The sequence below is a fragment of the Taurulus bubalis genome (genome assembly GCF_910589615.1).
Source record: "Taurulus bubalis genome assembly, chromosome: 4".
Classification (NCBI taxonomy): Eukaryota; Metazoa; Chordata; class Actinopteri; order Perciformes; family Cottidae; genus Taurulus; species Taurulus bubalis.
In genome coordinates this window covers 34,296,350-34,440,528 of record NC_136592.1, presented here as the reverse complement: position 1 = coordinate 34,440,528, position 144,179 = coordinate 34,296,350, and the positions used below count along the sequence as shown (strand labels likewise).

Below are 144,179 nucleotides of genomic sequence, written 5' to 3'. Positions count from 1 at the left end.
ACCTTGGCGCTCGGCGCGAGGCTCAGCGAGCGCGGCGACGGCTGGTCGTCGACCTGCTGCAGGCGGGCCAACAGCGCGCTGGCCCGCTGCTTCTCGCCCGGCCCGCCCAGCGTGTCCAGGATCAGCTGGAAGTCGCTGACGGCGGCGCGGCAGGCGAACAGCTGCTTCCCGCGCAGGAAGTCGTCCAGCGGCGGCAACACCGGCTCCCGGCGCTCCTGAGCCGCCTGCTCCGTCAGCACCGGCTCCCGGAAGGAGAGGCGGCAGCGGCCGTGACTCAGCGCCGACACGTAGGTGATGAGCGTGGTGATGTCCAGGTTCACCCGGCGGCACGCCTCCACCTTCACCTGCAGTGGGAACGCCAGGCGGGCCAGCACCGTGGAGCGGTCCACTCGGGTGAGCTCCTCCTCCTGCTCCTCCTCCTCCTCAGCTGGCTCCTCCCCCTGCTCATTAGCTACCGACAGCCCCTCCCCTTCTTCACCTGGCCCCTCCTCGTTATCTACACCTGGCTCCTCCCCCTCCTCATTAACTACACCTGGCTCATCATCTTCAGATGGCTCCTCCCCCTCCTCGTCATCCTCCTCTGGCTCCTCCCCCTCCTCCAGCGTCACGCTGTTGACGGCGACAATGTCCCCGCGGACGCCGACGTCCATGCCCTTGAGGCGCTGCGCCATGGGGCAGGAGACCCCGTTGTAGAAGGCGAATACGACGCGCGGCGGCCGGTAGTGGACTTCCTGTTGGCGGCTGGCCCGCAGGAAGTCCCCGGCCTGGCTGACGATGCTCTTGTCTCCGTACTGGCCCCGCCCCTGCCAGATGTTGTGCAGCGCCTCCGCCTTGCGGCCCACCGCCTTCACCCAGGTGTGCCCGCCGTCGGCCACCACGTCCACCACCAGCGTCTGCCGCTGGCCGGCGGCGTCCCGGTACGTGAACACGTGCAGCAGAGCGACCACATCCTGCAGGCTGGCCGCCGACTCCACGATGGCCGTCAGGTGCGTCAGGTTGGTGCTGTGCAGGTGAGACTCTCGCACCTGCAGCTCTCCGGCCTCCACGCGCCGCAGGAAGCGCAGCTCCGCCCGCAGCTTACCGCACAGCTTCTGCTGGCCCGACACACCGGAGACCAGCAGCTCCGCCCGCTGCAGCAGCACCTGGGCAGAGGAGATCCTCTCCTGCAGAACCGCCTGGAGAGACATGTTCTACATCACACCTGAGGACAGAACCAGAGAACCACATGAGAACCACCTGGAAAGACATGTTCTTGTAGAACATGTCTCTCCAGGTGGTTCTCATGTGGTTCTCGCTGGACAGAACCAGAGAACCACATGAGAACCACCTGGAGAGACATGTTCTACATTGTTGAACATGTCTCTCCAGGTGGTTCTCATGTGGTTCTCGCTGGTTCTGTCCTCAGGTGTGATGTAGATTCTACATCACACCTGAGGACAGAACCAGCGAGAACCACATGAGAACCACCTGGAGAGACATGTTCTACATCACACCCGAGGACAGAACCAGCGAGAACCACAAGTTCCTGTGAACCTGTCACAGCATGTACACAACATGTACATGTTGTGTACATGTACACAACGTGTACGCAACATGTACACAACATGTAACTTAAACAGCATGTAAACATGTTCCAGGTGCTTCCGAGTTAAAGGTCTCAAAGTCTCGTGTTTTTAATGGTCTGACTATGAAAAGTGACGTCAGCTCGTTAGCTCTGATGCTAACTATGTGACGTCAGCCAGTTAGCCAGTCTGAAGTTCATCACGTTTTATTTCCGGTCGTTTAAAACAGTTTCAACAATTACAACGTTCAGAAAACCAGCGTGACGTCGACTTACGGCAAAGTGACGTAAGAACTTAAATCTGTTAAATCCGTAGGTTCGTGTCCAGATATCAGCTAACTCCTTCTTCTTCTACTACTCTAAAGCAAGTAGGAACAAGGGGACTTCCGCGTCCTCCTCCTCCTCCTCCTCCTTCTTCTTTTTCTTCTTCTTCTTCTTCTTCTACTACCCCTAAAGCAAGTAGTAACCTTCTTCTTCTTCTACTACTCTAAAGCAAGTAGGAACAAGGGGACTTCCGCCCCCTTCTTCTTCTTCTTCTTCTTCTTCTTCTTCTTCTTCTTCTTCTTCTATCCCTAAAGCCAGTAGGAACCTTCTTCTTCTTCTGCCCCTAAAGCAAGTAGGAACAAGGGGACTTTTTCCTTCTTCTTCTTCTTCTTCTTCTTCTTCTTCTTCTTCTTCTTCTTCTACCCCTGAAGCAAGTAGGAACAAGCGGACTTCCTCCTCCTTCTTCTTGAATGAATGAATGAATGAATGAATATATACTTTATTAATCCCCAAGGGGAAATTTCGTGTCAAGTAGCAGCCATTTACACAGAAAATAAGATAAGATATAAAAACAACAGGGATGAAAGATGTATAAGATATATACAATAATAATACTAATAAAAATAAAGATAAAAATAACAATAAAATAAAAATAGCTGGATGAAAGAAAGAAGAACAGAGTACTAATTTAGGTATAAAATTAAATAAAATTAACTTAAACAGTAGAAGTGCAAGAGTGCAAGTATGTATGTGCATATTAAGTGTGTGAGGTGTAAATAAAATAACAGCAACAACAAACAATAGGAGAGTGCAAAAATGCAAATAATGTATGTAATATAATATGTGAAGTGTAGATAACCATAAACATGTACAGTGGTTAATCCACAGAGGATCCGGCAAGTGGTTACTTGTTGTAAAGTCGTATTGCCGTCGGCAGGCATGTTCTCCTGTAGCGGTCCTTGTTGCAGCGGAGCGTGAGGAATCTCTTGGAGAAAGTGCTCCGCTGACCCTGCAGTAGGTGGTAGAGAGGGTGGTCCAGATTGTCCAATATGGACAAAAGTTTCTTCAGCGTCCTCCTCTCCACCACCTGCTCCAGAAACTCCTGCTTGCAGCCGATGATGGAGCCGGCCTTCTTAACTAGCTTGTTAAGTCTATTGGTGTCACCGGCTCCAATGCTGCTCCCCAGCAGACGATGGAGAAGTACAGGGAGCTGGCCACAACCGACTGGTAGAACATCTCCAGCATCTTGCTGCACACACTGAAGGATCGAAGCTTCCTCAGGAAAAAGAGTTGACTCATCCCCTTCTTGTAGACAGCGTTGACGTTGGCCTTCCAGTTCAGTCGGCTGTCGATGGAAACACCCAGGTACCTGTACTCCTCCACTATGTCCACGTCCTCTCCCAGAACACTCAGAGGTCTAAGAGCAGTTGTCTTCCTCCTGAAGTCCACCACCATCTCTCTGGTCTTGGCCACGTTCAGAAGCAGGTGATTCTCACCGGCCCACTTCACAAAGTCACTCACCACTGCCCTGTACTCCTCCTCCCGTCCATCCCTAATACACCCGACCACTGCAGAGTCATCAGAGAACTTCTGCAGATGGCATGACTCTGTGTTGTACTGGAAGTCCGTGGTGTACAGGGTGAACAGGAAGGGAGACAGAACAGTTCCCTGTGGGGCTCCAACATCACTGACCACCGTCCCAGACAGCACACGGCCCATTCTGACAAACTGTGGTCTGCCTGTGAGGTAGTCTTCTTCTTCTTCATCAGTCATTTTAAATTATCTATTTACTCGTTTTGTCAAAATGAAATGTTTGATGAATGTAAATAATTATTATATATATATAAATTCTGCTTGCATGTGTTTTTATGTTCCATCTTTAATCTGCAATGTTGTAGTTTAAAGGTATTTCATCACATGCCTCTTTGTTTACGTCTCCATGCTTCCATGGCAACTGCGTGTTTAATGTCACATTGCGTCACGTTAGGAGGTAATATTCTGACTACAAGTGGTTAGGAAAGGACGTTAGGAGGTAATATTCTGACTAAAAGGTGGTTTGGAAAGGATGTTAAGAGGTAATATTATAAAAGTGTTTAGGAAAGGACGTTAGGAGGTAATATTCTGACTAAAGGTGGTTAGGAAAGGACATTAAGAGGTAATATTCTCAAGGTGGTTAGGAAAGGACGTTAGGAGGTCATATTCGGACTAAAAAGTGGTTAGGAAAGGACGTTAAGAGGCGATATTCTGACTAAAAGGTGGTTAGGAAAGGACGTTAGGAGGTAATATTCCGACTATTCCACCGCAGCCAAGCCGTGGGCTTTTATTTTGACAGGGCTACGGGACCCGGATGTGCCCGACAGTACTTCCGGGGTCTCTGCGCTGCTCGTCGACATCTGGATCGTCTCTCAGCGGTCTCGCGGGTTTGCGTGATGGCGGTCTGTGCGAGTCCGTGCGGGTCCCTGCTGCTGGCTCTGGCCTTGCTGGTCTCGGCGGTCCCCCCTCTGGCGGCCTGGGACGCGGATCTGGAGCTGCTGGACCTGGTAGAGGAGTTCCCGCAGAACTTCTACCAGTTCCTGTCCGTGGACCAGGTCTGCTTACGGTCTCCATGGTTACGAGCACCTAGCTGAGGTCGCCACGTGCACAGGGATGCTAAGCTAGTTAGCATCTGGTCCCAGTTCACCATTTAGACTGGCAGCTAACGGTTAGCGCAGGCTAACATCTGGGAACCCGGATGTAGTTGTAGATTTGAGACGCGTGTCTCCTGCAGGGGGCGGAGCAATACACCGGAAGTCACAGAAACAGTGACTTCCGGTTAGATCTGTAGGCTGCTTGTAGTTTACAGACCTCGTTCTGATTTATTCATGTGTTTGTAAATACATATTTATGTAGAAATGTGTGTTTATCAGCTTCCTTTGTTCTTTTTATGTGAAACACTTTGTATAAATAAGCTTTATTATTATTATTATCTCCACACAAGCTGATTGGCTCTCAGATCTGACAACAAATACCAACATGTTTCTGTGTACTTGTAATTTTTAAGCCTGGATTGTTTAAATATTACAACAACACAGACAAAGTTCTCCAAAACATGTCCGTTGTCAAATCCAAGAGCCAATCAGCAGCCAGGTTTTTCCCATCATGCACTGGGCCATGCAGTTGGTGAAGAGTGACTGTAGGTACACAAAGTAGAGACTGTAGGTACACAAAGTAGAGACTGACTCTGTTTGTTGAAATGGTTCTGCTGAAAAACAAACGGATGAAGACACTTCCCAACTGTCTCTCTCTCTGCCTGTCTTATGTCGTGTTCACACCAAAACAGTTGCGAATTTTCGCAACGCCACTTCGCCTATATTGCGCCGCAGGTGAAAAATTCGCTCTGTGGTTAATCCGTTTTTTCGCAACCATCACTGGGGAAAGGGGGCAGGGCTTATCTCTGTGTCTTGAAAACATTTACTATTTCCTTCATCCACCAGGTAAATAACCACTAGTTCTGCTTTATACTTGTTGAGGAAGTCCCACACACGTCGGGACATCAACCGCCCCGTGTCTGGGTTCATAACATTATCCGTAGTCGCACACAGCTCCGACTCCTCCAGGACGAGTGTGTGAGTGAAGCCGCTTCCAGCGCTCCTTCAGGACCAGCAGTTTCATTCAGTAACGGCGGTGATGCCGGGCGGAGCTTCTCAACGCTGATTGGCTTTCGCAACTCCGCGTCATGCGAATTATTCGCTGGAGTTGAAATATTTGAACTCCGGCGAAAAAGCGGAAAAGCGGAGTTGCGAATATTTGCAACGCCGTTTCACCTCTATCGTGACGGCCGGCGGAAAATCCGCTTTTTCGCAACCTAACGCGTCTGTGCATTGACTTAACATGTAATCTGGACGCGCGAATATTTCGCAACTGTTTTGGTGTGAACACGGCATATCTCTCTCTCTCTCTGCATGTATGTCTAACTGCCTCTCTCTCTGCCTGTCTAACTGCCTGTCTCTCTCTCTCTCAGGATGCTGCAGCAGTGGACATAAAGAAGGCGTATAGACGGCTGTCTCTTTCTCTGCATCCTGACAAGAACAAAGATGAAAATGCTGAAACTCAGTTCAGACAAGTGAGACCCATTCTCTTCTTCTCAATGATGTTGATCAGGAGTATCACTAAGTAACATACATCTACAAAGTGTTGCAGCCAAGGTCCAAACTACTGCTGTCAGTAACATTGATGTTTCTGAAGCATCAAAACAGAACTACGAGGATTCAGTCTTTGTCTTTGTTTTTTAGCTGGTGGCCATTTATGAAGTCCTGAAGGACGAGGAGAGACGAAGCAAGTGAGTCTCACTGTTCTGCATCCAGACCTCTGTAGCTAGTCCTTATGCCCTGTTCACACCAAAACAGTTGCGAAATATTCGCGCGTCCAGATTACATGTTAAGTCAATGCACAGCCGCGTTAGGTTGCGAAAAAGCGGATTTTTCGCCGAGCGTCGCGATAGAAGCGAAACGGCGTCGCAACGCTGCTTTTTCGCCGGCGTTCAAATATTTCAACTCCAGCGAATAATTCGCATGACACAGAGTTGCGAAAGCCAATCAGCGTTGAGAAGCTCCGCCCGGCATCACCGCCGTTACTGAATGAAACTGCTGGTCCTGAAGGAGCGCTGGAAGCGGCTTCATTCAGACACTCGTCCTGGAGGAGTCGAGCTGTGTGCGACTACGGATAATGTTATGAACCCAGACACGGGGCGGTTGATGTCCCGACGTGTGTGGGACTTCCTCAACAAGTATAAAGCAGAACTAGTGGTTATTTACCTGGTGGATGAAGGAAATAGTAAATGTTTTCAAGACAGAGATAAGCCCCGCCCCCTTTCCCCAGCGACGGTTGCGAAAAAACGGATTAACCACAGAGCGAATATTTCACCTGCGGCGCGATATAGGCGAAGTGGCGTTGCGAAAATTCGCAACTGTTTTAGTGTGAACACGGCATTAGACCTCCTCAGACCTCTGTAGCTAGTCCTCAGACCTCTGTAGCTAGTCCTCAGACCTCTGTAGCTAGTCCTTAGACCTCCTTAGACCTCTGTAGCTAGTCCTTAGACCTCCTTAGACCTCTGTAGCTAGTCCTTAGACCTCCTTAGACCCCTGTAGCTAGTCCTTAGACCTCTGTAGCTAGTCCTTAGACCTCCTTAGACCTCTGTAGCTAGTCCTTAGACCTCTGTAACTAGTCCTTAGTCCTCTGTAGCTAGTCCTCAGACCTCTGTAGCTAGTCCTTAGACCTCCTCAGACCTCTGTAGCTAGTCCTCAGACCTCTGTAGCTAGTCCTTAGACCTCTGTAGCTAGGGTTAGACCTCCTCAGACCTCTGGAGCTAGTCCTCAGACCTCTTTAGGCCTCTGCAGCTAGTCCTTAGACCTCTGCAGCTAGTCCTTAGACCTCTGCAGCTAGTCCTTAGACCTCTGCAGCTAGTCCTTAGACCTCTGCAGCTAGTTCTTAGACCTCTGTAGCTAGTCCTTAGACCTCCTCAGACCTCTGTAGCTAGTCCTTAGACCTCTGTAGCTAGTCATTAGACCTCCTCAAGTCTCTGCAGCTAGTCCTTAGACCTCTGTAGCTAGTCCTTAGACCTCCTCAGACCTCTGTAGCTAGTCCTTAGACCTCTGTAGCTAGTCATTAGACCTCCTCAAATATCTGTAGCTAGTCCTTAGACCGCTTAAGGCCTTTGCAGCTAGTCTTTAGGCCTCTGTAGCTAGTCCTTAGACCTCTTTAGGCCTTTGCAGCTAGTCTTTGGGCCTCTGTAGCTAGTCATTAGACCTCTTTAGACCTCTACAGCTCGTCCTTAGACTTCTTTAGACCTTTGCGGATAGTCTTGAGACTTCTGCAGCTAGTCCTTAGACCTCTTTAGACCCCTGTAGCTAGTCTGTAGACCTCTTTAGCTAGTCCGTAGACCTCTTTAGACCTTTGCAGCTAGTCCTTAGACCTCTTTAGACCCCTGTAGCTAGTCCGTAGACCTCTGTAGCTAGTCCGTAGACCTCTTTAGACCTTTGCAGCTAGTCCGTAGACCTCTTTAGACCTCTTTAGCTATGGTGTTTGTAGTTAGTTCTATATACATATAATGTGCATGTTTTGCAGGTATGATGATATCCTGGTCAACGGGCTTCCTGATTGGCGGCAGCCAGTGTTCTACTACAGACGCGTGAGGAAGATGAGTAATGCAGAGCTGGCCTTCCTCCTCTTCCTCATCCTCACTGTGGGCCACTACGCTGTCATTTGGTCCATATACCTGGAGAAACAGCTGGTGAGACACAGCAGCACTCATTCCCCCAATCACAGTTGGCCTGGCCATGTGATGTGATTACTATCCCCATGTGTCCAGGACGAGTTGCTGAGTAAGAAGAAGAAAGAGAAGAAGAAGAAGCTGAGCTCCAGACCTGCAGAGGAGCTCAGGTGTATTGGCCAAGATCGCACCGACAGGTACAGCTATGACATCACTAGACTAACTGTTTATTTGGTTTGTATGTTTTTGTTATTGTTTGTGTGTTTTTTGTTTCAGAGTTCAGGATCGGCCACACTGGCAGGACATCCTCCCTCTGAAGCTGAGCATCTGGCTTTACCTGTCCATCAAAAACCTGCCACAGACCATCCAGGTACTCTACCTGTCCATCTCTTTATCTGTCCATCAAAAACCTGCCACAAATGAGCTACAGCCTAACAGTCAGATTTCACCTTTTTGCCATCAATGAAGAATGTGATGAAGCAGAAGTGTATTAGTATAGCACCTTTCATTCAGCTTAGTAGAGTTTAAAGTGCTTCACAGATGACGGATGAGCCCAAACCAGGATGGATAGAACCGGTGTGGACCGTGAAAACAGAAAAGACAAAAGCAATTTAGCAAGTTAACAAGTCAATAGTATGTTTTAAATGTACGTCCTTCCAGCAGAATGTTGCATCAGAACTGGTGCATCATTTTATGGGTCTTGGCTCGGTTGTGAAGAAATGTCTTGAATACTTCCAGCTAGATGAAGTTTGGTAGGCGTAGTATCACGTGGAGCCATACTGAAGGTACACCGGTCATTTTTCATTTAATTTGCTGTTTTTTTTCATTGGCCATTTTAACACTCTCTTTAATGACCTTTTATGGTTAAAGTGGGTGTGTGAAGCAGATCCAGATTATTTCCAGGTTGATTTTTGATTTGTAAACTGGAGTTTCTCTGTTTTAGGAGGTAAAGCAGTACTATGAGGACTACCAGCAGATGAAACAGCAGCAGAGGGAAGAAGCTGAAGCTGAACAGGAAGTTGTAATAAGTAAATACTTTTTACATAATTTGCTTCAAGCAGCTTCCATTTCTTTTCATGTTTTTTCAAACTGTTTTTGTCTTTAATGCTTTCACACAGAATGTGAGCTTCCACACCACGAATTTAGATATCAACCAATAATGTGCAGAACGGTTTGAGTTGCACCTATATTTACTTTAATGTTTATATGTATGTAAACCTGGAGGCTCTGTAGTCTGAACCATGACTGTAAACTCTATTGACAAAGGCAGCGCACACCAGATCCACCGTTCTTGGCACCGCTAAAAGGGTGCCATCCAGGCGCTAAAGGGTGCCATCCAGGCGCATCCAGGCGCTAAAGGGTGCTAAAGGGGCACTAAAGCACCTCTGCTTTAGTGCCTGGATGACACCCTTTAGCGCCCGGCCCGCCGAGTATTATAACATTAAAACATTATTTATTTATTTTTTAATGTTTTTTTTTTTTATTTGAAATAATTATAAGTTATAGTAAAGACCGCTGTAGCGCTTCTCCGTTCACACACATGAAAAGCCTAAAAGAGCGCTGTGCAATAAATAATCATTAAGAAACATTGATGCTGGTCTGTTGCCATCATTGTGCTTTGGGAAAGTCAAGTCGGGAACAGAGAGGCGTTACAGCAGTTTTTACGTGCCGTGCGGACCGCTGCCTGCCGAGTTCTGCTGAACTAGAGCGCACACACAACACTTGCTGTGCTGCTGGTCCATTCCACCCTGATCCCACAGACAAGGGCGACACCACAAACCACTGAAAAACTCCACTTCTTAGCGGTCAGAATCCTTTTTAATTATGTCGTAAAGCGTTAACTTTAGAAGCATTACTCATTATTCAAAGCCGCCACTTTTCCGCCAAGCATGCTAACTATGCTAGCCAACAGTCAACGACAGAAGTACTACTAACCCCCTAACCCTAACTAAGAGGTTGGCAGCCAATTTAAAGAGTCAGCAAAATATGGGGGACCACAGGCTCCCCACCTTTCCTTTGGCTCCAATAATCTGTTTTACCAGATACTCATACTCTCATGTGGTCTGCATTTGGGTCCTAAACATTGTCCTCCCGTGACAGGTTCACACAAACACTCTCCATCTGATACTGGCCCGGCCCGTCTGTCAATTTTTTTTCTTTCAATGTGGCCCCTGAGCCAAGGGCCAAGGTTTGCTCACCTCTGCACTAAAGGGTGTCATCCAGGCACTAAAGGGTGTCATCCAGGCGCATCCAGGAACTAAAGGGTGTCATCCAGGCGCATCCAGGTGCTAAAGGGTGCCTTGGTATCTGACGTGGTATCTGAGGACCCGGGAATGGGATCTGGCTGCACACCCTGCTTACTGGCTGGGGGTCCCTACTAGAGTAGAGTAGAGGGGTTGCCTTTACCTCAGTTGTTTTTAGGGTAGAGGGGTTGCCTTTACCTCAGTTGTTTTTAGGGTAGAGGGGTTGCCTTTACCTCAGTTGTTTTTAGGGTAGAGGGGTTGCCTTTACCTCAGTTGTTTTTAGGGTAGAGGGGTTGCCTTTACCTCAGTTGTTTTAATGGGAACTGCTGCATATTATACCTTTTTAGACCAGGGGTGTCAAACATACGGGCCGGGTCCGGCCCACCAGGGGGTCTAGTCCGGCCCGCTGGCTAATTCTTAAAATAGAAGGGGGAAAAAAAAAAACTAGGACTCAAACCACTGATCCTCTGCTTGAAAGTCAGGCATGCAAACCATTGAACCACAGTCGCAACTGTTTTGTTGTCTGACATTACTACACATATTGCTCAACAGCAAGGGAATCTGCAGAGGAGAGCCCAGGCAGTTAAACAGTGGGCTGATGTCTGCATTTTTGGTCTTTATGTTTCTAGTTTATTGTAGAAATACCTTTTAAAATAGGGTTTATCATGCAAATACCTAAATAAATATTGTTATTATGATTTGACTGGTCCGGCCCACTTGAGATCAAAATGGGCAGCATGCGGCCCCTTCACTAAAATGAGTTTGACACCCCTGTTTTAGACTGTAAAGTCACAGATATATGATCAATGTCTCGGACTGATCCAGACTCGGCTCCGTCACCCGACGATGTTTGGTTGTATATCCTGTGAAAACTCTTGAGATGTGTAATTTAACTTCCTGTCCATTGTCTGTTCAGAAGAGAAGAGGCCAAAGGTCAAGAAGCCGAAGGTGGAGTTTCCTGTTTATGAGCTGCCGTCAGAGAACCTGACTTGCCAGGGTTACGACCAGGCCACGTCCATCGAGGAGATTGAAGACCAGATGGATGACTGGCTGCAGGACCGTGGAGCTGCAAAGAAGAAGGTCTGATATTACTCTGATGGGTTGGGTCTGGTCTTCTCATGAGACTAAAACAGAACATCTGATGGAGCACACATGTTCTAATCACTGATCTCATACATGTCATCAGAGGTTCAGTCTACAGGTGTGACAGATCAGTGTTTCCCCTAGGTTTACAGCTTCATGGGGGGGCATACTACATAGTGGTACCTCACAGTACTAGTGACTCCATCTGTGCTTTTATAAACAATAGAATAAAGAGCATTGCAATCTCTTTCAAGTAAACAGATCGCTCCATCAGACAAAAAAAAGAAAAGTGCTATCACTGTTTTAAAAATTAAAATAAAGTTAATCAAAAAATAACTAATATTGAGTTACTAGTAAATATCTTATTGTGGAAAACAATTGGCTATTTTCTAACTTTTAAGCACAAGGCGTGGAGTCGCACAGATCATCAGTAGGCTCGTTCGAGATGATGAAATTCTTTTTTATGTGTAATTGTCAGAGGTGTCAAGTAACGAAGTACAAATACTTTGTTACCTTACTTAAGTAGAAATTTTGGGTATCTATACTTTACTGGAGTATTTATTTTTCAGACGACTTTTTACTTCTACTCCTTACATTTTCACGCAAATATCTGTACTTTCTACTCCCTACATTTAAAAATAGCCTCGTTACTATTTCATTTTGGTTTGTTTTCACTCCGGCTCGTCATCGTTCAAAAACACACACAAAACCTCTCCGCCCCGTTGCCCACAGATACGTGTGCGCGCACACAGGTGAGCGCTGAGCACACACACACACACACACACACACACACACACACACACACACACACACACACACACACACACACACACAGAGAGAGTTGAGAGAGTTGAGAGAGGCCGTATCAAATCTACAACCCCGTTTATAACATATGTGTCGAGGAAAGCAGCTCACTGCTCCACTAATACTGATACAACCTGATGGCTCACATATCTGCACTCATTCTGTTTTGTTTGGCAAAAAAAATTAAAAGCTTATTGTTTTCCACAATGAGCTATTTAGTAGTAACTAAATATGAGTAATCTTTTGCACAGATAGAACTTACACAAAACATTGTCTGATGGGGCAATCTGATTTACTTGAAAGTGATTGCAATTTTCTTTATTCTGTTATTTATAAAAGCACAGATGAGTCACACAATTATGTTATTTACAGAAAAAGTTTGAGAACCACAGCTTTAAGTGTTTGTGTCGGAGTCACCGCCGCCGCCTATTTTGCACTATTACAATACTTATAGGCAACTAGTTATCATGTCTTTCGCTCCATGAAACGCATGTTAATGCTCAGTACACATATGGTACTTTAATGTATTTGCATTGTAATAAAATGTGATCATTTTAAATGGGCATATATGCAGCTGAAACGGGCAGCCTAGTGCATCCCACATTTTTCAACATAACATTTTAAAACATTATAGTCATTATGGCCTTCATAAAAATGATTGTTTGGGGGAGGTGGGGTAGTGCACTATAGGCCCCTGAGATGCGGCTTAAGAGTTTGTCCTTAATGGAAAAAAAACATTCCCCTTACATTACTTTTACTTTTATACTTTTAAGTAGTTTTTAAACCAGTACTTTTACTTAAGTAAAAAGCTTGAGTTGATACTTCAACTTTTACAGAAGTATTTTTAAACCCTAGTATCTATACTTCTACTTGAGTAATGAATGTGAATACTTTTGACACCTCTGGTAATTGTAATACTTAACACTGAATTGTTGACTATTCATCTCATGTTTAATCTGAAAACATATCTTGTGTGGTTGTTTATACACTTGCATTTATATAACAAATCTAAACCAGTAGTAATGTATTTCACAGGCAGACATTAAAAGAACAAAGGATGCAGCAACACACACATTTCTACATAAATATATATTTACAAACACGTATGAATAAATCCAAACGTGATCTGTAAACTACAAGTAGACAAAAGTTCGGAATTAACAGGAAGTCATTTTTTCTGTGACTTCCTGTGTTTACTTTGAAGGCAGCCTAAAACTGTCCGACTTGACCACAGTTTGACAACACCTCCTGCTGCGGCCGCTGCTCTCGTCTGGATCCCAGGCGAGAGCAGCTCTAACGAACGAGCCGTGTCACTGCGGTTGCGCACGCAGCCGCTCCACAGGCCCACCGGGCTGCTTTGAACCGGGGGTTTTTGCCAAGGCGTTTTTGAAGCGGCTGCACTTTTAAAAGTCGCGTCTGATGTAATCGCGCTGATAGCTTAAAATAGTGACAGCGTAAAGCAGCAAATCCCGGTGTGAAAAGCACGCAACATATTTTTCGCCGCTCTCTCTCTCTCTCTGTCTGCTGTGTCTCACCTGTGTACATCGGGGCGGAACTCCGCCGTACGCGACAGAGAGAGCAGAGAAGTAGACGCGACCATGTATCTACAACCTGTCGTGTAGATGTGAATAACATACGGCCGTTTAGTTTCTTTAATAACAGAACAAGGTGTAGACCTGTTCTATAGGAAAGAGCACCTTAAATGACTTCTGATATCTGGTGTTCTAAAACATTACAGGGGGGCAGTGTTTTTTTTCATGGGGGTGCCCCGCCCACCTATTAAAACGGTAGGGGAAACACTGCAGATGATGTCACTGTCTCTTTATGTCCTCAGGCTGCAGACTGGACGGACGACGAGCTCAGCCTCCTCAGCAGGTTGATGGGTAAATTCCCTGGAGGATCTCCGGGTCGTTGGGAGAAGATTGCTCATGAACTTGGAAGATCGGTGTCTGATGTAAGCCTGTTCATACTGGTTTAAACCCAGTTTGAATGGTTGAGATGGATATCCGGTCCCATAGAGGGGGTCAGAATCTGTTGGGTTCAGGTTCTGATTGAGCTGCATGAGGCCGTAACCGTACCACAGCTCCGGAGTCTACCGGGACTAGGTTTCAGTTAACAGGATCCAATGTGCTAATCAGAACAGAATAGGAGTTTTTTTATTGTTTTCTGTTTTGATGGGAGCCGCTGAAGAAACATCGTACTCTGACAGAACAAATATTAAATGATGACTGTTCCAAAACATAAGAAACTGACTGAATCTGTTCTCTTCAACAGGTGACAACTAAAGTCAAACAGGTGAAGAACAACGTGAGCCACACCTCAGGTAAACTCAACTGAGGTTCTACTGTCAGTATCATGTCCACCTGAGGTTCTACTGTCAGTATCAGGTTCTACTGTCAGTATCGGGTTCTACTGTCAGTATCGGGTTCTACTGTCAGTATCCGGTTCTACTGTCAGTATCGGGTTCAACTGTCAGTATCAGGTCCACCTGAGGTTCTACTGTCAGTATCAGGTTCTACTGTCAGTATCATGTCCACCTGAGGTTCTACTGTCAGTATCAGGTTCTACTGTCAGTATCCGGTTCTACTGTCAGTATCGGGTTCAACTGTCAGTATCAGGTCCACCTGAGGTTCTACTGTCAGTATCAGGTTCTACTGTCAGTATCATGTCCACCTGAGGTTCTACTGTCAGTATCAGGTTCTACTGTCAGTATCGGGTTCTGTTGTCAGTATCGGGTTCTACTGTCAGTATCAGGTCCACCTGAGGTTCTACTGTCAGTATCAGGTTCTACTGTCAGTATCGGGTTCTGTTGTCAGTATCGGGTTCTACTGTCAGTATCCGGTTCTACTGTCAGTATCAGGTTCTACTGTCAGTATCAGGTCCACCTGAGGTTCTACTGTCAGTATCAGGTTCTACTGTCAGTATCGGGTTCTGTTGTCAGTATCGGGTTCTACTGTCAGTATCCGGTTCTACTGTCAGTATCGGGTTCAACTGTCAGTATCAGGTCCACCTGAGGTTCTACTGTCAGTATCAGGTTCTGTTGTCAGTATCCGGTTCTGTTGTCAGTATCATGTCCACCTGAGGTTCTACTGTCAGTATCAGGTTCTGTTGTCATTATCATGTTCACCTGAGGTTCTACCGTCGGGTCTAGTTAATCTTGCGGTCTGTGTTTTAGGTCTGGTGAAGCTGTCGGATCTGAAGGGAGCTCCTCTTCCTGTGAGGCTATTTCCTGTTTCTGACCGGCTGATGACTCAGAGAGGGTTCTATGAGGAGGAGGAAGAGGAGGAAGAAGACGAAGCAGCTCCATCTGTCAGGAGGAGGAACAGGAAGTCAGCAGCAGCAGACGAGGTGAAGGTCAGAGGCCATCGCCAGAGAGACTTTGACCCTACAGCGGCAGTGGAGGAGGAGGAAGAGGAGGAGGCGGAGCCTCAGGAGAACAGAGAGAAGGCGGACCCCACCGTCTGGACGCAGAACCAACAGAAACTGCTGGAACTCGCTCTGCAACAGTTCCCCAGAGGAACAGCAGAGCGCTGGGATCGCATCGCCAAGGTGGTCCCTGGGAAGACCAAGGTGAGACTACGTGGAGGCAGGCTTTCCTTTAGGGCCATCTTAGACTCTACCTGAGGCAGGCTTTCCTTTAGGGTCACCTTAGACTCTACCTGAGGCAGGCTTTCCTTTAGGGTCACCTTAGACTCTACCTGAGGCAGGCTTTCCTTTAGGGTCATCTTAGACTCTACCTGAGGCAGGCTTTCCTTTAGGGTCACCTTAGACTCTACCTGAGGCAGGCTTTCCTTTAGGGTCACCTTAGACTCTACCTGAGGCAGGCTTTCCTTTAGGGTCACCTTAGACTCTACCTGAGGCAGGCTTTCCTTTAGGGTCACCTTAGACTCTACCTGAGGCAGGCTTTCCTTTAGGGTCATCTTAGACTCTACCTGAGGCAGGCTTTCCTTTAGGGTCATCTTAGACTCTACCTGAGGCAGGCTTTCCTTTAGGGTCATCTTAGACTCTACCTGAGGCAGGCTTTCCTTTAGGGTCATCTTAGACTCTACCTGGAGGCAGGCTTTCCTTTAGGGTCATCTCCTTACTCTATCTCTAAGGCTGAGTCCTACAGAGGAAACTCATCTCCTTACTCTATCTCTAAGGCTGAGTCCTACAGAGGAAACTCATCTCCTTACTCTATCTCTAAGGCTGAGTCCTACAGAGGAAACTCATCTCCTTACTCTATCTCTAAGGCTGAGTCCTTGTTATGAATGTAGGGGAAAAAATCCCGAAATGCTGTTCACCTCCCTGCCTGAGGCGGGGGGGGGCGGGTGATATGTTAGGCCGTGCTCTTTGTTCCTGCAGGTGACTAACCCTAACCCTAACCCTAACCTGGGGAGGCCGTCGCTCTCTCTAGCTTCCAACTGGGCCATGCTGCACAACAGGGATTCTTGGGTGGTGGGGTTTAGAAAGGGTGTTGGTAGTGGTAAGAAGCCTTTTTTGTTTAACCATGTTTTCTCCTGTTTTTGGGTAGGGAGATAGGTAAGACATCTGTACTTTCTATGTTTCTTTTGTGGGCTAGGGAAGTTAGATTACAGCCACAGATGGTTTTGTTTGTTATTTTTTGGCCAGGCTCACCCTGAAGAATTTATGACGCCGGGTGAAAAATAAATTGTCATTGTACCTTACCTCTGCAGCATTGGTCCTAATTTGGGAGGTGGGGAGACCCGTCCGTATGTTACGCTCAGGCTCCCCTAAGCCGGGCGTAACAGTCCTACAGAGGAAACTCATTTTGGCCGCTTGTATCCGAGACCTCGTTCTTTGGGTTTTGACCCAGAGTTCGTGACCATAGGTGAGGGTTGGAAGGTAGACCGACCAGTAAACTGAGCGCTTCTCCTTTCGGCTCAGCTCCTCTTCACCAAGATCTCTGGTACAGCTCCTGTTTTACTGCTGCAGCCGCACTGATCCGCCTGTCCGTCTCCCGCTCCACCTTACCCTCACTCGTGAACAAGACCCAGAGATACTTGAACTCCTTCGCTTGGAGTAGGCAGCGTATATTATCTGCCCGCTTGCTTGTGGGATTATATTGACTACTGGAAGTGTCTCTCTGCATTTGACACTCACTGGTGAACCCCCAGTTAGTTGGAGCAGTGACTCTCTCCTAACCCGAGGTTGCAATCCACGGTTTTCCGGCAGAACCATAAACTCTGACCTGGAGGTTCTGGCTCTCATCCCGACCCCGGTCCTGCTGGAGTCTGGTTCTTAAGGAGCCAACGGGACCACATCGTCTGAAGTCCTGTCCATGAACATGGAACAGGACTGGGGACGAGGTCGACCCTGGAGGTCAACGCTCAGGTCGAGGTGTTTGACGAGAACGGAGACGAGTCCTTTATGGGATGTAGAGGGTCATTAGTAATGTTCACCAGCGCTGTCCTGTAGCATTAACATGAAAGACCTTGGTGTGTGTGTGTGTGTGTGTGTGTGTGTGTGTGTGTGTGTGTATATGTATGGATTGTTATGTATGTTTGTATATATTGAACTGATGTATTGTTTCTGTCGTTTATTTTTCAGGAGGAGTGTATGATTCGTTATAAAATGTTAGCGGAGCTCGTTCAGAAGAAGAAACAGGCTAAAAGCTGATTAAAGGTAACGACCTGACGTCGCCTCCTCCTGCTGTGACCGCTGACCTCCTGACGGGTGCGCCACCTGGCGGGTGACCGACCATGTGACATGTCAAATGTCAGCAATGTTTTATTTCTCTCTCCAGGTGAGCTCCCTCCCGATTGGACAGAATTAGTTTTGTTTGTTACGTGGCGTCTCACCTTCTCAGGTGTTTTATAATTGATGTGTCAAAGGAAGCAGGAAATTAGTTTGAACCCACCTGACCTCTGACCTCATAGCTTCATGTGCCTTACTCCATACAGCATGCTGTCAATCAACCTGTTCAACTACTCAATAAAAAGTATTTATTATCTCATGCGCTTTGTTTCATTGTCATTTAAATGTTTATACATGATCTATTTTCTTGTATAGTGATTATATCTACAATCAACACATTATAACGGGTATGCTGCTGATTCTAGTCAAATAATGTAATGCATGTTTATCATGCTTATCTGAGATAAGTCCAGCAGCAGCTTCACTGCTCTAGCAGCAGCTTCCCTGCTCCAGCAGCAGCAGCAGCTTCACTGCTCCAGCAGCTTCACTGCTCCAGCAGCAGCAGCAGCTTCACTGCTCCAGCAGCTTCACTGCTCCAGCAGCAGCAGCAGCAGCTTCACTGCTCCAGCAGCAGCAGCAGCAGCTTCACTGCTCCAGCAGCTTCACTGCTCCAGCAGCAGCAGCAGCTTCACTGCTCCAGCAGCAGCAGCAGCTTCACTGCTCCAGCAGCTTCACTGCTCCAGCAGCAGCAGCTTCACTGCTCTAGCAGCAGCTTCCCTGCGCTAGCAGCAGCAGCAGCAGCAGCAGCAGCAGCTTCTCTGCTCCAGTATGTCCCCCCCCACCCAACGCCTAGTCCCAGTGTCCCTCCGCTAAGGTCCAGTCCCAGTGTGCCCCCATAAGGTTCCAGTCCCAGTGCCCCCCACCCCATAAGGGTCCAGTCCCACTGCCCCTCCCCCCCCCCAAGGGCCCAGTGTGTGTCCCCCTAAGGCCTAGTCCCAGTGTCCCCCACTCCCCCTAAGGCCTAGTCCCAGTGTCCCCCGCAAGGTCCAGTCCCAGTGCCCCCCCCCACCCTAAGTTCCAGTGCCCCCTCCCCTAAGACCCAGTCACAGTGCCCCCCCCCCAAGGTCCAGTCCCAGTGTGCCCCCATAAGGGTTGCTTCCAGTGAATCAAAGACTAAAAAGGCAGATGTTATATTTCCATAAGCAACTTTATTATTACAGTTTTTATCAGTCAGAACTTCTTTGCTTTCACATAAAACACATTCAATGACGACAACCTGAACAACACTTTGTGTTAAATGCTAACACATTGTTTTCAAAACTGTTAAAAACACGATAAAAAGAGAACGATGGCACGTTAATGTAGTAACTCTATTGAAATATATAAAATATCAGAATATTCACAATGAAATAATAATCATTCAAACACAGCTGAAAGCCGACCCAGATGTCCTGCTGACATTGCTCATACATTCTTGTTACATTTACTTTAGTTCAGTCAATACAGTGAAGGTCATATTCCTCTTCTATAATGAAACACTGATTTATGTCAAAAGAAAAAGTTCATCCCTGTTGTTCAGGGTAATAAGTCAGTGTGTTATGATGGGACGGGTTGGTGGTGCGAGTGAGTTTCGGAGGAGAGGTTACCTGTTGGTCCAGATGCATGCTGGTCATGAGACAACCTGTCTTCAGTATTGACTTGTTAGCAGTTCAGTGACAAATGTGATGCGAACAAATTCAAGTCAGAGTTTCTGTCCAAAACATGATATCTCCTAATCAGGATGTGTTGGTCACCACCACTAAACACACAATGATATCTCTTAATCAGGATGTGTTGGTCATCACCATTAAACAGCTGATGTTTCCGATGGCTGTGAGGTGCGTTGCTTTACTGATTCTGTGTCTGATGGGACAGACGAGGATCCTCTGGGTCACGTCTTGAACTCACCAAAACCACAGCAATGCATGCTGGGTAATAAGGACAGCGCTTTAGAACTGCTGGCCTGAGATGGATTGTGATCCTGATCCATCGCTACGAGGCCAACACTCGTGTCCATAGAGGTCTGCAAGCTCCCTGAAGCTCTGCCCCCACGCCTTCAGGGAGTCGTAGTTCTGCTCGGACTCTAGGGAGTCAACGAGCTGAGCGACTCGGCGGCCGAACCGCTGCCCTCAAAGGCGTAGGTCTGCAGAGAGTCGTAGGGGGGCACCGTCAGGTCCAGATCCGCCTCCAGCAGGCGGCCCCTGATGAACTCCTGGACCCGGTTCTGGTCCATCGGGCCCGGGGTTCTGGGGAGACGGTCTTTGTGGAGGAGTCTCAGAGCGACCATGTCGAAGGCCTTGGTGTCCTCCTCCCCTCCTCCTTCATCGTCATAACGGACCGTGTTCTCACAAATCCCTTGCTCCTCTTCACCCATTGGCTCCCTCCTCCTGCGTCTCACAGCAACCGTCACCATGACAACGCCTAGAGACAGGAAAGAGTGGAGTGAATCGAAAGGTGCCTGCAGGTTGGTGGTAGTACATATGTGGGTGCTATCAGTAATGTAGGTGGGTGCTGTTAGTAATGTAGGTGGTAAATGGACCAGTACAGCGCTTTTCTATTCTTCCAATCACTCAAAGCGCTTTAACACTACATGACATCATTCACCCATTCACACACTGATGAGAGGAGCTACCATGAAGGAGCCACATCATTATCAACATCCATACACCGTAGAACAGCTATGGGAGACATGTAGGGTTCAGTGTCTTTAGGGTTAAGGGTCTTTAGGGTCAAGTGTCTGTAAGACACATCCACGTGGGCTAGCGGAGCCGGGGATCGAACTGCCGATTCTCTGATTGAAGGACGACCCTGCTCACCACTGAGCCAGAGTCGCCCGTGGGTGCTGTCAGTATTGTATGTGGGTGCTGTCAGTAATGTATGTGGGTGCTGTCAGTAATGTATGTGGGTGATGTCAGTAATGTATGTGGGTGCTGTCAGTATTGTATGTGGGTGATGTCAGTAATGTATGTGGGTGCTGTCAGTAATGTATGTGGGTGCTGTCAGTAATGTATGTGGGTGCTGTCAGTATTGTATGTGGGTGCTATCAGTGATGTATGTGGGTGCTGTCAGTAATGTATGTGGGTGCTGTCAGTATTGTATGTGGGTGCTGTCAGTATTGTATGTGGGTGCTATCAGTAATGTATGTGGGTGCTATCAGTAATGTATGTGGGTGCTGTCAGTAATGTATGTGGGTGCTGTCAGTATTGTATGTGGGTGATGTCAGTAATGTATGTGGGTGCTGTCAGTATTGTATGTGGGTGATGTCAGTAATGTATGTGGGTGCTGTCAGTATTGTATGTGGGTGCTGTCAGTATTGTATGTGGGTGCTATCAGTAATGTATGTGGGTGCTATCAGTAATGTATGTGGGTGCTGTCAGTAATGTATGTGGGTGATGTCAGTATTGTATGTGGGTGCTGTCAGTAATGTATGTGGGTGCTGTCAGTATTGTATGTGGGTGCTGTCAGTAATGTATGTGGGTGCTGTCAGTATTGTATGTGGGTGCTGTCAGTATTGTATGTGGGTGATGTCAGTAATGTATGTGGGTGCTGTCAGTAATGTATGTGGGTGCTGTCAGTAATGTATGTGGGTGCTGTCAGTATTGTATGTGGGTGATGTCAGTATTGTATGTGGGTGCTATCAGTAATGTATGTGGGTGCTGTCAGTATTGTATGTGGGTGATGTCAGTATTGTATGTGGGTGCTGTCAGTATTGTATGTGGGTGCTATCAGTAATGTATGTGGGTGCTATCAGTAATGTATGTGGGTGCTGTCAGTAATGTATGTGGGTGCTGTCAGTAATGTATGTGGGTGCTGTCAGTAATGTATGTGGGTGCTGTCAGTAATGTATGTGGGTGCTATCAGTAATGTATGTGGGTGCTGTCAGTAATGTATGTGGGTGCTGTCAGTATTGTATGTGGGTGATGTCAGTAATGTATGTGGGTGCTGTCAGTAATGTATGTGGGTGCTGTCAGTATTGTATGTGGGTGCTATCAGTGATGTATGTGGGTGCTGTCAGTATTGTATGTGGGTGCTGTCAGTAATGTATGTGGGTGCTGTCAGTATTGTATGTGGGTGCTGTCAGTAATGTATGTGGGTGCTGTCAGTAATGTATGTGGGTGCTGTCAGTAATGTATGTGGGTGATGTCAGTATTGTATGTGGGTGATGTCAGTATTGTATGTGGGTGATGTCAGTAATGTATGTGGGTGCTGTCAGTATTGTATGTGGGTGATGTCAGTATTGTATGTGGGTGCTGTCAGTAATGTATGTGGGTGATGTCAGTATTGTATGTGGGTGCTATCAGTAATGTATGTGGGTGCTATCAGTGATGTATGTGGGTGCTGTCAGTATTGTATGTGGGTGCTGTCAGTAATGTATGTGGGTGCTGTCAGTATTGTATGTGGGTGCTGTCAGTAATGTATGTGGGTGCTGTCAGTAATGTATGTGGGTGCTGTCAGTATTGTATGTGGGTGCTGTCAGTAATGTATGTGGGTGCTGTCAGTAATGTATGTGGGTGCTATCAGTGATGTATGTGGGTGCTGTCAGTAATGTATGTGGGTGCTGTCAGTATTGTATGTGGGTGCTATCAGTAATGTATGTGGGTGCTGTCAGTAATGTATGTGGGTGCTGTCAGTATTGTATGTGGGTGATGTCAGTAATGTATGTGGGTGCTGTCAGTAATGTATGTGGGTGCTGTCAGTATTGTATGTGGGTGCTATCAGTCAGTATTATATGTGGGTGCTATCAGTGATGTATGTGGGTGCTGTCAGTAATGTATGTGGGTGCTGTCAGTATTGTATGTGGGTGCTGTCAGTATTGTATGTGGGTGCTATCAGTAATGTATGTGGGTGCTATCAGTAATGTATGTGGGTGCTGTCAGTAATGTATGTGGGTGCTGTCAGTAATGTATGTGGGTGATGTCAGTAATGTATGTGGGTGCTGTCAGTAATGTATGTGGGTGCTGTCAGTAATGTATGTGGGTGCTGTCAGTAATGTATGTGGGTGCTATCAGTATTGTATGTGGGTGATGTCAGTATTGTATGTGGGTGCTGTCAGTAATGTATGTGGGTGATGTCAGTATTGTATGTGGGTGCTGTCAGTAATGTATGTGGGTGCTGTCAGTATTGTATGTGGGTGCTGTCAGTAATGTATGTGGGTGCTGTCAGTAATGTATGTGGGTGCTGTCAGTAATGTATGTGGGTGCTGTCAGTATTGTATGTGGGTGATGTCAGTATTGTATGTGGGTGCTGTCAGTAATGTATGTGGGTGATGTCAGTATTGTATGTGGGTGCTGTCAGTAATGTATGTGGGTGCTGTCAGTATTGTATGTGGGTGCTGTCAGTAATGTATGTGGGTGCTGTCAGTAATGTATGTGGGTGCTGTCAGTATTGTATGTGGGTGATGTCAGTATTGTATGTGGGTGCTGTCAGTAATGTATGTGGGTGCTATCAGTGATGTATGTGGGTGCTGTCAGTAATGTATGTGGGTGCTGTCAGTAATGTATGTGGGTGCTGTCAGTATTGTATGTGGGTGCTATCAGTAATGTATGTGGGTGCTATCAGTAATGTATGTGGGTGCTGTCAGTAATGTATGTGGGTGCTGTCAGTAATGTATGTGGGTGATGTCAGTAATGTATGTGGGTGCTGTCAGTAATGTATGTGGGTGCTGTCAGTATTGTATGTGGGTGCTGTCAGTAATGTATGTGGGTGATGTCAGTAATGTATGTGGGTGCTGTCAGTAATGTATGTGGGTGATGTCAGTAATGTATGTGGGTGATGTCAGTAATGTATGTGGGTGCTGTCAGTATTGTATGTGGGTGCTGTCAGTATTGTATGTGGGTGCTATCAGTAATGTATGTGGGTGCTATCAGTAATGTATGTGGGTGCTGTCAGTAATGTATGTGGGTGCTGTCAGTAATGTATGTGGGTGATGTCAGTAATGTATGTGGGTGCTGTCAGTAATGTATGTGGGTGCTGTCAGTAATGTATGTGGGTGCTGTCAGTAATGTATGTGGGTGCTATCAGTATTGTATGTGGGTGATGTCAGTATTGTATGTGGGTGCTGTCAGTAATGTATGTGGGTGCTGTCAGTAATGTATGTGGGTGCTGTCAGTAATGTATGTGGGTGCTGTCAGTAATGTATGTGGGTGCTGTCAGTATTGTATGTGGGTGCTGTCAGTAATGTATGTGGGTGCTGTCAGTAATGTATGTGGGTGCTGTCAGTAATGTATGTGGGTGCTGTCAGTATTGTATGTGGGTGATGTCAGTATTGTATGTGGGTGCTGTCAGTATTGTATGTGGGTGCTGTCAGTAATGTATGTGGGTGCTGTCAGTATTGTATGTGGGTGCTGTCAGTAATGTATGTGGGTGCTGTCAGTAATGTATGTGGGTGCTGTCAGTATTGTATGTGGGTGCTATCAGTAATGTATGTGGGTGCTGTCAGTAATGTATGTGGGTGCTGTCAGTATTGTATGTGGGTGCTGTCAGTATTGTATGTGGGTGCTGTCAGTATTGTATGTGGGTGCTATCAGTGATGTATGTGGGTGCTGTCAGTAATGTATGTGGGTGCTGTCAGTATTGTATGTGGGTGCTGTCAGTATTGTATGTGGGTGATGTCAGTGATGTATGTGGGTGCTGTCAGTAATGTATGTGGGTGATGTCAGTAGTGTATGTGGGTGATGTCAGTAGTGTATGTGGGTGCTGTCAGTAATGTATGTGGGTGCTGTCAGTAATGTATGTGGGTGCTGTCAGTAATGTATGTGGGTGCTGTCAGTAATGTATGTGGGTGCTGTCAGTATTGTATGTGGGTGCTGTCAGTATTGTATGTGGGTGCTGTCAGTATTGTATGTGGGTGCTGTCAGTAATGTATGTGGGTGCTGTCAGTAATGTATGTGGGTGCTGTCAGTAATGTATGTGGGTGCTGTCAGTATTGTATGTGGGTGCTGTCAGTATTGTATGTGGGTGATGTCAGTATTGTATGTGGGTGCTGTCAGTATTGTATGTGGGTGCTGTGAGTATTGTATGTGGGTGCTGTGAGTATTGTATGTGGGTGCTGTCAGTAATGTATGTGGGTGCTGTGAGTATTGTATGTGGGTGCTGTCAGTATTGTATGTGGGTGCTGTCAGTAATGTATGTGGGTGCTGTCAGTAATGTTTGTAGGTGCTGTCAGTAATGTTTGTGGGTGCTGTCAGTAATGTATGTGGGTGCTGTCAGTAATGTTTGTGGGTGCTGTCAGTAATGTATGTGGGTGCTGTCAGTAATGTTTGTGCATTCTTTCTTGACTGTTTGGAGCTTTCATCATCAGATTTAGGAGAAAGTGAGTACTGATTGTCTCTAAGTTTTAACAACAAACGCCACGTTAAGTAGAAAATCCTAATTTAGTGTGTAATTTTAATATTCTAGGCTAGATACAGCATCCGGAAAAGGAAGTAGAACCTGCCTCAGGAGCTGCTGATCATGTTCTACTCTTCTATCGTCCAGTTTGTTCTCTGTTCTTCTATCATCTGTTCTCTGTTCTTCTATCATCTGTTCTTCTATCATATGTTCTCTGTTCTTTTATCATCTGTTCTCTGTTCTTTTATCATATGTTCTCTGTTCTTCTATCATCTGTTCTCTGTTCTTCTATCATCTGTTCTTTTATCATCTGTTCTTCTATCATCTGTTCTCTGTTCTTCTATCATCTGTTCTCTGTTCTTCTATCCTCTGTTCTCTGTTCTTCTATCCTCTGTTCTTCTATCTTCTGTTCTCTGTTCTTCTATCATCTGTTCTCTGTTCTTCTATCCTCTGTTCGCTGTTCTTCTATCCTCTGTTCTCTGTTCTTCTATCTTCTGTTCTCTGTTCTTCTATCCTGTTCTCTGTTCTTCTATCTTCTGTTCTTCTATCCTCTGTTCTTCTATCCTCTGTTCTTCTATCCTCTGTTCTCTGTTCTTCTATCCTCTGTTCGCTGTTCTTCTATCCTCTGTTCTTCTATCCTCTGTTCTCTGTTCTTCTATCTTCTGTTCTTCTATCCTCTGTTCTCTGTTCTTCTATCTTCTGTTCTCTGTTCTTCTATCCTCTGTTCTTCTATCTTCTGTTCTCTGTTCTTCTATCTTCTGTTCTCTGTTCTTCTATCCTCTGTTCTTCTATCCTCTGTTCTTCTATCCTCTGTTCTTCTATCATCTGTTCTTCTATCTTCTGTTCTCTGTTCTTCTATCCTCTGTTCTCTGTTCTTCTATCCTCTGTTCTCTGTTCTTCTATCATCTGTTCTATGTTCTTCTATCATCTGTTCTATGTTCCTCCATCACTATGGTCTGGATCACCAAACAGGAGTCAGACTACAACGGTCCGGTGTAATGGGAAAATATAGTGTTGTAATGTTGTGGGTTTAATAGAGCCTAAATTGAACTTTAAATGACCCTCAGAGATGAAGTACCAAATGGGCGGGAGAAGCAGATGTACTGGGATCAGAGAGCTTGTTGATCTACCTTCACTTGTATATGTAGGGGTCGTAAACAGATAAGGTGTTGATCGTCAGGACAAAGGGAATGTAAGTTCTGTTGATGGGAACTGTGGGGGTTCATGTTTCTCGAACAGACTCAGCTACTCTGGTCTCCTTCATTGGGGGGTTTGGAGGCGGAGACCTGATTGTGTTATAAGTGAGCTGATGACTGTTGTTTCTTTGAATTCTGTGTCACAGGCTGCGCTAGTAGCAGTGACAGACTTTTCCTTCCTGCAGGAATAAACGGACTTGAGATAACTTTGATTCAGAGACTTCATTCCTTTTTAACAGATCTACAGGAAAAGCTTCCATCATACCGGTCTGCAGAGAGAACTACTGGTTCCAGCCTGCCCTCCATCCTGGACTTGTACACCTCCAAACCACCAGACCCAGAAACAGCTTCTTTCCACTGTTGTCACTCTGATGAACAACCAGACTCCTCCATCTGATACTCTGATGTCTCTAATGTCTCTTTTATATGTATCTTGTTTACTGTATATAATATGTATTTATGTATGATGAGAGCAACGTGAAACCAGAGTCCAATTCCATGTATGTATAAACACACATGGCCAATAAAGCTGATTCTAATTCTGATGGATTGTTGGTTATTAGTCTCATTACGAAGGAGCCTGATGACTCTGGTCATGCTGGATTCTGGTCAGATGATGTGATTATATTGCGTCATCATCTCATGACCTTCAACTCACACCGGGGGAGTTTGCAGCCAACTGTGAAGCAGTCAGAGGGTCAGAACCTCCAAGTCTGAGATTATGGTTCCCTGCTGGAAAATGGTGGATTATGAGGATACAATTGTGGATTGTAAAACAGACAGGAGGCTCTGAAGGAGGTGATAAAGACATTGTGGTGAAAAGCTCTGAATCCACCAGTCCATCTAGGTTCAAGCCTCAGCTGTGCTCATGAGCTTTGGGTAGAGACCGGCAGAATGAGATCTGGGATAGAAGCAGCTGAAAGGATCTTCCTCCGTAGGGAGTTTGGACTCAGACTTAAACTGTGTTCAACCTTGGACACACAACCTCTCGTGATGGTTTTTATTTCGTTCTGAAAGCTGAACTCTGCTGCCAGACTGGAGACTGGATTCACCAGACCCTCTGAACGGGGGTTCCCCACCCACTATCACCAAGTGACAGGGACTCTCAGCTCCAAGGTCTCCAGTCCGCCAACGCGACGGACATTGTTACTTCATTGATAAAAACATTCCGTTACATATTCGGTAAGGCAGAGTCTGATCTGGTTGGGGAATGTCTCGGGGTCCTCAGGAAGCGCTGGAAAACGTTGTTGGGGAGAGGGATGTCCCAGATGAACGAACGATAAGAATGAATTAATGGATGATTCTGCCTGGATCAGATTAGTTGAACAGTGATGGAACATTTGGATGAAGATCAGAAACAGATTTCAGCAATGATCCAATACTTTCAACAAAAATAACTCTGAAGGTCAACAGCTCAAAGACACTGAGGCAGTCAAACATCTGCAGCAACATTTACTTCCGATGATAAGTGTCAGGTTAACCGTAAGTTAATACGAAAGTACGGTGACATTTTAACAATTGGAGTTTGTTCACAGCTCTGTTCTGTGTACTTTGAGGCATCCAACGTCATAAAAACATACATTCACCTAAAATATCAACAGCCGAGAGCGAAAAGGTATCAGAAATATACAGATCAATAATAATAATACAATTACCAGAGCTGAAACTCTGTCTCTGAGAAACTGTATTTATATATGTAATTAAAACAGATTCAGATGAAGTCAAAAATATGATATTCTACTCTGTACTATATATGTAGGAGCCATTACTTATGTCTGTGTATTTTATTGTGGTATCTATATATGCAAACTGAAGGAACTGGAGGAATCGGGGGAGGAGGATCCCCTGCTCAGTCTGCATGAGCGAGATATTGAACCCCCAGTCACTGCCAGGGTTAGGGTTAGTCACAAGTTATAAACACTGCAGTAAAAGGTAAGAGGTTATGGTTAGTTACAAGTTATAAACACTGCAGTAAAGGGTTAGGGGTTAGAGGTTAGTCACAAATTATAAACACTACAGTAAAAAGGTCCAGGTGGTAACAAACCAGGTGTAGATTCCTACCTGCCCAGGTTTGGAGTTCTCACAGACAAATGTTTCATACTCGACGCCAAAGCTCGGAGCGTTGTCATTAACGTCTGTCACAGAGACCAGAACCATAGTTTTCTCCACCTGAGACCGATCCACTGAGACACACAGAGACACACCTGTCAGGTAGTCCACATACACAGCTAGTACAACTAGTAACTGATTAGCTTAACTTAGCATGAAGACTGGAACCAGAGGGGAACAGCTAGTTTAGCATGACAACTGGGACCAGGGGGAACAGCTAGCTTAGCTTAGCATGAAGACTGGAACCACAGGGGAACAAATAGTTTAGCTTAGCATGCAGACTGTAACCAGGGGGAACAGCTAGCTTAGCATGAAGGCTGGACCCAGGGGAACATATTTCTTAGCTTAGCATGAAGCATGGAACCAGGGGGGAACAGCTAGCTTAGCTTAACATTAAGACTTACAGCTCTCCGTGGCGAAGATGCTGATGTTGTGCAGAGCGAGGACCTCTCGGTCCAGAGGTCTGGCAGTCGTGATGACACCTGAACTGCTGTCAATATTAAAGTGACGCTCCACATCTAACTTCCTGTCGATATAGTACCTGCAGACACACAGCGTTAAATATTGACCACCGTTCAGAAATCAGCTCAGGCTCCGTGTCAAAGTGTTGATGCTTCATACGTGACGGGGCTGTTGGTGGTGTCGGGATCGTCAGCTGAAACTGATCCCACATCGGTTACCACAGCGGCCGCCTCTGAGATCACCATCCGATTGACCGGAGAGAAGACCGGAGGCTCGTCCGTGTTCTCAACCAGCAGTCGGACCGCCACCACGTCGCTGAACGGACTCATCGACAGGAAGCGAGTGTCCACGTAATGATTGGACACCTTAACGCACAGTGTGAAGCTAGACTTGGTCTCAAAATCCAGAGTCTAGAGGGAGGAGAGAGAGGAAGGGAAATAATTATGCTTTCTTTTTTCAGGCTGATTGTCTTGACATCTTGACCATCTCAACGTGTGGAGGGAAAACAGTCTGATTTAAACGTGAAATATCTCTGAAGATTCTTAGCCAGTGTACAAAGGAGTTTGGTTTACATGCATGACATGCATCTACATTTAAAACCAACAGTGCTGATGCAGGAGAGAACTCAGAAGACACACCATGTGCAGAGAGTTCAGACTAAAAGGGTCACTTCTTAAAACTGCTCCGGGAAGTGAACGAAATGAAAAACAAACTACAACGAGAATATCTTCCTCCAGCAGACATTTCTGTGAACTCCATTAAGAAACTTGTGACCAGTCACCTCTGCAACATGCCCAGTACCTGCTACAAGGAAACAGTAGCGTTTGTGGCTTATACTTTCTCCTAAGGAACACAGTACCTCCAACAAGAAGACCAGTACTTCCTACAAGAAAACCAGTACTGCTACATGAAAACCAGTACCTGCTAAAAGACAACCAGTACCTCCTACTAGACAACCAGTACCTGTTGCAATATAACCAGTACCTGTTGCAAGACAACCAGTATTGCCACAACATCTACTATATTCTGCAAGGAATCCAGTATAATGTGGCTAGTACCTCCTAAAAGAAAACCATTACTTTCTATCAGGAAACAGGTAACTTCTCAAATGGAAACCAGGACCTTCTCCCAATATACCAGTACCTTCAGTAGTGTGACCAGTCCTTACTGGGAACTGACCTGTACCTTCAGTAGTGTGATCAGTCCTTACTGGGGGAACTGACCAGTACCTTCAGTAGTGTGACCATTCCTTATTCGGAACTGGCCAGTACCTTGTGCAGTGTGACCAGTCCTTCCTGGGAACTGACCAGTACCTTCAGTAGTGTGACCAGTCCTTACAGGGAACTGACCAGTACCTTGTGCAGTGTGACCAGTCCTTCCTGTGTGTTTGGATCAGTGATGATCCTGAAGGTTCCCAGTCCGTCTCCTTCCAGGATCCTGTAGTCCATCTCAGCGTTTGGACCAATATCCAGATCCAGAGCTTTAATCGTAGCGACCACTGTAGAAACCAGAACCGACTCTGGAACACTGAACTGGTAGCTCTCTGTAGGGACACGGTTATACATAGGTATACATACAGGTATGCACACAGGTATACACACAGGTATGCACACAGGTATACACAAAAGGCACTAGTATTACTGCTACCATTTCCAAAAAATATATGACTCATTTCTATCATATTAATGGACAGTGTTGTAGTTATACTATGTTTGTTATGAACCTGCTGCGGCCGGTAGCTGAGAGGGAGGAGACCTAAGCTGACCCGGCTAGGACCTGAAGCTAGTCCACTACCCAGCCAGACCTTCGGGGAGTAAGGAGACCTAAACTGACCCGGCTAGGACCTGAAGCTAGTCCACTACCCAGCCTCCTGCTGGTGGTTCTGGTGTTCGTGAGCATGACAGTAAGATGACGCCTAAGCCGCCGGCGGGAGGTCGGGGAGTGTTGAGCCCACATCTTTACAGAGACCTGGCTCCATCTTAGCATCCCAGATCGAGCAGCACTTGATGGGGGAAACACAGGACAGTGACCAGGACTCGGGTTGGAGGGGAGGAGGGAGACTAAAATTTGTGATTTGTGAATTTGGGCTAAACAAATGAATTATAAAATGTAATTGACCCGTCCACAGGAAGTCAACGTGATGTCACCTGTCCGTGTTTCTATGGTGTCATAGGTGAAGGTCAGACTCACTGCGGGGGAAGCGAGGTGGGTTGCCGTTGACGTCAGTCAGCATCACCGTGACAGAAGTGGTTCCTGACAGACCCCCGATCTGACCGTTCATGTCTTTGGCCTGAAGGATCAACAAGTAGAGATCCCGCGTCTCGCGGTCCATGTCGGGTAGAGCGGTATGCACCACACCTGCAGATGAGATGAGACTCAGGTTCAGTAAATGTTTCATATCTATATTTCTCTCTCTTTCTATATGTGTGTGTATAATATATATATATATATATGTATATATATATATATATACATATATATATATATATATATATATGCATATATATATATATTTTATACATCATGTGACCTCTAACTGATGATACCGTTAGGTAAAATACAAGGATGATTAAGAGTAGAGGAGACTGACCCTAAACCTGTTTAGAATTCGGTGTGGCGATGCGCAATAAGTAAGCCGCAGTGTGCAGTAAGCGGCAGGCTTAATCATAATCATAGTCCCACACAACTTTGCCGAGTATCTCCTCCCGCAGCGTTGCCAGCACATCAAAATACATAAAAACATGCGGCTTGCATCAGGAATCGTGTGCTATGACTTTTCCTGGAGATTCGCCCGGCCGTTTTCCCCAAAAAGCGCGAATTTGAATGGGATTTTTGGCGCGAAGTGATAACAAAAAAAAATCATCTTTGTGCTCATAGTGATTCGCCATACTTTAACGTAGAGAAATTATTGAAAGTTTAAACCGTTAACAGAAGTCTGGAGTTTATTTGCCCAATTGGGCATTTTTTTAAAGCTAGCACAATTTTCAGTTTCAGTAACATTTTAGGATCCTTTCAGAGTTTATAATGGGTGTGTATGGCACGGAATATTCAGAGCTAGAGTGGAGAGGAGGAGACTAAACAAGCTGTTAAAGAAGGCCAGCAGCGTGCTGGGGTGTCCACTGGATTCTGTGGAGGTGGTGGGAGACAGGAGGTTGATGCTAAGCTATCACCTGGTGGAGGTGGTGGGAGACAGGAGGTGGATGCTAAGCTATCACCTGGTGGAGGTAGTGGGAGACAGGAGGCTGATGCTAAGCTATCACCTGGTGGAGGTGGTGGGAGACAGAAGGATGATGCTAAGCTATCATCTGGTGGAGGTGGTGGGAGACAAGATGATGATGCTAAGCTATCATCTGGTGGAGGTGGTGGGAGACAGGAGGTTGATGCTAAGCTATCACCTGGTGGAGGTGGTGGGAGACAGGAGGCTGATGCTAAGCTATCACCTGGTGGAGGTGGTGGGAGACAGTAGGATGATGCTAAACTATCATCTGGTGGAGGTGGTTGGAGACAGGAGGATGATGCTAAGCTATCATCTGGTGGATTAGGGAAAGTATGTATTTAAGGTTTAATGTGATGGTAGGCATGTGTGGAATGGCAATATGTTGCGTAACTGTATAAACGTGTGCTACCTGAAGTTAAGGTTGAAAGGGGAGCTTTTGGGCCGTAGAATGTGTCGGGAAGTTAATAGTTTCACCTACACTGGGTGCAAGGTAGAGTCCTCCTTCTGATTGGAGACGGTATTTAAACCTTCTGCCTGTGGCTGTTCGGGGGAAGAAGGAGACCATCATGGTGTAACTGTGTGTCGGTGAAGTTGTGTTTGATTTGTTCATTTACATTGTTTGTATATAATGTTGAGTTCACGGTCAGCAGAGCCATTTTGGATAAATAAACACCTTTTTGTTTTGCAACCTAGCGTCTCATGTCTGCCTCCAACCACTTTTTAAGCCACTCCGGTCAGGCTTCACCACATTTAGAGAGAGGATCAGATAGAGGATCAGATACAGGATCAGAGAGCAGGGGTGCCCAATACGTTGATCGTAATGTAAAAAGTGTGTATTAACACACTTTTTATTAACAGTGTGTGCGCCTGCAATGATCGGTCGCTTGAATGGATTTATTGTTATGTGCACGGAGGACGATGTTTTCCCCGACTTCCTTAATTGCCACTGCATAATACACCAACAAGCATTATGCGCTACAATGCTAAACATGAAAGAGATCACAGATGTGGCAACAAAGACGGCTGTTCTACACACTGATGTGAGACGGCTTGTAGAGCTCTGTCCGGAGATAAAGGAGTGTCTCCATGTTGTTAAACATGCAGAATACAGCCAACTAAATGACCATCAGTGGCTGCTAGTCTTGGCATTTTTAACCAATCTGTTGAATGAGCTTAATTTAGAGCTGCAAGGGAAAGACAAACCGTGGTTGATATGATCAGATCAGTTTAGGGCTGCAACTAACGATTATTTTAATAATCGATTAATCGGTTGATTATTTTTTCGATTAATCGATGAATCGGATAAAAAAGCAAAAAAACATTAATTTCCAACCCTTTGTTCAAAAACAGAAGTGACAGTGCAAATTCACAGTGCAAAACTTGTTCAGAAAGCACAAACAGGTTGCTCCTTGAACATCCCTGAGCTGTTAATTAAACAAATTAGATTAAAATGGACTAACACTAAAAACATACACATGTATGCTTTACATCTGCCTTTTTACTGTAATTGATCTCCTTTGAGCAGAGGCTGCTTTAGCATGCCCTGCTTTATCAATATGTATGAAACACTGGGACAGAGGGAAGCTGTACTGCTCCTCTCACGTCTGTTGGGACCGAAACCTTCAGGCTCAGCTGCACCTCATCTCAGCTCTGCATCAAGCTGCTCTGCATATAGAGTCCTCTTCCTTAAACTATTTCATTCTGGGCCTCTTACGACCACGAAATGACGTTGTTGGCTAAGCCCAACTACGTGATTTGATTCAGTCTACTTTGAGTAAAAAAACAACCTGCAGCCAGATCCTCTGGTGAGCCAATTTAACGTTAACGAGTGACAGCGTGAACTGAACCAGACCGGGGCGTGACGGCATGTTTCATCACGTTACGGTTTTTTACAAACAAGACTGAACTGTAACGGAACATAACGGAACTTTAACGACAATACACAACCCAACACGTTAGCTAACGTGATAGCAAGCTGACTAGCTTCCATTAACAACACGTTTGAGGGAAATGAAGCCGCTGCAGACATCTTAATGCTGGTTGGCCAAGACTCGACACGTCACATCCAAGATGTTCCATTTTTGCTAAGATCACGACTTCAGCGTTTCTCAGTCTCTCACTCCAATCTCAGACACGCTGGCAGCCAGTTGCTCTGTGCCGCTCTTTTTCTTTTCTCCGCGACTTTATGACTGCCGTAATAATCGCGCGACACAACGAATCGATAATGAAATTCGTTGCCAACACTTTTGCTAATCGATTTTTATCGATTTTATCGCTTCGTTGTTGCAGCACTAGATCAGTTAATGCTTTCAAACGGAAAATGCAACATCTGTCCTCCAAGCTGCTGCGCCATGATTTAAAGGGACTTCCAAAACCTGGCGTCAGAGCTGGAGACGCAGCGGAAGCCGTTGACAGAGCAACTTGACAGAGCAGCTTGACAAGTGTCTGTCAGAGTTTATTTATGTGAGTCAGCCTTTTCCCACATGAAAAGTATTAAATCCAAACACCGTTCCACCATGACTGATGACCATTAGTCTGCCTGAGGCGGACTACCGGCAGCTACTGTCCAGACTATGCAGCCCTGCTGTTGCATTCAGTGAAGTCATCAGAGTAAAATGTAATGACCAAAAATGTACAGAATTGTATTGTCATAAGGGTTCATGCAGTTATGCAAGGTACGCCAATATTGTCAATATAAAGCTGAGCTTTTGGCATGAAAATAACGGCTTTTTTTAAGCTAACAAAACACATCATTGGTTTCAAGTGATTTGACACTGATTTATTAAATAGATATGAATATTATATTCCACACACATACACACACATTACAAAAACAAACACACATTATATTACAAAGACACACACACATTATATTACACTCACATACACACAAATTATATTACACACATACACACACACACTATATTACACAAATACAAAGACACACACATTATATTACAAAAACACACACATTATATTACAAAGACACACACATTATATTACAAAGACACACACATTATATTACAAAAACACACACATTATATTACAAAGACACACATATTATATTACAAAGACACATATTATATTACAAACACACATATCATATTACAAAGACACGCACACATTATTTACACACACACACATATATTACAAAGACACACACATTGTAATATAATTATATTATTGTAATATAATGTGTGTATTTGTAATATAATGTGTGTCTTTGTAATATAATGTGTGTGTGTAATATGTGTGTGTGTAAATTATGTGTGTGTGGTTTCTGCTCTAATTAACATCTGATGATATTTCCTTGTCAGATGTAAAACACGTCAGTGTGAACGAGCCCCACCTGCAGGACACAAGCCACATTACACATTCTAAGCTACACACGGATAATCTGTTACACCGACATCTAGTGGTGACATCAGTTACTGCAGGTTAGTGATTAGTGATGAATTATTATTCAGTCCAATTATGGCCAAAATGTCTGAAACACAAATCTCTGTGATAATCATTTGCTTTTTGTTCTGTTAATTAAAAAAATACATTACAGTAGTTTGTGTTTGAACTACACCCTAAAAAATGTGACCAATGGTAACTTAATAAAATTATGTCAACAAAGTGACAATTAATATAATTAATAAAAATGATTGAATAGATTAATTAAATCTAAACATAATTAAAATGTGTTGGATTTAGCAAAAGAGCGCCAAATTATGAGTTATATAGACCAAAAATATTTAGTAAATACAAATCAATTTTACAAGGAAAATGATTTATGTTTACTAAGAATATCATAAAAAGTTATTTACATTCATTGAATATTTGGGTGAAATTGATTTATATTTACTGAATATTTGGGTAAAATTGAGTCATATATATTAATTATCTGGGTGAAATTGAGTTGGATTTACTGAATGACATTACATATATTACATTAAATCTATTCAATAATATTACTTGTCACTTTGTTGCCATACTTTTTCTATGTCTAATTCACTCAATACTATGCCATCTTTGTCACAGTAAACGTAAGTTAAGCCAACAGATCATCATACGTACAAAGTACTGCAGGTAAACATTTATTTGTGCAAATTTGTTACATTTATCTAAAATTCTTCATGTGCAAACTCCTCAATAAAAACACACAATTTGCAATCCTGGTGTACACAGTTGAAACACTATACACAAACAGCTGCTTGTGCATCAAATAACATGGCAGTCTCCTCAAATGAGGATGGTTTATATATTGAACAACCACCTGCAGCAATAAAACTCAGTTGAAGAGGCAAACTACACTTCTCACTGGGATCCTTAAAAAAATAAATAAACTCAAGCATTGAACGAGTTGAACTTAATCACAGATGAGAGTTTGAACAGTGACAGAACAATGTATTTTGCAAGGTTCCATTCTATTAAGTAAGCAGTTTGTTCTTGAGGCTGTTTACTTTCGGGGACAGCTTTGAACAGTCCAGCTCCAGAACGAGTTTCTGGATACCTTGAATGTGTATCGGAGCTCCTTGGGATAGGCAAGGTTGACTGCATACACCAACCCAACCAGCAGCAAGCCCTAGGAATGTTATCCAGAGCAGTCAGAACTTGTATTCCTTCTAAAACGATATAGACATCGTCTGGACCGTCCGCCGTATGCATGCATGGCAAGGTCCTGTGTCATCAGCATCCTGAAATAGCAAGAAGAGTGTGTATTACTGATTGTACAGCCAAAAGATAAGGTCCTAATTGAACATCTACCAAATTGCTTCCAACCCTTTGGACAATAAAACCTGTAGTTGTAATAATTGTTGCACATAATGCACCCCAATAAATGATTGAGAGATTTCAGAGATGTTTTGCAAAAGGGTTTCGTTAAAAAGCGTCCAATCAGTTTACCAACAAATCAAAACATTTCAAGGAAGAGAGATAATGATCTGAATCACATTCATAATATCTGTATATTTAAAAAAAAATCCCAATACATATAAGGTAGAAGAGATGAGAAAGAGATCACTTTCTTAATAATTCAACATATACTTCAACTTACATCATAGTCGTTTAAGAAGTGATCCGTGGATTTCCCAAGGTATGCCATCAAACACCAAATGACGGCATCTCTGGTGATGTGGATGCTCGGGTTGCTTGGAGCTGAAAACGACAAAAATAAACATTATGAGTAAAGATCATCCACTGATCTAAAACTAGTTGACTTTTATTACTGTTAAAAGCCCAAGTCCAGCCCAAAAAAACACTTCCTGTCATTAATTCCATAGAACCAGCTGTGACTCCAGGAAGTTAATCACATAAACTCCCACAAAACTTGTTTTTTGTATGATCAAGACTTACCATGTTAGTCAGTGAGCTTTCAGTGTGGTGATCTTGTAGGCATATTTTGTTAGGACAGAGCCAGGCTAGCTGTTATTCCATTTCCAGTTTTACGATAAGGTCATTCAATGTAAAACATAAAATAAATGTATGTGCTTATAATCACATATCAATTGCAAGTTGAGGGTTTTGGTGCCCAATCACCAACGTAAAAAATAATCAGTAATGTTAAAGCACCACTTGGTAGTTAGTTATTATGAATGACTTTGAACATTTTAAATTTGAATAATTATGTACTTAATAAAGTGGCAACTGAGTGTATAGAAACAAAAATGTATGCCGTTAGATCAAACTTTTTTTGAGAAAATCAAAGGTAAACATTGCCTCTTCTCTAAGTAATAATCAACTGATATTCCAACTTTTTGATCATAAAATCTCTAAAATTAAATATTTGCAAACATAATACTCAATGAATGGCACCTTGAGCAGGATAGCCTTCAACCTCAGCCCCAAGGTTCCGCCCTTGGAGTGGAAGAGGTTCAGAAGACTGGGAGTGTGTTCATCCAGCATGAACATGAACCTCGTCTCGAGGTGCACCGTTGTGATCCTGTGAAACTCATCCTGGATCTGTACCAAACAGTGTACACACATTTACACAACATATACTGTGTGTGGAATTTGGTATCACAGCATATTGTGTATTGAAGTATGATAGATTGTTTATGCACCTGGGGAAAAAAAGACCGATTAGATTCATACTTTATACAAAGTGATGTACTCTGTTCAGCAGATACACACTGTTGGCAGAATGGCCTCTACATTTAACTGTATTGTGAGACTAAGCAGACGAAGTATAAAAATTATAGCATAATATGTACCAAGGCAGCTCGGTGTAACGTCAACTATCAGCACGAGCGGAGACCACTCATTGAAACTATACTGATAGAGAAAACAAAAACATGGCGATCTGAATCTCCTGCTGCGGCCTCTCAGTACCATGATTGGAGACTGCGACGGTGAACTTGGGATAACCAGCCAGAGCCTGCACAAAACTCAGTAACAGCCTGGAGCTGAATATAACGTCAGGTTAAAAAAAAAAAAAAAAAAAAAGAGGAAACTGCATTTTTTGTTAATTTGTTTAACTGACTATTCTCCAGAAATGTACCTTACCATTAACTGCATGGTCTTTCCCGACTGCTTTTAACAGCATGTTAGGTTAACATTACTTGACAAAACAAAATGCGGTGATATTAATATAACTTGTATGCTTTATTAATAACATTTGGGAACAAGAATGTGTGTTCCTACAATTGCATTAACCTTAATGCGCTCTAACTCTAAGTTCTGCTGCATTTTCGCTAGCTAGTTAGGTTAGCTTGTTACGGTGGGGGAGGAGTGGAAACCACGAAACTCGGTCTGAGCTGGTATCTCAAAAAGGCATAATATATTAGGGATAACATTATAAATGAGGAAAGCCATGAAACTGTGGCATTGAATTGAACACTTTTTTAGTCCTTGCCATGTTTTAGCGGCTCAAAGACAACGTAGACTGACTTAAAAAAAAAAACACTGACGTTAGCTTATTTAAGACTTAACCTAAGTTAGCTAAATGAAGTTACAGCACAATAAAGTTTACATGTTTGTCAACTTTTCAGTAGCGCAAAACAATGTTCAACTGCTGCAACAACTTGGTTATAATCGGATCGTTAACTAACAATAATTAAACAGGTCTTACCTTTGGGAAAATGGCAGCCCCTTCAACTCGTGGCAGAAGATGTCCATGTGGCGCAGAATGTGTTAGGTGGAAGTGGAAGTTGATTAAAAACAAAGACCTCCAAATGAGTAAAATTCATTGATTTTCTGCATCTTTGACTTTACTGATGAAATTTAATTAAAGTCTACTTAGTGATTCAAAGCTGACTTTATTCACACAAAATTAAGTCAAATTTAATTAATAATTAAACAACATTTCTTGAATTCAGCTCAATGTAATTAAAAACAGTACATAGTCTTTTTTATTATGTAAAAGTTACTATTATTTATTTAGGAGATATTAGTTAATGCAAATCCCAGTTTTTACAGTGTACATATAACTAACTATAAATATATCTCTCTATATCTATATAGGTACATCTATCTATATCAGAGGTTATGATATTGAAACCTGATAATATAAATAGTTATATTCTGTAGATATTCTTCATTTCATTATTCTTATGTCTATTAGAGTTCAGGTTGTGCAAGGTCAGCCCTAACCCCTAATCCTGTTTATTGTTTGAGTTGTGTTTAGAGGTTTTACATCGGAATTATATATTATTGTAGCCCTGATTTTTATGTTTAATTTGATACCTAACATGTTTGTTTTTTTGGGGGGGGAGGGATTCATACCATGATTTTTTTCTTGATTTTCCTGATATAAAAGGGTCCCCCAATTGGGAGACGCTAGGGCTTAACGCGTTTGAGGCTTAACGCGTTTGAGGCTTAACACGTTTGAGGCGGCCTCTTCGCAGATGACGTCATTGCATTCCTTGAACGGCCAAGTGAATCGCTGCCTGAATTGTTAGGCATCTTGAGCGCATATGGGCAGCTATCAGGATATAAGATAAATATAACTAAAACACAAGTGCTCACTATCAATTATTCACCACCAAAGGAGATCACGGAAAAATACAATTTAGATTGAAATCTAAAGAAAATTAACTATTTAGGGGTATAAGTGACTAGGAATTTATCAGGACTGTATAGGGCAAATTATGATAGGATTAACCGAGAATTATTAAAAGATATACATAGATGGACCACACTAACATTGAATTTTTGAATTAAAGGGTTGAATTAAGAAGAATGAATGTATTACCCAGAAATTTGTATTTGTTCCAAGCATTACCAATAGAGATTCCTCGAACACAATTCATAGCATGGGACAGGATGATATCCAGATTCATTTGGGGGGCGGGGGGAGAGAGACCAAGAGTGAGATTCAGAACTCTCCAGCTAAAGAGGGAGAAGGGGGGCCTGAGTCTGCCGAACCTGCAAGAATACTTCCACACGGCCCAGCTGAGATATGTGCATAATTGGTGTAAACTGGACTATGAAGCAAAATGGAAAGAAATGGAAAAATCATTTGGAATGTACCCGATACAGAGTATAATAGGAGATAAGGAAACATTTAAGAAGGTTAGAAATCAAATGGATTCGATCACAAAATTCACCTTGGAATTATGGTTCAAATTACTTAGACATAATAAGGCGGAGAAGAACGCAAACTTATTGAAATGGGTGGCTTTTGATTGCAGTTTTAAACCAGCTGGGAGCGGTGGGGGGAGAAGGGCATTATGGCATGGTGCACAGTGGTGGAAAAAGGGAGGATAAGGAGTTTTCGAGACTCGAAAACGAAATATGACCTGGATTGGCGGGAATTTTACAAATATTTACAGGTACGGGATTATTATGGGAAACGGATTGAACTCCTCCAATGAATCGCCACCTTAACGTGGTGGAGGAGTTTGAGTGGCTCAGTGATCCTGGGAGCTATGTTGTCCGGGGCGTCAGCCACTGGTAGGGTCTCCCAAGGCAAACAGGTCTCGGGGGAGAGCCCAGACTAAGAGCGGTTCAAAAAAACCCTGATGAATAGCAGCCCACGGACTAAAGCTACCTCGCCCGGACAAGGGAAACCGGGGCACCCTCCCGGAGCCAGACCCAGGAGGGGAGCTCGTCGGCGAGAGTCTGGTGGCCGGGCTTTCGCCCACGGAGCCCAGTCGGGCTCAGCCCGAAGAAACAACATGGAGCAGCAGTCACCCCGTGGACCCACCACCCACGGGGAGAATTATCGGGGTCGGGTGCTATGCAGACCGGGCGGCGGACCAGGCAGGAGACCTGGGCGAGCCGATCGCCGGCAACATAGACTAGCTCTAGGGACGTGGAACGTCACCTCGCTAGCGGGGAAAGAGCCGGAGCTGGTGCAGGAGGTGGAGCGGTACCAGCTAGATATAGTTGGGCTCGCCTTCACGCACAGCATAGGCTCTGGAACCAAGCTCTTGGAGAAGGGTTGTACTTTGTCCTTTTCTGGAGTTGCCCAGGGTGAGAGGCGCCGGGCGGGAGTGGGGATACTCACGAGCCCCCGGCTGAGCGCCGCTGTGTTGGAGTTTTCCCCGGAGAACGAGAGGGTCGCCTCCCTGCGCCTACGGGTTGCAGGGAGTAAAGCTCTGACTGTTGTTTGTGCTTATTCACCGAACAGCAGTTCGGAGTATCCGGCCTTGTTGGGGTCGGTGGGAGGGGTCCTGGAAAGGGCGCCGCCTGCCGACTCCATAGTTCTCCTGGGAGACTTCAACGCTCACGTGGGCAATGACAGAGAAACCTGGCGGGGCGTGATTGGGAGGAACGGCTTGCCCGATCTGAACCCGAATGGTGTTTTGTTGTTGGACTTCTGTGCTAGCCACAGTTTGTCCATAACGAACACCATGTTCGAGCATAAGGTGGCTCATAAGTGTACCTGGTACCAGAACACCTTAGGCCGGAGATCAATGATCGACTTTGTAGTCGTATCATCTGATCTGCGGCCGTATGTCTTGGACACTCGGGTGAAGAGAGGAGCAGAGCTGTCAACTGATCACCACCTGGTGGTGAGTTGGATCAGATGGCGGGGGAGTCGGCTAGAAAGACCTGGCAAGCCCAAACGTGTAGTGAGGGTGAACTGGGAACGTCTGGCGGAGGATCCTGTCCGGGAGGTCTTCAACTCCCACCTCCAGAAGAACTTCTCACAAATCCCGAGGGAGGCTGGGGACATGGAACCCGAGTGGACCATGTTCAAAGCCTCTATTGTGGACGCGGCTGCTCGGAGCTGTGGCCGGAAGGTCATTGGTGCCTGTTGTGGCGGCAACCCGAGAACCCGGTGGTGGACACCGGGGGTAAGAGAAGCCGTCAAACTGAAGAAGGAGGCCTTTCGGGCCTGGCTGGTCCAAGGGTCACCTGAAGCAGCTGACGGGTAGCGACAGGCCAGAAGGGCTGTAGCTGCGATGGTCGCGGATGCTAAAACTCGGGTATGGGAGGAGTTCGGGGAGGCCATGGAGAAGGACTTTCGGTTGGCCTCAAGGAAGTTCTGGCAAACCATCCGACGGCTCAGGAAGGGAAAGCAGGGGCTACCCCAGGCTGTTCTCAGCAAGGGGGGGGGAACTGCTGACCCGGACTGGGGACATCGTCGGGCGGTGGAAAGAGCACTTTGAGGAACTCCTAAACCCGGCCAACATGTCCCCCGGAGAGGGGGCAGCGCCGGAAGACTTTGGGGTGGTTTCTCCCATATCCCTGGCAGAGGTCGCTAAGGTAGTCAAAAAGCTCCTTGGTGGCAAGGCGCCGGGGGTGGATGAGATCCGCCCTGAGATGCTGAAAGCGCTGGACATTGTTGGGCTGTCTTGGTTGACACGCCTTTTCAGTGTCGCATGGGGGTCGGGAACAGTGCCCATGGACTGGCAGACTGGGGTGGTGGTTCCCATCTTCAAGAAGGGGGACCGGAGAGTGTGCTCAAACTATCGTGGCATCACACTGCTCAGCCTCCCGGGAAAAGCTTATGCCAGGGTGCTGGAAGGGAGGCTCCGACCGCTTGTCGAACCTCAGATTCAAGACGAGCAGTGCGGATTCCGTCCCGGTCGTGGAACAGTGGACCAGCTCTTTACCCTTGCAAGACTACTGGAGGGGTCCTGGGAGTTTGCCCAACCAGTCTACATGTGCTTTGTGGACTTGGAGAAGGCTTTCGACCGGGTCCCTCGGGGGTTTTTGTGGGGGGTGCTGCGGGAGTATGGGGTGCCGGACCCGTTGGCACGGGCCATCCGGTCTTTGTACGCCTGCAGTAGGAGCTGTGTTCGTATCCTCGGTAATAAGTCAGACACGTTCCCGGTGGCTGTTGGCCTCCGCCAGGGCTGCCCTTCATCACCGGTCCTGTTCGTGACCTTCATGGACAGGATATCTAGGCGCAGCCAGGGGGCGGAGAGGATCCCGTTCGGGAGTCTCGGGATCGCCTCGGGATCCCCCAGAATGGGCTGGAAAGTGTTGCGGGTGAGAGGGAAGCCTGGGTCGGCCTGCTGAACCTGCTGCCACCGCGACCCGACCCCGGATAAGCGGCTGATAATGGATGGATGGATGGATTGAACAGGAGCTCTCTCTAGAAGTGAACAAGGTGGTGCAAGTAATGATTGATGCATATAAAGGGAACTGGGTTAGAACTATAACTACATTATATAAGGCATTGATGGATGACAAAAACGCAAGAAAAAAAAAATGGGAAAGAGAATTTGACATGGAAATATCTGAAGATGAATGGGATAAGATGTGGGAAAAACATAAAACAACAACCTGTTCACGAGCCTGGAGAGTTTTCCTGGAAAAATCTGATAAGGTTCTTTATCACACCTAAAATATCAAATAATTATTCTGAAACAAGAAAGTCATGTTGGAGAAATTGTGGGTCATCTGAAGCCAACCATGCACATATATTCTTGAATTGTCACAAAATAATAGGGTTTTGGGGAACGGTCCATAGGATAACACAAGATATTCTGGGATACGAATTCCAAATGAATCATAAGCTGATGTATCTGCGTATGTACACAGAGAATACATGATGGGGACTTGTATCTATCCAAGATACTCATGGTTGCAGGTCGATTCACATCATATGATCAATATGTGGGCCTCTTATGACCACGACATCACGTTGTTGGCTAAGCCCAACTACGTGATTTACATTACATTTCATTTAGCTGAGGCTTTTATCCAAAGCGAGGTTAAGTGTCTAGCTCAAGGACTAAAAGGAGCCGGGGCTCGAACCACCGATCCTCTGATTTAAAGACAGGCATGCTAACCACTGAGCCACAGTAGATTTGCTTCATTCTACTTTGAGTTAAAAAACAACCTGCAGCCAGATCCTCCGGTTTAACGTTAAGAGTGACTGGGTATCTGAACCAGACCGGGGGTTACGCCGTGTTTCATCACGTTACGTTTTTACAAGCAAGACTGAACTGTAACGGAACATAACGGAACTTTAACGACGATACACAACCCAAACACGTTAACTAACGTGATAGCAAGCTGACTAGCTTCCATTAAAAAAACTGGTTGGAGACAAAAGAAGCCGCTGGAGACAACTTAACGCTGATTGGCAAAGACTCGACACGTCAAAGATGTTTTATGGAAGATCCCGACCTCAGCTTTCCTCCATGTCTCACGACAAACCGCTATAGGGTTGGTGTCGGCTCGTTATTATCATTTACTGAAACGTGGCACAATAACTATAAACTATGACTCCAGTTAACCACATGGTGGCGCTTTTATTAACTTCCACAAGAGACCCTGAAAACACTTTGAAGACAAACGATCAATACAAAACTCAGGATGAGGTTCAACACATGGATTAGAACGCTCAAGACCTCATCACATGCACATCTGGTGCACACGTGTGCAAACGGTTTGGATGAAGCCGTTAACATGTTGGTCATGTGACTGCAGGGCCGGAGGGAGCAATGACTGACAGGTCGTGTGACTGACAGGTCATGTGATCGGTGCCCTTTCTTCTGAAGGCAAAGAACCAGCTGGAGAGACTGAAGAGGAGCTGCTTCCTGCTGCTGGGGGGTTTTGTGTTGTTCTCGTATGAAGGGTTCTCTTGTTCTGTAGGGTTCTCTTGTCTCTGGTCGTACTTCAGCGTCTCTGGTGGTTTCCTTTCAGGACGTCTGCAGCGGGCTGAAGAGCTTCCCAGGGATCCTGCAGCATCGACGGACTGAAATACTTCTCCACTGAAGCTTCACCCTGAAAACACACACACACACACACACACACACACACACACACACACACACACACACACACACACACACACACACACACACACACACTTTAAAACCAGCATGGAGTCTCTCTAGCAAAGTCCTGCTGAGAGCTAACATGATGCCTTCAAGCTCCACTCAGTAAAAATGAGCATTGGGTGAACGTTAATTATAATCTTCTCATGATGTGTTCAAAAGTAAAATGTAGTTCTACGTGAGAAAGTTGAATGAATGTTGAGACAGATGTTGTGACTCTTCATCAAAGTTAAGGAACATCTGTTCAGGCTGTATTTAAGCCCCGCCCCCTCAGGGTCCACTACTAAATACTAAATCAAAAAGTAAAATAAACTAGAACCAGAGCTGGATATGAAGGACCAGAACCAGAGCTGAACACATAGAGGATCAGAACCAGAGCTGAACACATAGAGGACCAGAACCAGAGCTGGACATGAAGGACCAGAACCAGAGCTGGACACATAGAGGACCAGAACCAGAGCTGGACATGAAGGACCAGAACCAGAGCTGAACACATAAAGGACCAGAACCAGAGTTGGACATGAAGGACCAGAACCAGAGCTGGACATAAAGGACCAGAACCAGAGCTGAACACATAGAGGACCAGAACCAGAGCTGAACACATAGAGGACCAGAACCAGAGTTGGACACATAGAGGACCAGAACCAGAGCTGGACATGAAGGACCAGAACCAGAGCTGGACACATAAAGGACCAGAACCAGAGTTGGACATGAAGGACCAGAACCAGAGCTGGACATAAAGGACCAGAACCAGAGTTGGACACATAGAGGACGAGAACCAGAGCTGGACATGAAGGACCAGAACCAGAGCTGGACACAGAGGACCAGAACCAGAGCTGGACGTGAAGGACCAGAACCAGAGCTGGACACAGAGGACCAGAACCAGAGCTGGACATGAAGGATCAGAACCAGAGCTGGACACATAGAGGACCAGAACCAGAGCTGGACACATAGAGGACCAGAACCAGAGCTGGACACATAGAGGACCAGAACCAGAGCTGGACATGATGGACCAGAACCAGAGCTGGACATGATGGACCAGAACCAGAGCTGGACACAAATGTCAAAATATAAACAAGAAAAGCACAAGTGACCAACAATGGAAAACTAAACATCCAAATAAATAGTGAATGAACACAAACTGGTTCTGTACACCTGGGCCCATAAACAGTTTAACACAGCTGATCGTGTGCATATATATATATATATATATATATATATATATATATATATATATATATATATATATATATATATATATATATATATATATATATATATTTATTTATTTTTAAAGAGTGCAGCGGTTACAGTATTTAACTTCACTCTAGCTTAAATTCCCTAAATCATATGGCGTAATAAGGACCAAGTGCTGATATTGAACTAGTGATCTTAAACAATAAGAGATGCCTCTCTTATTGTAATCTCCAACCTAAAAAATAAAAAGCAACTGGCAGATTATTTTGATCTCAAAAAATTAGAATATCATGAAAAAGTATACTAGTAGGGTATTCAACTAATCACTTGAATCGTCTAATTAAGTCGAAACACCTGCAAGGGTTTCCTGAGCCTTGGAAAACACTCAGCTTGGTTCAGTAAACTAAATCACAAGTATGGGGAAGACTGCTGATCTGACTTCTGTCCAGAGGACCATCATTGACACCCTCCATCAGGAGGGTAAGACACAAAAAGACATTTCTCAAAGAGCAAGCTGTTCACAGAGTGCAGTTTCAAAGCACATCCACAAAAAGTCTGTTGGAAGGGGGAAATGTGGCAGGAAACGCTGCACAACCAAGAGAGATGCCCGCAGCCTTAACAGCATTGTGAAGAAGAGTCGCTTCCAGAATTTGGGGAGCTTCAAAGACAGTGGACTGAAGCTGGAGTCCAGGTATCAAAAGCCACTGTTCACAGACGTGTCCGGGAAATGGGCTACAATAGCCGTATTCCCATGGTCAAGCCACTTCTGAACTCAAGACAACGGAAGAAGCGTCTGACTTGGGCTCTGGAAAAGAAGCACTGGACAGTTGCAGAGTGGTCCAAAGTCCTCTTTTCAGACGAAAGCAAGTGTTGTATTTCATTTGGAAGTCAAGGCGCCAGAGTCTGGAGAAAGGCTGGAGAGGCGCAAAGTCCAAGTTGCTTGAAATCCAGTGTGAAATTCCCACAGTCAGTGATGGTTTGGGTGCCATGTCAGCTGCTGGTGTTGGTCCACTGAGTTTCATCAAGTCCAGAGTAAATGCAGCTGTGTACCAAGAGATTTTAGAGCACTACATGCTTCTGTCTGCAGAAAAGCTCTATGGAGATGAGGATTTCATTTTCCAGCATGATCTGGCACCTGCCCACAGTGCCAAAGCCACCAGTAACTGGTGTACTGACCATGGCATTACTGTCCTCGATTGGCCTGCCAATTCCCCTGACCTGAACCCCATAGAGAATTTGTGGGGTATTGTGAAGAAGAAGCTGAAAGACACCAGACCCAACAATGCAAATGAGCTAAAGGCCGCTATTGAAGCATCCTGGGCATCCATACAACCTCAGCAATGCCACAGACTGATTGCCTCCATGCCACGCAGCATTGATGCAGTAATCCGTGCAAAAGGATTCCCAACCAAGTACTGAGTGCATTAATGGACATTTTCAAATGTTTGATTTTGTTTTGCTGTTATAAATCTTCTTTTTACTTGGTCTGAGGATATATTCTAATTTTTTGAGATAGGATTTTTGAGTTTTCTTAAGCTGTAAACCATAATCAGCAATATTAAAATAAAAGGCTTGCAATATTTCAGTTGATTTGTAATGAATCCAGAATGCATGACATTTTTGTTTTTAATTGCATTACAGAAAATAAAGAACTTCATCACAATATTCTAATTTTCTGAGACAGTCCTGTACAGTAGCGACCCTGTTCAGGCACCTGGGTCGGGTGGTGGCCTCTCACTCTCTCTGGCCAATCACAGGGAAGCAGCGTCCTGGTTGGCAGGGTCGCGTCCTGTGATTGGTGGAGAAGGTGGGGAGGCGGGAGGTGTGACGGTGTGTGTTGTTGTTATGAGGAGTGTGAAGAAACTGCGAGTTCCTGTGAATAAACCGACAAGCTACAGAAACCAACGTCTGTCTCTCTCTCTCTACTTCACCTGCTGGTTTGAAGGACTGAAGGACTGAGGTCTCCGGGATCCAGCTCCTCTGGACCGCCACGGTCCTCCGAACCCCCTGGACCCGCTACCTAACCCGGCTGGAGAGTCTGCGTACTCCCGGGAGCCGCTACCGAACCCGGATGGAGAGTCTGCGTACCCCCGGGAGCCGCTACCGAACCCGGATGGAGAGTCTGCGTACCCCCGGGAGCCGCTACCGAACCCGGATAAAGAGTCCCTGTAGCCCCGGTGAGGACCCGGGGAGTGCGCGGGCCCGGGGGAGCGCCAGCAGGAGCCCGAGGAAGGGAGCCGGTCAGTCGGCGGCGGAGCTCCGGGACTCCGCTGAGGTCTGTCCGGCGCTCGGTACATCGGAGCGGCTATAACACAACAAGAGACTGGAGAAGCTCCGGAGAAACCCAACCACGCTAACGCCAGCTAAACACTGTGACGGAAACGCAGACTGACGCACTTCCGGTCTGCAGTCTGCAGCGCCGCCCAGCGGCCTCCAGAGTCATCGGATCATTTACTGTTATTAACACGGAACATTTTATATCTTCACGTCAGTGAAATAACGTCCCAAGTTATTAGTCATGAATCAGCCTGGAGTATTGCTCACTTCCTCATATTCATCTCATTGTGTGGAGGTGAGGTCAACTTTTAAAACTTCTATAAATTCAACAGTTGAGTGATACCATCATGAATAATGCTGTTACTATGGTTACTATGAGCACACAAATCCTTTGTTTTACAGATCACGTTATGAAATGTAATGATTTGGTTTATTATAAAATAATGCAGACGATGTACAGAGCTAAAGCAAATGCACTGCCAGACTGTGTACAAATACTGTATACAAAGACTGTGTACAAATACTGTGTACAAAGACTGTGTACAAATACTGTGTACAAATGCTGTCATACCTGCAGAGAAGGGTGACAGCGGGGGGAGAGTCACTCATCAAGAAGCTGACAAACTATGATCATTATGAGTTTTATTTCTTCTTTTGTCAATACCTAAGTGTACAAATAGACATAGACACACATACACACACTACCGTTCAAAAGTTTGGGGTCACCCAGACAAATTTTCAGTTTCTGTGCCATTTCTGGCATGGAATAGCCTTCATTTCTAGGAACAAGAATCGACTGCAGAGTTTCACATGAAAGTTCTCTTTTTCTGGCCATTGAGAATATAATGAACCCACAAATGTGATGGTCCAGATACTCAACTAGCTCAAAGGAAGGCCAGTTGTAAAGCTTCTCTCACCAGCATAACTGTTTTAAGTTGTGCTAACATAATTGCACAAGGGTTTTCTAATCATCCATTAGTTTTCTATGCGATGAGCAAACACAATGTACCATTAGAACACTGAGTGATAGCTGCTGGAAATGGGCCTCTATACACTTATGTAGGTATTTCATTAAAAACCAGAAGCTTCCACCTAGAATAGTCATTTACCACATTAACAATGTAGTGTATTTCTGATTAATTTAATGTTATCTATACAGTGCTTTTCTTTGAAAAATAAGGACATTTTTAAGTGACCCCAAACTTTTGAACAGTAGTGTGTGTGTATATATGTGTATTTTGTAGACTTAATACTTACAATATGTATTCTGCTGTACTATACTGAATATTGTTTTGCTACTACTACATTTCACTTTATAATATTACACTTATATGCAATAATATGTATAATGTACTAGCCTTTTTATTTTATTTGACCATATTATGTCATACTGTCATACCACTTTACTTTGAGGACACGTCACTGTTAGTCTAGATAGAACACTGAATAATGTTTCCACCAGGTAAACCTGAACATCTCTCTCTCTCTCTCTCTCTCTCTCTCTCTCTCTCTCGTGTGACAGTGATTATAACCGCATAACTATATAGATTATAATTAGTAGTAGTCAGGTGTCGGTAGGTAGAACTGACTCTCCGCTCTCCTGGCTGACGTCACACGCTGCCACGGACTCTCCGCTGCCAGTAAACTCACTCGCTGTCTCTCCAACAACGTTAGCTAACGTGTTTGCTAGCTGCTTAGCTTGCCATTAAAAAACTGGTGGAAGGGAAATGAAGCCGCTGTAGACATCTTAACGCTGATTGGCCAAGACTCGACACGTCAAAGATCTTCTATTGCTAAGATGATCACAACCTCAGCTTTTTTTCCGTGTCCCACTCCAATCTCAGAAATGGCGGACAGTTGAAGGTTGTTCAACTGGCCAACTGAAGGTTGTTTTAATAAATGAGTGTAAACATGATTTGAGAGATGTTTGTAAGTTTATTGTACAAAAAGCTAAAAAAGGATTAAAAGAAGATGTATTTAAATTATAGAATAACAATAACATGAATGTAAGAACTGTCAACTAATTTATGGTTTTCAAAAGGATTATTTATTAAACTATTTTTGAGGGTTACAAGTGTGAATGAAATGTATGTATATGGAAGATGTATGTGTGTATATATATATATCCCTAACCCTAAATATGTATATATTTATTTTGAACTTAGCTCCTTTAGCAAAGGAAACACTGGACCTTCCTTTACCAAAGGAAGGAGATAATGCTGACTCACAATTTCTTGCGGCGGCAACATTTACAGTGATGTATCATTCGTCACATTTAAAGTGACGCATCATTCATCACATTTAAAGTGACACATCATTCATCACATTTAAAGTAACTACGCTACGTTATTCATTCTGGTCACATGACATCTATTGCTTCTGTCCATCCGGGGAGAGGGATCCTCCTCTGTTGCTCTCCCTCAGGTTTCTTCCCCTGTTTTCCCTGTGAAAGGGTTTTTACTATCTTTATTGGGGGAGTTTTTCCTGATCCGATGTGAGGTTCCGGGACAGGATGTTATGTTACAGATTGTGAAGCCCTCCGAGACAAACTTGTATTTGTGATGTTGGGCTATATAAAATAAACTGAATTGAATTGAACTACGTCGTTAGTGAAAGTGGAGTCGGTTTCTCTAAACTCCACGGTTGTCTTTTCCTAACTCCTCATAAAGTCTCCTTCCCATCTTTCCTTAATTATCCCCGTGACGTTATCAGGGCTCTCAAGTTTTTAAGACAGGTAAGAGTGACATATCCTCCTCCTCCTCCCCCCATATTATTATAAGCTTTATTTTCATTGGTTGCTGGATTACATTTCACCCAGATACAACAGATACGTTTTTCTGATTGGCTATTCGTGTCGCCCATTTCTTTTTTTTGATTGGCAGGGGATTTGGGGAGACGTGCTTGATTCCTCCATGGTGAGGGCAGCGCGACCAGGTCATGTTTGTGCGCTGCGGCACATTAAATAGCCTAGAGTTTTTTTTCAGCGTGAGAAATATGATGTGTGGCGGGAGGGCGGGACTTAAGGCCGAAATGCGTGACAGTCACGCTCAATGCGTGACACTTGAGAGCCCTGCGTTATCACAGAGGTCAATAAGAAGTGCTTAGGGTTAGACGTTAGGAGGTAATTTTTTCACTATTCGACTGCAGCCATGGTGTGGCTCAAACTAATTGGGAACCAGGAAGTAGGTGGGGCTAAGGCCTACCAAGCCCTACAGTAGCCCAGGAGGAACATTTCATTAGACGGCTACACGTGCAATGCACTTGAGCTCTGCAAGCTTGGGTGTGGGTAGACCAATTATCCTGGCATCATACTGACTAGATCAGTGATTGTCAACCACTGTGCCGCAGCACACCAGTGTGCCGTGAGAGATCGTCAGGTGTGCCGTAGGAAAATGTCCAATTTCACTTAATTGGTCCAAAAAAATACTATTTAGTTGCCGCAAATGATTTTCCATTGTTGAGCGTCTGAGCTGCAATATAGTGGCTGGCAGAGTAATATAGAACAGGTCTGCACCTTGTTCTGCTATTAATCAGACTTAACGGCTGTATGTTATTGATCTTACCTACACACAGCTTGTCATTTCTGGGTCGCGTCTACAACTCTTCTCTGTGTCTGCATGCGCTGCACACAGAGAGCGAGAGAGAGCAGCGAGCGTGCTTTTCAGAATGGGATTTGCTGCTGCAGCTTTCACTATTTTAAGCTATGAGCTCTCACTTTTAAAGCCCAACAGTTCATGCGTTTGCAGGTCAAGACAAACATCCAACAGCCTGCAGCCTGGAGCTCCAGAAATGACGTTTTCTGACTTTTCATATCGAGAGGCTCTGGAAATATCCTTCAAAAGCCCGAAAAACACATAGCAGTAACAAAGCCTGCACACTTTGTGGTTGTCATTGAAATAAATGAACACCATATTTCCTTTAAGTCAGTATTTATCAAACTGGGGAGGTATTTATTACAGGTGGGGCGCAAGAGGTAATGCTGATTTTAAATTTTCACCGTCCGCCGTTAATAGGTTACGCTTGCGCGAGTCGCCGATTATTGTCATTTCGCCACAAGCCGATCTTTATGAGATCTCGTTGAAGTCGGCTTTCTGCTGCTGTGTCTCTCAACATGGAGCATGAATTGAGAGTCCATATCAAATCTACAACCTCGTTTACAAAAGAGTTGTAGAGGAAAGCAGCTCACTGCTTCCACTAATACTGATACAACGTGATGCTCACACATCTGCACTCATTCTGTTTTGTTTTGCAAAAAAATAGCTTATTGTTTTCCACAATACGCTATTTAGTAGTAACTAAATATTAGTTATTTTTTGCATAACTTTATTTTCATTTTTCTAACAAAGTGATCTGGTTTACTTGAAACACTGAATACTCTTCCATGCCATTAGGTAGTGCAATAATTACCTACAATATGCTGTATTATGCTACAATGTGACATTTTGTAACTTTTTGGGTTGTTGGTGTGCCGCAGGATTTTTTTATTGTAGAAAATGTGTCGAAAAAAGGTTGAAAAACACTGGACTAGATGATAATGGCCTGGTTTCAGAAAGAGTCTGTTAATCCAGAGATAAGGGAATTGCTGGGTTTTCAGTTCCAGGTCAATTCTATTAAATGTATTTATATATCTCTTCAAATCATTACAAATGTTATCTCAACACCCTTTCCATATAGAGCAAGTCCAACCCATACTCTGCAGGTCGGCAGCCTGGTGGAAAGGTCATCTCCAACTAAATCTCTTATTTTAATCTCTTACATAAATCAAAGAGCTGGCTATTGACAGGGTGTTTTTTCCACATCAAATATGTATTGATGTCCGGATAAGCAATATCTGAACACTGTGTAAGGTCACCGATCTGCTCGGATGGGAAAACACTGAAGGGACAGCGTTTCATGAGAAATAAACACATTACAATCCAATACATTGTATTACCATCTATAGGATTTTCGGTGTTCTATCCTCAAAGGAAGTAGCCTACCTGTATGTGCATTTTGCTGAAATTAAAAACATTTACTGTTTACTCGGTACTAAATCTTTCTGCTCCTCTCCTGATGAATGAGTCATCTGTCGCTCTACTCTGTGGGCGTTTGGACAAACTGACTCTGTAGTAAAGCCAAAATAAAGTGAGAAAAAAGATAATGACCATCTGAATGAAAACAGCCAGTTAATGTATGAAACTAGTCCCTGTAAACATGTAACTAGTCCCTGTAAATCTTCAACTAGTCCCTGTAAACCTGTAACCAGTCCCTATAAATCTGTAACTAGTGATACCACTTGGCTCACGGCTGGAAACAAAAAGGGAAGCCGCATATCGATTCTTAACACAAACACCTGTTTATTTTAGGCCAGACAACTTCCATTAACAAACACAGGATGAGGCTGGTGCAGCAGGCCCTGCCGAGTGAGAGAGAGAGGGAGAGAGAGAGAGAGAGAGCCCGACACTCCCATTGGTGCCATCTTTTGTGCCCTCTTGGAGGGGGAACGTTCCAGCTCCTCCCACTAGGAAGCCATTTTAGGGCGGGGATCCAGCCCGCAGAGTAAGGCTGCGGTCGAATAGTCAAATATTTACCTCCTAACATCTAACCCTAAGCACTTTTCCTTAACCTCTGTGGAAAACGTCATGGGGTTAAGGAAAGATGGGAAGGAGAATTCATGAGGAGTTAGGAGAAGACAACCGCGGTGTTTGGCAAATCCGACTCCACTTTCCCTAAGCGACGTAGTTATGACGCGGCGGCAGGCGATGTTAGTGACGTCAGTCTGTAGGCAGCGGTGAAACTACAATGTTCTGAAGATGGACTACAAAATGCGCAGCTTAGATACTTCAGCCGTCTTCTTACAGTTTTGTGTCATAACGACATAAACAACTATATGAAATTGAATATGAAAGTGAAACCAACTTATTTTTCACAGAGTACAAAGCTACTAAACAGTCTATTTGTTCAGTTTCAAACATGCTGAATTAAATACGTTATCCCACAACGATGTGTGTCATATATGTGTCATATCCCTTTATGTTGTTATGGTTTATTTACATGCAGATTATATATATATATATGCAGATTATATATATATATATATATATATATATATATATATATATATATATATATATATATAAAATATTATCTGATGATAAAAATATGCAGACAACAGTTTATGAAACATCACACAACTCGTGTTGACTTGATATGTTTTATTGTAATGTGACAAAATAGTTGATTAAAAAGATGATAATCATAAACATGGCTCGGACTGAAGAGCTCGTCCAGTTTAACTCTTTCATTAAAGCTTCTGTAACTGAAGTCAAATAAAATAAAAGAGTGAGGGCTGAGGCTGCAGTTCAACACCAGAGAGAGAATATCAAATACGTCAGTTTCATCACTTCACAGCAGTTTCATCACTTCACAGCAGTTTCATCACTTTACAGCAGTTTTCAGCAACTTAGCGTTCATAGTTTGCCAGCCGGTTTAACAGATTATTGAAAGTATTCCCAAATTATGCTAATGGTTATTTACATGATCTGCATTTGTCTTCATGATCGTCTGTTCTCGTGAACGGCCGAATGATACGTCACTTTAAATGTTGCCGTCGCAAGGAATTGTGGGTCGGCATTATCTCTTTTCCTTTCGTAAAGGAAGGTCCAGTGGTTCTAAGCTACGTTAGGAAGCATTGAAGCTCCTTTCCTTTGCGTTTGGACAATTCGACCGGCACTTATCATGGCGGCCACTCAGGTACTTCCGGGTTATTTCACTCAGTTAGGAAGGTTCCAAACCAAAATGGGCTATTCGTCCGCAGCCTAAGATGGGGTCCTCCCCGCAGGAGATCTCAACCAAGCCCTCCAGAAACCTCCCCTCTACCACTTTGGTACCTAAGAAGCTATTTCAGAGAGGAGAAACCCAGAGCAGACAGAAAGAGACACTGCAGGGAGTAAAAAAACACAAGTTAACTTAAACACTTACAGCCCGGGACATGGCATCAGCCACTGTATTTTCAGTGCCTTTGACTAGATGTATATCTAAATGATATGGCTGAAGGAAAAGACACCAGCGCACAGCCTTTGGTTTGGGTTCTGGAGTGAGTGGAGAAAGGTTTGGGGGTTATGATCAGTATAGATCACTAAAGGTCTTACTCCACCCCCCACATAAACCACCATTTACCATTTAAATCATCTTGTCACCAGATCTCTACGAACACAGGTGAGATCCTGTTTAAAACAACAATGGAAGCCAACATGGCAGCAAGAGGCCTGTTTTCAATGGTAACACACTGTTATTCATGCTTTTTTTTCACAAATATTTGCTGTGTCTTTGTACTGCATTATATTTAGAATGCTTGCTTCTGATTTCCAGTACAAAATGCAACCTTTGGAAATGCATTGATACTGATTGATTTTACAATTGGAAGCTAAATCAGTATTTTCATCAGTGTGCAGTCCGGGTCTCGTGTGTGTTTGGTCAATATATTCTTGTATTTTACTTTTGCGATAGCTCTATAAAATCTAACTCTGATTTCATCATTAGAGAAGTAGAAATGTGAGCACAACAGGGTGTTCAAGGAGAATCAGATTGTATGAACCGTGTGCCATACCGTAACAAGATTAGCTTTTATAAACTACTGTAGAGTTTTGAATTGTAGTTTTAATTGTAAGTGTTTCATTTTTCAAAAGATCTGGGGTGTTCTGCTACTTGTGTGTGTGGTTATGTGAATTAGTGTGCAGTATTTTGACAAAATTAGCCTCGTTTTCAAAAATCTTAATTTTTTTAAATGTATTTTAGGATTGTGCCATTGTTTTTGTGTTTTTGGTTATTTGAAACATCTTGAATCAAGTGATTTAAACAGGTGACAGAATTTCTCCTAAATAAGAGTGATTTTTATATTCAACAGACTCTTTAAGATGTACTTCAGTGTTCCTGTTTTAATAATGTCACGTGAGTTATTGGAGACACAGATGAGCCCATCGGTCTAATTCAGTAGCAGCGTGAGTAAAGCTGTGGGTGTGAATGTCTTTGAATAGCAGCTCACTGTGCTCAGCGATGGAGGAGCCGTGTGTAGTGGAGGTGGTGTGGAGGTTAGCAGGCCTTCCCTCAGCGAACAGCACTGACGTGTCCACAGCCCACACACACAAAATACATCCTTCAGTTTGACTCACATGACGATCCTCCACCTCTCATCACGTTTCTCTGGACGTCTTCCCTCCTCACAGCCCTTCTGCATGTTCACAGCACTTTGAATGTTTCACCTTCACACAAAAAAAACAGCTCACCTGTAAAAATAAACCTGATTGTTACGAACTGTTCTTCACAGTGATGTCAAAGGAGACGTGAGGCCTGTGATTGGATCTTTGCATGAGACACTTTAAGTCTGTTGAGATGACGTGTACGTAGTGTACAGAGAGATGACGTGTACGTAGTGTACAGAGAGATGACGTGTACATAGACTTACCTGTTACCTTGTTCCATAAATAAAGTGGTAATAGCTGATATTTTAAAGAACAAAATAAGGAGAGTGACAACCAGAGTTTCAGGCTCACTGATGATGAAAGAGATTGATCCAGAGTCCACTCTCCTCCAGTTAAACCAGTGTACTGACCCACTCTCCTCCATTTTAACCAGCCTACTGACCCACTCTCCTCCAGTCAAACTAGTCTACTGACCCACTACTTCCAGTTAAACCAGTGTACTGACCCACTCCTCCAGTTAAACCAGTGTACTGACCCACTCTCCTCCAGTCAAACCAGTGTACTGACCCACTACTTCCAGTTAAACCAGTGTACTGACCCACTCCTCCAGTTAAACCAGTGTACTGACCCACTCTCCTCCAGTTAAACCAGTCTACTGACCCACTACTTCCAGTTAAACCAGTGTACTGACCCACTCCTCCAGTTAAACCAATGTACTGACCCACTCTCCTCCAGTCAAACCAGTCTACTGACCCACTACTTCCAGTCAAACCAGTCTACTGACCCACTCCTCCAGTTAAACCAATGTACTGACCCACTCTCCTCCAGTCAAACCAGTCTACTGACCCACTCCTCCAGTTAAACCAGTGTACTGACCCACTCTCCTCCAGTCAAACCAATGTACTGACCCACTCTCCTCCAGTCAAACCAGTCTACTGACCCACTACTTCCAGTTAAACCAGTGTCCTGACCCACTCCTCCAGTTAAACCAGTGAAGTGTCACGGTCTTTGACGTGTTGAACAATTATTACCTGAATGTTTCCGGCAGCCGTTTCCCTAACTCTAACCCGGCCGCCAGGTGAATGAACTGTGGAGAACTGGTGTTTGTTCTTCCTCTCTGATTCTCTGTTCTCTGAACACAGTGAACTGTGGTGAACTCAGTCTGTAGTGAACTCGGTGTTTGTGGAGCTGATCTGTGGTCAGGTTCACCTCCGTTCACAGACACAGTTCACTCTTTTAAATGTTGGAGGGGATGATGATCAGAATCAGAATCAGCTTTAATGGCCATGTACGTTTACACATACATAGAATTTGACTGTGGTTTCAATCTTCATACTTATACACAATATATAGTAAACAAGATAAATATAAAAAAGATAAAAAAGACATTAAAGACAGTAGTCAAAAAAAGTGCAGATGGTAGAGTCTGATTAACTGTCCAGAGTGACGGCCAGTGGAAAGAAGCTGTTTCTGTGTCTGCTGGTTTTGGTGTACAGTGCTATGTAGCGCCTACCTGAGGGGAGGAGTTGGAACAGCTTGCGGGATGATGATGCATATTTTAAACCACTACAGCTTTTACAAAACGGCCCCCCATCAGGCACTCCCTATTGTTAGTATTAAATACTATTTTTTTATATGAATAAATACAGTGCAGACAACAAACACGTTTGCATTGACAACAACCCAATATAATACTATTCAAATGCGTTAACTAGTTATAAATAGGAGTGAACCAGTCAGTGGTGGTGATCCCAGACAGTCCACCAGTCCAGATGTTGTACCAGTTTGACCTGTGGATTCTCTGGTGTTCTGCGGGAGAGTTCTTGTTTGTTTAAACCATCCACATCTCATGTCTGAGCTGAAGAAGCAAAACGACACAGAGACAGTGGAACACAGGGTTAAAACACTCTGGGAGGTGTGGGTAATAAATCAGGGGCAAGGCAGACAATGACAAAGCCAGGAAGTGAAGTAAAAGTCAAAATAAACGGGAAACAAACTAAATCAAAACCAAGATTGTGACCCATTTGACTGTCAGTGCTCTGATTGCAGACCGCCCTGCTCATATTAGGTCCTCATCCAAGGAATCGCCACCTCTACATAGCAGAGGGGCTTGTGTGCCCAGTGACCCTGGGAGCTGTGTGGTCAGGGACGATGGCTCCTGTTGGACCTTCCAAGGCAAAGTGGTCCTTTCTATGCAACTACAACTGAGAGGACGTTTCTGTTGTTTAACATGGCGGGAACCATAGGAGCGGCCCAGCAAAGGATGAGGTCTTTCAGGCCGAGCTGTCCCAGGGCTCTCAGGGAACAGCAGACAGATGCCGAAGGCTGTGGACCTTGTGGGGCTGTCCTTGCTGACACGCCTCATCAGAGTCGCATGGAGGTGCTTGTGGAGTGGCATAGCGGAGTGCTGGTCCCCGTCTTTAAAAAGGGGAACCAGCAAGTGTAACCAAGCATCACAATGCCCAGCCTCCCGAGGAAAGTTTATTTTAAGGTGCTGGAAAGGATCCTTAGCTCCACCAAAGTGAGAGACGTTTCTCGGCACACCACACAACACAAGCAAAACTAAAAAAGTAATAGTAGTTTGTGTACTCCAGTACATGCTTGTACCCTCCACAGCTCATACTAAGAGGAGCTCTCTTAGGATGGTTACTGCATGAGCTTTCTACACTTGACTGTGTCTATGTAGCATAGAGGGAACATGTCAGGTGGATGAACTATTCAGCCCTTTTGTAAAAACAGGAGAACAAACGGGATTCAAACTCATACCCTTGTGTTACAATGTTCCATCATCACCACATTGCTATCCCATGAATGCAGCATAACATAACTCATACTGCCATCTCTCTTAAAAGCAGGAGGGACCAATCTCTCTGTGGACCACTTTGACATGCGAGATTTGAGTATTTCATTAAATCAAAGTGTTGTTTTCTTCAGATATCAGTTTTGATATTAGTTTTAATGTTGAGTTGTATTTCGGGCTGTTTACAGGAAGTGTTTGTCAGGATGTGCTTCAGTAGCCAGAGTGCTTTGTGTTTGCCTCAGCAGCCGTCTTTGTGTTTCTTAAATCAACTTGTCAACTCAGCGATGAGTTTGTAGGTCAGCGAACAAACAAAATGTTGCTATGCCAACTGTCTCTGCTTGGCCGTTTTCTCCTCAACCTGCAAAGGTTTAACTTAACCAACATCAGCGGACGCTCAGTCCAGATGGCACACAGAGGAGGAAGTGGAGGGGCCTCTTTGTCTGCCGGCCATCACTCCAGTTTTTCCTGCAAACAAAGAGCCAAGTGTTGGGTTTCTACATCACTCCAACTGCCTTTGTGCAAGTGTGAAAGCAGAGTGGAGCTCAGACTCATCTGATCTCACCTGAACATGAGCCCGAGAGGCCAATTGGCTTCAAACACACCATCAAGAGTAAGTCTGGATCAGAAAGTCACAAATAACGGCTCTTCACCTGCAGAACAAACATCAACTGACCTAAAACACCACCTGCTCCGAGCTTCCACCTCATCAGCTCTATCAGTCTCACCTGTTAGCCACACCCACTTCATCAGCTCATTCACTCTCACCTGTTAGCCACACCCACCTCATTAGCTCATTAGCGCATCAGCAGGGCCATGACAGCAGGCAGGACCGGTTTCAGGCCGGTTCCATCAGCAGGGCCATGGCAGCAGGCAGGACCGGTTCCAAGCAGCCATGAATCCATGGAAAAAGAAAGTAGAGTTAGTAATGTGCATTGAAGAGACAATAATTTATCCAGAAGGAGAGAAAGAAGAGGAGAATGGGAGAAGAGGAGAAGAGGTGCTCAGTGTATCCTAAGATGTCCCCCAGCAGTCTAGGCCTATAGCAGCATATCTAGGGGCTGGACCAAGGCAAACCTGAGCCAGCCCTAACTATAAGCCTGAAACAGCCCTAAGTATAAGCCTGAAACAGCCCTAACTATAAGCCTGAAACAGCCCTAACTATAAGCCTGAAACAGTCCTAACTATAAACCTGAGCCAGCCCTAACTATAAGCCTGAAACAGCCCTAACTATAAGCCTGAAACAGCCCTAACTATAAGCGCCATCAAAGAGGAAAGTCTTAAGTCTACTCTTAAATGAGGTGACTGTCTGCCCCCCAGACTGAAAGTGGAAGCTGATTCCACAGAAGAGGAGCCCGATAACTGAAAGCTCTAGCCCCCAACCTACTTTTTTAACACTGTGGGAACCACAAGTAACTCTGCATTCAGTGAGCGTAATGCTCTCGTGGGGTAATATGGCACTATAAGGTCCTTAAGATATGATGGTGCATCACCAGTTAAGGCTTTGTAGGTAAGGAGAAGGATTTTAAATCTAATTCTTGATCATACAGGAAGCCAGTGGAGAGCAGCTAGTACAGGAGTAATGTGATCTCTCTTCCGCGTCCTCGTTAGTACACGAGCTACAGCATTCTGGATCAAATGGAGAGACCCAAGGGATTTACCAGGGCAGCCTGATAATACGGAGTTACAGTAATCCAGTCTTGAAGTAACAAATGCGTGGATCAATGTTTCTGTACTTTAATACCAATCGACTGGTCTAGTCTCTGTAATAAGATGTCATGGTCAATGGTGTCGAATGCTGCACTAAGGTCTAACAAGACAAGTACAGAGACAAGTACCCTATCTAATGCAACTAGAAGGTCATTAGTAATTGTCACTAGTGCTGTCTCTGTGCTATGATGCTTTCTAGGTGCCCTGGGGGTGAGCGGGGCACTGGTCAGGTTCAAGGCCGAGGTCTTTTGATCAGTAGGCAGTTTTCATCGAGTAACACCAGCAAGTCAGACCCTGATAGAAGCACTCCGTTTAGATCTTCTAAACGGGATATGCGATGTTACCTGTGTAATGTGGTCGGACATACTCAGTACTCTTGTCCACTTAGAAACCAAACAAAGCCATCTCTCTTTTGTTTAGTCCCTACGCCAACGACACAACAGGTAGTTAAAGAGACAGCCTATACGGCACCAGTTCTAGTGAATGGTCAAAAAGAAATGGCTCTTTTAGACACAGGGGTTCCAGACGGTGGTACTGTCCAGCCTGTTGCCAAGGGACAAGTGGAGGGAAGATGACACCTGCATAAGTTGTATTCATGGAGATAAGCATGTGTACCCTACCGCTGATGTATATTTGACAGTGGGCAGGCAGACCTTTCTTTTGCCAGTAGCTTTAGCTCCCAAGCTACCATATGCTGTCATTCATGTCATACCTTGTGTTATGGTGACGACATGGGCTCAGAGTTCAAATTAAGTTCTTAAGGAGTTGCCATTTTTGGGGGTGGAATAGGAGACAAGTAAAGTGAGGCCGTCTAAGTCTAAAGCAAAAAGGAGGAGAGATAAATGTAAGGGAACAGAAAAAGTGACAGAATATATTTCTAAACCAGGGCATCCATTAGATGTAGACCTGCCACCAAATGTAGGTACACTGCAGAAGGAAGACCCTACTTTAAAGCTCTGGTTTGAGGTTGAAGGAGTAAAACATGGTCGCCCAAACTGTCTAGAGGAAGTTACTTATGTGGTAAAAAAGGAGATTCTTTATCCGTGCAATGATGATGTTGAGGCTTTAGCATTACCACAATAGTTCAGACAAAGGGTGCTGGATCTTGGGCACACAGTTCCATGGGCAGGACATATGGCAACTCAAAAAACTTTGCGTAGATTTGCCAGTCGTTTTGTGTGGCCAGGTATGCATAGTCAGGTTTAGCAGTTCTGTAGTTCTTGTGAGAAGTGTCACTTTACTTCCCAGAGAAAGGGTGAACTCTATATGCTAGAAAGAGGAAAGAAATGTCTGAAATTCCATTGTTCGTGCAGTCCATGATGAGGAGGTGACTGAAAAGTTATTTCTTGCCAGCACAGTGGAGTCCAGGCCAGTGGATCTGTCACATCTGTCCACCTCTGAGCTGGCAGATGTGGTACCTCTTCTGGGCCCAAAGCTCTTCAGTGAGTCGCCAGGATTCACCACCATTGTCCAGCACAAGATTCGGCTACATAAAGATACTCCAGGGCGGCAGAGGAGCTACAGGATTCCTGAGCGGTTGTTGCTTGAGTTAAGGAAATAAATCAAGTTGATGTTGGAACTGGGTAAACTTGAAGTACCCAGCAGTGAATGGTGCTGCCCTATTGTGTTGGTACCGAAATAGGATGGCACACGGAGATTTTCCATTGACTTCTGGTACCTGAATGCTGTGTCTCACTTTGATACATATCCCATGCCCAGAATTGATGACCTGGTGGAGAGAGTTGGGAGAGCAAAGTACATCACTACCTTGGACCTGAGTAAAGGCTATTGGCAGGTTGCGCTAGCACCGGAAGCTTGTGAGTTGACCGCCCTGGTGGAACACATGTCACGTCGGTCACAAGTCCTGCAACAGATTAAAGCGGCGGGGTTGACAATCAACCCAAAGAAATGTTCAGTAGCCCAGAGAGAGGTTGAGTATTCGGGCTATGTGATTGGCTTGGGCGAGATCAAACCTCAAGTGGGGGAGGTTGATGCCATTCAGGCCTTCCCTGTTCCGACCACCAAGAAGAAGGTGAAAAGTTTCCTTGGCCTAGTAAGGTGGTACAGGAAGTTCATTCCCCACTGTGCAAAGCGTTCACTGGTGTTGAACAATCTAACAAACAGCCTCAGCACCCAACAAAGTACACTGGACCAATGAGTGTGACCGAGCTTTCACGGAGTTCAAAAGCTCCATCTGCTCCAATTTCGTTCTGAACAGTCCTGACTTTGACAAGTCGTTCACCCTGCAAATAGACGCCTCAGGAGTGGGCCTTGGTGAGGTGCTTTTGCAGGAAGTGGACGGGGATATGAAGCCAGTTGTGTTCCTCAGTCGCAAGCTTAAAGACAGAGAGACAAGGTATTCTACAGTTGAGAAAGAGTGTCTGGCAATGAAGTATAGGTCGGGGAAGACCTACAGTAAAATAGTGCAAATAAAACTACAAAACTGGAAGCGACTGGATCTTTGAATCATTGCCGGCCACTGCGTCCACTGGTGAGTCTCCCCTACTCGGCCTCTTCGTTATTACTAATTATATACTAATTAAATACAGATTTAATTTGCCGATGGTCACCTATAATAAAGTTATTTATGATGTGAATGATAATACTAACGTTAGCTATTTGTCAATAGATTCAAGTGGCTTTGATGAGAACAATAAAGCAGCTTCAGTTCTCAGTCTACGTAACATTTTAATATCTGTATTAAGTGTAATTTAGAATATCGATCTGTTTGTGTTTGATGTGACTGTTGGATACAAATAAACGTGGTATCCACAGCAGGACATTGCCTAGCTTTTTCAAATCTTTCTTCATCTGAGTTACTGTAGGTATCACTGACTATGGATTAAGATATGAGTCATCATTGTGCAAAAACTGTCGAGTCATGTGGGATTTTTTTTTTAAGAAGGGCTTTGGTCAATAGCATTTTAACGCTAAAACACACATACTTCAGCCAAAATGTAATGTTCATATTTAACTCCACTACTGATCCTAACATCTCAGACAGACTGCGGAAGTAAATACATCTCGAACAGTTAAGTCTATAATAGCTCTAGTGAAGCTGAATGTAGTCCATCCTGAGGAGCATCAATGTGCTCAGTAAGAAAACTGATCAGGTGTTCACAAAATAAAGAGACTGTGATGATGATTGAATGTTGATAGACATCATTTTTTTAATGATGAGGCTAAAAAAGGCACAAAATGCAAATAAATTAGATTAAGTTGGCAATAGCATCACTTTTTTCTTTTCACAAAGAAGCAACGGTCAAAGACTGATGAAAGCATTTACAGTGGGCTTCTGTTCATCAAATAATGTATACTAATAATACGAACACATAGTCTATTTCATTTACTCACAGCTCGTTAACTGACATAGTCTATTTCATTTACTCACAGCTTGTTAACTGACACACAGTCTATTTCATTTACTCAGCTTGTTAACTGACACATAGCCTAGTTAATTTACTCACAGCTCGTTAACGGACAGTCTAGTTACTATACTCACAGCTCGTTAACTGACACATAGTCTATTTCATTTACTCACAGCTCGTTAACGGACAGTCTAGTTACTTTACTCACTGCTCGTTAACTGACACAAGGTCTCATGTATACCTCAGTGAACCAATCTTTCATCATCAGTGTCTTTGGCTTCCTTCTGAATCTAAATATCTACTAGGAATGTGAGGAACAATCAACATTCAACTCATACAATAATAAAGTAATCAGAATGTTTGGCTCCAGCAGCCAGTTGAACACATTCCTTTCAAGTATCTGAACAGCATCAGAAATATTTACACAGGCTGAACCTAAGAATAGAAAACAATAAACAAACTGTTGCATAGTATCAGGTCGTTCCAATGTGGAAAAGAGTCTCTCCCAACAAGAAAAACAATGGTTTGTCACTAAACATAAATACTTTATCTTTACTGGGAAAGTACTGGACTGATATTGTTCCTGCAGGAAGCAGGAAGTGTTTCTACCGTCTCGGTGAGTGTTTACGAGCAGCCGCACTCGTCCACGATCATGTCCTGGATGTCCTTCTTGATGATCTTCTGCTCTTCGTTGTAGTACAGCATGGACATGGCTCGCAGCCTCGTGGGTACGCAGCACGACCTCATGTTCTGAAACGGACTGTAGCCCCTCATACGGTAATGATTGATGACGGTGGAATGGAAGGACAGCGATGAGCCGCTGAAGCTCGCCATGTGGTTTGGACAGTCGCCCTCGCAGTAGTTGGCATGGTAACCAGATGGAGCGATAATCCAGTCATTCCAGCCAATATCTTTGAAATTCACGTAAAACTGTCGTTTGCAGCAGACGCGTATTTTCCCGTCACACTCCAGACCTCGCTTGACTCGTCGCTGAGCCGCTTCCTCTTCAGCTCGCAGAGCCACCATGAGAAACGGCCGGTGAGACTGGTCCCTCCCGCCCGGCACGAGGACCGGCGAGGCTCCGGCCCCGGGGCACAGTGGGCAGGAGACCCGCAGGCGGAGCGAGCTGCTGCTGCCGTCCAGCAGAGTCTGAACACTGCGGGAGAGCGCAAGGGTGTGCCAGCCGCTGCGACGGGTGTCCACCATCTTCTCTGAAACACACACTTCCTTCTCATCGTCATCCTCACGATGAAGCTGCAGCAGCCGCAGCGTCACTTTGCCTTTCACTCGGTTGGCCATTGACATCTTCAGGAAGATCCAGACATTCGCCTGTTCCACCACCGACGGGCCGCTGCCCTCCTTCGAAATGTCAAAGGTCACCGTGTCCAGAGAGTCTCCTGCCACAGAGAACACAGTGAACATGTTAGCAGGAGTTTGACGAATCCATCAGAAGGAATTGACATTGACATTATGTATATATACAGAAGGTCTCTGCTAGATTGTAGTGGGTTCTACTGGTCTCTACTGGGGACCCTTCCACTGTCCGATCACCATTTATTATGGTGATAGTCTTGCTGGTGGAGAACAAGAAGCTCACAGTTTTCTTCTTCCTGTCTGCTGATAAACCTGTTTTCTCTTTCATTTGTAAATACACATGAATAAAAGAAAACCTTCAGACATCAGAAAAACAACAGCACGTGCTTTTGTACTCACTGAGAAGCTTCGATCTAAACCAAAAACCCAAAAGTTTGAACGAAGACGTAAATAAAATGATTTGAACCAGCTGTTTTTTCGAAAGTGAACGATTGGCAAAAGGAACTGAACCACCTTCTGTCCTCCTGTCATTTCAATGAATGCACAAAGAAAATGTCATTGACAATAAATGCATGAATGGAGCCACCTCTAAATATACTCAATATGAGCAGAGACTCTCTCTCTCTCTTTCTCTCTCTCTCTCTCTCTCTCTCTCTTTCTCTCTTTTTGTTTCCTGCTGCAACATAATTACTGAGGCCTAGATTAGTCTGAATGGAGAGATTATTTACGGCCTGAGACCACTTGGTATGCCCCCCCCCCCCCCAACACCCCACACTCGTTACTGTCCTCTAATTTCGAGCGGCATTTGAGGGACATTTTTAATTAAAGATTCCTCTCAAAGAGAAGACTATTTATAGCACAAAGACATTCTGTACATTTATGTAAGCAAACAAGAAACGGGACAATTTGATTGGTCACAGGCTGGTTCATGAACACAAAACTTCACAAGCGTTTGTGATCATCAACAACTTTAATGAGTGGATTTCAAAAAGACTCATTTTAGAACTAGATAATTTGTTCAACATTCAGTTAGAGTTCACAACTTGTGATTATTCACCTGAATGATCAACACTCAGCGGTCTACATTGTTTAACTGGTCGAGTCGCTCACTCAGACCCTTTGTAAGGGTTAGGGTTAGGGGCTATGGTTACAGACAGACAGACAGACAGACCTCAGTTGTTAGGGTTAGGGGCTATGGTTACAGACAGACAGACAGACAGACCTCAGTTGTTAGGGTTAGGGGCTATGGTTACAGACAGACAGACAGACAGACCTCAGTTGTTAGGGTTAGGGGCTATGGTTACAGACAGACAGACAGACAGACCTCAGTTGTTAGGGTTAGGGGCTATGGTTACAGACAGACAGACAGACAGACAGACAGGCAGACAGACAGACCTCAGTTGTTAGGGTTAGGGGCTATGGTTACAGACAGACAGACATACAGACAGACAGACAGACAGGCAGACAGACAGACCTCAGTTGTTAGGGTTAGGGGCTATGGTTACAGACAGACAGACATACAGACAGACAGACAGACAGGCAGACAGACAGACCTCAGTTGTTAGGGTTAGGGGCTATGGTTACAGACAGACAGACATACAGACAGACAGACAGACAGACAGACAGACAGACAGACCTCAGTTGTTAGGGTTAGGGGCTATGGTTACAGACAGACAGACAGACAGACAGACAGACAGACCTCAGTTGTTAGGGTTAGGGGCTATGGTTACAGACAGACAGACAGACAGACAGACAGACAGACTGACAGACCTCAGTGGTGTCTGAGTCTCCGGACTCTATTGGCTCAGGAGATATCCTATTTGTTTAGGCTGTATGTAGATAATCAGCTCACATTCATGATACTGGTTTCTTCTCTTTTCAGATTTGGAATAAAATGTTGTGTTCCTGATCAACCAATCAGATTGCTTAATGGTGAACATTGGGAGGTTTATATGTACAATAATAAATTGCCATTTATAGATGGACCATATGGCAGCCATCTTAACCTGGATCCATAGGCTTATGTTGACTTCATGATCCAATACTGTTTTTATTCAATGTGAGCCTGACTAGAATGACAGTCTGCAAGAATTTTAATTATTATAGCTCTCAATCATGCAGATGATCTCGTAATTTGGTATTTATATTTAACAAAAATGTATTTGGCCTGAAAAGTAAGAACTGTCTCCAGGATTTTGAATAACTAATATACTTCATGAAGCAATGCCGTTCATATATAAATCGTCCATAGATCTAGCATTATGTCCCCAGGCAAGCAATTACAATATTATAATAAAAATAATAATAATAATAATAATATTTGTATTTATGAAGCACATTTCGCAGACAAAAGAGGTACAAAGTGCTGTACAGTTAAAACACATTAAAAGATGCAGTAAAAAACACAATAAAACAAGTAGTGAAATATAAATAGATAAAAACAGATAAAAAGCTGGTCATTTCAGGTGTTTCTTAAGTTGTTTTTTAAAAGACAGCACCGAAACAGCAAACCGTATTTGTGCAGGCAGAGCATTCCAAAGCCTATTGGCTACTGCCTCAAAGACTCGCCACCACGGGTCTTTAGGCGAGTGAGTGGGACAGACAGGAGGTTTAATTGGTTGGACCTGAGGTTGGACCTGAGGTTGAAGTGAGGGTGAAGTAGTTCAGTCACATAGGAAGGGGTCTGACCGTGTAGTGCTCTGTATGTGAGGGTGAGGATCTGAAAGTGTAACTCTGTAAGTGTAACTCTGTAACTCTGAAAGTGTAACTCTGTAACACTAACACTAAGTGCAAAGGGCAGAAAAGATCCCTCAGCAATGCATTGAAAACAATAAAAAAAAAATTCCAGGCTGCCAAAATGCACTCTGTAATGCTCTACATGTAACTGTAAAAAAGTCATAACTTTAACTTATTTTAATCGCCACATACTTAGCATACATATATGGAATTTGACCTCAGCACAAGCCATCCTTAGCATTTAGAAGCAGTGACCGAAAAGCTGCGCTAACTCCTAGCTGTTAAAACTAAAACTTGACATTTTTGATGGTTGTTAGACTGACCTGGCTCTGCAAAGGTGATCATTTCAGATGGTGGTTCGGGTGTTGGCCCCCAGGGGCCCCGGCCCTCTTCCTGGATCTCCACGCTGCCGTCTTCAGCCACACGGCCAACATGCAGCTTCTTGATGGCATTGAGCAACGCTGCACGAGGGACTGGCTGCGTCAGGTTGGGTCGAGTGCTCAGGTGCAGCATATTGAGAATGTGACGCTTCACAGCCTCCACCATGTCGCTCTGTCCTCCTGAAGAAGACGAGTTCTTCCTCATCTGAAGCAGAGAGCAGGACGGACAGTCTGAAGACGGCGCCCCCTCCTGAAGCCGAGATGCCACATCCACCTCCGGAGCAGGAGAGACTGTTGGAGAGGCGTCGACGAGAAGACCGACAGCCATGAAGAAGAACACAGAAAACGGAGAGGACATGATGCTCCAACAGTCTCACAGTAGAGACAATGTCAATGCAGTTTGTAGGTCAGTCTCTGAGCGAGAGATAGCCGTCTAGATTCAGAAACTGGAAACAGCTGGTGAACAGTTCGATCCCTTCGATTCAAGACCTCAGACTGAGAGTCTTTCTGGTGTTTGAGGTGAGTGAGGAGATGCAACAGAAACACGAAGAGTTCAGCAGAGTTCACAGTGGAGCAGTAGACTGGTGTTCTGGTCCTCAGACTGGTCTTTGAATATCTAGGGTGTATCCTGATGGTTCTGGTCCTGATGGTTCGGTGGTCTGAGCTGAATGAACACCGTGTGCAGGGTCACTCTACTCTCCCTCTCTGCTCTGTTACTGTAATTATACCTCTCTGTTTAATCCCTCCCACATCCACAGAGGTATTCCCTGTGATTCACACACACACAAACACACACACACACACACACACACACACACACACACACACACACACACACACACACACACACACTGGGAGTAAAGTCTCTCAGAATATCTCAGGACTCGTTGTGGTGTTTCCTCCTGAATGAACGTCACGACAGAAGAGGAGGAGGAAGGAGAGAAGAGTAGGAAGAGAGAGTGTCCCTGATTCATTCATACCACACACACACACACACACACACACACACACACACACACACACACACACATTCTGGTGACTCAGCACAGAATCATCATCACCTCACGTGGAGGAGAAACCCTGTTGGTGTAAAATACATTTTTAAAGGAGTTTGTTGTTATAGTCCTGCATACAGCAGATGGAGAAGCTCAGAACAGACGTCTGACGCACACACACACACACACACACACACACACACACACACTGTGACATCCGCATGCCCTCTGCTGTTGGAAGACAGGTGTTACAGTATCCTCAACTGAGTCACGTCCTCTTCCTATCTGACCCAGAAACATAAGACACTAACTGGTTGTCCTGATAACCCAAAATTGCAATTATATGATTAGAAGATACTATAAATATGTATTTATTGATATAAACACATACACACGCTCAGATCTTTGTTTTCTGTATGTTAACCACTTTTAAAACTATAACTTTGACCTACAAATATTCGACTAGGCCTCGTGTGCAGATATGTCGCCATCTAGCGGTGAGGTTGCAGATTGCAACCAACAGTAACTTCTCCGTTGTGCCGAGCATGTTAAGAACTACGGTGGCTCTCTCTCGACCCAGTGGGATGTTTGTCGGTGCTGCAGTGTCTTCATGTCGGTGCTGCAGTGTCTTCATGTCAGTACTGCAGTGTCTTCATGTCAGTACTGCAGTGTCTTCATGTCGGTGCTGCTGTGTCTTCATGTCAGTACTGCTGTGTCTTCATATCAGTACTGCAGTGTCTTCATGTCGGTGCTGCTGTGTCTTCATGTCAGTACTGCTGTGTCTTCATGTCAGTACTGCAGTGTCTTCATGTCGGTGCTACAGTGTCTTCATGTCAGTACTGCTGTGTCTTCATGTCAGTACTGTGGTATCTGCATGTCGGTACTGTGGTGTCTTCATGTCAGTACTGCGGTATCTGCATGTCGGTGCTGCAGTGTCTTCATGTCAGTACTGCAGTGTCTTCATGTCAGTACTGCTGTGTCTTCATGTCAGTGCTGCAGTGTCTTCATGTCAGTACTGCAGTGTCTTCATGTCAGTGCTGCAGTGTCTTCATGTCAGTACTGCTGTGTCTTCATGTCAGTACTGCTGTGTCTTCATGTCGGTACTGCAGTGTCTTCATGTCGGTGCTGCTGTGTCTTCATGTCAGTACTGCTGTGTCTTCATGTCAGTACTGCAGTGTCTTCATGTCAGTACTGCAGTGTCTTTATGTCAGTACTGCAGTGTCTTCATGTCGGTGCTGCAGTGTCTTCATGTCAGTACTGCGGTATCTGCATGTCGGTGCTGCAGTGTCTTCATGTCAGTACTGCAGTGTCTTCATGTCAGTACTGCTGTGTCTTCATGTCAGTGCTGCAGTGTCTTCATGTCAGTACTGCAGTGTCTTCATGTCAGTGCTGCAGTGTCTTCATGTCAGTACTGCTGTCTCTTCATGTCAGTACTGCTGTGTCTTCATGTCGGTACTGCAGTGTCTTCATGTCGGTGCTGCTGTGTCTTCATGTCAGTACTGCTGTGTCTTCATGTCAGTACTGCAGTGTCTTCATGTCAGTACTGCTGTGTCTTCATGTCAGTACTGCAGTGTCTTCATGTCAGTGCTGCAGTGTCTTCATGTCAGTACTGCAGTGTCTTCATGTCGGTACTGCGGTGTCTTCATGTCAGTACTGCAGTGTCTTCATGTCGGTGCTGCAGTGTCTTCATGTCAGTACTGCTGTGTCTTCATGTCAGTACTGCAGTGTCTTCATGTCAGTGCTGCAGTGTCTTCATGTCAGTACTGCAGTGTCTTCATGTCGGTACTGCGGTGTCTTCATGTCAGTACTGCAGTGTCTTCATGTCGGTGCTGCAGTGTCTTCATGTCAGTACTGCGGTATCTGCATGTCGGTGCTGCAGTGTCTTCATGTCAGTACTGCAGTGTCTTCATGTCAGTACTGCAGTGTCTTCATGGTGTCTTCAAGGACAATAGATGTCATGTGACCAGAAGGACAATAGACGTCACATGACCAGAAGTACAATATATGTCATGTGACTAGAAGTACAATAGATGTCATGTGACCAGAAGGACAATAGATGTCATGTGACCAGAAGTACAATAGATGTCATGTGACCAGAAGTACAATAGATGGCATGTGACCAGAAGGACAATAGATGTCATGTGACCAGAAGTACAATAGATGGCATGTGACCAGAAGGACAATAGATGTCATGTGACCAGAAGTACAATAGATGGCATGTGACCAAAAGGACAATAGATGTCATGTGACCAGAAGGACAATAGATGTCATGTGACCAGAAGGACAATAGATGTCATGTGACCAGAAGTACAATAGATGGCATGTGACCAGAAGGACAATAGATGTCATGTGACCAGAAGTACAATAGATGGCATGTGACCAAAAGGACAATAGATGTCATGTGACCAGAAGGACAATAGATGTCATGTGACCAGAAGGACAATAGATGTCATGTGACCTCTATAGCCTGTGTATTATTCATACTTAATATATTTACATGTAAAGAGAGTCTCTGTATTTATTTATAACTATCCTGTTATTCAAACCAAAGAAACCAGGAGGTTTGGACTGGAACGATCCAATCAGCTGACTGGTTGTTGCTTTAAAACCCGCCCACTTAAAACACATGCACACACACACACACACACACACTCTCTCTCTCTCTCTCTCTCTCTCTCTCTCTCTCTCTCTCTCTCTCTCTCTCTCTCTCTCTCTCTCACACACCCCTCCCCCTCCCGTCACGTCTCTCTCTCCGGTAATCCGCCTCTCTCTCTGCAGTCATCATGGCGGAAATCAAAACGGGAATCTTCGCAAAGAACGTGCAGAAAAGACTGAACCGCGCGCAGGAGAAGGTAAGAGGAAGAGGAGGAGGATGGCGTGATGGGTGATGAAGAGGAGGAGGATGGTGGTGTGATTGGTGATGATGATGAGGGTGAAGCAGATGGAGGGCACGGGGACACGGAGGCTCAGGCCCGCAGCTGAGAGGCGGGCGCTGCGTTATTCTGTTATATATGAATATATATAATGTCTTCACATGTGTGTATATATATGTCTTCATATACGTCAGATATTGATCCGCGCAGAGGGTGACGTCATACAGCAGCACATAGAACTGTGGAGAGCGTTTGATGGCGGAAGCAGACGTGGATTAACATCGTATCACTCTGCTATGACGTCACTTGTCACGTCTTTAAGTAAATGACGTGAGGTGTTTCCCAAGGTCGCAGAGGGGGGCGGGGTGTCCGTCTGTTGCGTGATGACGTCTTTCTGACGCAGGCTCAGTTACCTGCACTTATCCAAAGCCGGTTATTAATTGATTTGATATATATATGCATATATATAATGCACCTCTCAAATCAATTAATAACCGGCTCCTATCTCTCTCTCTATATATCTCTCTCAGAGAACTGCATAACTCCAGCTGTACTCCAACATGGTATAAACATTTTGAGGTGCTCGACCAAATAGATATCTTTCTGGCGACTAAGTTTGAATCCTTGTATCTTTGTTCACGCAGCGTTTCAGACGTGACTGTGACAAATATATAGAGGAGTCTCTGGGCATATCTCTCTTTTTGATCCTTCACTTCCTCTGTACGCCCTCTGGCGTTCAGAGAGCAATGCAACATCAGCACATAGTGCATTCATGGAGCGTTCACGGAGCATTCATACGGAGCATTACACGGAGCATTAACGATGCGTCCACGGTGCGTTCACGGTGCGTCCACGGTGCGTTCACGGTGCGTCCACGGTGCGTTCACGGTGCGTCCACGGTGCGTTCACGGAGCATTACACGGAGCGTTCACGGGGCGTTCACGGTGCGTCCACGGTGCGTTCACGGTGCGTTCACGGAGCATTACACGGAGCGTTCACGGTGCGTCCACGGTGCGTTCACGGAGCGTTCACGGTGCGTCCACGGTGCGTTTACGGTGCGTTCACGGTGCGTTCACGGTGCGTCCACGGTGCGTTCACGGTGCGTTCACGGAGCATTACACGGTGCGTTCACGGTGCGTTCACGGAGCGTTCACGGTGCGTCCACGGTGCGTCCACGGAGCGTTCACGGTGCGTTCACGGTGCATTACACGGAGCGTTCACGGTGCGTCCACGGAGCATTACACGGAGTGTTCACGATGCGTCCACGGTGCATCCACGGTGCGTAAAATGGAGCGTTCACGGTGCGTTCACGGTGCGTAAAATGGAGCGTCCACGGTGCGTTCACGGTGCGTCCACGATGCGTTCACGATGCGTTCACGGTGCGTTCACGGAGCATTACACGGAGCGTTCATGGTGCGTTCACGGTGCGTAAAATGGAGCGTTCACGGTGCGTCCACGGTGCGTAAAATGGAGCGTTCACGGTGCGTTCACGATGCGTAAAATGGAGCGTTCACGGTGTGTTCACGGTGCGTAAAATGGAGCGTCCACGGTGCGTCCACGATGTGTTCACGGTGCGTTCACGGTGCGTTCACGGAGCATTACACGGAGCGTTCACGGTGCGTCCACGGTGCGTCCACGGTGCGTAAAATGGAGCGTCCACGGTGCGTCCACGATGTGTTCACGGTGCGTTCACGGTGCGTTCACGGAGCATTACACGGTGCGTTCACGGTGCGTTCACGGAGCGTTCACGGTGCGTCCACGGTGCGTCCACGGAGCGTTCACGGTGCGTTCACGGTGCATTACACGGAGCGTTCACGGTGCGTCCACGGAGCATTACACGGAGTGTTCACGATGCGTCCACGGTGCATCCACGGTGCGTAAAATGGAGCGTTCACGGTGCGTTCACGGTGCGTAAAATGGAGCGTCCACGGTGCGTTCACGGTGCGTCCACGATGGGTTCACGATGCGTTCACGGTGCGTTCACGGAGCATTACACGGAGCGTTCATGGTGCGTTCACGGTGCGTAAAAGGGAGCGTTCACGGTGCGTCCACGGTGCGTAAAATGGAGCGTTCACGGTGCGTTCACGATGCGTAAAATGGAGCGTTCACGGTGTGTTCACGGTGCGTAAAATGGAGCGTCCACGGTGCGTCCACGATGTGTTCACGGTGCGTTCACGGTGCGTTCACGGAGCATTACACGGAGCGTTCACGGTGCGTCCACGGTGCGTCCACGGTGCGTAAAATGGAGCGTCCACGGTGCGTTCACGGTGCGTCCACGATGCGTTCACGATGCGTTCACGGTGCGTTCACGGAGCATTACACGGAGCGTTCATGGTGCGTTCACGGTGCGTAAAATGGAGCGTTCACGGTGCGTCCACGGTGCGTAAAATGGAGCGTTCACGGTGCGTTCACGATGCGTAAAATGGAGCGTTCACGGTGTGTTCACGGTGCGTAAAATGGAGCGTCCACGGTGCGTCCACGATGTGTTCACGGTGCGTTCACGGTGCGTTCACGGTGCGTTCACGGAGCATTACACGGAGCGTTCACGGTGCGTCCACGGTGCGTTCACGGTGCGTTCACGGTGCGTTCACGGTGCGTCCACGGTGCGTCCACGGTGCGTCCACGGAGCATTACACGGAGTGTTCACGATGCGTCCACGGTGCATCCACGGTGCGTAAAATGGAGCGTTCACGGTGCGTTCACGGTGCGTAAAATGGAGCGTCCACGGTGCGTTCACGGTGCGTCCACGATGCGTTCACGATGCGTTCACGGTGCGTTCACGGAGCATTACACGGAGCGTTCATGGTGCGTTCACGGTGCGTAAAATGGAGCGTTCACGGTGCGTCCACGGTGCGTAAAATGGAGCGTTCACGGTGCGTTCACGATGCGTAAAATGGAGCGTTCACGGTGTGTTCACGGTGCGTAAAATGGAGCGTCCACGGTGCGTCCACGATGTGTTCATGGTGCGTTCACGGTGCGTTCACGGTGCGTTCACGGAGCATTACACGGAGCATTACACGGAGCGTTCACGGTGCGTTCACGGTGCGTTCACGGTGCGTTCACGGAGCATTACACGGAGCATTACACGGAGCGTTCACGGTGCGTTCACGGAGCATTACACGGAGCATTACACGGAGCGTTCACGGTGCGTTCACGGAGCATTACACGGAGCATTACACGGAGCGTTCACGGTGCGTTCACGGAGCATTACACGGAGCGTTCACGGTGCGTCCACGGTGTGTTCACGGTGCGTTCACGGTGCGTCCACGGTGCGTCCACGGTGCATTACACGGAGCGTTCACGGTGCGTTCACGGTGCGTTCACGGAGCGTTCACGGTGCGTTCACGGTGCGTTCACGGAGCGTTCACGGTGCGTTCACGGTGTGTTCACGGTGCGTTCACGGTGCGTTCACGGTGCGTTCACGGTGCGTCCACGGTGCGTCCACGGTGCGTTCACGGTGCGTTCACGGTGCGTTCACGGTGCATTACACGGAGCGTTCACGGTGCGTTCACGGTGCGTTCACGGAGCGTTCACGGTGCGTCCACGGTGCGTCCACGGAGCATTACACGGAGCGTTCACGATGCGTCCACGGTGCGTTCACGGTGCGTAAAATGAAGCGTTCACGGTGTGTTCACGGTGCATAAAATGGAGCGTCCACGGTGCGTTCACGGTGCGTAAAATGGAGCGTTCACGGTGCGTAAAATGGAGCGTTCACGGTGCGTCCACGGTGCGTTCATGGAGTGTTCATGGGGAATTCATGGTGCATTCATGGTGCATTCATGGTGCATTCATGGAGAAAAACCAAAGAATTACATTGATGTGTTCCACTGAGTGATCAGTACGGGACGTTACTGCAGACAGCCAATGAGGTCACAGCAAGCTGACATTTGAACAAGAGTTGTTGTTTGTGAGAGTTAAGCAGCTGACAGGGAGGTCTGTCCCACTGTGTGTTGATGACATCTGTTTTTTACAGATATAACATAAACTCCAATGTGCTGCCTTCAGGGACACTTTCAGCAGATTGATCTAAAGTGTTGCTGGGTTTCGTTCAGAAAAACAACACAGACACTGGGCCTATTAAATATTCAACAGGTGTCATGTTGTAAAGGTAGCTATTTCTCTGACACTCAAACTACAGCAAATAACCTTCCCAGAAAATTACATATAATAAACTGTATAAATACAAAGCACATTTTATGGTCAGAATTTATTAAATTACGTATATAATTGTTAATAAATGTTTATTAAATCGTGGGAAGAACAAAATATTGCGTTAAAACACAATCAAAACAAGTACCTTTCAGGTTAACTAGTAAATTGAGGGCATTTATTAATTACTTATGAACCCTGAAGGGATGGCTGTTGTCCACCCAAACTTGTGCACATAGATAGTTTAACCTGGGTTAGCAGTATTAGCAGTGTCATGGATATGTGATGTATTAATATTATATGAATGAATTAAACCTTAAATGTGCAAATTAATTAATGCCCTTATGTGCAATATATCTGTGTGCAATATGATGAATGTGAAATATCTTCCTTACGCTGTGATATTTTCTTTTGTTTCTTTTATATATATATATATTTGCAATTATTTTTTATCCATTGTTAACTTTGTATTATGGAACTGTTGTGTATTGTCAGCTATAGACTATCATTAATTGTAGTTTATTACTACTGCACTTTGGCATGACCTTTTCCTCTAGGACACTCAGCCTGTACATTCTGGCAGGGGGACAGACAATGAGAAACCAGCCTTGCGGCTGTAATTGGGTGCATTTACATTTTAAATTTAAAGTGTTCATCAATGTAATTGTCCCTCTCTAACAAATAAAAAACTTGAAACTCTATCTCTAAGGCTGAGTCCTACAGAGGAAACTCATCTCCTTACTCTATCTCTAAGAGTCCTACAGAGGAAACTCATCTCCTTACCCTATCTCTAAGGCTGAGCCCGGCCATCCTACAGAAGAATCTCATTTTTGCCACTTGTATCTGAGACCTCGTTCTTTTGGTCTTGACCCAGAGTTCGTGACCATTGGTGAGGGTTGGAACGTAGACCGACCAGTAAATTCACCAAGACGGTCCGGTGCAGCGCCTGTTTTACTGCTGCACCCGCCTACCAAATATAACCAATTATAAACTATTAATTTCAATTAGTATTGGTCATTTTAATGATAATGACTAAAATTATAATATACCCACATGTCTCGTTTGGTTAAAAGTGAAAGATTAGTTTGTTTTCTGCTGTTTAGAAGTTTTTGTCTACTTTTTTCAATACCTATTTTATAAAATCTATTATTACAAAGAATTACAATACACATTACGGTACACATCATTATCATGTTTTCTGTCCCCTTCATGGCATTTTCTCACACAAAGCAGTTTCCTCATAAACATGTAAACCTTATTACCACACTGTAGTTTAACTTGTCCATTTAAACTCTTTAGTTTTATGTTTCAGCATCTTTGCATTTTCTCACTCAATTTCTGTGACCTTCAGACAATAGGGGTAAGAGTGAGATATGTGGTGCGGAAATTGACAGTTCAGATTTAGTACCACTTTCTGTGTCCACTATGTGGCCCTCGAGGAAATATAAATATGCTCGGCTGAGGACTTTTTGCATCCAGTCAGACTTTTTTTTCCCCGAGTAAAGTGCGATTCTTGTCATTTTGCAAACAAATTAAAACCACAGCACTGAATGTCGCGGGTGGTGGTAAGGAACCAGACGCAATACAGCGGAGACAGAATAGTGAGTGAAGAGCAAAGCTTTATTAAGGCAGAACGCATCACAGGAAACAATCAGGGAAGAAAGCAGGAATCTCAGGGTCGGGGACAGAAGACTATGGTGGTCACTGGGGCATAGGCCAGGTGGAGAAGTCTAAACAGATAGGGCCATTCCCGGGTAGAGGGGCTAGCAGGAGAAGTGCAAACAGATAGGGTTGTAACGGGGCAGAGCCCAGGTGGAGAAGTCTAAACAGATAGGGTCGTACCGGGGTAGTGGCATGGGGAAAACCGTTGTATTATGCCGGTCTGGCATAACACGGAGAACGATCTGACAGGGAGTTTGTGTGAAGCTGGGGCTTATATACCAGAGGGAGGAGCTTACATACCAGAGGGAGGAGCTTACATACCAGAGGGAGGAGCTACAGCAGAGTGGGAAGGTGGGTGTGACAGACAGGGGCACTGAATGAGCTGATGAGGGGAGTGAGAACGAGTGGCAGGAGAGACGGGAAGCTGAACTGTGACACTGGAAGCTGCGTTCAGGTCTTTTGAAATAGTAGACAATAACAAAGCTATTAATGTTTTCTGATGCTTCTCATTGTTAATATATCATCTTGCACTTAGTCACATGTTGATGATGTTTAGGGGAGCTGAGATACAATGTTGTCTAAATAACTGTCACAATGTAACACATTATTGTTAAAAAGTGACTGTTTAATTAGAAAAGTTGCAGTATTTTTGGTCAGCGTTCATAAATATGGATAATTTGTGGATTTTTTCAGGTGCTGCAGAAACTGGGAAAAGCAGATGAAACCAAAGATGAGCAGTTTGAACAAGTAGTCGCGAACTTCCGGAGACAGGAGGTGAGCGATGTTTACACACCAGCATTGCCAAATCCTAAAGTTGTGACTAAATAAACACACTAAAACAGCTCACCTGAGCACCAGGGATACATACTGTATAATTGTCTTGATGTACAACTAAAACTCTGTCGACACAAAGACAGAAATGGGCATGTACATTATATCCATTCATCATTTCCACTGCAACATTTGGTCATAAATGGATGTGTAAACGCCCTAAAACAGTGGTTCTCAACCTTTTTTCAGTCATGTACCCCTGTGAAATATATAGTACCCCCTGACCAGTGCAAAGCATTTTTGGTTGAAAAAAAGATGTATTACACAGCGCTGTGTCTGATTTTAACATAGACTATATACAATTCAGTTCATGAAGTTACACTTATATTTTATTTAATATTTATTAAATAACTATTTTTAAAGGATTTTTTAAATGGATGCTCATTTTAAATAAACAAAAATCTCACGTACCCCCATTTGAGAACCACTGCCCTAAAACTCCCTATTGCATATTGCTATGTGTGCCAACCAGAAAAGACCATTGAAATAATAGTTCAAATCCATGTAAATAGTAAAGATCAGTAGTCAAGTTTGTATTGAAGTCGGTCTGTAGTTTATAGTGTCTGTGGTGATGCTCAGCTCTTCATCAATGAGGTTTCCTTAGCTGTAGTCCACTTTAGTTAATCTTTGATCAATTCAATTTAGTTTATTTTGTATTGCCCAAAATCACAAATTATCCTGGGAGGTCTTTACGATCTATACACATACAACATCCCTGTCACGGGGGGGAAAGGAAGAACCCTTTAGGAGAGCAACAGAGGAGGATTCCTCTCCCCGGATGGACAGAAGCAATAGATGTCATGTGACCAGAATGAATAATGTAACGGAGTTACAGCACATTACATGGATATGACAGAAATTATTCATATAACATCATACAAACATGACCCTGACTGCAGATTCACCCTTAAACTCATCAAAATACTAGAAAACTGTTCTCCAGGAAAATTCCTGATACCCTAAAGTTGACTGATGTGTGTCTGTTGTGTCAGTCTGAAGGTTCACGGCTGCAGAGGGAGATGAAGGCCTACATGGCAGCCATTAAAGGTGAGAACAAGTCTTTTTTAGTTCAGTCCCAAAAAATCCTGTTAAGTACATCATACGTCATGTATAAAACATACATCATGTATAAAACATACATCATGTATAAAACATACAGCATGTATAAAACATACATCATGTATAAAACATACAGCATGTATAAAATGACAATGTCCGTCAGCTGAGTGTTTTTGTCCCTGCAGCGATGCAGCAAGCCTCCATTAACCTGACGCAGTCTCTGCATGAAGTCTACGAACCAGACTGGCATGGAAAGGATGACGTCATGGTCATTGGGAAGGTCAGAGTCAAAAATCACCTGCATTACTGGACAGGTGTCCCTGTCCGCGTCTCCCTGTAACACACAGGTGTCCTCACCAGCTTAGATGGAAGACTGGTTGTGAACTTCAAACAAGTTCTAAACACATTCCTCCACCGGGAACCAACAATATACTGTAGACCATCGACATCATTATGAGACTCATCAACTCTATCCTCTCTAGTCACTAGAGTCACTAGAGCAGTGATTGTCAACCACTGTGCCGTGGCACACCAGTGTGCCGTGACAGATCGTCAGGTGTGCCGTGAGAAAATTTCCAATTTCACTTAATTGGTCCAAAAAAATATTATTTAGCTGCCGCAAATAATGTTCCATTGTTGAGCGTCTGAGCCTGCAATATAGTGGCTGGCCTAGTAGTTTCCTATAGAACAGGTCTGCACCTTGTTCTGCTATTAAACAAACTAAACGGCCGTATGTTATTGATCGTACACGACAGCTCGTCATTTCTGGGTCGCGTTACAACTCTTTCCGCCCCGATGCGATGCACACAGGAGACACAGTGGACAGAGAGCTATCACTATTTTAAGCTATGAGCTCTCATGTCTAAAGCCCAACAGTTAAGGTATTTGTAGGTGAAGACAAACGTCCAACAGGCTGCAGCCTGGAGATCCATCAATGACGTTTCTGACGTTTCTGAGGCTCTGGAAATATTCTTCCAAAAGCCCGAAAAACACACTGAAGTGACAAAGCCTGCTCACTTTGTGGTCATCATTAAAATAAATGAACACCATGTTTCCTTTAAGTCAGTATGTATCAAACTGGGGCGTATTACAGGTGGGGCGCAAGAGGAAATGCTGATTTTACCGTACGCCGTTAATGGGTCACATGCGCATGTACGACTCGCCGATTCTTGTCATTTCGCCAAAATCCGATCTTTATGAGATCTCCGTGAGGTCGTCTCTTCTGCTGTTGCGTCGCTCAACATGGAGCATGAATTGAGAACGGCTGTATCAAATCTACCTCGTTTTAAAAAGAGTTGTAGAGGAAAGCAGCTCACTGCAGCCACTATTAATGATACAACGTTATGCTCACACATCTGCACTCATTCTGTTTTGCAAAAAAATAGCTTGTTGTTTTCCACAAGCTATTTAGTTGTAATTAAATATTAGTTATTTTTTGCACGGATATAACTTTATTTTAATTTTTCTAACAAAGTGATAACACATTTGTTTTTGTCTGATGGAGCAATCTGGTTTAATTGAAAGTGATTTCAATGTTCTATAATTTATAAAAGCACAGATGGAGTCACTAGTACTGTGAAGTATTACTTTGTAGTACTGTGAGGTGCCACGATGTAGTCTGTCCGTCAGTCGCTCCCCCCCCAAAGCTGTAAACCAGGGGAAACACTGAATACTGTGACATTCTGTAACTTTCTGGTTTGTTGGTGTGCCGCGGGATTTTTTTATTGTAGAAAATGTGCCGCGGCCTAATTCCACGTGGAGGTCCCGGTCCACAGGAGCTATTCACTGCCAGAGCCCAAACGAGACATGCTGATCCCTGGTATCAGGCACGTGCACAGACATTTTGGGGGGCAGGTGCTCAAACCAAAAAAAGGGCACCCATTGGCAAAATTATTTATGAAAAAAAAAAAAAAAAACACAGTAGGATATTTTCAACTTATATATTTATTTTGTTAACAAATTAACTCAAATTATCTAAATGAATAACAGGAAAAAAAACAGACAAAACAAGGCCATATTGTATAACCAAATCCAATCAAAAAATATTATAACATAAAACTTTGCTCTGGATAAATTAAAGGATCTTCACAGGAGCATCCTCCTTGGTGCCATCTCTTGGAAGATTTGTATTACTTCACTGTGATTTATTTCAATGTCTTGACATGTATGAACATAACTTCAACATACTTTCGAAATTGTCCAAACGGCATTTATACAACACAAAGAAGATGCCTGACTGTATATCTCTCCCTCTCTCTCTTCATTAAACATGACAAATGTCAGTAAACAGCTGGACAAGGCTTTGAAATCTCAACTTTTTTTAGGAAACGTCGGACCAGTTGCGACGTAATGTTTTCATTGTTGTGGTTCATTTATCACCAAACAACGTCGGGTGGATTGCACAACACGTCATTACCTGTTTGTCTGATGCTGCGGGTCAGAAGAAGGCTGCACCTGTTTGGCGCTTAGTGCATAAGCACTAGAGGAGGAGGAGGATGGAGGTGGAGGAAGGGCCCGGCGGGGGTTCGTGAGCGCCGCGGAGCATGTCGGGGTCAGATATCAAAACACATTTGGGGGAATTGATGACAGAGAGAGTAATTTTTATTCTTAAATGCTGATGAATGAAGAAAAAATGTGGCTCCAGCAGAAGGGGCACTTTTCTCATCCAGGGCAAAAGGGCAGGTGCTGGAGCACCACTAGGGGTCTACCTGTGCATGTGCCTGCCTGGCATTGTAGATCTTACAGAATCATTTCAAAGTCTCGATGTGTTGCTATGATTACATGAGTTATGTGATTCCTGCAGGACTGTGATGCAATGTGGGAAGACTTTCACAACAAACTGGTGGACTCGCTGTTGCTGAACCTGGACGAGTACCTGCTACAGTTCCCTGACCTCAAAGTAAGAAACACTTTGTCTTTTGATGAAATTGACAGTGTTGATGTAGAAAGTCATTCATCTAAAACCTGAAACATTGTGACATTTCAGACTCGTGTGGCCAAAAGAAGTCGTAAACTCATTGACTATGACAGTGCTCGTCATCACATGGAAACTCTGCAGCTGTCAGGAATGAAGAACGACCGCAAGATGATGAAGGTGAGTCCCTGTGTGGTTAAACAGGGAGATTAGAACTTCACGTCAACTGTTCAGGTGCTTGATGGAGTTCATTTTATTAAACAGTTCATTATCATTGTTTAAAGGCAGAAGAGGAGTTGAAAAAGGCTCAGAAAGTGTTTGATGAATTGGACATCGGTCTGCAAGATGAACTACCGACTCTCTGGGACAGGTGAGTCAGATCTCATACACACCTGCCGGAGGTGACGTCATATTTAGCTTTGTTAATGTGAAACGGGAAGAAAGAACTGGACACTACAGTCTGTGGAGATTGATTACTTGTTTCTATAGAAACACAAGCTAACATTCACATTGCAGACTAATAACCCAGCATCTTGCATGCTGGCAAACATAAGCATAGCAACTGTAAAGAACAATACTATTTTTAAATTGTAATCAGTCATAATTTTTCTACTATCATACTGCTGTTATTGGTGCTACTACTGCTATTACTACACTCATATGTATAATTCATATACATAGATAATCATGATCTTGTTTTAAAGTGATGTGCACCTTAAGAGGGCCATCTCGCCTATATATATATATTTCTATTTCATCCATACTGCCTGCCAGAGGCAGTGTTTCACACTGGATGTATTCCGTCTTGCGCTTGCGCAGTTCGGGTATTGTATACCAAAAAAGTCACATGTGACCTTGGATGACCCCCCCTCCCCAGCCGGGTATAACTTCCAGCGTCATCCTGAGATCAGTTCTTCTTCATCTTCTCGCTGCGCAGGGTAACTAGTATGTTAGCATCAGCTAAAGCTGAACTTATGTAAAGGAGCTCGTCGCCTGTAGCCTTGTGACCTCCGGTTGGAGTTGCGGGTCTCTCGCCCTCCAAAGGCTGCGACAAGCTGTACCCTCTGAGGAGGAGATGGTGCGCTTTCTACGTCCGGACCATAGCGAGCCGGACGGCGTACCTATCTACGGTCATCACCAGGTCGGTTATCTTCACACCATGAAGCATCACCGGGTGAGATCGTCTAATATTGGTTTCTGCAACAGCAGATTCCACGCAGCGCTCTCTCTCTGCTAACTAGCTAACGGAAGCGCGCCGCTCGGCGTGGCTCCATCGCTACTGTTGCGGCCAGCTTTCTGTGAGCAGCGTCCCGTTCAGGCTGACTGAGGGGATGCTAACGAGAGCGACGTCAGGTAAACATTTCGCTGGTGAGCGCATACGTCCACGTCGGTAAACATCGCGGCTGTGATAGATAGCGGAGGGTTCCCAAGCAGGCTAACTGATGGGACGCTACCGAGGTTACGTCGATGACGGTATTAACAGCGATGACAGTACTGACAGTGTGTGCATCAACGTTGGTAAACATCGCAGCTGTTATAGACGTGGTGTGTCCCTACTCAGGCTAACTGAGACCACGCTAATTCTGACAGCTACCAGACAAGTGAAGAGTGACCTCTATAGACACCCCTCTCACTAGACAGACCGTGTCTGACCTGTTTCCACAGTAGCTCAGTGCTCCCGCTGAAGCTACTGCTAGAACACCAATAATCACAGCTACTGGACTAGTGAAGAGAGTGCTTCACAGTGCCCCTCTCCCAGACAGACTGTGCCGGCCTGTTTTCACAGTAGCACAGTGCTCTCGCTGAGGCTTACTGGTTGAACACCAATAATCACAGCTGCTGGACTAGTGAAGAGAGCGCTGTGCCTTGGCCTGTGGCATAGGCACAGGTCAGTAGAGGCGTCCATCCCGTCGGGAAGCGGTCACAACAGACTCCTGCCCTTCAGGGCAGCGTGGCAGAACAGGACTGCTCAGGGGAAGTGGTCCGCTCAGGACCTCATTGAGCAGGTCAATGTCACCTATCGCTCAAACAATTCCTGCCATAATTGGCAGGAATTGTGCCATAACCTGCCATTTGTGCCATAACCTGCCATAAAACATGTACTTCAGTCGGACTACACCACGACCGTGTTTCACATAGATCATTAGAGGGGCACCAGGTCAGCAAAGCTGCTACAGGTGCCCCGTGCCCTTCTGACTTGGGCAGACCCTCGCACGACCAGCCTTCGGGCTGTGTATTGACCAGGAGAGTGGAACCAGGTTGCAGATTCCTTCTCCCGTCACAAGCCTCCATCGGGGGAGTGGCGGCTTCATTCATGAAGTGGGGCACAGCATCTGGGGTCTCTTCGGCAGGGCAGAGGTGGATCTCCTTACCTCGGAGATGTCGACCCACTGCCCCCACTGGTTCTCCTTAAGGGAGAGGACCAGTCATCCGGGTCAAGATGCCCTGGCTCACACGTGGCCAGAAGGCCTTCTTTATGCTTTCCCCCCAATTCCACTGGTCTGTTGCTGCCATGATGCCTCCCTCACAGGAGAAACCTCCTATTGCAGCTAGGTGGTCGGATCTAGCTTTCCGATCCCGGCCGCCGTCAACTATGGTCCCGGCCATTGCCGGACCCGACCTCCTGCTGAGCGGCTACACAGAGCCAGTCAGGGGGACTATTCTGAATGCCATAGCGCCATCTACCCATCTACAGTACGAAGATTACAGTGCCCTGACGGTTTATCGACTGGTTACAGTGCCCCGTGCCTACTGTACTAGAGTTTCTGCGGTCCCTCCTAGATGAGGGCCAGTCTCCCTCTACCCCGAGGATGTACATAGCTGCTATTTTAGGGCAGCATACTAAGGTCGACAATGACACGGTATTGAGCCACAGGCTGGTGTCCCTCTCCGTAAAAGGGGGCTCAGAAAAGACAGTTTTTTTTTCTCCTTGCCAGCACTTCGGCATGCGAGTAGGCAAACTACACGCCCTGTTGGTGAGTGAATCCGGCATGAGGTGGAACACTCAGCTCGGGTGCCACACTGTGGCCTAATGCAGCGCTTGAGCCATATGAGGTAGTTCCTGTGGGATTCCTCGTGACTTTGTTGGCATAAGTCATCCAGTGTGAATCACTGCCTCTGGTGGTCAGTAAGGATGAAATAGAACGAAAGTTACGAAGGTAACTACAGTTCTATGTATTCTGGATGACCGCCAGAGTTCTTGGTCACTCGGAATCTCGTGATTTCACGAGAAGATTCCGCAGAACTGATCTCAGGATGACACCGGAAGTTATACCCGGCTTGGGGGTCATCCGCGGTCACACCGAGGTCTTTTTTGGTATACAATACTCGAACTGTGCAAGCGCGAGACGGAATATATCCAGTGTGAGGAGGAGGCTGGGGCCAATACTTGCATATGCAGCTGCCCAGTCTGTCAAGCTCTCTTCTCTCTTAAAGGTAGCACTCTGAAGCTTTTCCCCCAACAGTCAGAATCACTTTAAGTGGTGCCGGCATGGAATTACATGAAGGAGAATGTTTTTATTCCCGCCTGCACATTTGTTTGCAAATCGATGCCAGCAGATGAGACTTATGAGCTGGAAAACACAATGGTACCATAGCATGAAGCCTTACCTTGTCCAAGTAAAAAGTAGATAACAATACCACAGAAAATTAACATTTGCTTAAAGAAATTCTAAGGGTTTGTCTAGTCGTTTTCCAAAAAAGGCCATTATGAGACTGCATAGGACCACTAGTAACCATCGTAAAATACCTATGCTAAAAGGTCTTGCAGACTTCAAGAGGTGCTATTCACATTTAGCATCAGTATTGCTGACAGAGCAACTGAAGCATAAAGGCATCATAGTGCTTATGTACTTACTGCGGGTTTGCCCGTTATACAGTGAGTCCCTGTTTGGCTCTTAACCTACCACTGAAGCTGCATCACATGTTTTCCGTCATTTCATTGGCTATACAAAACACCCGTCATCCAAACAATCGGCGGCAGTGGGCTCGGTCTATACACGAAAGATGAGGGGTAGGCACTTTCCTTCAATGTGGACTCTCGTTGGCTAATGGAGGTTGTGAAGAGGACATGCCGCTCCGATTGGGTCAAGTGAGGTGTCAATCAAAAGCTTAGAGTGCAGCGGACATTTTGGTATCAAGTGTTCACATGCAAACCAGAGTTATGACCTAAAATACATAAGTAATGAGGGATCTTTGCCGGCTGATTTGAAGTCCGTGGATATTTATGGATGTAATCATGTGTCTGGCCCCCGGACTGAAAGTGGAATCTGGTTCCACAGAGGAAGAGCTTGATAACTGAAGGCTCTGGCTCCCATCCTACTTTTGAAGACTGTAGGAGCCAGCAGTAGCTCAGCTCGAGTGGGGTAATATGCAGCTCTAGTGGGGTAATATGGTACTATGAGCTCTCTAGTGGGGGAATATGGTACTATGAGCTCCTTAAAATATGATGGTGCATCACCAGTTAAGGCTTTGTAGGTCAGTAGAAGGATTTTAAATGTGAGTCTTGATTTTACAGGAAACCAGTGCAGAGCAGCTAGTACAGGAGTAATGTGATCTCTCTTCCGCGTCCTCGTTAGTACACGAGCTGCAGCATTCTGGATCGACTGGAGAGAATTAAGAGACTTTTATTAGAGCAGCCTGATAATACGGAGTTACAGTAATCCAGTCTAGAAGCAACACGTGTTTGAATACATTTTTTAGGTAGTCGCAAATCAGTTGTGTGATTTTCTACATAACAACAGTTTATTTGAGGACTTTCAGTCAGGATTTAGAAAGCATCATAGCACAGAGACAGCACTAGTGACAATTACTAATGATCTTCTAGTTGCATCAGATAGGGGACTTGTCTCTGTACTGGTCTTGTTAGACCTTAGTGCTGAGAAAGGACTTGTCTCTGTCGACACCATTGACCATGACATCCTATTACAAAGACTAGACCAGTCGATTGGTATTGAAGGTACAGCACTAAGCTGGTTTAAGTCCTATTTATCAGATCGATCTCAGTTTGTATTTGTAAACGATGAAGCCTGGATGACCACCAACGTTCATCATGGAGTTCTACAAGGTTCTGTGCTTGGACCAATTTTATTCACCTTATATATGTTTCTTTTAGGCAATATTGTTAGAAAGCACTCCATAAACTTGCATTGTTATGCCGATAATACTCAATTATATCTATTGATCAAGCCAGATGAAATCCACCAGGTCGCTAAACTTCAAGCATGTCTTAAAGACATGAAAACATGGATGACCTGTAACCTCCTCAGACAAAACTGAAGTTATTTTACTAGGCCCAGAACACCTTTCTCAAGGATCTACAGTTCTCTTGAGCTTCAAGCTGTGACGCTCTATGTTTCCCTCTAGCGTCAGGTTTCAATGTGTCAATATACACTCTTTACATGCAGTTAAACTGCTAGGACACCAGCACTTTTCAAAATAAAATTCCATTTTTTTTTTTACAAAGTCTTTACACTTTTTCCTGTAGACTGGAAAAATATGCTATAGTGAGTTCATTAAGTCAACTCATCTGACAAAGGTATGATGTGGGCTGGTTTTCTGGTCTAGTGTTTTTAGTGGAGCCTGAACTTGTTATTTAACAGAAGCAGAGCAGGAATCAAACAATTCTCCCTGATAATTTATGAGTCAGCATCTGGTTACACTGATAAAGATACTGCAAAAGATTCAGGTACTGAGTCTCGTAATGCCAAGTGGTCCTGACCGTTTACATTAGATGTTCAAGAGCTGACTAACCAAATATAAACCTTCTAGCACTGCTTCTTCCTGCACTAGTGACACTTCATCTGTTGTAAAATGAAGATCCGTAGAAGATGCATTCAAGAAGCAGATGAGTTTAATCAATGATACGATCATCTGGAGAACAACAATGACATCATGTCACTAACAATCACACACTCAAACAATTTTCCCTTCTCTTCTGTAGCCGGGTTGGTTTCTACATCAGCACCTATAAGAGTGTAACCAATTTAGAGGCCAAATTTCACCGCGAGATCTCTCTGGTGAGTATGGGGGGGAGGACCTCTTTGTTTTACAACAGTAACAAACATGTTAAAGCTCATATTGTTCAGTCTGAGCCAATGGGGTAAGGGCACTTTGTAACAGCACATTGGGAGAGGTGAACTGGGCTCAACTGTCTTCTAACTGGTACCCTACAGGTATGCAGGCAGCTGTATGAGGTCATGACCAAACTGGCTGAGCAGCACTCTGACAAAATGTTCACCATCCAAGGAGCACCAAGGTCAGTTTTCACTGTGGAACCAGTTTAACTAAACATTATCGTAGTTTTGTAATATATAATATTCAGTTAATTCATCTCAGTGTCCTGGTTCACATCTGTGTGTGTGTTGATGTGATGATGTGTAGTTATGGAGATGTTGTGTATAAAACATTAATGTTTTTCTACTTATAAATAGGTGCAATCACCAGCTACTGAGTCTTGCCTGTTAGATCTATTGTTGGAAACATATGCTCAACATCACAGAAACGGTTGCAGTTCTTGGTTTCATAATCAATGTTAAGTTTAGGTCTGTGGGACATCTAGAAGGCTATTTCACAATGAACTTGTTCATTAAGATAAAATTAAAAATTATATTTGTAACATCTGATACTGGCCATCCAATCAGAAGATTCTGACACCATGTGATTATGTGAATTCTGTCTCGTCCCTCAGTGATTCAGGACCACTGCGACTTGCCAGAACGCCATCACCACCAGAAGATGAGAGTCCACCCGAGAGTCCAGAAGCCACATCTAATCACATGCTCTGCCCTGTCTCACCTGGACCACCGCGGCCCAAATCCCCTATGCAGGTACATCAAATGCCTAATCAACCAGATTCACAGCATAGGTAGATGTAATTATGGACCCAGACCCACATAACAAGAAGATATAATTCTAACTGGATCCAGATATCCATCATGGATATATGTTTTCCATACTTGATCCATATCTCATCACAGGTAGATCCAACCCTATCTGGATACAATTCTTTAACACAGGTTAATCTAATCCTAACTGGATCCTGATCTCCATCACAGGGAGATGCTACCATGACTGCATCCAGAGCTAAGTAACAATTAGATCTAATCCTAACTGGATCCAAGTCTTCATCGTGGATATTTGTTATCTGTACTAGACCCAGATCTTCATGCCAGGGAAATCTAATCCTAAACGGATCCATATCTCCATCACAGGAGATCTACTCCTAATTAGATCCAGATCTACATCACATAAATATCTAATCTTAATGAGATCCAGATTTCCATCACAGGAGATATCTAGTCCTAATTAGATCCAGATCTCTATCACAGAGACCATCTAGTCCTAATTAGACTGTTAAATTGTCTCATAAATAAGACAATTTAACAGTGATTGATGAATAACCATTTTGTAACTTTTGTACGAGCAGACATAGTGTTTCTATATATTTTACTTTTCTTTAATCTGATCTGTTTGTTGGTAAAGTCAACTGTTGGAACTTCACAGTAACTTTATGTTTTTCTTTGCTGCCCCCTTTTTGTCTGTTAACTGGTGAGTGAACATGTAAGATTTGTTTGTTTTACTGTATGTGTTGAGTGAACATGTAACAGTTGTTTGTTTTACTGTATGTGTTGAGTGAACATGTAACACCATAGGTGTTCTATACAGTCTAGTTGATGGCTGAGATTGGAATACTTAAATTCACGAGACACTGGATGTCAGTGTTAGCCTTCAATAGTGTTTACATGCTAGTCGTGTGTGTGTGTGTGTGTGTGTGTGTGTGTGTGTGTGTGTGTGTGTGTGTGTGTGTGTGTGTCATGCCAACACCCAATAAGAAGGTGTGGTAAATTGGTGTTGCTTGGCTGCGGGACACTTTTTAACAAATGTTAAAGAAGCCGGTTGATGGGCATGAGTATGTGCTAAAATGTGTCATTTATTAACCAAAATCAAGAAAAATATGTTAAACTGAAGCAAAAAAACATCACATTAACAAAAGCTGCACACACCCCAGTGAACTGGAACTAACTGAATTAAGGATAGGGTGTTATGAAACAACAATAACACAATCAAGCTAAACAAACTTGTGTTAATAATTAATAATGTATTGGATGAACTGAAACATTAAAATATTTTTTTTTATTAATCAGTAAAACAAACATTGTTAATGTTGGGGAACAAGGCAGAGTGATATCTATATCTGTGTAAATATGTTATGTATGTGTGTACAGTGACATCCTCTGTCATTAGACCCTCACATTGAATAAGACAAAATTCTTTAAAAAAAACATTAACGGGGAAAAGAAGGAAGAAACCTCACAGAGATCTGCAGAGGAAGGATTCCTCTCCCAGGATAGACAGAAGTGCAATAGATGTCATGTGTACAGAGTGAACAACATAACAACATAATCAAATTACAACATAGTCAATGCATATGAAAAAAAAAATACATATAATGAGAATAGTAATAGGAGTACTAGCACTATTAATAGCAGAATAATAATAAAAAAGTTATGACAACTAATAATAACAGCATCAGTGGATATAATAAAGTAATAATGATCATAAAAATAGTAATAGTAACAGGACGGGAAATAGTAATAGAAATGTGACTAATAATATCAGTGGGTGTCAGAAGGGACACAGCAGAAGGCACAACTACGGTCCAGGGGTAATATGGTACTATGATCTCCCTAGTGGGGTAATGTAGTACTATGATCTCCCTAGTGGGGTAATATGGTACTATGATCTCCCTAGTGGGGTAATGTAGTACTATGATCTCCCTAGTGGGGTAATATGGTACTATGATCTCCCTAGTTGGGTAATATGGTACTATGATCTCCCTAGTTGGGTAATATGGTACTATGATCTCCCTAGTGGGGTAATATGGTACTATGATCTCCCTAGTGGGGTAATATGGTACTATGATCTCCCTAGTGGGGTAATGTAGTACTATGATCTCCCTAGTGGGTTGATATGGTACTATGATCTCCCTAGTGGGGTAATGTAGTACTATGATCTCTCTAGTGGGGTAATATGGTACTATGATCTCCCTAGTGGGGTAATGTAGTACTATGATCTCCCTAGTGGGGTAATATGGTACTATGATCTCCCTAGTTGGGTAATATGGTACTATGATCTCCCTAGTTGGGTAATATGGTACTATGATCTCCCTAGTGGGGTAATATGGTACTATGATCTCCCTAGTGGGGTAATATGGTACTATGATCTCCCTAGTGGGGTAATGTAGTACTATGATCTCCCTAGTGGGTTGATATGGTACTAAGATCTCCCTAGTGGGGTAATATGGTACTGTGAGCTCTCTAGTGGGGTAATATGGTACTATGAGCTCTCTTGTGGGGTAATATGGTACTATGAGCTTTCTAGTGGGGTAATATGGTACTATGAGCTCCTTAAGATATGATGCTGCATCACCAGTTAAGGCTTTGTAGGTGAGGAGAAGGATTTTAAATGTGATTCTTGATTTTTACAGGGAGCCATGCAGAGCAGCTAATACAGGAGTAATGTGATCTCTTTCTTAGTTTTCGTTAGTACATGAGATGCATCATTCTGGATCAACTGGAGAGATGTAAGAGACTTATTAGAGCAGCCTGATAATAAGGAATTGCTATAATTGTATTTAATTAAATTATAGCCTCAAAACTCAAATTAGCCTCACAGGATTTTAAAATAATCCAACATACGACATCATCTGTCCCAGGACCCCAACATTGAAACAGGACCTCCAAAACAAACCTTTAACGGAAAAGAATGAAGAAACCTTAGGGAGAGCAACAGAGGAGGGCTCCCTCTCCCAGGATGGACAGAATGATAGATGCCATGTAGTCCAGACGCAACTGTAGAATCCATCAATCCTCTGTGATGTCAATTATAAAGAGTATAATGGAAGAAATTCCAAGTAGTAAAGAAATACTGCTTGATTAAATCTACTATCTGATTTGATAACTTCTCATCTTTTTTTTGGCAGCTTAAAAAGGGCCCACCGGTGCCTCCACCACCAAAAGCCACACCGACCAAGGAGGTGGCAGAAGAGCAGATCATCGACCTGTTTGGAGGGGATTTTTTACCAGCACCTTCACCATCGCAGGTCTGTGGAGTCCTCTTTCTAAAACAAACAGATGCAGCTAATTTTTGCGTTGTGTGTTGTATACATGTGCTTACCTCTTTTTGTGTTGTTGTTGTTGCCCACAGCCCAATGAAAGACCAGGCGAATCTCTTCTCGACATGGACTTTGATGCTTTTCAGCCAGATGAAAGTGTTTCTCCGATACCACAGGTTCTCTTTAAACAGCAGGATATAAACGTTCACATTTCACTTAGTGACTAAGAGACTGAAGTAGATCACGACACCTTGAGGAGCTTATAGTGCCTTATTACCCCACACCTGGGCCCTATTCTTCGTACCTGGTTTACTGACTTAGCCGGATAATTTTTAGGATAAGATGACGTAGGTCAGGCTTTTCCGTTCCTCGAAGCAAGTTTAGAAAAATCACCATAGCAACACATCGAAATCCCTTAACCTGCTCTAGAACAGGTTTAGTGAAATTCACTGGATAAGCTGGCCACTCCCACCGGACAAAAAAGACAGCTCCCTTCCTCATTAATGAAGGAGCAATATTAGTCATATTAGTCTTATAGGGAGAGAGTTCTTCCAGATCGTCAAGATCCGTTCTCACATTATGATGACTTCCTGTACGAGCTCACATCATGAGGACTTCCTGTACGAGCGCTATCGATTCTGCCGAGACCTCCTCGAGCCGTACATTGAACACCACACAGTCTCACATACTGTATGCAGACTGGATCACAGAGTGTATGCAGACTTGATCATAGCCTTGAGCGGTACATGTTTGTACAGTGTCCGCGATGCAGGGAACATCGGGAAAGCCGCTGCATGGCGTGCTGTTCGTAATGTTTATTTTGCGCTTAAGAAACTTGTGGATGTGTTGAAAGAACTCATAATTATATTGACAGTGTTATTAGTACACCATGCATATCATTATTGTAGAAAAATGATTAAGGTACTGATCTGCCCATATACAGATTCAAACTCCTAGTTATATAGTAATCTACCCATACATGTATACACACATATGATACATACGCGCATACAGTACATATATCCGCATAAGTATATATAAATTTGTATACTACTGCCAGCAGGCACATTTCAATAAATATAATCTGATTGATTTGGGTGATGACGCACTTAAAATTAGCCGATACATTTTCCCAACACTTACACATTTAACTTAATATTTTGCAATGCTTATGTGACTCTAGCCCGACCAGCGGAGGCGGCGTTATGCTGCGTTCACAACAGGAAGTGTTGCGAATATTCACTACACTTTGGATGTGAACGCACCATTAGACTTTGCCATGATTATGGTCTTAAATTCATCATATGCGTTCATGATCTCCTGCTCGTCAGGGGAGAAAAGAAACACTCTTTCTCTGATCTTATTTACTATTGTAGCGTTTGAAGATCATGAAATCTGACTCCACCCCCTTTTGAAGAGGAGCGTGCATGTGCAATTATCCAAATGACTGACGTCTGGTTCGAATGAACGAGACGTGCGTTTCAGCCTTAGAGGAACCGGGAAAGCCTAATGTCAATCATCTCGGTCATTTAAGGTGGATAATAGGACATTTGATCGACTTTGTTAAACCACGTACGAAGAACACCCGCCTGCTCTCAGCATATTTCATCTCACACAGACCGCCTCAGGTAGACAGATCACTGATCACTTGATGAAGTCATATGTTGATTTTTTTGTGTTCAAATGAGAGTTAACCTCTCGATGCTGTAGCCAAATACCAAAAATAAGTAAAACATAAACACAAATCATGAATATATTAATTTCTAAATGTCTGTGGACTACATCAGTGTGTGACGGTATGGTCAGAGTCAAAATCCCAGTTTATCATTCAAAGTCCATCCAAGTTGGTAAAAATATGTCTATATATCTGGTTTAAGCGTGTTTATAGTCTGAGCCACATGAACAACATGTACTCTGCCTCTTTCAGACAGCTGTGCCTTGGGATATGTGGTCGGTAAGTGAAGTCTTAGTTCTAGTTGTTGAAAGATATGATTTTACACTGCACATTACTTCATCTTTTCAATTTATGATGTGATCATTTTAAGAGTTAGATATATTTGGAGATTAGGGTATGAATGAAAAAGTGAAATTGGTGTATTAACTTTACAAATCAATACTTTTCTAAAAATAATATAATAATGAATGCAATACAGTACACAGATCATAGTAGTTGTCTCTGAACAATTTTCTAACCCTTCTGATTTTTTGTTTTGTTTAGGCAAACACCCAAACAGCTCAACCTGTAAGTACAGACAATTACACACCTTTTTTTTTTATCATCACTAAAACACAGGAAATCACTGAAGAGTGAGTTGTAATTTCAACCTGCAGAACATCAATATATGCACATTTTCACCCTAGAACATCATAAAATAACATGTTTACTTTGTAGAACATCAGTAAAATAACATGTTTACTTTGTAGAACATCAGTAAAACCAATGGAAGGGTTCTACTGAAGGCAGTCAGGAACTCTGCAGGTTCATGAAGCAGAAAACTGAGTCCTGCATCTCTTTGTTAGAATACAACTATGATCACTCTGTCTATATGCAACCTGTCTCTGGATTCTCGCATCATTCCCGTCTTGGTCTTAAAAAACACACACTGTGTATTTGTATGCACTGGCTCTCCAGTTAGAACTGTGGGTTTAAAGCAGAAGGGTCACACTTTAACACTACAATCCCTGCCTTTCCCAAGCAGGTTGCAGACACCAGCTTTGTCGCCGACTGGTCCGCTGACTTTGGTTCATCGTCAGCAAATGAAGATGCTGCTCCAGGAGTTGAGGCCCCTGCTCTAGGGCCGGAGGGGGCACAGGGTGGGGCACAGGGTGGGGCTCAGGACTTGCCCCAGACAGACGGCTGGCAGCCAGGTGCAGACACAGCTACGCCTCCTCAGGACAGTGAGGTAGCCACAGCAGCTGAAGATGAGGTTAGCAGCTGGAATTCTCAAACTAACTCCAACCTTCATTCCTCTGCAGTTAGAGGTGATGAAGTTGAGACAAGGCAGTCATACTCAGTGGGAGATGCAGGGCAGGAGGATCGCAGGAAGTCCACCCCAGGACTGATATTCACCAATGAGTATGGTGAAGAGATTGAGGACAGTACAGAGGACAGAGGGGATACGTGGTCCAGGTCTCCAGATGGGTCTGGGTCTGAATATGAGACCGCTGAGGAGTGGGGAGATGCAGGTCATGGGGGAGGTTGGGCAAGTGCAGATGATGAACTTTCGTATGAAGATTGTCCCTCAGTGAATGTTTCGGAGGGGTTGGGATGTGGATATGAGGGTATAGCGGCAGATCAGTCTCAAACAGTAGAACAAGCTTCCCCAGAGAGTGATGCAGCTGACAGAAACTGTTCAGCAGAGGAAGAGCTGTCAGGAAAAGAATATGATCTCAAATCAGTTCACAGAAATCCTTTTGCTGAAACACAGGGTGAGGGTGTGTTTGATTCAGTTCCTTTTGCTGAAACACAGGGAGGAGGTGCGTTTGATTCAGATCCCTTTGCTGAAACACAGGGAGGAGGTGCGTTTGATGCAGATCCTTTTGCTGAAACACAGGGAGGAGGTGCGTTTGATTCTGTTCTCTCATCTGAAACACAGGGAGGAGGTGCATTTGATTCTGTTCTCTCATCTGAAACACAGGGTAGAGGTGCGTTTGATTCAGTCCCTTTTGCTGAAACACAGGGTAGAGGTGCGTTTGATTCAGATCCCTTTGCTGAAACACAGGGAGGAGGTACGTTTGATTCAGTTCCCTTTGTTAAAACACAGGGAGGTGGTGCATTTGATTCTGTTCTCTCATCTGAAACACAAGGAGGAGGTGCGTTTGATTCTGTTTTCTCATCTGAAACACAGGGAGGAGGTGCGTTTGCTTCAGATCATTTTGCTGAAACACAGGGAGGAGGTGCGTTTGCTTCAGATAATTTTGCTGAAACACAGGGAGGAGGTGCGTTTGATGCAGATCCTTTTGCTGAAACACAGGGAGGACATGTGTTTGATTTAAATCATTTTGCTGAAACACAGGGAGGTGGTGCGTTTGATCCCGATCCTTTTGCTGAAACACAGGGAGGAGGTGCGTTTGATTTTAATGATTTTGCTGAAACACAGAGAGGAGATGTGTTTGATTCAGATCCTTTTGCTGAAACACAGGGAGGAGGTGCATTTGAATCAGATCCCTTTGCTCAGACACAGTTTGGAAACAAAGGGGTTGGTTTTGAATTTGCTGCAACCTCAGGAGAAGGTGGACTTGTCTCCACTGGGGATGAAAGAGGTGGGTGGGATGCAGACCCTTTTGCCAACACCTTCCTAGCAGCCTCTTCAGGGACTGCGGGTCCGGCCTCCAACACCATGTCCTGGCAGGAAGTTAGTCACAACAGTGACTTCGACTCCTCTGTCACTCAACAACACTTTGCTTCTGCTGCTGTCTCCGGGGCAGCAGAAGGATTCAAAGATGTAATCGTTACCAGAATTCACAAGGAACCAGAAAATTCAGACATGTCCGAAGATGAGTCTGCAAACCGGAGATTTGGGAAGTTGTACCAAGAGCTAGATACAGAAAAGGAAGAGGTATTTGACTTCCTCCCGTCTTCATTGTGGTAGTTAGTATAGGGTAGAATAGAAAAAATGAAATCCCATTTTCCGTCTTCTACCCTCCCACAGTTTGAGAACCGAAGTGAAAGTAGTAGTCCTGAAACCTGGACCCCAGCCTGAGCTCCTCCCACTTCTCCTGCCTGCTTTGTCTGCTTGTTTATTCCAAACTTTCATTCTCACATTGAGCCCATCGTTACATCTTAGACTTGGTTTACCTGGAAGCTTCAAACACTAATTTGTGTCTTTGCAATTCAATTTAGGTGAACAATGCATTAAATGGATTTTTACAGGTAATTTTTCAAACTACACTTGAATTTGCACACATTGTCAAGACAAAACATGGAAATGAGCAGTTTGCAGAGATTCATTCAACTGTTCTGATTACAGCATTTAATCAAATATTTTAATTTGCAGCTAAATTGCAGCTTGTTCAGAGCCATTTCAGTTCTCAGGGACTTATTACTGATATTACTTAATTGTATTTTTTGCATTTACCATTCAGTTTAAATTGTTCAGATGTCCGTTAACTGTCAGTTGTCAGGTCAAACTACTGAACTTATCTATTTCCTCTTAGAGTGTAACAAAGAGGTTGCTGCAGAGGTCAGAGGTCGCTGCTGTTGTTGGTTGCTTTAACGTAGACATTGACCCTAACTGCATGCTTACGTCATCAGACCTTCAGAAGTCTTATTCCTTGTACATCCTGTATCTTCTTGTTTTCTAAAGACTCTTCTCTTTTCTGAATGCAAAATAATCATGTATTTCCAGATTGCCAGTTGTGACTCTTCTTCTTCTCTACATTTGACACATGCTCCCTGAAGGATGCCACTGCCCCATCATTCTTTGCGGATTTTGATAAGATGGTGAGTTTGAAATTTAAGTACATCTTGTGACGTGGATTGTTGTATTTATTTATTTTATGACTTATATGTTGTGCCTGCATTTGTGCTAAATGTGTGTTTTCTTACCGTTTGATCCATAGTGATTTATAACCTCAAAAATATAATCTGATCGGTATAATAGGCTCCCACCCTACCTTCATTTAAGCAAGCCCTCAAAACCCATCTCTTCTAACTCGCCTTCACCTGCTATACCCCTGCACCTATCCTCCACTATGACCCACACAGCTTCTCCAGTTTTCTTTTTTGTTTTGCTTTTGTTGCTATGTTTGTTTGTTGTGTTTGCTTTATCTTTCCATTTTTGTTTTGTTCCGTTTGTCTCTGTCTCTTGTCCCCAATGTAAAGCGTCTTTGTGTACTCAGAAAAGCGCTATAAAAGTTTGAATTATTATTATTATTATTATTATTATTATTATTATTATAATCAATATTGCGGACAGAATTTGCACTTGTGAAGTTTGGTTCTGTATTATGTGCATCAATCTGATATACCATGTATTGGCCGTAATCCCATATCTAGACGGTTATATGCACGGTTAAATACACAAACTGTGACGGCCAAAACTGGTATATAATAAAAAAAGATTTACATTCCATTTTTGCATTATTTATAAATAGTAAGCTAGTTCTGATATCACCTCTCGATCATTCTGTTGACATTTCAGAAGGTTTTACAATCTCTGCACATACAACCTCATCTGACCTTTGACCCTCACATGAAAACAGGAACAACTCCCCCAAAAAACCCTTTAAGGCGAGAAAAAGGGCAGAAATCTTATGGAGAGCAACAAGGGAGTATCCCTCTATTAGGATGGACAGAAGTACAATAGATGTCATGTGACCAGAAGTACAATAGATGTGTACAGAATAAACAACATTGAGTTGCAACACATTGAATGCATATGACAGAAATTATTCATATGAGAGTACTAGCAGTAATAATGGCAACACAAAAGATGACTACTAATAATAAAAGTAATATTATTAATGAGATTTTCAGAGGTTATGCATTAGCGTTGTGCGCCTTCGTGTCTGCTTCTCCGCTCTCCTTTCTTTTCACAAATTTTTAATTTGTATCTAGTTTTCTTACGCTGACTTTTTCAGATCCTGATTGTTTTAATCCATATGTCTTAATTCAATTCAGTTCATTTTATATAGCCCAACATCACAAATACAAGTTTGGAGGGCTTTACAATCGGCACACATAACATCCCTGTCCCGGGACCTCACATCAGATCAGGAAAAACTCCCCCAACCGAAAGTCCCAACGGTTCCCAACTTTCGTCGCAAGCCCAACTAACATTCCATGTGCTTTCCCGGTTTTTAGCGTCCCTTTGCGATGTATGCGGGGTGTCATCAAAGTCCCTAGGGAAAACGGGGCTCTTTGTGGTTTAGCAGTTTCCTTTGCTTAAACCTGAACTATGCGGTGGGCTCCGGGCTGGAGCCCCTGTGTCCGCCACATCTAGCTACTATGGCTCCACTCACCTCTCCATCCGACTGTGTCAGCTGCTCCCGCCTGGCCGATAAAATCACAGAGCTGGAAGGAAGAACATCTACACTGCACAGGATCCAGGACGCCAAGAAGCTCATGGACAATATCATCTTCGGTAAAGCACAAACCGACACAACCAGCGACCGTGTCTCTGCCGTCGCCTTCCCTCCTCCACTAAAGCCGTGGTCCGCGCCACTCCTTCTTACCATGAGCTGTGGTCCTCGGTCCGTGCTCACAGCAGCTCGGGAGGCAGGCTACTGTCACTCAACACTTCAATGTCCCGCTGGAGAATAAGTATGACATCCTTGCCCTCCAGGACTTCCCTCCTCTGGTAAGGGATTCACAGCTTCGTCCAACCTTCCGACCGGCCGCGGCTCCAGGTTCCACCTTACGCCAGTCTTTCCTGAGGGCCCCTCCCGCCCCAGTACTCCAGATTCTGCCCCCCGTTCTCTCAGTACTCCTCTGTCCTCTCCGCCATCACTGGCCACATCTCTTCACCTACTCCATCCATTTGCGCTAAGCACACGGTGCTACCCCCTCACCCTCTTTTCTGTCCATCCACACTGATAATTGAGACTCAATAATGAGGAATATCCGCTTCTTCAATGCAGATACACATTGTTTCCCCTGAGCGACGGTCCTAGACATCTTCTAAAACTGCCGCCTGCTGCACCACCGTTCAGCGAATTATTGCTCATGTGTGAATCAACGACACAGCCCTCCAACAGTCTGAGTTGACCAAGATTGATTTAAAAAATCTACATGTCTTAAACAGCTGCGGACTGTCCTTTTTTAGCAGTTGTCCAACCACCACACTCGGCCGTGGATCCCAGCGGTTCAGCAGAGTCCTTAGTCTCCACACCTGCCTCCAGTCCGCATGCAGGATCCACAACGTGGGCTTCATTGACAACTTTAACATGTTCTAGGATCGCAATTCCTCTTTTAGGAACGATGGTATTCACCTCAACAGGCCGCCTGCTCGCGGCTAACTTACAGCACGCTGTACAATCCTGTCCACACGCCTGACTATTTATTCCTCACAAACACACCCCCTCCTCTTCTTCTATGCTTCCGCCCCAAAGCACAGTTTGCCGCGACAGCTCCCCCTAGTGGCCTCATCTGTCATTAACCCCCTCATCGGCCACTCTCCCCATTCTGACTATTGCGACAAGCAGGTCGCCACTCCCACACCGCATTCAAAGAGCCATAAACAGAAACATCCTCTCTTACATCCGTCCGCCAACACATAAAAAACAGCCTGACTACCATCCAAACCCCATTCTTAATTGAACACCTGACATTTAAACTCTCTGGTCCTAAACGCCTGCTCATCTCAATTATGTCCTCGTTAGTACAAGAGCTGCAGCATTCCGAACTGGAGAAACCCAATCAGAAACCGTTTATTTGCCAGGAATGTTTACACAAACAATGAATTTTTCTAGGCAAAAGGTGCATACATTAGACACGAGATGTTAGACGAGACAAGCAACAATCAACGACAACAACAGTGTAATGGGTATTAAATCAAGTATAAGATAAAATAAAGTGTTCAAAGAAAAGAAAGAAGAAATTGTCCGAAAAATAGCCCGAAAAATAGTCCTGGGGGTGACAGAGTCAGTCAGTGGGGGACCCGGGCTCTGTTGATGAGCCCGACTGCCGACGGGAAAAAACTGTTGGTGTGGCGTGAGGTCTTGGTCCTGATGGACCTCAACCTCCTGCCAGAGGGAAGGGACTCAAACAGGTTGTGTCCAGGGTGAGAGGGGTCAGCTACGATCTTTCTGGCTCCCTTCAGAGTCCTGGAAGTGAACAAGTCCTGGAGGGATGGCAAATTGCAGCCAATCACCTAGGCAGTGGCTGCAGCATGCCAGACGGAGATGGAGGAGCAGAGGATGGACTCAACGATGGCGGTGTAGAATTGCACCATCATTTTCTTTGGCAGGTTGTATTTCTTCAGCTGCCTCAGGAAGAACATCCTCTGCTGGACCTTCTTTGTGATGGAGCTGATGTTCAGCTCTCACTTGAGGTCCTGGATTAGGATGGAGCCCAGGCAGCGGAAGGACTCCACAGCATCAACGGGGAAGTCACACAGGATGAGAGGGGTGGGTAGGGCCACGTTCTTCCTGAAGTCCACAACCATCTCCACTGTCTTCAGAGCGTTGACCTCCAGGTTGTTTTGGCTGCACCAGGTCTCCAGGTGGTCAGTCTCCCACCTGTAGGCGGACTCGTCCCCACCAGAGATGAGTCCAATGAGGGTGGTGTCATCCGCAAACTTCAGGAGCTTGACGGACTGCTGACTGGAGGTGCAGCTGTTGGTGTACAGGGAAAAGAGCAGAGGGGAAAGAACGCAGCCTTGGGGGGAACCAGTGCTGATGGTCCGAGAGCCTGAGATGTGTTTCCCCAGCTTCACGTGCTGCTTCCTGTTAGACAGGAAGTCTGTGATCCACCTGCAGGTGGAGTCGGGCACGTGCAGCTGGGAGAGCTTGTCCTGCAGCAGAGACGGGATGATGGTGTTGAAAGCAGAGCTGAAGTCCACGAACAGGATCCTGGCGTAGGTTACTAGGGAGTCCAGATGCTGGAGGATGTAGTGGAGGGCCATATTGACAGCATCGTCTACAGACCTGTTGGCCCTGTAGGCGAACTGCAGGGGGTCCAGGAGTGGGTCAGTCAGGGTTTTGAGGTCGGACAGAACCAGGCGCTCAAAAGACTTCATGACCACAGAGGTCAGGGCACGGGCCTGTAGTCATTGAGCCCTGTGAACCTGGGTTTCTTGGGGACGGGAATGATGGTGGAGACCTTGAAGCAGCCTGGTACGTGGCATGTTTCCAGGGAGGTGTTGGAGATCTCAGTGAACACAGGAGACAGCTGATCAGCACAGTGCTTCAGGGTGGAGGGAGACACAGAGTCCGGGTTTGTGTACAAGTCCTTGTCCCCACTCCTGAATGCCTGGTCCTTTTGCTGCCGTAGCTTTCTGAATTCCGCTGTGAACCAGGGTTTGTCATTGTTATAACTCACCCTGGAGCTGATTGGAACACAGCTGTCCTCACAAGGGACTTACCAGAGCAGCTTGATAATGAGTTACAGTAATCCAGTCTTGAGGTAACAAATGCGTGGATCAATGTTTCTGCATCGCGTTGAGACAGGATGTGCCGGATCTTTGAGATGTTCCGTAGGTGAAAAAAGGCGGTCCTTGAGATCTGTTTCACGTGGGAGCCAAAGGACAGGTCCTGGTCAAAAATAACTCAGAGATTCCTTACGGTGGTGGTGGATGCCAGAGCGATGCCATCCAGAGAAACCATATCATCAGATACTTGATTTCTGAAGTGTTCTTGGCCGAGTAAAATAACTTAAGTCTTGTCCGAGTTCAGCAGCAGGAAGTTGCAGGTCATCCAGGTTTTGATGTCTTTAAGACACGCTTGAAGTTTAGCGACCTGGTGGACTCTGGCATCATCCACTCCGGTTCCACCAAACCCAAGGTCTTCTCCACGATAAATAAACGTCTCAAACCTATGGACAATCGCTTACACACCTCCACCGCTGCAAAATGCAACTCCTTTCTATCTTTCTACAAAACCAAAATTGACACATCTACAATCAACTGGCTCCCAGCCCCGCTACACCCGACCCTGGATCTGCAAATCCCCACTAACCGACTGGTCACTCTCCCACGTCTCCGTAATCTCCCTCTCAGAGTTTAACAGGAAAGTGCCTCAAATTTTTATTTGTTTTAATATCATTATAATCGGGGGACCCTTTTATATCAGGAAAATCAAGAAAAAATCATGGTATAAATCCCTCCCCCCCAAAAAAACAAAATCAAATTAAACATAAAAATCAGGGCTACAATAATATATAATCCCGATGTACAACCTTTAAACACAACTCAAACAATAAATAGGGTTAGGGTTATTAGGGTTAGGGCTAGGGCTTAAAGGGCTACGAAATCTGGCATAAAGATTCCAATCTGCAACCTGGACCCCATCCCTTCCACTTTAGTCATATCTCCCGGCCCTCCACCCACTCCTCCGCTATCATCACCTCCACCCTGTCTACTGGCTCCACCCCCCCCCCCCCCCCCCCCCCTTTCAAACTTGCCTCGGTCACACCGATCCTCAAAAAACCTAGACTGGATCCTGACATCCTCAACAACTAATACTACTAATAATAAATACTTGAACGCACCGTTGCCAACCAACTTAAAACCCACCTGGACTCCAACCAACTGTAGGAACAATTTCAATTTGGATTCAGATCACAGCACAGAAACTAATCAAGTCACCATCAACCACTCCATCCTCCTCTCCATCAACCACTGCATCCTCCTTTTCATCAACCACTCCATCCTCCACTCCTGCCTTGAGTCCTCCCTCCACATTACTGGCAAAGCCCTCTCCTTGTTCAAGTCATACCTCTCCAACCGCCAAGTTCATTATTATCAATAAATCCAAGTCTAACACAGCCCCTATCCCTCAAGGTTTAGTACTCGGCCCCCTCCTTTTCATCCTCTACTTGCTCCCCCTTTGCAACATCATACGCCACCACGGTCTCCATTTCCACTGCTGCGGCGGCGACACACAGCTTTACATCTCCACCAAATCCTAGAGAAGTACTATCTAAATGTAATACTATAACGGACTGTGGTACATGGCCTGTTAGTAAAGACCCATTGATGATATCTAGTAGAGAGGTGCTAATTCAGCAGCTTTGTTGGGATGGGGCCTAGGAGACAGGTAGAAGTTTTAGAAGTGGATACCATTGAAGACAATTGGTCAATTTTGATGGGATAAATCCATCTAAACATATATCAGGGTTTACAGCAGTTTCTAAGGTCAGTCTATTTGAGGATAGATTGGTATTGGTTGAGGACAGGAGAGTATTAATCTAGTCTCTAATACTTAAATTCTTATGATTGAAGAAGTTCATGAAGTCACTACTACTGAGGTACTACTACTACTACTGAGGTATATAGGCAATACATGGCTCCACATAGCTACTACTACGACTACTGCTACCACTACTACTACTGAGGTCTATATGAATAAACCTGGCAACAGTGTTAAAGAGAAACTGGGGATTGTTCTTATTTTTCTCTATTATTGATGAGTAATATGCTGCTCTGGCATTACGCAGGCCTTCTTATATGTTCTCAGACTATCCCAACAAACTAACCAAGATTATTTTTAATTGTTGGAGCGCCATATGCTTCCAAGCTTTCGCGATGTTTGCTTTAATTTGCAGGTTTGCAAATGAAAGGTGTGTACAGTGTGGGTGGTACTTTCAAGTTTCATGCAGGTTGAGCTGAACAACACAAGCAGAGATTAGCATTAATGATTGATCCATTCTGACATGTGGAATTATGAGCATGTCATTACATTTCATGCAAAGTGACTGCAGCAACAGATTTTGGGTTGACCACCATCTTTCTTTACAAAAGAATGAAGTTCCCGCAGACTCAACTGATGCTCCAGAAGCATCCGTGACAGAAGTTGCTGAGGAACAAGACAACCCTTCATTTCCCCTTGCTGGCGAGAAGCCTCCAACACCGCCCGCTGGCGAGGAGCTTCCAGCACTGCCCACTGGCGAGAAGCCTCCAACACTGCCCGCTGGCGAGGAGCTTCCAGCACTGCCCGCTGGCGAGAAGCCTCCAACACCGCCCGCTGGCGAGAAGCCTCCAACACCGCCCGCTGGCGAGGAGCCTCCAACACCGCCCGCTGGCGAGGAGCCTCCAACACCGCCCACTGGCGAGGAGCCTCCAACACCGCCCGCTGGCGAGGAGCCTCCAACACCGCCCGCTGGCGAGGAGCCTCCAGCACAGACCGCTGGCGAGGTGCTTCCAGCAGGGGGAGCTGAAAGAGAGGTGGAGGAACATGCAGCTTCCTCTGCTGCTGAGGAAGATGCAGTAGAAAGTTCTGGCAGCTTGAAGGAAAACAAGCCTGATGTGAGTAAAAGTGTTTATCACAAAATATATAGATAGATCATGATGGGAGAGACTAATAATAATGATTGTAGTAGTGGGTATTGAGCTGGAACAGGGTCCACTGGGTGGGTTGCAATCATAGAGTCAGACTACACTTCAGGCATTTAAAAATGCCCCCAAACCCTCTCCCGAACTGGATCAGAGCTTGATAGCAGAAGTCTGTTGCTGCCATTCTACTTTTGGCGACCCTAGGAACTACTCTTAAATGCCAGTTCAAACCAAATATTCACGACAAGACAAAACAGTTCAAGAAGTTTGAAAATAACCATGGTGTGAACCACCTTGCCAGTGTTTAACAGCCAATCAAATAATTTACAGACTGATCGAAATGGCCAAGTTTAGGACAGGGGGAAAGCTCAGATCTCCTCATCTTCCCTCCCCATGTAAAGGGTTATATGGTGCAGAATATTGTTCTGTGGTAAATGTATTGTTCTGTATCGGTGGGCAGTAGCTCTGTCAAAATGACTGCTACACAAGATACAACATCAGACATTTATTCTGATGAATTTGATAATCAGCATTGAAGAATTAGGATTACTGGACTGCACCAACCAGGATGATGCTCTTTATCATAAAATATCTGACCTGTATGCATAATGTATTAATGTTGCTATAAGTGACTATTGGCAACTTAAAAGTAGTCACGGAGAGGCTGGCCGGCAATGATTCAAAGATCCAGTCGCCGAGTTTTGAAGTTTTATTTGCAGGAAACGTACAAACACTTGTGCTGGATCACATTTAAAACATTCAGAATACTTTCTCAACGGTGTACAAAGGCAATCTAAACAAATGGTGTGAAATAGGGACCAATAGCGGTCATCAAAAAATAAAACTCCCCCTCCCACATTGCTATCCTCAACAAGTCATGGATGAAAAACTGAGATTAAAGACAACATAAAGATCCTGGATGCCACAGCTGCTTAACACTGAACTGGATTTTATGGGAACTGTTGAGTTTAAATGTTCATAACAAACCCTGAAATTAAAAGCTCTTGCGCTACAATATTTGTTCTAACCATGAGAATTGTGGGAATTGTTTTTATAGTCATTAAAGTACAGTTTGTTTGTTCTGAGTAATATTGGGGTCTGTGATGTGTCTTCAATGTGTGATGCTAACATCAGCTGGTAACTCATTGTGGTTGCTGTTAAATAAACTTGTGTTTGCACAAAGCAGATCGCTTCTGCTGACGAAGCCAAAACATCTCCAGCTGAAGCAGCTCTGTCGGTAACTGTCACTCAATTTGTTATTATGACCAGTAATCAAAACAACCATAAAAAGCATTGAAGTTAATAATCATTTTTGTTCAAATTAGGGTTTCATTTGTTTTTCCTTAGAAACCTCGTATTTTATAGTTCACTTTAAATGCAACATTTTAAGTACATCATATTAGGACTAAACATGACTTGATTTAAAAGACAATTGGAAGGTGAAAACCTTCATTACTTAAAAATTTAAGTAATAACAATAAATATAAAACCCAGTGTCTGAAAGTTTAAATGTCTAAATGTTTTTTGTCGTCTTCAGGAAAAGATGCCGATCCCCTCTGTGGTAATCGAGCCAGCCTCTAGTAACGAAGGAGATGACGACCGTGATGCTGACATCTCTCCCACTGCCACCAGTGACAACGGTGTAGCACCTGAGAGCCAGACGGTCCAGCACATGAGTCCGTCTGGTGGAGTGTCCGGACTCCCTGATGACTTCCTCTACAAGGTGGGTCTTCCTCTAGATACCAGCTGCTCACGCTGAAGTCCGAGTTGTTTCTATTCTCAACCTGCTGACAGCAGACGGAGTGGTGATGCTTTTCTTCCTGCAGGTGGAGACGATGCACGACTTTGAGGCTGCAAATTCAGATGAGCTGGAACTGAACAGAGGCGACGTGGTGTTGGTGGTTCCCACTGCTTCGGTCGAGGATCAGGTGAGAAGCGGTGTCAGTAACGAAGGAATGAGCATCAAGTCAACAGTAAATCATGCTGAGAGACATTTTGTGGTTGTTGTTGCAGGATGCCGGCTGGCTCACAGGAATCAAAGAAAGTGAGTGGCTCACACTCGGCGTTGGTGCTCACAAAGGACTTTTCCCAGACAACTTTACACAGCGTTTGGAGTAAGTCTCTTCAGCTGGTGGAGATGAGCAGAAGCTTGAGACATCCAGTCAGCATGGAGCTGACCTGGAACACCTTTTAACCTGCTGCAGCTGTCTGCTGGACAACACGGTGGTTTGAAACTAATCCCAGTTTAACTGAAAAGTACTAAGCATGATGTGATAGTATGGTCTGCCCTTCTCTGGAATTGAAATGAATTTTTGTTGCTTTTGAAAGAAAAAAAATAATAATATATCAATGCATTGGGAATGTTGCAATCTCTACATGTTAACACAAACAAAAAGCTATTGTATTTGAAGAAAAATATATATACTATACCTTCTTTGCACCAAGTGTGTTGTAGTTATTATTTTTGCTCTGCTATTCAAGAATCGGTAGTGCTGTGTTCTAAATGTTCTCGAGTGTAACATGAATCTCTGGAGTTTGTTGTTATTTTCAGACATGTTTTAACTGTAGTGCATTTCTATTATGTCATAGTTGTGCAAATGTGGTGATGAGTCAGTGACAAGTGTTGCTTTGTTCTTGACAAAAGAACGAGACATACTGTATATCACCTGAGCATTGATAAAGAAGCATGAACATCTCAAAACCTTTATCAAAGTAAATATTATAAAAAATGATCTTCCCACAATTACAAATATTAATGTCTAGCTGTATAAGTCACATGTCATATTACAATTGTATTTGCAAGAAACAGAGCCAACCAGAAGGCTATAAGTGTATGATCACAGGTAAGCTATTTACAAATGCAATATGCAATCTATGTTGTTGATATTTTTCAGGTCTCCAAATTCCTACAGTTATTTAGATGAACAAATATGATGTCACTTCCTTTGATATTAAAGTTTGACCTTAACTTAAACCTTTTTGTGATGTACGTTCCATAAATATTTATGTCGTGATCATTAAATAAGACTTCATAAGATAACAAATGTAAAAGTTTTCTTGGGAATTAGGGTTACACATAGATCTCCCCGCGTTGTCCGAAAACATTGCAGTTGAATAGAGACCTAAGGCAGTGCACGGACCAACGAATGTCTTTTAGCATTCCCACGCCATACCTTTTTTTACCCAAAACATGTATTAAACAGTTTATGCTGGTGGGCTCTTTATCACAGCAGTGTAAGTGTTATTCCTGCACGTTAACCGTTTATTTATTTTATTTTAATATACAAATCAAATGCTTTCAAGATGTAATTCACATGAGGGATAGAAAGAGAGAGAGAGAGAAGCTCGACAAGGGACAGGTGTGCGGCGAGCCAGCGGGACACCGTGAGGGTCCAGCCCTCAGACCACCAGCCCACCGCGCTGGGCTCGGACACACGGGTCACCCGTCCAGCCTCGAGCAGAATAAACCTCCGCGGAGGAATATGACCTGGTGCTAAACTAGAAAATCAGAATATGTTCCCAAAACCTCACAACCACCAAATAACTGGACAGTAAAATAAGTGACCAAGCAACACGAGATCCGACCGTCACACACGACCCGGTTCTCGAGAGAAAGGGACTACCTTGGTTATCTTAGGCTTTCGGCTCGGATGCTATCAAACTACCAACAATTGATACATTTATGACAAACTCTTACAAGGGGAGTTAATACTTATTAAACCCGCTCTCTACCCGTAGACACCCAGCGGTGTCCAGCGGACAGTCAGAGGTCAACCAGTCACTGTAACTCTCTAGTTCATTACAACAAATATGTGGCTGTGATGTAAGTGTGTCCTGTATCTTTATCAGTGAGTGTAGCCGTGATGGATGAACCTCGGACTACCTCGGGGCTGCTGGGGCGGGTCGACGTGAAGCTCTGCCTCTGGCTCTCTGATGGCTCGGTGCCAAGAATTGAGGAAATCAAAGAAATGGGCTACGAACGCGCTGACTTGATTTAAACTCTGATATCAATCAATATTTATTTTACCAAAGATAGAAAAGGATGGACAAGTTACCAATGCAAACTCTAAAGTACTTAGAAGAAAACTGAGAAGATAGGAGAACTGAGGCTCTACTGAAAGTACGGAGAGAACCTAAGGCTTCACCTACACCAAAGTATCGCTACGTCTAAACCCCTAACTCGCTCGAACGCAACTGAACTTAAACTTATTATTCTGTTCCAAATTTCAACTCGGACATCCCTTAATTTTTTGAGGGGCTGAAGCCCTGAGCTTTCTTGCACCCCCGTTCTTTCCTATGTTACTTCCCCTTTTTTAACCTGCAGTCTTATCAGTCTCGTTTCCGCTCACCCTCTCAGTCCTCACACATGCACACGTTACAAATCAACCCCTTATCATCACTTTAATACAAAGGTCATTGAAGAGTCACCATAGTTTAATTTTTCTAAATTCATATTTAACACTTGCCAAGCATTGATTATATGTCAAGAGTATCTCCCCAGTATACCGTACTCTTATGCAAAAGTGGATCACGGTCTCACTCAGACCCTTTCTCGTTGACCTGGAGCATCACTAGATTATAGTATTATAAATTATATTAAGGAAAATAAAACAAATACCCATCGTTTTCACCCTGTAAAGAGAATCAAACCTTCCTGGTCACGAGAACACACGTTCCTGTGACCCCTCAACCTAAAAGTCTAATTTATGGCCCTCTGACCCCTGTGAGGATCCGGTAGGTCAGCTTCTCAGCCGCCTGGTTCACTAAAGGGTCTAATCAGTTCTGCACATCTCAACGGCTTGTTTCCTGCGATCTGTACCCTCACCCTATCGACTGTTTAAGACTAGGGTTGGGTACCGAGGGTTCCAACACGTCCGGTACCTACCGGACCGAAAAGCAACGCAGATTTCGGTGCTTCCTTCCGGTGCCTGAGCCGATTTAAATACTTTTTTTTTAACCTACTCTGTAAAGTTGCACGGTATATAGATACTAAAAAGGTAGCGCGGTGCCCGCACGCTAAAAACGATTAATAAAATAGCGGATCAGAGCACACTGCTGCTCTGCTCTCTGTCTGCCTGCATGCAGAGCGGGGCTCGAGGGGGCGGGGCTCGAGGGGGCGGGGCTTCCAGCGCTCACACACACACAGTGCGCGCACACAGAGATCGCTGCAGACACGAGCACGAGCTTTTGAACGTCCGTCCTCGGCTTGATGGAACAAATCTCTCCAGTTGATATGAATGATGACGTGTAGTCCATAAAGCAGCAGTTTTAGGATCCAACAGAGTCTGAGTTCTGTTGCACACGGTCCCATCAGGCCATGATGCTTGTGTCTGTTCTTTTTTTAAATATATATTGTTTATAGTTTGAAGTTAAAAGGTTTGAAGCTGTAGTTTGAAGTCAAGTATATTTTGTATGTATTTATTTATATCTATAGTATACTTTAAACAGTTAATATATTGTTCAATTTGAAGAAAAAAAATTGCTTTGGCAATAAAAAAGTATGGGTTCAGGCACCGTTCAGGCACCGGTATCGTTTTAAAAGTATCGGTTTAGCACCGTTTTCGGAAAAAACCCAAACGATACCCATCCCTAATTAAGACTATAGGGGCCCATACACGACTTCTGCTTTACGTTTGTCTCAGGCTGAGGCCTGCTCACCGCAGGGCCTCACAGCTCAGGGCTGTGTCCGGGGCTTTAGATTTGTGTTCTCTGACACCATATAAGGACCTTCTTGGTGGTGAAGCTGGTAGTCAGGGCTCCACTTTGATCGGAGATTCACACCAAAATGACAGGTTGTCCAACACATGCAAAACATTATGTTAAAGGAGCCCCGTCCAATACCTGGGCTACTGAGGTACTTTTCCCTCTGGATTGATCTGGTTGACTTGCTCTTGCTTCGCTTCGCTTCTTTTGCTTCGGTTCAATGATCCCAAACATGTTGTATTGTATAAGATGAATTCATTCTCTTCGGCCGTGGTAGAACAGTAATATGGTCCCTAGATGCCAACAATTAACACTATGTTGCTCGAAGCATAACAGTACCGTGCAAGCGGTCAAAACCCTTTGCCCTTTCCAGGGTCCAACACCTGCCGTCAATCATGCTTTAATTGATTAGATAGCCAATCCCAGGAACACAGAACAGCGACACCCAATGTACATATTTAGTAACATAGTTTGATCCCATTTGGCTCCTACAATACTGTATTAAAATAGAACAACAAAGATGACGAGCAAAACAAAGTGGGGTTAGGGTACAAGGACAGGGACGGCTGCATGAAAGAGTCAGGGAAACATAAAATAAGATAATATAATCCATTATTAGTCCCGCAGTGGGGAAATTGCAGCAGTGTACACAAGAGACACATGGTAAATACAAAAATCAAGTAATATAAATAAACAGTAAAACAGTAATGAAAACAGTAAAGAAGAATAATACAATAGCAATATTTAATAAAATATACAGGGTTAGGGCTAGGGGGGTTATGGGTTTTGGGAATCCTCCTGTTAAAGAACAGTGCAGGATCCCCGATGCATTCCTCTTTTCTGGTCCACGTCCCGCCTCCTGGGTCTCCCAGGTTGCCAAAGCAACTTTCCAGCCATCAGCTTCCAGCATGTGTGTATATGTCCTTGAAAACAATCACAGATTAGTGTTTATCACAGGCTTTGGTAAGTATATCAAATGTGTCATGTCAGACTTCAGGTGTCCTGTTAAACTTCAGTAGCATGTTAAGTATATGTGATGTGTGTGTCATGTCAGACTTCAGGTGAACATTAAGTATAACAGTGTCCTGTTGGACTTAGTGATCAGGGCCCTATTTCTCGTACCTGGCTCAACAAAGTCGATCAAATGTCCTATTATCCAGCTTAAATTAGCGAGATGATTGACGTCAGGCTAACTCGGTTTCTCCACGGAAGATCCGTGCTGAAACGGTCTCGTTAATTCTAACAGGCCGTCAGTCATCTGGATAAATGTGCACGCCCGCTCCTCTTCAGAAGGAATAATAATGGAGCACTGACACCATGATGTTCTAACAGTACATTGGCAAATAAACTCAGAGGAACCTCTATTTATTTCTCTGCTGAGAAGCAGGAGATGATCATGAACGCATATGAGGAAGTCAATACCTTAATCATTCACAGCAAACGCGTTGCGAAAATTCACAACGTGTTTGCAACATTGTTGGTGTGAACGCAGCTTTAACTCCGCCCCCTCTGAGAGACATAAGCGTCACAAATATATCAGACAAGTTAAATGCGTCAGTGTTGAGAAAATGTATCGGCTAATTTTAAGTGCTTCATCACCCAAATCAACCAGATTATATTTATTTAAATGTATCTGCTGGCAGTAGTATGTAGATATATGTACTGTATGTGTGTATGTATCATGTACTATATATGTGTATATACATGTATGTGTAGATGACCATATAACTAGGAGTTTGAATATGTGTATGGGTGGATCAGTATGCATGTATTATTCAAAATCAGCAATTCAATCAATTGAAGCAGTGAAAATAAATTATGTGTGATTCTCTGTATTCTCATCACGATCACCTTAATCATGTTCTACAATAATGATATGTATGGTGTACTAATAACACTGTCATATAATTATGAGTGCTTTCAACACATCCATAAGTTTCTTAAGAACTAAATAAACTTAAGAACAGCGGCATGCAGCGGCTGACAGTCTATACCAGGGGTGGGCAAACTTTTTGGCTCAGGGGCCACATTGAATAAAAAAAATTGACAGACAGGCCGGGCCAGTATCAGATGGATGGAGAGTCTTGCTGGCTTTTGCTATTTTGAATGCTAGCAAAAAAATTGCCTTGGTGCTTGATTCTTGTATAGCAGTTTGACTCTTTAAATTGGCTGCCAACCTCTTAGCAGTAGCCGCCCGTTCTGTCGTTGACTGTTGGCTAGCATAGTTAGCATGCTTGGCGGAAAAGTGGCGGCTAATATTGTATTCTTTGAATACTGCAATGGTTTCTTGGCAAATAAGACATACTGCCTCTGATCGTACTTCGGTGAAAACATACTTAGCAGTCCACTCATTAAAGACTCTACACTCACTGTGGACTTGTCTCTTCTTGGGTCCACTCATTGTGACAGAAGGGATCAATGCAGGAGGCTGACAGACAGAACCCTATATGTCACGTGACATGAGCGCGCAGGGTGGAATGTGGTTAGTTATGTTAGTTATACTGAGGAAAAACACTCTGCATGCAGCTGTCAGCTCATTTTACAACTCTAAACCTGTTGTAGTACAAACCCTGTCTCCGGCGACAGAAAGTGATTCATATTACCGTAATGCTTCTAAAGTTAACGCTTTACGACATAATTAAAAAGGATTCTGACCGCTAAGAAGTGGAGCTTTTCAGTGTTTTGCGGTATGTTACGGTAATAAAAAAAATAAAAAAGTGTCGCCTTGTCTGTGGGATCAGTGGGGGAGGGGTGGGATGGACCAGCAGAACAGCAAGTGTTGTGTGTCGCTCTAGTCCAGCAGAACTCGGCAGGCAGCGGTCCGCACGGCGCTACAGACTGCTGTAACGCCTCTCTGCTCCCGACTTGATTTTCCCAAAGCACGATGACCACAACAGACCAGCAGCAGAAAGACCGCTGTAATGCCTTCTGCTGCGCACACGGCTCTGCTGCAGCAGAACACACACACGGAAAGCCTAAAAAATAAGCATGAAGAAACATCAACGCTGGTCTGTTGTGGTCATCGTGCTTCGGGAAACTGAACTTGGGAACGGAGAAGCCGGATCCGGCCCGCGGGCCGTAGTTTGCCCACCTCTGGTCTATACAGTCTGAGAGACGGGCGATAGGCTGTGCCTGTGGTGATCAATGTGCGCGGCTCGAGAAGCTCTCGTAAATAAATGATTCTTGTCGTTAGAATCTAATGCGGCGCGTACAGGAAGTCATCATCATGATGTGAGCTCGTACAGGAAGTCATCATCATGATGTGAGCTCGTACAGGAAGTCATCATCATGATGTGAGCGCGTACAGGAAGTCATCATGATGTGAGCTCGTACAGGAAGTCATCATGATGTGAGCTCGTACAGGAAGTCATGATGATGTGAGCTCGTACAGGAAGTCATCATGATGTGAGCTCGTACAGGAAGTCATCATGATGTGAGCTCGTACAGGAAGTCATCATCATGATGTGAGCTCGTACAGGAAGTCATGATGATGTGAGCTCGTACAGGAAGTCATCATCATGATGTGAGCTCGTACAGGAAGTCATGATGATGTGAGCTCGTACAGGAAGTCATCATCATGATGTGAGCTCGTACAGGAAGTCATCATGATGTGAGCTCGTACAGGAAGTCATCATCATGATGTGAGCTCGTACAGGAAGTCATCATCATGATGTGAGCTCGTACAGGAAGTCATCATCATGATGTGAGCTCGTACAGGAAGTCATCATCATGATGTGAGCTCATACAGGAAGTCATCATGATGTGAGCTCGTACAGGAAGTCATCATCATGATGTGAGCTCATACAGGAAGTCATCATCATGATGTGAGCTCGTACAGGAAGTCATCATCATGATGTGAGCTCATACAGGAAGTCATCATGATGTGAGCTCGTACAGGAAGTCATCATCATGATGTGAGCTCATACAGGAAGTCATCATGATGTGAGCTCGTACAGGAAGTCATCATCATGATGTGAGAACGGATCTTGGCGATCTGGAAGAACTCTCTCCCTATAAAACTAATATAACTAATATCGCTCCTTCATCAATGAGGAAGGGAGCTGCCTTTTTTGTCCGGTGGGAGTGGCCAGCTTATCCAGTGAATTTCAGTAAACCTGCCCGGGAGCAGGTTTACATTTTTGGATGTGTTGCAATGGTGATTGTTAGAAGAAAAACGTATTTACTCTTAAACAACTACTGTTTCACAGTTATATTATTAATCATATACTGTGTACAGGCTTGTGGCTTCGCATTTGACCTCCTCTCAAATCTGAAGACGTCATGGCAGCTTCTGTGATTGTGTCATTGATGTATTTAAGAGGTAACTCTCTGCTCATTCATGGAGCAGTCCAGGATACGCAATTGACATATCATGTTGTGATTCTGACTCTGCTCCTTCTTCGAAGAATAAATGTTCCTGATTAATGATTTTACCACCAGGTGTAGAGTACAGTTTTCTATCAGTGATTTATCTAAACTTGCTTCGAGAAACCGAAAAGCCAGACCTACGTCATCTTATTCTGAAAATTAGGCAGCTAACTCAGTAAACCAGGTACGAAAAATAGGGCCCAGGTGGATGTGTTCTGTGTGCAAGCATAGACATCCCACAGTTTTCTGCTCATCCCAGAGCAGAAATGTCAGGCTTCTCTTCTTCCAATCGTTCTGTGTATGAAATTCTTTGAATTAACCTTAAAGTCTCCCATATTGGTCTCAGATAAGAGGTCACCGTTCAATTAGTTTTCTTCATCCTCCATAAAGTGTCTATTTAACCCTTGCCTTACCCTACCAAGGAGCCTTGGATTAGCGCGAGCACACCAACTGAGATGTGAACAGCGCTAAGCTCGAACCTGGGCTATACAAAATAAACTGAATTGATTCAAATTGAAATTGGCTGTTCACCTATATCCCTGGCAGAGGTCGCTAAGGTAGTCAGAAAGCTCCTTGGTGGCAAGGCGCCGGGGGTGGATGAGATCCGCCCTGAGATGCTGAAAGCGCTGGACATTGTTGGGCTGTCTTGGTTGACACGCCTTTTCAGTGTCGCATGGGGGTCGGGAACAGTGCCCATGGACTGGCAGACCTGGGTGGTGGTTCCCATCTTCAAGAAGGGGGACCGGAGAGTGTGCTCAAACTATCGTGGCATCACACTGCTCAGCCTCCCGGGAAAAGCTTATGCCAGGGTGCTGGAAGGGAGGCTCCAACCGCTTGTCGAACCTCAGATTCAAGACGAGCAGTGCGGATTCCGTCCCGGTCGTGGAACAGTGGACCAGCTCTTTACCCTTGCAAGACTACTGGAGGGGTCCTGGGAGTTTGCCCAACCAGTCTACATGTGCTTTGTGGACTTGGAGAAGGCTTTCGACCGGGTCCCTCTGGGGTTTTTGTGGGGGGTGCTGCGGGAGTATGGGGTGCCGGACCCGTTGGCACGGCCATCCAGTCTCTGTACGCCTGCAGTAGGAGCTGTGTTCGTATCCTCGGTAGTGAGTCAGATACGTTCCCGGTGTGTCCATTAAGACATGTACTGTTTTACTCCATTACATGTATAGCAGAAGGTAACCCATAACCTGAAACACATTCAAAGCATTTGATTGGTAGAACTCAATGGGGAGGCAGGGTCCAGGACAAAATAGTCCATTTCCATGTAGCCCTTGTAATGTGCTTTCATGAGATGGCTTTCATCTTTATAGAATATATGGCAGCTCTTTAGTCGCTCTACAGCAAAAGTCTATTTTACTGGAAACACTATTTGTCTTTTGAAGTGACACATTGCTGTGGTAGGGTGTGTGTCTGATTGCATGTAGAGGCAGTTCGCCAAACCTCCACCGGAGGGCAGTCCTGTGCCGCTCACAAACTGCAGCCTCTTCAAATGCAGGATTTGGCGTTCTCCCAGTCACCACCCGAGACCCGGGCACTCCCAAGCCTTCCAAAAGAGAAAGGAATTCTTGAGGCATGAGAATGTTGTGTCGAGACGTCACTGAATGATTTCATTTCCTCAACACGAGGCGGTAATTAGCTTCCACTGCTACCGCATGTTCCCCTGGGTGACTGGATTGGGATGTATCGAACAAACCAAGCGTGTAATGTCCCAGCAGAACCAATGCGCATCAGTGAACAGTTGGATTTGTTCCTCATCATGAGAAAAAAAAAATAAATCTATATATATATACATTTCTGCAGGCTTGTCACTTTTCTGGATTTCCTTACCCCCGTGATGTCAGTATTTGATTTTAATGTGCATTTCATTTCACTGAAAGGTGCACCATTTATTTTAAAAAAAAAGAAGAAAAAAAATCTGGTTTTCAAATCCTTAATTGCTTGTCAGTCCGCGGCAGCGAGTTTGTTGAGTTCAGTGTTTTCTCACATCTGCCTTCTCGGGCGTGAGGGCTACGATAACCAATTAAGGGGAGCTGGCCTCACATAGCTGGCAGCAATGCGCACAAGAATAGCCGCCACCATTTTCTCATTCCATTCCACCACAATTGATATGTCTGCCCGGCTGTTACGGGTAATGTATTCACATCAGGCGCCCGAGAGCACTTTAGATGATAGTATCGATATCATAAAGATCGCACCATCTACTGTACAGCGCGAGCTCTTAGTGTTCCTATTCATTAGACTCGCTCAAATTCAAACGGGGCTGAAAAGGCCCTTTGCACGGGTAACTGGGCTCTAGTGCTACAGAGTCTTTTTTCTTTGCTTCTTGATTGAAACTTGTTTGTTTTCAGCCTTTATTTGTTTATATTTTGGAAGTTTGCCAAATTAGCTATTAGCAGTTTGTGTTTGATGGATGTATGAGTGCATAGCTTAAAACCTTTCCTGGCGTTCTATGAAACACTTTCACACAATTTTATTGCAGGTAACCTCGTAGGTGTTAGTCACACCGGATCTAAAAATAGGTCTGTAGGTTGAGTGGTGTGATTCAGAGCTAGAGTACGATTTGCAACACCAATTGCGGCCATCAGGCGTTTTCATGATATTGAAACATTGCGTCTCTTTCCCTCAGTGGTGGCCGTCAGGGCCTGCTAAGCCTTCTCTGCTGGCCTAAACAGAATCACAAAGTTATAGCTATTTTATAATTTACACACAGCTGATCCACTGAATGCGCAGGTAGAAAACCCACGGTCCGCCACGGCTCTCCTGCACCCCATGCATCTCTGGCCTGGACACTAGCCATTAGCACAACTGCAAAGAATGCAGTAGAAATGCACCGTACCCTAAAACCACAATCTGTGCCAGAATGTAAAAGCAAGGGTCGTCGGGGTCGGTCCCGTACTTGGAGAGCGGCGTGCCGACTTCACGAGCCCGCGTCGGGTTTCTCGCGCCGTGAAGTCCTCAGCGTCGGCTCGTCGACTGCGTGATACCATCCCATCTGCTATCAGTCGGCACATTCTCCGGAACTGTCAAAACACTTTTGAGATCGTGCGAAAAAAGAAAAAAAGCTGAGCGAGCAATCGGCGGCGGCCTGACAGGAAGGTGCCACGGCTCTTTTGACGGCTTTCCCACCAAAGCCAGGCAGAGAGGCGGGTTTAGGGTTAGGGTTATCGTTGCAGGTAAACAATCAGGTTTACTTCCAATCAAAAAGACAAACAAAACTGCACAACCCCAGATACTATAGGTTCTCTTTTCTTCTTCTTCAAAATGCAGTGTGCTTAATCAAACTTAACAGCGCACCTGCGAAGCGACACCCCTTCTCCTCCTCACACTCCTGCGTCTTGTTATTCTCCCACTGAAACTCAGTCATGAAATTACTTTTCATTTTCAGAAGCTATAAACTACAATCCGATTTCACAGATTATTTGGAACATGTTTGTCCTCATCACTACTTTTCACGCTTTTTGACATGTTTTCTTTCCTCATTCTGTGCTCATTATGATCTCAGACGCAAACCCGGGCCGAGAGGCCAGTCCTCTTTCCTCTTTGATGGGTGGAACAAAGAACAAGGGAGTATTTCACATGCCTTCTTTGTGTTTTGTAGTCAAGTTGAAGCCGAGCTCTTTTTTTATTTTTTTTACATCATTATTTCAAGCAGCGCCCTCTTTGTTTTCCCTCTCAGAACTTGAGCTTTTCTTCTGATCTCACAGATTTTTGGTGGACTGTTTCTTGACAGGAATAAACTGCATCAAATGTTCCGTAGTCCGTCTCGTTAACCTCGCTGTCTTTTTCCTCTTTTTGCAGATGAATCTCACTCCGGCACCTTCTCTTGTTTCGCTGGTGCCTCGTATCGCTGACATTGAGACAAACTTGTTCACTCTCTAGGACAAGTGCTTTCAGGAAGGGGGAAAAATACTGAATTCATATTGTGTCTGCTTTGTCCTCTACAATGAGGGGGGGTTTGTAATATTTATTTGCTGACTACCAGATTACTAATGGTGGAAGGTAACTAAGTACATTTACCCAATTACTGTACTGCAAAGTGTATTTGTGCTTAACGTAAGTATTTCCATTCAGTGTGACCTTGTTCTTCTATCCCACTACATTTCAGAGGCAAATATTATTTTATTCCACAGTTAGAGGTCATTTTCTCAGGGGAAAAGGAAGCTAGGCTCGGTGGGAGAGCCGGGTCGTCCTTCAGTCGGCGCCGCGCTGGCTCCACCCGTCCATGTCAAATCCATTTACCATTTACATTCGTTAGGGTTGAAAGGACTTTGGCAGTTAGTAGTTGTTACCTTTCTGCCCATTAGCTGCCACTCGGTTGGTCCAGACTGCAAAAGGCCGAGAGAGACTTTCTCTGATCATCTGAGTGCCTATTTAACCCAGGAATATTCCTGGTGTTGTCATGGTAACTCAGTCAGGTCCAGATGAATAGGCGACATGATATTGTGAGTCTGTGACCGACAACTTTTTTCATCATGACCAACTGTCGCTTGTAAGTCGTATGCAAACCTGCATGCTCTTTAATAAAACAAAATGGTAGTTGAGCTCAATTAATGCAGCTTATTGAAACCCCGTGTCACGAAGAAGTTCCTACTTTCTGCTCTTTGGTTTTGAAATTTGCGGCCTTCAAATGCCTTTGGTACACAAATGATTCAATTACTCGTCCTTTTAAATGTGCGAGCGGAGATAGCGTTTTGCTGCCAGAGAGTGAGGAGAGAATGAAATTAACCTCGGCTAACTCCCCGCGCCCTCGACACTTGTATTATGATTTTCTATTAAAAACTCTTTCTTTCCTATAACGAATTCAGTCCTTGTAGAGAGGAGAGTCCCAGCCTTTGCACAAACTCATTTTTGTTTGTATTCAGGTGAACGCTCACATGAGACCTGCTGACTGTGCGGCACTGAAGACCATGACAGACCTATCAGAATACAAGTTAATCCTACACCAATGACACCAATGACATGGTTATTACTACCAACGTTTTTTTTAAAGAAGGATAAACAAACCTAGAATGCGAAATATTCATGATATTGGTTTTGAAAATACACAAAACATTCTGTGTTTGTCATCATGGTCTCTGATTTATTGCAGTGATACTCAATGACAGTGGGGCGATATTGAAATCAGACTTTTGAATTTAATTCTCTGAGTGCATTTGAGTATATTCTGTATATTTGCCAATCATTGAATCCCTCTGGAGCTTTGCAATCAACTCTCCCTGTTTTCATCTCTCAACCATTTGTTCCAATAAATTTAGATGGACGCTCTGGGTAAATTATTAGAAAAAAATGTCATAACTCTGTCTGGATCACATGATGCCATCAGTCCCAACAACACTTGGTAAGAGACAATATAGATAAATATTTTAAGCTCCATCATACAATGACATTTTAGACACTGAAATTCCCAACCAAGTGTGCGTGTACTCCAGGGTGCTCTTTTACATTTACCTGGGAAAGATTGTTGATAGCTTTGCAAAAGAAGCTGGAATGCCTCATTGCCCAACCTCATTGCCCAACCTCATTGCTTGACCCCACATGTGGCTTCATGGGAGCAGATCCCTGCTGGCGGGGCAGCACATTCCCACTTCCAACCTGTCAAATTCCTCTGCTCGGTCAGAACACCTTCAAACTATGAGGTTAGCGTCTCAGTTTTGGAGTCTGGGATGGCGACGGTTTCCACTCATTACCTACATAGTCTCTTTTCAAATAATACTTACTTGGTAGGTTTACTTGCCGTTTAGGTTTACTCAATGCAACAGAAGTACTTGGTTAGGTTCAGGTAACATAAGTACATGGTTAGGTTTAGGCAACAGAAGTACTTGGTTAGGTTTAGACAACATAAGTACATGGTTCGGTTCAGGTAACATAAGTACATGGTTAGGTTTAGGCAACAGAAGTACTTGGTTAGGTTTAGACAACATAAGTACTTGGTTCGGTTCAGGTAACATAAGTACATGGTTAGGTTTAGGCAACAGAAGTACTTGGTTAGGTTTAGACAACATAAGTACTTGGTTCGGTTCAGGTAACATACGTACATGGTTAGGTTTAGGCAACAGAAGTACATGGTTAGGTTTAGACAACATAAGTACATGGTTAGGTTCAGGTAACATAAGTACATGGTTAGGTTTAGGCAACAGAAGTACATGGTTAGGTTTAGACAACATAAGTACTTGGTTAGGTTCAGGTAACATAAGTACATGGTTAGGTTCAGGTAACATAAGTACATGGTTAGGTTCAGGTAACATAAGTACATGGTTAGGTTCAGGTAACATAAGTACATGGTTAGGTTCAGGTAACATAAGTACATGGTTAGGTTCAGGTAACATAAGTACATGGTTAGGTTTAGACAACATAAGTACATGGTTAGGTTTAGACAACATAAGTACTTGGTTAGGTTTAGACAACATAAGTACTTGGTTCGGTTCAGGTAACATAAGTACTTGGTTCGGTTCAGGTAACATAAGTACATGGTTAGGTTTAGGCAACAGAAGTACTTGGTTAGGTTTAGGCAACAGAAGTACATGGTTAGGTTTAGGCAACAGAAGTACATGGTTAGGCGTTAACAGCGGTCTTCTGGGTGAACGTCCTGTGTTTGTTTGACCTGTCCATCCGCTCCTGCCCCCCTACCTATGTAGATTTTCTGGCTCTATATTCTACAGTCTATCTAAACAACTGATTACGATACAGATGGATTCACATTGGAGATTGAAAGCCCATTATGTCTTATACAGATGATAAAGGGTGCCACCTTGGCAGATACCGCGTCGATATTGGACAAATTGGGAGTGAGGACGCCTTAGCCTTGGTTCCGTGTAGAAAGCCTTTCTGTAAAAGTGGAGGCTGTTGCACGGTAGCAGCTTTGGAACATGTCCAGCAACCGCCTATAAGTGTAATGCTCGAACGTACTCCTACATTTGGTTATGCATGCTATTTATTCCATATCATACATACAGACACACAAACATTTATTATTAATTGGACCTGACATGATGTGGATATTGCAAATAGATTCATTACATTATTTTAATTGATCTCAGAGCTGTGGACCAAATGGTTGCAGTGAAAAACAGAGAAAAAACTGTTATCTACTTCAACCATGAGGAATTTGACAAGAAAATCAGTTTGGCCCCACAATAGGACAAATGGACTCCCCAAATAAATGGGCTGATTAACACTCCGGCTGGAGTTTCTCAGGGATCCTTCCTTAGGGATCCTTCAGAAGCCACATTTCCGATTGCCTTTGTGATCAATTCCTTTTCCGATCTGACGCTGTTCCTTTGTACCGCGAGACATCGGGGTTGTTTCCATGCAGCTGCTCCGACGAGGAGAGGAACTCGATAAACAAGATCAGATTGCACAGACAGGGGGATGAGCAGTTGCTATGGCAACCCCCCCTCCCCCCTACAGTATCTCTCCCCAAGAATCGAAATCCTTCATTCTAGATGCGGCCGATGCCGGAGAGTCTGATCTGGCAGGAATTGGGAAGTGACAGACAAACAAGAAACCAGTCAGTGTGGGTAATCCGGAGCGGGTGTCACGACCCGATGACATCTGTACTGTATGTGCTCCCTTTGAGAAAGCTGTAAAAATAAAAAATAAACATCTACCGGGGAGAAAAGTGTAGGAAAATGTCCGCAGAGGTTGATGTAGAAGTACATTTTATGCATCCGCACATGATAAGCAGACAGGAATATATTTTTGCAGGTTTAAATGCACAGCAGCACACGGAAAGGTATCAGGAATACCCGGTAGATGTACTCTGTCTCTTTCTGTCAGACTCCCGTATGTCACGCTTCCTCAGGACTCTGTCATGGTACCATACACTGTTGCAATTGCACATGCTTTCCTTGCAACAATTCTTTTAAGCCTAGACAATTCCTGTAGTTATAATGAGCCCCATGCACCTCCCTCTTCATCATTGTATTTTTTACCTCATTTGTTTTTACCCTCAAAGCCTCCCCTCATGATCTCCCTAGACAAAACCGTCTTTCAAATCTGCTGATCCGTTGATGAGCACTCTCGCCGATCAGGGAGGTTTCCACATCAATAAGTGGGCCATGCACAGTGGCCACGTCGCCAACAAGTCCGTCCACACCTGGAGACGTGAATGCCCATGGAGACATTGGGATAATGTGTCGGGTGATTCCAGGTGCATGCAAATGTTCTCTTTCAGAAATTAACATCTGCATTTTTATTCAAAAACAAAACAAATCCTGAAATGTTACTGCGGGCCAATGCGAGTCAAGTGCACTCTGGAAATCAATTCTCGTCACAGCCTTCAAAAGAATACAAGAAGGCAGGGCTCTCAAGTGTCACGCATTGAGCGTGACTGTCACGCATTTTGGTCTTTAGTCACGCCCTCCCGCCACACATCGTATTTCTCACGCTGAAAAAAAACTCTAGGCTATTTAATGTGCTGCAGCGCACAAACATGACCTGGTCGCTGCCCTCACCATGGAGGAATCAAGCACGTCTCCCCGAATCCCCTGCCAATTAAAAAAAACGTATCTGTTGTATCTGGGTGAAATGTAATCCCGGCCGTGCCTCCGTCTGGGGGGAGAGAGAGATGTCACGCTTACCTGTCTTAAAAACTTGAGAGCCCTGAGAAGGCATTTTGGGTAACGCTGGAGAATCAAAGCCATATTACATCTAAACAGGGACCGGGGAATTTAATATCGGCTTGGCGTCATCCAGACGGGGAACGTGCATCGCCCCATCCGACAGCATCCGTCACTCGGGTTCCGCTGAAACCTGACGCGCACAACTGCGCTGCATTGAAAGCTGGAGCGAGCTCCCCGCCTGCTCGCCATAGTTTAGATTGAATGGATGTGAGACTGAGGCCATTTTTACACTGACAACCAACTGTGAAGCAGCGACGGTTCATCAGTCAACCCTCCTCCCTCCTACAGGGCACCATCGCTCTCCTTCACCTCTCCCCTGCTCGCTCTCTTTAAGAGGAAGGGATGTGCCTGGGATGCACAAGTGGGGTGGAAAAGAACTGGGAGCCAAAATAAATGCAGTGCCTGTGCGCCGAATCATCTGCAGGATGGTGGATGGCGGGGACGGGAAAAACAACACACAGAAGGTGGAAGAGAAGCACGGCTGTATCACATTAGATACCCAGGGGAAAGTGAGCAAACGGCTGCTTACCTAATATCTACCAATATATAACAAGCAGGAGCACTGACAATGTGAGAGAGCTGCCGTGAAAACAAGGCAAGCAAGGTGCGGTAATATGAGCCATTTTTTAATAAAGTCCCTTGAAATGTAATAACCAGGAATGCAAACTCATCACGGAAAAAAGATTTCACAGAAACTGAACAAACCCTTTCCCAAGAGGCAACAGGTCACAATCGGCTATAACACTGGAAATACAGTTGTCTTATGCTATGAAAACTGAAATGCACATCTGGGTGATGCCATTGATTTTTGGATATTTTGGTTTTGTTTACTGAATTTTTGACTAGTATCGGCTCGCATCTGGTCACATGCTCCTTTTCTTGCTCTAAAATTTGAATACTAGAAGAAGATCACTGCTCAGCATACGCGTTCATATTTATACTGACATTAAATATCGTTCAAGGTGGGAAAACTATTTTGAAAACCCTAATGCATCAAACTGTACAAAATTGCAGCCTGCTTTTTTTCCTCATGACATTTGCAATGAAAACACTCGCTTCTTGGCATTTGAAAATGCGAATCTTAACTCCCCTCTTGGATCTGCTGTGGGGAAAAGCGCTCGGCGAATGCTTTTCTATCCTCTTTTGGCTCAGACAGCCTGACATTGAACGTCTGAGCGAATGAAGCAGCCAACAAAGCTTCTGGAAAACAACATTCACTTCCACCGCTTGAGAAAACTAGAAATGATTAATGAGTCACCAATGTAATTTATATGTAATTCCCCACTGATCTGTAGAACTATTTGAGTGCCAGCCAGCAGAGGTTTGTTTCATTATCCTATATTAAGTTCAGATAAATTACATTATAAATATAAAGACTATATGATCCTAATGTTCTTACTTTTGTACTTTAAAAAGGTATAATTTGTCTACAGACAGTTAAAAAAGTCCTTCTTCTCAATCATCACTTATCACCCACTAGAAATATGTAACTGACTATTTTCTTATTTAGCTGTTGCTCTGGTCTCTTCTGGGCCTCATATCTTTACTGAAGCGGTACGCCTCGACTTCAGAAGGGATTTTGGTTCCTTCTTTGTAATTTCGCCGTCACCTTCTTGTTGTCTTGCAACCGATAAACGGAAGTTTCCATATCGACACCTTCCTAAAATAATGGCATAAGTCATTATTTCCGAAATCCGCTCGGGAAGACAAAAAAAACCCCGCGTCACTTCCCCCCAGTCCCCTTAAATACCCATGTCACAATAAAAGTAACAACAACAACAAATAATCAACGGTCCCGTTTAACCTTATTTATGTCCTTATTCAGGCCGCCGATAATATCATCGGTACAGCCATAACGTGTAAAAGAAAAAGAACAACCAAGGTGCTTCTTTTAGCAATGCTGTATCCCAGGCGGACCTATGCGATCTTTACAAGATTTTCATTGACAAAAATGCTAACTAAATTGCTAGCTTAAATGCTAGCTTCAAAATGCCATCTTGAAAAGCTGGTGAAATGTACTAAGTCACACTCTTGACATGTTACACTACAGGGGTAGAATCACATGATCTGTTCAACTGAGGAGGAGATTTCACCAGAGGTGGCCAGTATCATGACATGATTTAGGCAAGAACATTTGTTTTGCAAAAAATGACTTAGGCCATTATTTTAGCAAGGTGACGATATTTGGAATGAGGAGGAGTGACGTAGAGACGGCGTACACGGCTCTGGTAGCGGCAGCGACCTGTCAATCACCTTGTAGCCCCGCCCTAAAGCGTCCCTGCTTTATGGTCTGTTTGACTCTAAATGAGCATCATTCACTAAATGAACATCATGCTGTATTGAAGAAGACTTGAAACTAGAGATTGAGACATAAACTCATGTTTACAATGTTTACTGAGGGAATACATCAAGAGAAGTAGAGTCACTTATATAGACTTCTATACAACCAGAGGAGTCACCCCCTGGTGGACAGGAGAGAGAATGCAGCTTTAACACATGAAGCATATACTTCTATACAACCAGAGGAGTCGCCCCCTGGTGGTCAGGAGAGAGAATGCAGCTTTAACACATGAAGCATAGACTTCTATACAACCAGAGGAGTCGCCCCCTGGTGGTCAGGAGAGAGAATGCAGCTTTAACACATGAAGCATATACTTCTATACAACCAGAGGAGTCGCCCCCTGGTGGTCAGGAGAGAGAATGCAGCTTTAACACATGAAGCATATACTTCTATACAACCAGAGGAGTCGCCCACTGGTGGTCAGGAGAGAGAATGCAAGTTTTAAGACATGAAGATAGACTTCTATACAACCAGAGGAGTCGCCCACTGGTGGTCAGGAGAGAGAATGCAAGTTTTAAGACACTTCCGCATCGGCTTCACTCAGCAGAACCGGATGTCTCCGCCTGGTAGAAACCCAACCCCACCTGCCACCCTCCAGGTCAGTGAAACAAGCTGTAAACACAACATGAACTCATTTTGAGTTGTATTGCTGAATGTTAGTCCAATATTCGCTCTCCTTTTTTGTTCTTTCATTTTTTTCAATGGTCTTTTTAGCTGCTGAATACTCTCCTGTATTCTCCAGCTAGACACTAACTTTGTGTGTAAGCCGCTTAGTGCCGGGCAGAAAGTGAGCAGCGGGTTTATCAGAGCTTGTGTGTGGAATTGAGGTAGATGCAGTGGTGTAGTGGTCCCTGGAGAAGTAGGTATACTCTTAATTTTGCAATTTTTTTAAGCAGCCCATACAGCAAAGGATAAACGCCCTGTTTTATAAATAGTGACATACTCTATTTAGTTTACCCAAAAATGATTAACCTAGTATTATTTACACATTGCCACATGATTCCTGCTGCTTGACCTCAGGGAATAAGGATTATTAAATTACTGACCCAATACTGACCCACAGACTGGTAAGAGACAACTACATAATTATGCAATTTGAGTGAACTATTGCTTATCCTTACTCTACACAACATTGGACAACTATTCTCTCGCCTTGCAAGTTGTCATATAGACAGTGGTTTCTTTTGTAAACTGTCTCTTGGAACAGCTAATTTACACAACATAGTGTAGGCCAGAGTGTGGTACTATTATAAAACTAACATTACTTCACCTGGAGCAGATATTACTGGTCCTACACAGGTGGTGTTATGCATGAGTACAACATATATTCATGAGGCAAACACAGTTTTAGTCATTTATTTAAATAAATGACTTCAAAACTGAATTAGACCATGCATCCTTGTTCATGTTTCACTTTAAATGAAAAACACAAATCATCCTCTTCCACACATCAAAACCAATTAGATAAACTCAAAAGTGCAAAGTCCTAAAACTGAAAAAAAAGGTTTTCAACAGCTGAACACTATTTTAGCATACCTCTTGAGATATATACAAATGTCACCACAAATATTGAATATCATCATTCAAATAATTCAACAATATATTAAAAACAATGTGTTACAAAACAACAATATCTAGTTAACAATGAACACAAATATATACATTTTACAAAAAATCCATGAAAACCACAGTGACTCTCAACCCAGTGCTGGGTTTATTAATAAGTGCTCATATTACAGTATTACAACACATAGTAGTACTACAACACATTTGTGCTATATGATTTTGTGCTATATGTATTGAAGTAGCCAACAGTTTTAACGTCTGAATAGTGTCAACAAATGACTGTCAAATTCAATAAAGTTAAATTAATTAACATCTATAATATTTATTATTACAGATTTCTCATTTAACTGGAATAATTATAAATATTACATTATCTAATAGTACAGACAGACTATATAAATTAATTCAATAAATAAAATAAAGTCGTTAATTTTAGAAATATTAATTTAACTGAATTGTCATGCAGCTTCAAATTCAGTTTATTCTGGCGTCAAATGATGTCAATCAAAAGAGCCAAGATATTATATTCTTGTCATCTAAAAAGAGAAATGTGTGTGCAGGGCCTTTACCTGGTTATTAAACCACTGGTTTCAGCTCATTTCTCCTCTGTAAACATTATTGTTGGTCAGTTAGTTCATGTATTAGGGTTCTGTGCTCATATTAATTCATGTGTTAGGGTTCTGTGCTCATATTAATTCATGTGTTAGGGTTCTGTCATCATATTAATTCATGTGTTAGGGTTCTGTGCTCATATTAATTCATGTGTTAGGGTTCTGTGCTCATATTAATTCATGTGTTAGGGTTCTGTGATCATATTAATTCATGTGTTAGGGTTCTGTGCTCATATTAATTCATGTGTTAGGGTTCTGTGCTCATATTAATTCATGTATTAGGGTTCTGTGCTCATATTAATTCATGTGTTAGGGTTCTGTGCTCATATTAATTCATGTGTTAGGGTTCTGTGCTCATATTAATTCATGTGTTAGGGTTCTGTGATCATATTAATTCATGTGTTAGGGTTCTGTGATCATATTAATTCATGTGTTAGGGTTCTGTGATCATATTAATTCATGTGTTAGGGTTCTGTGATCATATTAATTCATGTGTTAGGGTTCTGTGATCATATTAATTCATGTGTTAGGGTTCTGTGCTCATATTAATTCATGTGTTAGGGTTCTGTGATCATATTAGTTCATGTATTAGGGTTCTGTGATCATATTAGTTCATGTATTAGGGTTCTGTGATCATATTAATTCATGTGTTAGGGTTCTGATCATATTGGGCTTTAGGTTTATTTTTCTGTGCCTTAATTTCGGATGCGACTCGGTCCGTGTGCTTTGTCTCGTAGTGGCGCTTCACATCGCTGATTTTAATATCGCTGAACATGAGTCGTACTGCTCTTGAACTGATTGTGGGAATAATAAACATATAACAGTCTCTCCATTCTTGGTGAAAGGCTCTGGTTAAGCGGCCCACATTTCTCTTTTTGGGGCGCCGAGTGAAATAACTTCTCTGATTCACGTACTTTTTTCAACTATCTGATCTCTCTCCTGTCGCTCCATGTGTGTGAATATGGCACAAGAGTCGAGGGCGGGGCTTAACAGAATACACACATGTGATTGGTCGAGTGTGTGAGAGGATTTACAAGGCGTGTGTTTCCTGGACCGCTGAACGAGAGCCGCTTAGGGAGAACCACTTGAGAAGTGGGTATACGCAATGCTGACTGAACAATAAGTGGGTATACGCCGTATACCTGCGTATACCCTGGACTACACCCCTGGGTTGATGACAGCGGTATGTCAGGCTGGGAAAACAATGAGCTCAAGGCTCTGTAAAGCTGTGAGGAATGCCAGAGTTGGTGATAATATTCTGTTGGCTTGCCATAAAAATAAAAAAAACGACCACTGTCACATTTTAAATCGTCATTTGATCCATTGCTGAAGTAAAAATTATGATTTTTTTTTCAGCTTTAACCGCAATAAGGCAGTATCCAGTTGGCATGAATAATGAAGATGTATCCACAACTTGGAAATAAAAACGAGTAATAGTGCCAGTACACTCTCCAGTGCGCTTGAGTTGCATATTGGAATGTGAGCATCTCCGGTGGCACAAATCTCCATATTTACACCTGAAATGTTTTCATTCTGTTTTCACAATTGGGCTCCGTTTCTGTCCTGTTACTTTGAAGACACGAACCCTGGATGAATGTACCGCATGGGCGGCATATTTAGCTTCCCTTTATCTCAGAGTTTAACATTAGCTTGAGGAACTTGCATTTAAAAGTAAAAGGCAATTCCTTCAGTTGAGAACACAAGTCGTGTCTCGTTTATTTTACATGTCGAGAAAACAACACAAGATGGCGCTACGCTCTAACCTAGCAAGCATTGGGGCATACGTCATCAACCACAGTCGAACACTTTAAGGGACCGCGATCCCGGAACAGTAATAGCTGCGTGTATTACACATTACTTGAATAACTGCATGAAACAACAGTGTATAGAACCACACTAAGCACAAGGGTGAATTATGAAGTCACAGTCACTACAAGCTAAGCCTAATGCTAACTGAGCGGCACCAAGCAGACTCCTGACATCCTGACTGCTGGAGCGAGCGAGAGGCCGGCCCTTGCTTTGTGAATGTAGAGAAAGATGCCGACTCAGGGCTACACAATGCTTCCGGTGGAATTGTTTCTTCCCCCAAAGCTGAGCTGAAATTCACTTTTCCAAACTTCTCTGCTGCCAAAAGGCGCCGACCTTTTAATGGTGTCATTTATTTTTTCTTTTCTTTTTAGGAGTGCGACACACATTTAAAGCGTCAGCCCAAGTGCTACAGCGTTTTCACTTAGTCCACACGGTTCTCAAGAGTCTCCCCCAGGAGCTCCATCCTGTTCCTTTCTGCCTGTGACTTCAGGAGCAGCCGAACTCGGCATGAAAGTCAGTGTGAGACGTGTCGTACGGGAGGAAGAGCTCTCTTCACTGGCATCTTCCGATAACAAAGGCGCTACACCTCGCAGCAGCTCCGAGTCCGTCTTTGGTATTTCAAGCATGAAACCACAGCCTCTACCTCCCTGGTTTCATTCGCAGAACTTCAGTGAAATATTGTTCTCCTGTAAAGTTACTTTTTTTTTTTTTTTTTCCCAGTTAACTTTTTCAGGACTTTTCTTTCAGCGTCTTGATATAGGAAATACTTGTTAGAGGCAGCTGGCATGTGTTCTCCATTCGCCATCCATCCACAGACTTTCCCACTTGCTCACATGGCCGTCGCTTCCCTGCCAGATGTAGCGATGTTAGCTCATGCCTGTTTACCCTTTGGGGGCGGGGCCCGCGTCGACGCGGCCGGGCAGGTGTTTAAGTTTTTAATAAAAATTCTATCATCACAATAATACGTCACAGAGATATGGTTTAAAATCTGGCGGATATGGTTTCCACTTCCGCGTCTGAGCATCTAAACATGGACGTGTCTTAGGACGTGTGCAAAGCTTCAATGTGAGTCAGAAGATGCCAAGCAAAGAGTCCTGAGCAAAGCTATATTGGAGGGGACAGACGGCGCAGCTCCAGTGCCTGAAGGATTCGCTAACAAGGAGCTAGCTGGAGCTAATGGGCCAGATAGCTGGCTACAGCGTTTCTGTGAGACTGAACGGTGAGTAATCAATTGTTGCCCCTATCACCGTTAACTTTCTTACAGTGAACTTAGTACGACTAGTCGTGTTGGACCTACATTATGTGTTTGTAAGACCGTAACTAACGTGTGTTTGTTGACGATAGCTTTGTAGCGTTAGCACGTCACTAGATAGCGTCGTGTTGGATGTCTCTTCCGTGTCTACGACTGAACGGTGCATACTCAACTGTTGTACCGATCACCGTTAACTTTCTCTCAGTGAACTTAGTACGACCAGTAGTGTTGGATCTCCGTTAATCGTTACTACAGTAGTGTTTATGTCACGCTAGGTGCTGCTAACACGGCGCGAGCTAACGAGAGCTAACGGAGATAGCTGACTCGGCTATGAACGGTTGGTAATCAACTGTTGTCCCTATCACCTTTAACTTTATTTCAGTGAACTCATCCTGACTTGTATTAATGTATTTTACAGAGTGTATTCAGAGCTGCGAGGGTCCAGAGGACAACATGCAACATGCAGCTGCAGAGTCTCCTGTCCGTCTGCCTGCCAACACATCACCATAGCAGGCCTCAAAGCCAGCCACAGCTCATCATCCCCACCATATAATAATACATTTGGTTTTTGACATTTATCTACATGTGTCTACCATTTTATTCATATATTCCACTGCTTTTGTGAACCTAAGACCTTTGGTAAACCAATTTCCATCACCAAAACCGATATACCACATGAGTAAAGTTATGTTTTCACAACAAATATGAACAATTTCCAAAATCAAGATTACATTTTTCAGCTTTAGTCATATTTTCTCTTTACACTTGTAGATAGCTGAGATTCTTCTGTAATTTTTGTATGTATGTATCATATGCAAGTGACTTTAAAAAGAGACATTTAAAAATGATGTAAAATCAAGAAAATGAACCCAGTACCCCAATGTTGGTTTCATACCAACAACAACAACAAAATCCTCGATCTGCACTGTTATATGCGCAGAAAAGGCCCCAAAATGCTAAATGTTTCACAATATAATACAAGGCACACATGCCAAAATGTAGAGTGTAATCCAGTGTCAAATAGAACAATATGACAATCTGAAAACTGCTGGAGATCCTCCTTGTTGTACAGACAACGTAGTCCGGTTCTGACTCTGAAGTCGCCTCTAGTTCTGTCGACAGAGCTGTCGACAGAACTAGAGGCATCGAGGGTTTAGTCCCACATGGCGCATTGTGGAAGGTGATGTCCTCTCAAATACAGCAACACCAGCCGGTGTGTGTTTAGTAGCATCTTCAAACATGTGGACAAATAGCTTGAAAAAACAGGCATTGGCCACGGACCACGCCGAGGTCGCCATGCCGCCCGAGACGTCCCCTCTCTCTTTTCGGCCCCCGGCTGTCTTCGGCCCCTCGCTCTTTTCGGCCCCTGGCTCTCCTCGGCCCTTGGCTCTCCTCGGCCCCTGGCTCTCTTCGGCCCCTGGCTCTCCTCGGCCCCTGACTCTCCTCGGCCCCTGACTCTCCTCGGCCCCTCGCTCTCGTCGGCCCCTCGGCCCTCGTCGGCCCCTCGGCCCTCGTCGGCCCCTGGCTCTCCTCAGCCCCTGGCTCTCCTCAGCCCCTGGCTCTCTTCGGCCCCTGGCTCTCTTCGGCCCCTCGCTCTTCTCGGCCCCTGACTCTCTTCGGCCCCTGACTCTCCTCGGCCCCTCGCTCTCGTCGGCCCCTGGCTCTCTTTGGGGACGGTGGTCACAGCTGGTGCTCCGTCTCCGTTCACACAGGATGATTCTCATGGTGCTGCTCACCGCTGCCCCCACTGGCCTGGCAGTGCGTTGCGGTCGCAGCGGCTCATCCTTGGTGAGTCGGGACTCTGTGGGGTTGATGAGCTTTGGAGGTAGAGGTGCTGACGAGGTGAAAGGTAAAGCTGGAGGACTCTTTGGCTTTAAATAGAAAAACAACGTGCGATCCAGTCACGCAAGCTGCATACATAGGATATATATATATATATATATATATATATATATATATATATATTATATATTTCTCCCTTATCTATCAATACTTTATCACTCAAATGGGATGACTCACTGATGACTCACTGCCTATTCAAATAGTAATCTCTGTCTCTTTGCAGTTATCTACAATCCACATTTTTTGCGCAAGTTAATTGTATTTTCAATATTTTCTTTGGGACGTATATTTTGCTGATATCACCACAATTTATTTTTTGCTGTTCTGCAGAATATTGTGAAAAATCCACCATTTGGTGCATGCCTCCAGTACTCGTCGGTCAGTTGCTCGCTGGCTGTAAACTAATTGTAAAACATGAGAGCCGAGCCATCACACACACATCCCCATTAACAAGCATGAACAATACTTTAGGATTGTCTCGGTATAATCACAGCTGTGTTTTTAGCCGGGATTAACTCAAAGGGGGGAAACAGTGGAAGTGATAAACCTGAGACCAGAGGGCTGTTGCACAACGTTATCAGTGAACACAAGCTTACTTTAATAGGACAGGTTTATTTTCAGGGAATGTGCTTCCAGGAGGCCGTTTTAGAGTAAACTGAAGCTGATTAAATGTAGCTCTGGTCCATCTTAATCTGTGTTGCAGTCGTCCCACACAGCTGGAGAGTGGCATTCTGTCCACGTTCCTCTTTTATGAGTGTAAATGGATCCCGAAGCTCCTCCTGGTTTCCCTTCATGTCAGTGCAGATGCCTCTTCACGACACGCCGGCCTGCTGTAATAATAGAGAGTACCTCCGAGCATCTATGTGATATCAGCTGTGCTCAGCGGATGCTTCAGTGGTCAAAGGTTCAAGGGGCTGAAACATGTATATGTATGTATATTACTCTGCAGCAGGAAAATGAGTCTCGAAATTCATTGAATTATTATTATTAATAATTATTATTATTATTATTATTATTATTATTTTTCTATAGAAAATAATAAAGTTATATCAAATTAGAGGAAAACATTTTATGGTATTTTATAAAACAAAGTTCGGGACCGAAGACTACGCCCCGAACTCAGCCAATTGCCCGAGCCCTAAATTCAGCGTTTTGGCGCTCGCCATCTAGGATTACGGACGTCGCCATCTTGGCTTTTTGCAACCAGTGAACCGAAGTGGCCGTATTTAGACCGGGGAGGAGAGACGTAGAGATGGTGTACGCCCCGCCCTAAAGCATACGCCGCTAATAATGGGAAAGAAAGGTGATTTAAGCAATTTTGAGCGTGGCATGGTTGTTGGTGCCAGACGGGCCGGTCTGAGTATTTCACAATCTGCTCAGTTACTGGGATTTTCACGCACAAACATTTCTAGGGTTTACAAAGAATGGTGTGAAAAGGGAAAAACATCCAGTTTGCAGCAGTCCTGTGGGCGAAAATGCCTTTTTGATGCTAGAGGTCAGAGGAGAATGGGCCGACTGATTCAAGCTGATAGAAGAGCAACTTTGACTGAAATAACCACTCGTTACAACCGAGGTATGCAGCAAAGCATTAGTGAAGCCACAACACGCACAACCTTGAGGCGGATGGGCTCCAGCAGCAGAAGACCCCACCGGGTACCACTCATCTCCACTACAAATAGGAACAAGAGGCTACAATTTGCAACGGCTCACCAAAATTGGACAGTTGAAGACAGGAAAAATGTTGCCTGGTCTGATGAGTCTCGATTTCTGTTGAGACATTCAGATGGTAGAGTCAGAATTTGGCGTAAACAGAATGAGAACATGGATCCATCATGCCTTGTTACCACTGTGCAGGCTGGTGGTGGTGTAATGGTGTGGGGATGTTTTCTTGCCACACTTTAGGCCCCTTAGTGCCAATTGGGCATCGTTTAAATGCCACGGCCTACCTGAGCATTGTTTCTGACCATGTCCATCCCTTTATGGCCACCATGTACCCATCCTCTGATGGCTACTTCCAGCAGGATAATGCACCATGTCACAAAGCTCCAATCATTTCTAATTGGTTTCTTGAACATGACAATGAGTTCACTGTACTAAAATGGCCCCACAGTCACCAGATCTCAACCCAATAGAGCATCTTTGGGATGTGGTGGAACGGGAGCTTCGTGCCCTGGATGTGCATCCCACAAATCTCCATCAACTGCAAGATGCTGTCCTATCAATATGGGCCAACATTTCTAAAGAATGCTTTCAGCACCTTGTTGAATCAATGCCACGTAGAATTAAAGCAGTTCTGAAGGCGAAAGGGGGTCAAACACAGTATTAGTATGGTGTTCCTAATAATCCTTTAGGTGAGTGTAAATCAGCGTTGGCTTCAAAGCGGCAGAAGCAACGGCCTCCTGGCTGAAAGACAGTTGTTGGGGTGTGAGCTATCCTCCGCTCCACTCGCTCACATGGGTGACTTTGTGTTCTTTATACTTCTCGGTTCATGACTACGTGGATAACCAAACATGTATTTACGGCGCTGTCATTTCTTCGTAGGTGTGACTACAAACGCTTGACCACACGCGTGTATCCTCACACCTTTAGAGAAGGAGAGACGCAGAAACCAGTACCGTGTGCTGAAGAGTAGCAACCGCACCGGCATCTAACCGAAGTGACACCGACACTAATGTGCTGCAGCCGAGCAGCTTATTAGCTTTCCAGGCAGCAGACTGACGTTAGCGGTGCACTTTTCCCCAGCCGAATGTTTGCTCGGTGGACGAGACGTGTGTTCATGTTTGCAAATGAGATGAGAACGAGGCTCTCTGTGTCTGGCTCAGCGTGACCGCCGGCTCTCGACAGGCCTCCGCTCCAAAGGTTGTAATCTGTTCATAGTTCGGATGAAGAGAGGCTCCTCGCAGGAACAGGCAGACGTTATACAAAATGTGGGGCAGGGGAAGTTGTGGTGGAAATGATATTTTCTTGATGCAGAGCTGAATATTGGATTCATATCAGCTGAAGCTATATCTTTGAGCAAGTGCTCGGGAAAAGATGTGTTAAGAGAGATATATTTTCAAGCTGTCTGAGAGGACATTTAGTCGAACTGGAGCAGAAACTGAGCCTTTTAACCACACGCTCACATACTGCAGCTTAAGTGTCATAGAAATAGAATTAAACGAATGGAACCACTCAGAAAAGTCAACATTTTATGGATGCTGCAAGCTAGAAGAGCCTTATGAAGGACATTTATCCCACAGTGCGTCCATTATGTGGAGGCTGTTACAGTGTGTGTCCGTAACACATCAAGGGCTGACTGAGTGCTTTCTTATCGCACAGACAGAAAGAAATGGAAGATGTCCCGGTAAAACAAATACGCTACTCGATTGGGCCGTCACTCTTTCAATTTCGCTAATTTCATATTGGATGTCAGTTTGTACTTTTAGATTGGATTACATATTAACATCATTGGGAGGAAATGCCCATTTAGAGATTATATTAATGCGCTAGTGACATTTAATTGACATAACATGTAATCAAGACGCTTATTGATAAACGGCTGCATAGTTGGGCCTTCATGTGAATTATGTCCTCGTCTGGCGGTGTTTTGGTATCTGACTGTCTCACGTTGTAGCGGCTTCACGCTTTAGCATCGACGCCAAATAACCTTCTGTTCCTCACAGACCGCTTGAACAGTGATGAGCGTGATTTAGATATTGTCTGCATAGAATTAAAAGCTACAATTTACTACCTAGGTTTTTTCTTTAGACCTAAACCCAAATGTGAGAGGCCTTAATTGTAATGCCCTGCCGGTTAATTGGTTGTGTGTGTGTGTGTGTGATTGTGTGATTCCCTTCACCTGCCCTCAGTCACCCCATGGGTGTCCCCTGATTGTGATTCCCTACACCTGTGTTTCCCCGCTTTCCCTTGTCCCCTGTCAGTCTGTCTTTGTTTCCTGTGTGTTCATGTTGGACGTCACCTCTGTAAGCTTTGCATTTGGCCAGTTCCCAGTTTTGTTTGGTTTTAAGTTTTTGACTAAGTAAAAGACGTTTTGGATTTTTTCCCCTCAATCCTGCCTCCGGTCTCCTGCGCCTGAGTCTCTGCCCACCACACCTGGTCTTGACATTAATCGATGATACACAGTTAAAACAAAAATTCTACTCATTGTGCCTCTGTCATATTATTATACTTTTTTTTTTAAATAAAAATATTCTGTGAGAATAGGACATAAGTAATCTGGTAAAAAAAACAAAAAACACTTAAGATGGAGACTCAGTGACATTAAAGAATATCCCTCTTTATAAACTGGGTTATTTCCTGGCTAATCCCACAGATTGCCTCCTCATTTGATGAAAGGCAAACATCACCAACAAAGCCCCGGACACGCCTTCACCACAAGCAGGATTATGGATATCAATTGTTTTCCCTGTGAACTCCAGCGGATCTCTAATGCAACCCTAACCCTTTGGGAAATGCAGCGCTGTTGTTGATGAGGACTGTACAACAGCTGAATGCCAGAGTCAATACGTAGCCGCATGCAGGCAGGTTGTGGCTATAGGGGATGAGCCATTCATCCTAATGGGGAGCCATGGGGAGGATGTGAGCCCCGGCAACCAATGCGAGGAAACGAATTCGGCGTTGTGAGAAGGCCACAGACAGGAAGTTGACACCGGGTCAGACGGCACGGTGCCAGAGCGGCTTCATGTACTAATGAGGAACGGAGCGGCCGGAGTGGGTTTCCCATAGCCGTGTCAACGGTCCCCAGGGGAGGCTGCAGCCGAGCGGTGGAGTCACAGGATGTGTGCAGCCGGTTACCTATGAGCATCTATGGGCTCATATTGTTATGTTTATGTATTCTTCGTTTGTGTTTTTCTGTGGCCACCTTCTTGGCCCTCTACTGATGTTACCGTGTCTTTCAGGCACCACATGGCAGAGGTAACCGTCTGAGGGAAAATTAACTTCAATAGCCACACAACCGTTTAAGATGGTGTCAGTGAACTGCACGCAGCGCAATAATTAAGCCCCAAGGCCGGTCTATGATGCTTCATCCAGGACACAAATAGGACAAAAGACTAGCCAGTGGGATTTCAAGGCAGGCCTCTTATATATTTATATTATAGAGTTTAGTAAAGATTGTCAGGGGATGTTGAAAGAGAGTAGGATGACATGTAATAAAAGGAAGCAGTGGTGTTGTGACCAAGTAGACCTGGAGGACACCAGGATGCCCATCTGTGTTGATGCTTAAACAGGGCTCTCAAGTTTTTAAAACAGGTAAGAGTGACATCTCTCTCTCTCTCTCTCTCTCTCTCACCCCCCGGGATTACATTTCACCCAGATACAACAGATACGTTTTTCTGATTGGCTATTCGTGTAGCCCATTTCTTTTTATTGATTGCGACGGGGAGCTGATGCGTTATCGGCGCTCTCTTCAAACCACCGGACTGCGTGACCTTTGGGATCTGAACGGTTCATGGCAGCTTGTTGCTCCCTCTTCCCTGCCGGTCCTCCCGTTGGCTTCTCCAAACCTGGGCTGACCGCCATCTACGTTACTGCTCATCATACACTGGATATTCAGGATGCATCTATGTGTATATATATATATATATATATATATTCTATGTAGCATAATGTAGCTCTTTGGTATTCAAGGTATGACACCTTATGCATGAGGTTATCATAATGCCTCATTAAGCAACCTTTAAGGGGGATTTGCTTGTTTTAGGCCAATAACTACACTTCTGGATCCTATTTAGTTCATGACTAATTTGGTTATTGTTTTGGCAGGAAGTGATTTCAGTTTGGACCTGCTCCTGATTAAGTTCCATGATCATCATCAATTGATTAAGCACAGCTTTATTTTGATACAGGTACCTACCATGTACTAGAAAAGGCCACAGAGGATATATGAGTTTAGTGGTACAAATTCAGTGCAGTTTTTTTTTTTTTTTTTACATTTACAAACAACCAATAGTCAAACGGTGAACCTCAGGATCTTTTGACCCAGTGGGATCCAGGTCCAGGACTTTGTCCGGTTGTAGTCCGGCCTTTGGGGCTGCGGTCGTGACTGGAGACATTTTCATAACTCTTCTCTACGGTGCATTCAAGGGCCAAGAGAGGCCCTGGTCGGCTTACAGCCAATGTCTATACAGTTTGTATAATGGCTCCAGTATACGGAAAAACGGTCATTTGTGATGTAAAAAATATTTTTGCTAATGTGCTAAAAGGGTTAGTGTTATATACATACACACACTCCAAGGTCCTGAAACCTTGAAGTGAGCATAATTCAGAAAAAAGCGCCACCAACTAAAGCCTAAAACAACAGGAAGAAGTCTTCCTGTCTGAGTAGACTGATGGGCTAAACAGAGAATTGTCTGCTTTTCCATAATTATTTGTCAACAAGTAATAGACTTGAATATCATGGCGATGACGGCTTTGTGTAATTACTCTTTTACTGCGCCGCCAAAGATGAGAATGTTTTGCCAAAATCAATATAATTATGGTGATAAACACTCGTAGCCCGCAGCAGAAAGAATGGATTTGTGAAGGATATATTGCTCTTATTTCCCATGCAGCAGATGAACAAACAGAAAAACAGAAGGTCAATAGGAAATTCACGATAGTTTGAATTGTGTTCCAGCAGCGAGAATAACACGACCGTTAAGAAGTCCATGCATCACGTACAGCGAGAGAAAACATGCCCCGCGGCTGGAAAACACATTAACCCGCGATGGATCACAAACACAGAATGAAAACTAACGGACGGTCCATACACTTTCCCGTGCGTTCTCTGCTGATTGACAAAGTGTGTTTAAAAAAAAAGGCTTTGTTGATGACAGCTATCTTGTTTACTGCCAGACAATAGCATTTATTAGAAAAGTAAATGTCACGTTCAGGTCTAAGTGGTGCGGTTTATTAACGTGGAACCGTATTCTGCTGAGAGGGAAGGTCACAAGGTTGACCTTTATTTCTCATTTTAGTACTCATCTTTTTCTGGTCATTTATTTGCTCTTATAAGTACTCGGAGCATTAAACTCATTAAAACCAATTGCACTGTAGAGAAAGTCCCCATCAAATGTTTTAATCAAAGTTATTGTCAGGAATGTTTAACTGCATATGAAGCCGTCTCACATGAATGCGCTGCTTCTATACAACCTAAATGAGACCATCAGCGAGAAGATTGTCTCTTTCCAGTTATTGGGATCGGTGCCACCGGGTCGTTTATGTAGAATGAAGTTTTTTTTATATGAAACGTCTAAGCTTTAATTCGTCACACATGATGTGTTCAAGGACAGAAAGCTTTTTTTTAATCTTACAGTAATTTTTTTCCCAGCTTCTGTCTCTGATAAACTGTGTATTTTTGGCAAAAGAAGAAGAACATATGCTTTTCAACCCCGCCTACGGGTTTCGGGATAACACAGGTTGTGCATATATGAATAGTGATGACACGGCAGAAAAGCCGGCTGAGGATGCGCCATGGTGACGTAGAAATGGCTGCTGGCACAGATATATTTTGGGAGCGAGTTTAAATGAACTAATTGTCAGAGGTTTAAGTGGCACCTTGTGTTTTAAACAACAGATCTGTGACTGCCAGCGGGGGAGGGGAAGCACTGAAGTGTCTTCAAAGTGCACACCAAAGGACAGGGATTGATCTTAGTGAATGTGTGGATTTCCTCTCTTTCCTTCATCTTCTAAATCCAAACAATCTCTTAAATCTCATCCATCCTCTGCAGCCACAAAGCTGCCTCGGTGGTATCGGTTGCTTCGAGTCCTGTCGTTGAAAACCCCTTTTTAACGGTCTTTTGCCCAGTGCATCACGAGTCTGCGGGGGTAGCCTCGGTAAGAAAAACGGAAAAAACCAAAGTGCCACCGATAAAGTGTAAAATACTGCCATGTCGTCCACTGTCGCTGTGAAAAATAGGTAGGCGGAAACATCCTGCGAAAGATGAAGTAGTTGTTAAAAATGTCTGACATTGGCGGCAGTAGAGTAAGTTCAGGACAAGACGAATGGAACGGGGAATGATTAGTCGCTCCTGAATGTGGATTATTTGCCTTATGGGAGCAGTCCTCTGGATACTGTGCCACGTTAACGTCCTACTTAGCTTCCAGGGCAGTCATACATCTTGTGCGTCCACTGACCGGCCACCACTGTTTTATGGGTGCAATGTCACTGCCTAAACCAGACTAAACATGCCCCCTAGTGCAAACCTGTAATGCTGTAAACTAGTAACCCAACTACAAACACAAGTGTTGGTGGAATTTTATATCATAACGTTGTCCTTGGGGTGTCACTTTATTGTAAAGGGTGTATTACCAGTAAAACCGCTGTTTTGGGTCATTCCGATGTCAAAACATAATGTTCCACATACATATTTTCAGCCATAAGCGTATGTGCTGGCTTTAACATCATGTCAAGCTGGCTAGTTATATTCAATTCAGTTTATTTTGTGTAGCCCAAAATCACAAATCGAAGTTTGCCTCAGAGGGCTTTACAATCTGTACGCATAAGACATCCTGTCCAGGGACCTCACATCGGATCAGGAAAAACTCCCCAATAAAGACAGTAAAAACCCTTTCACAGGGAAAACAGGAAGAACTTTCAGGAGAGCAACAGAGGAGGATCCCTCTCCCCGGATGGACAGAAGCAATAGATGTCATGTGACCAGAATGAATAACGTAACAGTTACAGCACATTACATGGATATGACAGAAATTATTCATATGAGTAGTAGGCATGGACCGTGATCCAGACACATCCATGATCCATGTCAGCAGAAGGAGGGAGAGAGGATGGATATCAGCAGGGCCACGGCAGCAGAAGGAGGGAGAGAGGAGGGGCGTCAGCAGGGCCATGGCAGCAGAAGGAGGGAGAGAGGATGGATATCAGCAGGGCCATGGCAGCAGAAGGAGGGCGAGAGGAGGGGCATCAGCAGGGCCATGGCAGCAGGAGGAGGGGCATCAGCAGGGCCACGGCAGCAGAAGGAGGGAGAGAGGATGGATATCAGCAGGGCCATGGCAGCAGAAGGAGGGCGAGAGGAGGGGCATCAGCAGGGCCATGGCAGGAGGTATGTTTCGTCCCAACAGACTTTAAAGCTGAATTTTAAAACTGAATCGCCTTCAAACCAACGGGCATGGTTTAAACTGCTATCAACCCAAAGCTTAAGTTGGAATGGTTCCTTCTCGGCGATGCCCGTGCCTTCTGAAAAGGAGGTCAACTGAAGCATTATCTTCAAGCAACACTC

The 144,179-nt window shown here is 44.4% G+C and overlaps 6 protein-coding genes across 6 annotated transcripts in view; 2 read left to right on the top strand and 4 right to left on the bottom strand.

The window, feature by feature from the left end:
* cUnh7orf25 (chromosome Un C7orf25 homolog) overlaps window positions 1-1,967 on the bottom strand; it is a 2,251-nt gene extending 284 nt beyond the window's left edge. The window contains exons 1-2 of the mRNA XM_079216420.1: window positions 1,838-1,967; window positions 1-1,201 (exon numbers count right to left, since the gene is read on the bottom strand). The exon at window positions 1-1,201 is cut by the window's left edge and continues 284 nt beyond it. Coding sequence (XP_079072546.1) covers window positions 1-1,187 — 1,187 coding nt within the window. The 5' untranslated portion in view covers window positions 1,188-1,201; window positions 1,838-1,967. The remainder of the gene's footprint in view (window positions 1,202-1,837) is intronic.
* A 2,277-nt stretch (window positions 1,968-4,244) lies between these two features.
* dnajc1 (DnaJ (Hsp40) homolog, subfamily C, member 1) lies at window positions 4,245-18,152 on the top strand. Its single transcript, XM_079216489.1, has 12 exons — window positions 4,245-4,413; window positions 5,826-5,927; window positions 6,097-6,143; window positions 7,928-8,093; window positions 8,172-8,269; window positions 8,349-8,442; window positions 9,016-9,100; window positions 11,232-11,395; window positions 14,037-14,156; window positions 14,477-14,525; window positions 15,378-15,772; window positions 17,753-18,152. Exons 1-12 carry the CDS (start codon window positions 4,255-4,257, stop codon window positions 17,819-17,821), a joined length of 1,548 nt encoding a protein of 515 aa, XP_079072615.1. The 5' UTR covers window positions 4,245-4,254; the 3' UTR covers window positions 17,822-18,152.
* Window positions 18,153-19,827: 1,675 nt separating this feature from the next.
* LOC306735393 (cadherin-7-like) lies at window positions 19,828-31,372 on the bottom strand (the record flags this gene model as incomplete). The annotated part of the gene is given in 8 exon segments (XM_079216853.1): window positions 19,828-19,970; window positions 19,973-20,299; window positions 27,389-27,485; window positions 28,465-28,586; window positions 28,917-29,053; window positions 29,134-29,384; window positions 30,330-30,517; window positions 31,165-31,372. Coding segments are annotated over 8 exon segments (1,473 nt in total).
* Window positions 31,373-44,826: 13,454 nt separating this feature from the next.
* Window positions 44,827-48,930, bottom strand: mplkip (M-phase specific PLK1 interacting protein). Its single transcript, XM_079216852.1, has 2 exons — window positions 48,486-48,930; window positions 44,827-45,304 (listed from the first exon to the last, which is right to left on the bottom strand). Exons 1-2 carry the CDS (start codon window positions 48,849-48,851, stop codon window positions 45,197-45,199), a joined length of 474 nt encoding a protein of 157 aa, XP_079072978.1. The 5' UTR covers window positions 48,852-48,930; the 3' UTR covers window positions 44,827-45,196.
* Window positions 48,931-65,510: 16,580 nt separating this feature from the next.
* inhbab (inhibin subunit beta Ab) lies at window positions 65,511-69,674 on the bottom strand (the record flags this gene model as incomplete). The annotated part of the gene is made up of 2 exons (XM_079217186.1): window positions 65,511-66,283; window positions 69,260-69,674. 2 exons carry the CDS (start codon window positions 69,672-69,674, stop codon window positions 65,511-65,513), a joined length of 1,188 nt encoding a protein of 395 aa, XP_079073312.1.
* Window positions 69,675-73,094: 3,420 nt separating this feature from the next.
* On the top strand, window positions 73,095-109,813 carry amph (amphiphysin; the record flags this gene model as incomplete). The annotated part of the gene is made up of 21 exons (XM_079216851.1): window positions 73,095-73,163; window positions 79,689-79,769; window positions 80,819-80,873; window positions 81,071-81,165; window positions 83,689-83,784; window positions 83,872-83,979; window positions 84,084-84,169; window positions 89,741-89,816; window positions 89,973-90,055; window positions 90,488-90,626; window positions 93,782-93,901; window positions 94,006-94,089; window positions 95,841-95,867; window positions 96,132-96,155; window positions 96,610-97,116; window positions 99,315-99,356; window positions 106,315-106,818; window positions 108,029-108,082; window positions 108,383-108,568; window positions 108,672-108,773; window positions 108,859-109,813. 21 exons carry the CDS (start codon window positions 73,095-73,097, stop codon window positions 108,961-108,963), a joined length of 2,643 nt encoding a protein of 880 aa, XP_079072977.1. The 3' UTR covers window positions 108,964-109,813.
* Window positions 109,814-144,179: the final 34,366 nt, after the last annotated feature.

What these genes read in the sequence shown, in the direction of transcription:
- dnajc1 (XM_079216489.1), top strand. Translation starts at nt 4,255, where the DNA reads ATGGCGGTCTGTGCGAGTCCGTGCGGGTCCCTGCTGCTGGCTCTGGCC. An exon ending in TATACCTGGAGAAACAGCTG is followed by an intron (nt 8,094 to 8,171) that starts GTGAGACACAGC and finishes CCATGTGTCCAG; the next exon opens with GACGAGTTGCTGAGTAAGAA. An exon ending in TTGGAAGATCGGTGTCTGAT is followed by an intron (nt 14,157 to 14,476) that starts GTAAGCCTGTTC and finishes TCTCTTCAACAG; the next exon opens with GTGACAACTAAAGTCAAACA.
- mplkip (XM_079216852.1), bottom strand. Translation starts at nt 48,851, where the DNA reads ATGTACCGAGCGCCGGACAGACCTCAGCGGAGTCCCGGAGCTCCGCCG. An exon ending in TCAGTCCTTCAAACCAGCAG is followed by an intron (nt 45,305 to 48,485) that starts GTGAAGTAGAGA and finishes GTGTGTTTTCAG; the next exon opens with GGTGAAGCTTCAGTGGAGAA.